The sequence below is a fragment of the Strigops habroptila genome, chromosome 7 (assembly GCF_004027225.2).
Source record: "Strigops habroptila isolate Jane chromosome 7, bStrHab1.2.pri, whole genome shotgun sequence".
Lineage (NCBI taxonomy): Eukaryota > Metazoa > Chordata > Aves > Psittaciformes > Psittacidae > Strigops > Strigops habroptila.
Window position 1 is genome coordinate 10,005,726 of NC_044283.2, and position 106,924 is coordinate 10,112,649.

The 106,924-nt window shown below is 37.8% G+C and overlaps 1 protein-coding gene across 7 annotated transcripts; it reads left to right on the forward strand.

The window, feature by feature from the left end:
• Positions 1-4,530: 4,530 nt before the first annotated feature.
• Positions 4,531-97,885, forward strand: RGS12 (regulator of G protein signaling 12). 7 transcript variants are annotated; one of them, XM_030491647.1, is made up of 19 exons: positions 4,531-4,723; positions 14,369-15,928; positions 16,061-16,309; positions 32,256-32,375; positions 53,017-53,038; positions 60,829-60,998; positions 64,192-64,284; positions 65,480-65,623; positions 69,586-69,765; positions 70,994-71,147; positions 72,119-72,195; positions 74,093-74,293; positions 75,255-75,328; positions 78,103-78,229; positions 79,178-79,274; positions 80,764-80,840; positions 81,355-81,508; positions 83,671-84,288; positions 95,493-97,879. In XM_030491647.1, the coding sequence occupies exons 2-19, from the start codon at positions 14,453-14,455 to the stop codon at positions 95,855-95,857; spliced, it is 4,398 nt and encodes a 1,465-aa protein (XP_030347507.1). In that variant the 5' UTR covers positions 4,531-4,723; positions 14,369-14,452; the 3' UTR covers positions 95,858-97,879. The 7 variants fall into 7 exon arrangements, with proteins under 7 accessions (XP_030347507.1, XP_030347506.1, XP_030347509.1 ...); XM_030491646.1 differs by having other exon boundaries at positions 14,369-16,309; XM_030491650.1 differs by lacking the exon at positions 95,493-97,879 and having other exon boundaries at positions 4,533-4,723; positions 14,369-16,309; positions 82,106-84,416.
• The last annotated feature ends 9,039 nt before the right edge of the window (positions 97,886-106,924 follow it).

A 106,924-nucleotide genomic window follows, 5' to 3' on the forward strand; every position in this document is an offset into this window, starting at 1 on the left:
AGTAATGTCTCAGATCTTCCTTCAGAGCAAATAAAAGCCCCAGAAATACACTAGGCTTTTTTTTTTTCTTCAATTTTTAGTGTATGTGCTTTAACAATATTAGAAGGTGTCTGCGACACAATGTGAAATTAAAAGTATAACATTATTCTGGCTTAGCAAGGTATTCCTCAGAAACTGAGGAATTTAGGACTTACGCTATTTGCCCACAAGAAATGGTGAGGTAGAGGTTTCTGTGTTTGCACTGACACCATTACGGCCAAACCTAATTCTTGGGTCTCCAGTTCTTGGCAGAAGTAACTAGGTATGCTTCAGCACTTGGAGTAGAAGTTTTGGTTACAGACATTAGGGTTGCTCATCAGCATTGGAGGTTTAACATGAAACCAACTTTAACCATATGAAATCATAGGTAAGGGAAGAAAAATGGAGGTCAAGGAGCAATAGTATTTCCCGGTTTTGTATAAACCAAAATGCTTAATTTGATTTATGTTAGTGAATTTGGGAAATATAACATATTATATTGCAGGAAGATAACTTTTCTAAAGATATGAAATAATTTTATTTATATCGCAGTGCTATGCAAAGGCACAGTCAGGACCATGGCGTAGCTGTGCCTGCATTCACACTGAGAAAGATGCTCCAGACTGTTTACCTTGTAAACCTTCACTTTTGCAAATGGTACCATTCACAAAAGTGAAGAGTATATTTAAAAGTAAGCGCACACAAGAATCTTTCAACACAAACCCCCCCTATTTAATTATATTTTAATGTTTAATTAAACAACATAATAGGTAAGGACACAATTACAAAGCCAAGTAGATGCACAAGGTATATAGATTGATCCTTCTAAGTCTAAGCAGGATTTAAGAGGATATGTCCTCTATTGGACAGTCCAGATTTAACAAGATCAGTACCCCTGTTCTACTGCTTCACAGCTCCTTGTAAAGTTTTCTTTACATCAGTATGCTAGGGTGGGAGACACCATCCTCCAAAACAAAATGCATTTATATGAGAATATTTTCTTCCTTTTCGCACTGCCACAAGTGTCTCCTACTAGGGAGAAGACTATGTTTAAAATAAAGGAAAAGGTATTTCTAAAGATCAGAATAACTAGTAACCCAAGGTAGATATTGATGGCTAGCTCTCATCTGCAGTCCTCAGTGTGGAAAACGTGATCTTCGCGGATCCCTTAGATTGGATTCTGACAGTTAACTGAAGGAGGATGAGGTTTTGGAATTTAAGAAATAACTTCTTTAATGAGGATTCTGCTCCCAACCATGTATTAGCTGGCCAACACAAGCTAATGATAATGTAGACGATATACCATCTTCCCTGATGTTCAGAACAAAATTAAGCTAGGAAAACTGGAATAAAGCTTGTATATTGAAGAAGCATTTAATGCTGACTATTCTATACAATTTTATTATTTTGAACACATTGATAACATTAAATAAGAAAACTGACATTTACATTAGGATATTTCTGTTTGTCTGAAATAAAACCTTTTAGGAGCAACCAACAGTTTCATTCCTTTAACCAAGGTAATTAAACAGTGGTGATTAAAACCATGGACTTTGCGTGATGGAGTACATGTTTTGCTTACATATATTAGGGTTGCTCATAACATTGGAGGTTTAACATGACACCGACTTTAACCATATGTAATCACAGGTAAGGGAAGAAAAATGGAGGTCAAGGAGCAATAATATTTCCAATTTTTTTTATACAACAAATACTTGGACCAAGTTTATTTTCTGACTTCTCATCTGGTGTTTGTGACTGCAATAATCACACTTCATTACAGGATGCATTGTAAACCCCTCCAGATCAAATCCGACAAGCTGTTTTGTGCCAGCCACCCTTGGTGTGATTGAGATGTCTGTACACCCAAAGTTAAGCTCCTTAGGCTTATAAGCCAAAGCTGTTACAGCCCAAAAGCCATAAATCCTTATCACTTCGTTTCACACCCTTTCTTCCTTTATTGTCTCCAACAGAGATGAAAACAGTTAGAAAAGTTACAGCTGAGACATTGTGTGGATTTTTGAGGTACCATTAATCACCTCATTCAAGAGTGTAACATAAAGTCTTAATCACCATTTCCAAAAACACTTAAGCACTAAATTCATTCATGATCAGATGGGTATATTTCTGACTGGAAATGGGCAGTGTGAGCACACCTCTTTCCACATCAGTCTTCAGTGCTCACTTCTTCCTTGCTGATCAATACTCATGGAGGAAATTCTGCTCTACTACAGAAAAGCTGCCTGTGAAGACAGACTAATTACGTACTCCTGTGCTATTACAAAAGTCCAATCAACTCTGTTGGCTATCACAAATAGAACAGCTTCAGTATCTGTGGAAGAGGTAATCTGATACTGCCACGGAGTAACTATTTTATAGTTAGGAGATGCTGATGCCGCTTCGTAGCATGGAAACAAAATAAGGCATAATTTCTGTTAACTCCATAAGGACTCCTGCAGATACCTCTGTGGAACAGTTACAATTGCACTTAACCGCTTGTCACTTTCAAGGAGATTTTCTTCTGTTACAGGTGTTCACAAGGTCAGGATGTTTGAAATACCCGGTTGACCAATCTTACCTCCTGTAGGCAAGGAGGTAGTGCACGCCAATGCTAGATACAGTGGGATAGCATGGGCAACAGAAACAGTGGCAAAAACCAGCCAGCCTTGGCAGCCTCACGTAGAAGTAACTGGACTGTTAAAGAATGACAACCCAAACCACCACCTCCTGTCTGTGAAATGAAATTCTTGTCCCTGCAACATCCTCTCAGTCAAAGGGATAAAGAAGTGTTGCTTCTTTGGGCAAATTCAGATCTCTAGCGTATTTCTTCAATTACTGTGCCACGCTTGAAAGAATCAACCATGTGAGGCTTAAAACCATTACTTTTATGGGGCCCAGTATGACTGCAGAAGTTAGGAGGTCTATCACCTTGTAATTTTACACTGATCTGCCAAGATGTCTTCTGTGAGGAAGAGAAGAAGAGATAGTGCTTTTTTTATTTGGTTATTTTCCCCTTCTGAAGCTTTTCCTATAAAACCTGGTGAGAGAGATAACAAAACTGGGATCTAAAATGATCTGAAGTGTTTTGTGTTGGTAGAAATCTCCTTGTGATAGACTGACAAAGAAAAAACACAGCAGAATAAGAAGGCAGAGGTCAGAGTAAAGGAGCAGGACCCTCTATTTCTCCAAAGAGCTTTTTCTCTTGGCCTGTGCTTTTGTTTCACCTGAAGACTCCAGTATACTGTAAGCATTTCAGAAAGGGGGAGGACATACTAAGAAACAATTGCCTTGACTGGATAAAAATTAGACTAATTACTGAACTTAAACCATGGAGCCACAGTTTTGCAGTTTAAAAGTTACCTTACAGGTATAACAGCAACAGTAAGTTGTAAGATAGATATCTTGCTCTGGAGACTGAAAAAAACCCCAAACCAAAACAAACCCAAAGCCAAACCAGACAGAAAAGGGAAGCATTCTCCTTTACCTAGTGACTGGTAGGTTCAGTTCTATTTCAGGTTTCCAGTGCATAGAGGTAGACACTGAAATGAAGAAATCCCCCACTTAAAAAGGATTTCTGCAAGTCCTTGTTAACAATTGAAGATCACAACCTTCAGCAAGGACCACAAAATCTTTTCAGGTTCTGTAGGAAAACCAAATAGGTTTGATAATTCTTCCCTTTTTCTGGACACTATATTCCTCAGGCATCTCTTAACTGATGTTCACTTTATGTGACTATCTCCCCTTCTTTCTATTTATTTCTCCTATTTAAAATAAGGTTTTCTAGTATTGCCCTTTTGAAATAGGGCTGTTCCCAGTGTATTTTGAGAACTTGTTGCTTGTGCCCGTCTCTACGTAGGTGGTAAAACTTCCTCTTTACACATACTCTTGCCCTTTGGATACTTAATTACTATGAAATGCCTCACCTACCCCCTTCACCCTCATGGGATGGTTGAACCTAGTGCCACCCTGCTCTGTCCCACGTTTACCTTGTGAGCTCTGTCTCACTTTCTTCCTGGCCTTCAAAGGCACGGCATACCTGTTCGGTGCACCTCTGAACGCCTCCCGGCCTGTCCTCCCTGACCAACCTGCCCCTTCTCCTCAGCGCCGCTTCACAGCTGCGGGTTATTCTAACCGGTCTCTCCCCTAACGTCTCTGTGCTGTTTAGGCGGGCGCTGGCTCCACTTTGTTCTCCCGGCTCCGAGAGGACAGAGCAAGTTATCGCTGACGAATGACATTGACCATTTACCCCCTCCCCTCGTCCCGGTTTCGGCCGCGGGGCCACTCCTCACACCGCCTCAGCCCCGTTCGAAAGGGCGCCGGCAACACGCGCCTGCGCACTGCCCCCCCACCCCGCTCCAGGCCCGGAGGCGGGGCGCCCGCTGCCCACCGCGCCCCGGCGAGGCGGCTCGGGGTAGACGGAGGAACTACGAGTCCCGGCATGCCCCGCGCGGTCCGCTCCCCACAGCCGGAGCGAGTGCGGCGCTCGCAGGGCACGCCGGGAGTTGTAGTTCTTTAGCGCTGGGTATTGTCTCTCCCCTTTCTCTGTCCGGGAACCCGACCGCCACCCCTGCCGGGCGAGCGCGGTGACTGACAGCTCCGTGCAGCCAGTGGCCGGAGCGCTCCGCGGCGGAGCCCGGCGCCCGTCTCCTCGGTGACCAGGGGAGCTGGTGCCTCAGCGGAGTGGCCGGAGTCCTGGGGCACGGAGGTGAGTGGGTCCGAGGCGGGGAGCGCCCGCCAGCCGGCTCTCCATAGCCCCTCGCCGCCGAGCGCCTGGCCCGGGACCCCGCTCGGGGTGTGGCGGGAGGAGCGGGGCAGCCGATGAGGGGGAGCCGGGGGGAGGGGAGCGGAGCGCGGCGGACGGAGCGGGGGGAGGGCAGCGCCCGCGCCGCCCCCTCTGCGCGCCCCTCGGCTGCGGCGCTGCCCGCGACCCCCGGCGGGCACCAGCGGGGCGGGGAGCGGAGGGCGCAGCATGGGGGGGGTTGTCTCGGGCACTCCTCGCCCTCCGTCCTTTTACCGCTGGAGTTTTCAAACCGTCCCTGCGGGCTCAGGTGCCGCTTGTCCCCTCCCCGCAGCTCCACCCTCCCGGGAAGCGGCTGTCCCCCGCCGGGTGGTTAATGTGTAACCCCGCGGACCGTTGCTCGGGGCGGGCAGCGGCGGCGCTGACCCCGCTCCTCTCGCCCCGCTCCGCGGCCTGCCGCGTCCAGCGCCCCCGGTGCTCCCGCCGCTGCCGCCGCCAGGTGCGAGCCCTCCCCGGGACGCGGCTGCGCCGGTGTCGCCGGAGCCCGCAGCGTAACGCGGAGAGCGGCTGCACTGGGTGCCCCTCTCCTGGCTGTAAGCGCCGTGGAGTGCGGACTATCCCCAGCCTATTCCCGAGCGCTTTTATCCCTGAGCAGACCTCGCGTGTCGCTGCTTCAGCCTGATATGCTGCCCCTTCTCGCCGTTTTGGAACGTGTTTGCAAGAGAAGAAGGGGAAAAACACGCCAAACTACCAAAAAACCTTTTCACCGCTTTAAACACACCCAAAAAGTTTAATCTGAATTGTAAACACACGGGTTTATACAACTGCTTTAGAAAACTTTGTCTTCAGATGCTTAGTCTTGTCAGACAAAACAGAGAAAGTCCTGTTTGTGTTCTTTACACTTTGTACAAGTGCTTCAGTGTGAGAAGAGTCTCTTTAGCCTGCTGTGACTAATTAAAGTCAGTAGTTTTTGAATGATCGCACTAGGTACACCTAATTGTTTTCTGGCAAAGCAGTTGCTGCTTATACAGGAAACATAATGGTATGTTTTGCCAATTGGGAAATGCTGATAAGGTTTTTTAGTAAAATACTGTCCCGCCCAAGTTCTCAAACAACTGGTAGCTGACTTCAATGGGTTGTGCTGTTATATTTCTCGTGTAACTTGTCTATAAACATGTACCACATTTGAATAGTGAGTGGAATTCAAATTTTATAGCTTCATTTGAGCTTTGTAGTGGCATCATTTGCAAAAGTCAGCCCTTAATGAGTGGCACCCATGCTGCAATACTTTAAGGTGTATGTGAGGGATGAGGGAACAGTCTCTGTGTGCTTCCACTTTGCATGCTTTATCCTCTTACAGTCTCACTATTGAAAACCAAAGTGAAGCACATTAATGTGGATCCTGTAGTGCTGAGTATCACCTCGTTTCCAAAGGCTTTTCAAAATGAACTGGTGGTCACTAACGTGTACTTTAACTTCGCATGCTCCCTCACTGACCTCTGTAACTGTTAAGATTAGAGTCTAACACAGGAGCATGCCTCCTCCTGTGTCTGTTAGTTTTGTTGCTATGAGTTAACAAGAGCAGAAGCAGGAAACAAACCACCTCTCTCCCTTGAAAGTAAGCAAATAAGTGTTATTTTCTATGGAGTAGAGGGTTTGAAAATGACATGAAAAGCTAGTATGGATATGTAGAAATACAGCATAAAGAAATGCAGTGTTTGTGGGATAATGTACAGTTCAAATGTAACTGGTATTTTTGGTGTTTTATACAAAACAATTGAAATGTTAGACCAGAATGAATGCTGGCAGGAAACCGAAATCTTTGTTTTGCAGTTTTGTGACAAAGCTGATGTATAGGGGCAAATTGTGTTATTTCACATATTTGACCAAATCTTAATTTGTAGATGTTAGTGCTTCTGTCTGAAATAACTTGTGAAATACTTTGTAGTATTAAACTGTATTTGTTCTGTGTGATATTACTAAGCTGCATTGATTCAAATTTTGATGAACTTTCTGAAATCATAGTATTTTATATTTGTGGTGTTCTTCAAATGATAGTAGGATTTCCATATTTTCAGTGTCTGTAATAAATATATTGAAATGTCACAAAACTGTGTTATTTGCTTAAGATTGAGTTACTATGTATTACAAATTATTCTGCCTTTATAGGCCTGTTTTCTCCTATTAAATGCACATATCCTCCTGACTAATATTCACTAACGTGTTCTGGTATTGTACACACTTTTTTCTTTAGGATTAACTTTATCGTACTTAGCAATAGCAGTCAAAGCTGCTATTAGCAAAAGTCAAAGTAAGCTTGGCCATGTGTAGTATTGTGGTGTAACCTTTTCTCTGACTTACTGTGTGTGACTGAATGTAGTTATGCTATCAAATCAATAAAATTCAGTGCTATGATTATTAGGAGCAATTACAATAGTATATTATTGGTAGGGTCAGTAAGAGTCAGTATTTTGAACTGGTAATCAACAGCTCAATTTTGCCTTTGGTTACTCATGACAGTTATTGCAGGTTATATAGTTTGCTAACAATATCATGGATTAATAAACATACAGACACCTACAAAGCTTTATATCAGTGCAACTAAATGATGTCTTTGTTTCACTGAATGCACTACACGTTTTGTAATTTATTACAGGAAGAGGATATTCAGTCATGTGTTACTTTGAAACTGGAGGTTTGTGCCATTTTTTAGCCATATCTCTTTAGCTCCATGTTTCAAATCTTCAAAGCAATTAAAAGAAAACCTAGGCGATTAGATAATTTGATATTTTTTTAACAGTTTGTCACTCAACTAATCTCTGTTGGAACCTCTCTGGTTATGAGAAATGCTCTTTTCATAATTCTTCCATTTGCCTGATGTGCTGCTATTGCGGTAAGATATATTTGAATGCTGAGGGTTCTTGCAGAGGAGCTGCTCTTATCCTTTGTCTCAAAGTTTCCTAGATAATTCTAGTGAGCTGTTATTTGTCATGGGCGTAGTTGGCACAAAAATTGCACAAGAATATTCTGCAAGTGAGAGAGGGAAGAAATGGCTTTTCCAGTGATAAAACACATTTTTTTCTTCCTTAATTCTTAGTGTAAATACATGTTAATAGCAAAAAAACTTTTAATGTTGAATTACTTCCTAACTTAGCACTCACAAAATCACACAAATACATTAATATATCTGGAAGTCTTCACATCTGTAGAACTCACGTTTGAGAAAAGTAATGTATTAGCAGCTGCTGTTTTGGTTTTGTAACGGTCAGGTTTTGATATGACGTTCCCTTATCAGTGGTTATCATGTGGAATAATGCTTAATGTGTAAGGGACATAGATTAGGAAGGCAAATAGATAAATTGACTTATGGATAGAGTTGAAAGGAACCCTCTCGTAGCAAATATGGAATCATGAGGTAAGACAGTGCTGGGGTTTGGTTCTTCCCAAGAGTAGTCTAACTACATTTTCATTGTGGTTTTTTGTAGTCACATTTAGGTTATTTTTGTTATAGATTAGAAAGGCAGCTGGAAAAATACATTCTTATGAGCCACTTCAAAATTAGAATATTTAATGTTATTTTTTTAATGACTGCTTTTTATTATGTTTTTAAAAATCAGATTATTTATAATTTAATACTCGTAATTGTTTCCTTTTGTCTTGCAAGTTAGTAGCACACTTTCAGGTGCCAGATACTGCAGGTCTTTATGTTGACGAGGTTGGCAGCACAGTTTTGGAGGGTACCCAAAGGACACATTGGGCTATTCTCCAGACAATCAGGAACAGAAACGTTCACTGTAAGGCAAACTAAACCATGTATATATTTATGCTCATAGATAGAAGACTTTCATTTATTGTTGGGCATTTGTTTTTGTTTTTTTTTTGGCTGGAGAACTGTATCTTGAAATGTTTGAAATTATTGTTCTCAGAAAGCACCATACCTAATTTGAGATAGCTGAATGCACAGTGATCCATTGGTTCACAAGTTGAGCCTCATCAGGGAAAGGTCAATCTATGTTTAAGGCATGAGACTGGATGCGAGTTGGCAGGGGTCTTATACAGCAACATGTGAGTTTGGTTAAATGTTTGCAAAGCATTTCTTGTGTTATGATTTCCATTCAAAGGTTAAGTGTGAAGTTTCGTTGCTTCTTAAAGCTAAGGTTTTTTTCCTCAAATTATAGGGGAACTGTTGTTATTGAAGCTGGATAATTGCTGTATTAAAACAATTTGCAAAAACCGTGCTATGTTGAACAGTCACAGCTGCACCATGGAGACATAAAAACCTGATGTCCCTTTGTTCAGCAAAAATACAAATTAAAACCCCAAAGTAAAGCCGAGTGGATATCTTCCAGTATCTTGAAGACTGTCCTGTTTAGGATTTGGAAGGTTCCTAAGGGAATTGCATCCTGTAATTGAGTATTTAGCAGAATATTCAAGATATTGGAATCATAGAATCATAGAATCATAGAATCGTAAGGGTTGGAAAGGACCTTAAGATCATCTAGTTCCAACCCCCCTGCCATGGGCAGGGACACCTTGCCCTAAACCATGTGGCTCAAGGCTCTGTCCAACCTGGCCTTGAACACCGCCAGGGATGGAGCATCCACAACCTCCCTGGGCAACCCATTCCAGTGCTTCACCACCCTCACTGTAAAGAACTTCTTCCTTATATCTAATCTAAACTTCCCCTGTTTAAGTTTGAACCCATTACCCCTTGTCCTACCATTACAGTCCCTAAGGAAGAGTCCCTCCCCAGCATCCTTGTAGACCCCCTTCAGATACTGGAAGGCTGCTATGAGGTCACCACGCAGCCTTCTCTTCTCCAGGCTGAACAGCCCCAACTTTCTCAGCCTGTCTTCATACGGGAGGTGCTCCAGCCCTCTTATCATCCTCGTGGCCCTCCTCTGGACTCGCTCCAACAGCTCCATGTCCTTTTTATGTTGAGGACACCAGAACTGTACGCAGTACTCCAAGTGGGGTCTCACAAGAGCAGAGTAGAGGGGCAGGATCACCTCCTTCGACCTGCTGGTCACGCTTCTTTTGATGCAGCCCAGGATACGGTTGGCTTTCTGGGCTGCAAGTGCACACTGCCGGCTCATGTTAAGCTTTTCGTCAACCAACACCCCCACAGTCCTTTTCTGCAGGGCTGCTCTGAATCTCTTCTCTGCCCAGCCTGTAGCAGTGCCTGGGGTTGCCCCGACCCAGGTGTAGGACCTTACACTTGGCTTGGTTAAACTTCATAAGGTTGCCATCGGCCCACCTCACAAGCGTGTCAAGGTCCCTCTGGATGGCATCCCTTCCCTCCAGCGTATCAACCGAACCACACAGCTTGGTGTCATCGGCAAACTTGCTGAGGGCGCACTCAATCCCACTGTCCATGTCACCGACAAAGATGTTGAACAGGACCGGTCCCAACACCGATCCCTGAGGGACACCACTCGTTACAGGTTTCCAAGGGGACATTGAGCCATTTACCACAACTCTTTGCGTGTGGCCATCGAGCCAGTTTTTTATCCACCGAGTGGTCCATCTATCAAATTGATGTCTCTCCAATTTAGAGACAAGGATGTCATGTGGGACAGTGTCGAATGCTTTGCACAAGTCCAGGTAGATGACATCAACTGCTCTGCCGCTGTCCATCAGTTCCGTGGCTCCATCATAGAAGGCCACCAAATTGGTCAGGCAGGATTTCCCCTTAGTGAAGCCATGTTGGCTGTCACCAACCACCTCATTGTTTTTCATGTGCCTTAGCATGTTTTCCAGGAGAAACTGTTCCAAGATTTTGCCAGGCACAGAGGTGAGACTGACTGGTCTGTAGTTCCCCGGGTCTTCCACCTTCCCCTTCTTGAAAATGGGGGTTATATTACCCTTCTTCCAGTCATTGGGAACTTCACCTGACTGCCAGGATTTTTCGAATATGATGGACAGTGGCTTAGCAACTTCGTTCGCCAGCTCCTTCAGGACCCGTGGATGGATTTCATCAGGTCCCATGGACTTGTGCACGTTCAGGTTCTTAAGATGGTCTCGAACCTGATCCTCTCCTACAGTGGGCCTAAGGTCTTCGTTCTCACAGTCCCTGCATTTGCTTTCCAAGACTTGGGTTGTGTGGTCAGAGCATTTGCTGGTGAAGACTGAGGCAAAGAAGTCATTAAGAACCTCAGCCTTCTCCAAATCCATGGTAGCCAGTTCTCCTGATAGCTTCTGGAGAGGGCCTACATTGTCCCTAGCCTGTCTTTTATTTGCTACGTATCTATAGAATCCTTTCCTGTTATCTTTTACATCCCTTGCCAAACTTAATTCTAGCTGGGCCTTAGCTTTCCTAACCTGGTCCCTAGCTTCTCGGGCAATGCTCCTGTATTCTTCCCAGGCCGCCTGTCCTTGCTTCCACCTTCTATAAGCTTCTTTTTTCCCTCTAAGTTTCCTCAGCAGCTCCTTGTCCATCCATGGAGGTCTCCTGGCCCTCCTGCTGCACTTTCTTCTAGTCGGGATGCAACACTCTTGAGCACATAGCAGGTGATCCTTGAATACCGACCAGCAGTCTTGGGCCCCCCTGCCCTCTAGGACTGTATCCCATGAAACCTTACTAAGGAGGTTCCTGAAGAGGCCAAAGTCTGCTTTCTTGAAGTCCAGGGCAGTGAGCTTGCTGCACGCTCTTCTCACCGTCCTGAGGATCTCAAACTCAACCATCTCATGATCACTAGAGCCAAGGCTGCCCTGGAGCGTTACATTTCCAACCAGTCCCTCCCTGTTGGTGAGCACAAGGTCCAGCATGGCACCTCTCCTCGTCGGCTCCTCTACTGCTTGAAAGAGGAAGTTGTCTTCCACACAATTAAGGAACCTCCTGGATTGCTTGTGCCGGGCCGTACCGTCCCTCCAACAGATGTCAGGATGGTTGAAGTCCCCCATGAGGACCAGGGCCTGCGAGCGTGAGGCTGCTCCTATCTGTCTGTAGAGCGCTTCATCCACAGAGTCCTCTTGATCAGGCGGCCTGTAACAGATCCCCACCGTAATGTCCCCCGTTGCTGTTTTCCCTTTGATCCTGACCCACAAACACTCTGTTACCTCATCACCCATCCCCAGACAGAGTTCCATACTCTCTAGCCTATCACTGACATAGATAGCAACGCCCCCTCCCCGTCTGCCTGGCCTGTCTTTTCTAAACAGCCTGTAACCTTCCATTCCGACATTCCAGTCATAGGAGCCATCCCACCATGTTTCTGTGATACCAATGACATCATATTCCCGTAACCTTGCACACATCTCTAATTCCTCTTGCTTGTTCCCCATACTACGGGCGTTTGTATAGAGGCACCTTAGCCGAGCTCCAAATGAAGCCGAGTCAATGGCTGGGGCAGCTGGAACATCTCTACATCTCTCCAAGCACTTATTACAGGTGCTGGCAACTGACCAGGAATGTTGGGATGGATCAATGCTCCCCTCCCCCAACACATCTAGTTTAAAGCTTTCCTGACCAGCCTGGCAAGCCTCCTACTAAAACAGCTCTTCCCCTTCTTTGTCAGACCAGCTCCACCAGCCTCCAGTAGATCTGGCCTCCCAAATGGAGCCCCATGTTCTAAATAGCCAAACCCCTGACTATGGCACCAGCTTTCTAACCATTTATTAACCTGCCAGACACGCCTAGCTTTTTTAAGGTCCTCCCCTTTGCCCTGGAGAATCAATGAAAAAACTATCTGAGCTCCAGAGCCCCTAACCACCTCTCCCAGGGCTCTGTAGTCCTTCTTAATGTCCTCCAGGCAACTGCTGTCTATATCTCTAGCACCCACATGGATGACTAGAAGGGGGTAATAGTCAGCAGGACTTACTAGAGCAGGCAGCCTCTCAGCAACATCCCTGATCCGAGCCCCCGGCAGGCAACACACCTCCCTTGAGACTGGATCAGGCCGGCAGATGAGCGCCTCTGTGCCTTTCAAAGTAGAGTCCCCTACTACTATGACCCTTCAAGATATTTGGTAATCAAACAGTTCGTACATCGTAAAGTAGTTAAGACAATCTTAAATTGTATTTTGGGTGTTTTTCTTGTGTGGAACTTCTGTTTGTTCTGTCCTAGGCAGAAATACTGTGAAAGCAGTGTGCTGTGGATTGCAGCACATTTTGAGCGTGGGGTTTTTTTGTTATTTCTATAGCTGAGACGAATGTCAGAAAGATTTCTTGGTCATTTTTCTTCCATGCAAGTACTGTGTTGGATGCCACTAATTTAACACTTTACATACAATAAACAATGTGTCTCTGTGTGTGTGTATATTTGTATGTGTATCTGTTTATCTAAAATGTTGCCCGTGTTTTGCCCATATACACCAGATACTTGCTTTCAAGTACCTTGTACACTTTAAGTATGTTACAATGGGACAGAGTTATAAGTAAGCCAGCGGACCAGCTCAGAGCAGTAATTACTTTCAGATTAGTTCTCACTTGCTCAGACAGAGTTTATTGCGGTTTTATGTAGCTGTAGTCCTCGGTTATTTCAGTCAGTCTTCCTCCAGACCTGTGGAAGTAAGAGTTCATATCATGCCACAAGGGAATAGTTTCAAAAGTTGAACAAGTTATCATTTCTTTTCCTTGTGTTAAAACATTTTTATGCATTTTAACTTGCTTAGTGTAGGAAACCTCTCTAAAACAATGGAATTTACCTGAGTATAATTAGAACAAGACATCCAGATTCAGAATCAAAAACAAAATGTCATGAAATCTACTATTTCTTGCTGTTCATATAAGGCTGTTTTATCTTAATTGTAAATTCATGACTAGATTAATACTGGCGGTGAAGTTCCCTCTTTTTTCCTCTTTTATTTTATTTATTTTTATTTTAAGCTAAACTAAAACACATGGATGTTGGAATGACTGAAATGCATTTTCTACAGTGTTTGCTTTCTGACAAATTATTTTTGAGTAGATTAATTGCTTGGTTTAAGAGTAAATACGATTTTGGATCCCTTTGGTCAAATACATGACTGAATGCCCATTTGTCATTGCATATGTAACTGAAACATATGTGCCAAAGTTGAAGTTTGAGATACTTATTTTAAGCTGCCTTTATAGTTGGTCAGTGGAGACATACAGGCAACTCTACGGGTAATTTCTCTAACCTGTTTTACATGTTTACATTTGGTACCTGTTTCTGTACTTTGAGTATAAAGGAGGGTGGGCTACAGTTGAGTAGGTACAATTGGGCTCTAGATGAGCTGTGCTGTAAAATGTGGTGGTATTTCAATGGTGCTGTAAGCCAGAAGTTAACTGAATAGAAGGTAACGTGGTGGAGTTGAGGAAGGTGTAACATGCTGTAATATAAAAACACTGGCTGTACATCAGAAGACTTGGATTCTGTTTTTGATGCTTTGCCATTCAGTTACTTTGTCATTTTGGACAGACACTTTATTTGCGTTTGCTATTGCTTTCCCATCAATAAAATTAAGACTGTGGTACGTGTTCTTTTCAAATTGTTTTGAGTGTTGTGTTAATTCTCTAGCAAATAGTTTTTTGTATAGTTGACTAGCAATATTTCTGAACAGTAAAGGGAAACTGGGTGCTAAAAAACCTGAAATATGATTGAGAATTAAAATGTCTTTATTTCTTTTTTTTTTTTTTTTTTTCCTTTAGAGCTCCATCAGATGAAGGGGTCTTGCAACATGACAAAAAATTGGACTAATTGAAGGTTTTCCTTTATTTGGAAAAACAACCAAAATGTATAGACCAGGGGAAACGGTCAAACGTCGACTCAACATGCATGCTCCTCCTCGGATAAGAAGTGTGGAAGTTGCTAGAGGAAGAGCAGGTTATGGGTTTACCCTTTCTGGACAAGCTCCTTGTGTTCTTAGTTGTGTTATGAAAGGAAGCCCTGCAGATTATGTTGGACTTAAAGCAGGAGATCAGATATTTGCAGTTAATGAAATCAATGTTAAAAAAGCCTCTCATGAAGATGTAGTGAAACTTATAGGAAAATGTTCTGGAGTCCTGCACATGGTTATTGCTGAAGGGATTAGTCACATAGATTCATGTTCAAGTGATGAAGAAGTTGGTTTTTATGATGGGAAGGGGTGGCTGAAACCCAAACCTGACTCTAAAGCTCTGGGTATAAATAGAGCAGAGAAAGTTGTTGAAGAAATGCAGTCTGGTGGCATTTTCAACATGATCTTTGAGAATCCTACTCTTTGTGCTGGTAACTCGGATAATTCTGGACCAAAGCAAAGATCGTTTTCGGCTTCTGCTGCTATCAAATTTGATGCTGGCAATGAAAGTGTAAGCAATCCAAACCTACTGTCAAAGGAAGAAATATCCAAAGCCCTGAATGATGATTCAGTTTTTAGAATTGGACTGGAGAGCGCAGAAGATTTTGGATTAGATGCAAGCATTTTAAATGTTGCCATGATTGTAGGTTACCTAGGCTCAATTGAACTTCCTTCAACAACCTTGAATTTGGAAAATGAGAGTTTGCAGGCTATTCGTGGATGCATGAGACGTCTGCGGGCAGAACAAAAAATCCATTCACTGGTGATGATGAAGATAATGCATGACTGTATTCAGCTCTGCAGTGACAAATCAGGTATACTGGCAGAATACCCTGCAGAGAAACTAGCATTCAGTGCTGTTTGCCCGGATGATAGAAGGTTCTTTGGACTAGTTACGATGCAGACAAATGATGATGCAAGCTTGGCTCAGGAAGATGAAGGGGTGCTGAGGACATCTTGTCATGTTTTTATGGTGGATCCTGAATTATTTCATCATAAAATTCACCAGGGCATAGCAAGACGTTTTGGACTGGAATGTACAGCAGATCCAGACACAAATGGCTGTCTGGAGTTTCCAACATCATCTTTACCTGTTCTTCAGTTTATTTCTGTCCTGTACAGGGATATGGGAGAATTGATTGAGGGAATGCGTGCGAGGGCTTTTCTTGATGGTGATGCAGATGCTCATCAGAATAATAGCACAAGCAGCAACAGTGATAGTGGAATTGGAAATTTTAACCAAGAAGAAAAGAATAACAGAGTTCTGGTGGTTGATTTAGGAAGCAATCCGAGTAAGCACATTCCTAACAGCATATGGGAAAATCCAGTAGGAAGGGGACAAAATCAGCCTGCTTCCCATTGGAATGGCTTCTGTCATGAACAAGAAGGAAACATTCCTTTAGAAGTAATTCAGAATGATAAGTCCCAAAATGTAAGCAAACACTTAAGTCCTTCTGCTCGTATTGAAGTTCCACTGGTTTCCTCCCGAAATTCAGTACCCCCATCAAAGAAAAACGCTGCTGGCATGGGCAATCAAAGGTGGTTGCCTGTGCACGTTTTACAGGAATGGCAGCATGGGAATGCAAGTGACCAGGAGTCATACACTGATTCTACGGATGGCTGGTCGAGTGTTAACTGTGGAACTCTTCCCCCACCAATGAGTAAGATTCCAGCTGACAGATACAGAGTCGATGGCAGCTTTGGTCAGCCACAGTTAAAATCTCATAAAAATGAATGGTCTAAGAAGATGTTTTGCATACAGAACAAATTTGGCCCTCCGCACAGCATTCGGAAGTCTAAAGAAGATAAAAAGGTAAGAAGAATATGTTGATACTGATTCCGAAAAGCAAACAAACCCCAAACCCAACAGCCTATGATACTTTTACACCATGATATTTGCATACTAAAATTGAAACATATATTATGTCATTTACAAAGTTTCAGATGAAGAAAGTAATACGGTTCTCTTTCCTTTGTGGAGGCTTTGTGTATTCCTGTTTAATTGAGTGCAGCTCTGGAATTGTACTTCTGCTGGAAGTGTTGTCTGTTAGAGCTTTCTCACATTTCGTCTTGTCTCTTCATTGTTTCCAAATGTTGCAGTGGCATTGCAATAAAAGGAGACATGACATTCTAGTAACTTCAGTTCCTTCTGACCTCCAGCAGCAAAAGAATGGAAACAGTCTGGATCTTCAGCCTGGTTCCTTTTTTATAGAAGGCTGGTTCGCAAATGTTATTATTTTAGTGATACCTATTTTTATAGAGATCTACTCTAATCATTAGTCAAAAACTCATGTTATACACTTTAACTGAATAAGACAATTTTATAATAAAAATTAACTCCAGCAAACCTCTCAATGCCTCTCTATCAAAGGATAGTCGTTAGTGGTGATTATAGTGTCCAGTATTAGGCTGCAAATCTAACATTCTGCCAGTAAGCTGTAATTAAAATTTTATTCCAAATTACTGCTTCATCTACTTGTTTTGTCTACTATTAGGCTTCTATAAACCAAATAGAGAAGATATATAAAAAATAAAGTATGGGAGGAGTATCCAACATAATGATGTACCGTTCCCTTTGTCACATACATGGTTTGCTGCTGACAGAACTAATCTCATGGGAGTCTGTTGTTGATACTGGGATTCTAGTGAAGTGAAGGTCACTGGTCCTACCCTGAAAGAGATAGTAGCAGTGTTGTATCTGAAATGTGTGCTGACTCCAGGGAGAGACAGAACCTTATACTCCAAATTAGTCTTCAAGAAGCATTGTCCTTCCATGTCGAAGTATTGCTTATATGATTGATTGAAGTGTCCATCATGCCATCCATATCTGGTTTTGAAATGTTTTTTCACCTGATTAAAAATATCGAACTGCTGCTCAGGTGGATGACAGCAGAGATTCATTAGTTGTTTCATACTGTAATAAAATCTTTGCATTGCTGTGACACTCAGGCATTGACTTTTTGGGTACTAGAATGCAGAACTTTAGAACATTTTGGTTTTGGTGTGGAGGGAGAAATTTTTTTTTATTGCTTTTTTTGCCCTGCAAAGCCAACAGTTCTCACATACATTCTTTTGTACGCTTTTTGTGCTGAAATACACTAGTGTATTTTTAAGATGAAGTGACTGCTACAGGCAGCAATGTCTTCCAGACCCACAATAATGTATTATATTTCAAGTGATCTTAAATACAAGTTGATTAACACTTCAAAAACCAAATAGAAGTAATCCAAGCAGAAACTCTTAATCTGTAGACATAGCCCATGCAAAACACCTAACAATCAATTCTGTCTGTTACCCTGATGAATACATGCTTCATGATCTCTTTGCTGATGGACCAAGGAAAAAGCCACCTGGTGCAAATGCATTATGGATGTTGCTCCCAGGTGTTCTTTGGGAACTGAACCAGCTGCACGGAACGCTGTTGAAATTCCTTCAGGATCTGCAACAAGTTTGTGTCTGCAGTGTTGTCCATGATAGTAATATGGATTGAATTCTTTTATTTTCCCCAGAGATTTAGAATTACAAAAGTAGTTTCTGAAATGTTTGAGACATTTATTTCATGGAAGTCAAGAACATACTAATGAAAATCCCATAGAAAATTGTACACTTAAAGATGTCCTATATCTTGGTAAACAATAACAACATTTTACCTATTGTATCGCTCAGAATGCCAGAATATATGTTCCAATGCTAAATATCTCAGTTAATCTTCCCTTTTAAGTCTATTTACTAATAGGCATTATGTTTTTTGATTAATAACAAATTTGTTTGCGAGACACATTTAAAATGTTCCTACATGACTTTAGCATTTCATCTTCTCATTAAGGCTACAGGAACCTCTTTTGCATTTTAATTTGGTTTTTCAGTATTATTGAAGGCTGTTGAAACTGATGAGAAAAGCTCATGAAAATCTTGAAACAATTTTCAAGCATCAGTTGCAAGCACTTAGCATTATTCAGAGTAATTCACACAGATGAAGTAGTACTATGTTCTCATCTTAAATCTTTAATGAAAATGGTCAGGGGATGTTATTATTGATGTATGTACCTCTGTACTTCTTTAGGTACTGCAGAAATAGAGAGAATCTATGCTTTTCCATATTAGAGCACTAATTCGCTTTCATTAGAGAATGATATTCAGAAATCCAGACTTTCTTTTTGCTTTGCATGAAGAGGTAAGATTGTCTATTGCAAAACATTATTCAGATGGATTAGATGCTATGTTCTATAAAACTATACATCCTCAGCTTCCTGTGACCTTTTTAAGTGGTAAGGACTGATTTTACACAGTATGCTCAGACACATTCCAGTCGTGGAATAAAGTATATAAAGTGGTCATATGGGATTACATTCATATTTTTACAACCTAGCGGCTGAGCCTAATGCTTCATTTGGCATAGCAGTCCTCAAATTGCTTTTTAATTAAGGTAGGTTTTTTTTGTCTTTTACATTAGTACTGAAGGGTAATATATCCTACAAGTGGGAATGTGGAGAAGCCACTAGAGGGAGGAAAGGTTACCAAAGCTACATTTTTTTTTTTTTGTGATGGACTCTGCACATCCATATTATGTATTGTCTTCCTTGGAGCTTTCATTACACCCTGGGGAAAGAGCATGAGTTCCTGGATGCAATTTGGATCTAGCAGAACTGCTGTGCAGCTAAACAGTGATGATCACAGCATGTAATTCAGGAAAATATGCTGTACTGTACAGTGCTAGTGGGGAGTAAGAGGGACATAAACTCTTTCCTGATTTTGTAGCTGCACTGATAAAACGTTTGTGAACTGTACAGAATGCAAGAGCAGATGTGAGAGAGCGTGAGTGAACATAGCTATTTAAAATGTCACTTTCAGAACTGGACCTTAGAAGTGTTTCTTGTGGATAAGAATAAGTATAGTGTTCCAGACTTCAGGTTACAAGGAGCTAAACATGTTTTCTGAGCTTTGTTTCCCTTTTAGTGTTTAGTCTCTTTAATGACGATGTGTTCATCTCACAAATTAGAATTGTGGTTTATTTTGTAATAATTGGCAAAACCACTTTTTAAATATTAATATTCTTTACACTGCTGCATTTTAAACTTCAGTGTGTGAATAGTTGAAAAAAGATTAAAAATGCCTAATTTGATTAAATGTTACTGGATAGCATGAGGTTTTTTGTTTTCCTTTAAAATCTAAGAAATTTATCCCTAAATTACTGAACTCATGCTTTCACAATTGCTGTATTTTATTTATTTATTTATTTAATCTTTGCTTTTAACGTTGTTGTTGTATATGGGAAGAGGAGAACTACATCAGGGAAATTTTGGTTCTATTACCTCTCTTCTGACTGAGATTTACTGGGCGGTATCTCTGGCCCTATGTACCTCTAAAATGATTTCCTGTGCTGAACTCCACATTTCCTGGATTTCTTAAAAGTTTTCTATGAACAGTTTTCCACTGAAACATCTTATGAGACTGTCTGGGGGATCTCCTTGGCTTCTATAGGCCTCAGACTAAAACAAGTATTGGAAAGTAAGGTGGCTTTCAGACTCAGAATGACTCAGAAAGGTGAACTGCTGTGAGACTGATACTGGGTAGGGGTGTGTGGTCTCATAAGGTCTAGGAGACTAGCAGATGAAGAGTCTGGTTGTGGTTTTGGTGGGAATGGAATAATTCCTGCTTTTTTGTTTGTTATGCCTTTGGTACTGTACTAACTTTGCTGTTACACTATTACTTCCACCTTCTTCAGCATTCCACTAAGTTCCAGACACTTACCTACTCACCCTTTTGCATGATTTTGGGTTACGCAGAAGAAAAGCACCATAAGCAATATGAAAACGTCAGGGGATGTTAGGATTGGCAAGAGACTTGAGAAATTGTTGAACAGGGAAGCATTCCTTTCCCTCTAGACTAAATTAGTATAATACATTTGATTTTGTTCAGCTCTCGCTCTCTGTTTTGGGGCTAGCGCCTGGCCAAAAATGTGTCTACCCATTACTGTTTTAAATTAAGTTTTACTGAGAAAATACTCCTTTTTCCACTAGAAAGCTTTGTAACAGTCAGTTTAGTCTTTGAGTTTTCTCTTCATGAGGACAGAATCGTAGGCATTGACCTCTCACCATTCTTTTTTTCTTTTTGAAAGAAAGTCTCTTTTAATATTGTGGAGGCAAGTGTGACATTTAAGATCACAAGAGGTTTTACAAGCTGATCTTAATAAACAGTATTTAAGTACTAGGATTACTTCAAATTAATATATCTATTAAAAGTAATTAAAAAGCTGTTTAAAATTTTGAGTATTGATTTTTAGAAACCCTTTTCTGCTTCATATTTGTTATAAGACTTCTGGTGACATTATTGTTTGTACTTGTGAAGGCTATGAATTTGTAGATCTATTTGTAGATCTTAGAGGAATAAAAAAATAGATAATCTTATTGTCTGAGACTCACTGGGGAATGGTATTGCAAATACTTTTTTGTTTGGTTGGCTTTTTTAGACCAAAAGCTTCTTATTTGTAATCTTCATGACTTAAGCTACTGAAAGTAGTTTAAAAATGGTAGAAGAGAGCAGCCAGGTAAGCAATACTGTGGGTTTCACTACTGCATCTTTCATTGCTAATGTATTTTCTGGGTTACTAAGGTTATTACTCTGTTTTGATCAGAAGTTTAACTGTAACTACTTCAGAGTTGTCTTTGTTTCCAAAGCAAGTGTTACTGAAAAAGATACACTGTTCAAGTTAAAAATGGAATAGGTTTTTTTTGTGAAAATTTGTGATTTGCTTCAAATCCAAGAATTGCAGTTTTTAATGTTGGTAACTGGATGGTGAACCAACTGAAGGCAGATATTTTAGATGCAAAGACAATGTTGGCAAAGCTGTGTTGTTCCCATATTTGTTTTTTGTTTTATAATTACATGTTTTTTTCCCTTTCCTCTACAATTCTGTTTGCTCACTAGCTGAAATTGTTCCACCCCAGCTGTTTATAAAGCAGAATTAATGGCAGCTGGATTGCTATTCTTACACAGTACAATTTAATGTTAACCTTTGGAATTATAGGCTTTGATCTGATTTGAGATGTACATATATACCTTAAAGAGAACTCAACTGAAATCCCAAACTCCAAGTTAGATCTGAGAATGCGCTAATGTGAATTAATATGCAAAGAGGCATTTACATGAAATAGGTCCTCTGATAGATTTTGCTGGAAGAAAATGAAAAGCAATTAAATATTTACTAATTTCATACAGCATTTTCATACGTATTGTAATCTTCTAAAATAATGATTTAAAAAAATCATTAGTTCTAGGATTTTTAAAAACTTATAAAAAGCCAAAGTAATGCTGGGTGCTTTTCTGTGGAAAAAAATAGGATAACATCTGATCAGTAAATGACTGTAGAGCAATACTGCCTTTGTGAAATTTTCTCATTTCAGATTTATGTGCCAGAGATTTAGATTTTTTCATTACATCTGACTTTAAATGTTTTCTAGATCAAGGATAGGTTTGGACTCCAATTAACATCATGACAATTAAGGGGAGATGCTGCCATCGAAGTATTTCTGAGCTAGTTTTGAGTTACAAAGTCACAGGAGAAGGTAGCATCTTGAAAACCAAAGAGAATCAATGAAGAAAATAGTGTGAAGAAAAACAATTAGCACAGAATGACTTGAAATAATGAAAAATGTCTTTAAGTTTTAAATGTAGAAGCTTTCAGATAAGAGATTATAAAATTACTGAGTGTTCAGTTGTATGTAGATAGACCTCAGTTCCTTGCAGTTGAGAAGATTTAGAGAAGAAAAGGAGCTATAAAATACCAGTTCTTCACTGGAGAAGAAATAGATGAGTATGGTATAAAGGTGTATGGAATATAATATGAAATTGCTAAAACTTCCCTGAAACAGAAACATGGAAAAACAAAGCCTCATGACAAAGACATGAACATTATTCCCATTAAGAAAATGGCCATTAAGCATCAATAAGTATGTGAAGATAGTAGGTTTGCGTCAGCAAACCAAATTCCAGCTCTTTCAGGCAATCTTGTAGTAGAATCTAAGTGTGCTTTCCAAACACTTAGCAGTTGTACCTTTGAAAAAAAATTGTGTTTGCAACCTGCCTCCCCTTCCACCCTTACTTCTTTCATTGCACATATCATTGATGGTTAATACTTATTTTGTGATTAATCAGTAAATACATCCATATGTATCAGATAAGATATCCAATATTGAGGTCAATATCCTATTTTGGACATTGGCCAGGAGCAACTGCTTAGAAAAGTCACAGAAAAGCAGTGAAAAATATATTCTAATTTGCAGCAGCATGTGGTTTAGAGACTTTCCTCCAGTAGAGACACCATCCACATCATTGTGTGTAATAACCTTTGTGAATCTTTGTTCTTGAATTTGTTTTTTCTTAAACTCAGTTGTACTTTTGGCATTCTTGGTATCACTTGAATTGTATATTTTGCAGTTTAACAGTGTGGAAAGAAAATGGTGCATAATTGTAATTTCTATATAGTTTCATTTCATACTTGCTAATGTTTGTTGTGAGAAATAGCAAATAATCTAACTCTTTATTTTTGTAGTCATTTTGTTCTGTTTTAGACCTTAACCACCAACCACTTACTTTCCAAGCAGACGTCAACTTACTCTCCCCCTATACAAAAGCTCTTTCATGATTGTAATATTCCTTTAATATAGGAGGAATATATATGTACTACATATAATGTAGTACATTACATATATATACATACATTATATACATATAATATTTATACATATACCTATACATATACATAGTACACATATATACATTACATATATGTAATATATGTACTACATATAATATATGTAACTAACTAATATATAGTTAGTTGTACTATATTACTTTTGAGGAGGGTTGACCAGAACTATAAGCAGTTTTTAAAATGTGTAAGCAGGCAGTGTATTCATAAGGCTTATTTCTTGATTTCTTTTGCTTTTATGATAATTATTCATTTGTCTTTTTGTTCGTTCCTGATTATTGGGTCATACTGACTTAATGTTCCTAGCTAATGCCAACCTAATGTTCAGGATGATTTGGAACCAATTGTAATGTTTTTGTACTTGTAATTTTCTCCTCGTTTTTCCCTAGTGTACTCATGTCTTTCTGTTCCTCTGCAATTTCCAACTAGTAGGCTTCCAACTCATAAAAGATACTGTTATCTAGTTATACTGAGAAAATGATCTTACTATTCCATCTGCATTAATACCATTAACATGTGTTTTCTTGTTTGAACAGGGATTAGGATAGTACTGAAATGTAGGTGGTCAGTGTTTTGTGCCTGCTATACTTAGTACAGGAGACAAGCAATAAATTTAATTTCGTTGGATGTTCAGTGTGGCAGAACAGCCTCTTTTCTATGTCTTCCCAGGGTGCATAAAGATCTTACATGAAATTTTACGTCATTCTTGATGATATTATGGGCCAAAATGCCTCTGTAATGGTTATAATGCAGTGAAATGTGTCATTATCATCTGATAAATAAAGAGGTATTCTTAAAAGTGATCAAATCTATTGACCAGTAATAGTGAATAATACCATTTGAATCCCTTGTCATAATGGTGCAAAAAAAAAAAAACCCAACCCAAAAACATTATAAATATATATAATGATCAAATAATCATTAAGTTGTGCAGCCTGGAGAAGAGAAGGCTCCAGGGAGACCTCAGAGCAGCCTCCCAGTACCTAAAGGGGCTACAAGAAATCTGGAGAGGGACTTTTACAAGGGCATGGAGCCATGGAACAAGAGGGAATGGCCTTAAACTGAAAGAGGGGAGATTTAGGTCAGATATTAGGAAAAAATTCTTCCCTGTAAGGGTGCTGAGGTGCTGGCACAGGGTGCCCAGAGAAGCTGTGACTGCCCCATCCGCGGCAGTGTTCAAGGCCAGGTTGAATGGGGTTTGAGCAATCTGGTGTAGTGGAAGGTGTCCCTGCCCATGGTAGGGGGCTTGGAACTACATGACCTTTAAGGTCTCTTCCAACCCAACCTATTCTATGGTTATAGGAATTGCAGTGTAATTAAAGCCTATGGAAAAGCTGTCAGTAAAGTTTGCATGATGTTAGAGCTTTTTTAATCAACCCTCCCTCACGTAATCCAGTTTTGTGAGGTGATGTTGATCCATGGTGATGGCAGCAGTGCAGGGCAGCCTGGAGGGTGTTACTTCATTCTTTTTTTGATCCATAGCATATGGAGCCCTCTCTAGCATGCCTACCTGTACCCCAGGACTTACTGCTTCTGTTCCTGTGTGGTCCAGGGAACGGGACCACTGCAAGCTCTTTTCCCGTTTCCCTCATGGATTTTTTTTATCATTTTCAAGCTATTAGAGACCCTAACCCAACATACCCTGCATTTCAATCCGTCCCATTCTCAGGCCCATAGACCCTCACTTTACAACTCCTGCAAGTCTGCGCTGTCAGTTTTTGGGTGGAGGAGCATGTGATGCTGGCTAATGGGATGAGGGGCAAAGGGAGGTCATGGCCTGCAGTCTTTCCTCCTCTCACTACTATAGTGGGGCAGTCAGTCAGCTGAGAGGGCTGGGAACTGGGAGAAGAGGCACTTACGAGTGATAGGGAACAGCAGAGGAAGACTAAGCCAAATGGTCCAGAGCAGTATTTAAGACTAATATTGATGACAGAATAATGTTTGTATCAACTACTTTGTCCCAAGTCTTTCAGTATTTTTTTAGATTCTGTGCACTGACTATATTGGCATTACTGTGGCATCCCTGTTCCCCATCCTTTTTCAGAAGGGTCTAAATTAGGAACTTTTCTTTCTGAAGTCCTAAACCTGCATTTTTTGGTAAAGATGAACTGCTGCTCCAGACTGACCCTTGTGCTGTTTAACATCCGAGAGTAAATTTGGCATGTTTTGAGTAGCTGCAGAAGTTTCAAATTATATGATCTGTGTGTCTGGGTTCTGAACTATTATGTGCTTTACCATACAAAGTCATAGAATCTAAACCTAAAAACAGAGAGAGTTTTTAAAAGCTTTAATAGCTGGAAATAAGAGTAGGACAAATTATAATTTGATTATTTTATAGCTAGCATGATTAAGCTCTGTGACACACAGAACGTAGAAAATTCTGTATTAGTTGAGCTCCTTAAATTGAGGCCTTTTAAATGGTGCTGTTCCTTATTTTTTTTTTCCCAATAACATCTGTTAATATAAGCACCCTCCTTTTGTTACATGCTTTTAAGGCAATTAATCAGAAATCAGTACTCAAATTTCCCACTTTTTGTACAGACACTCATAGACAGTGTTTTTGTTAAAAGAATCTAATTTCTTCGACTTTTTAGTATAGGGAGATGCTTACCTGGGGAACTGACTCTCTGGAGCAGGATGGCCAGTTGCTGTCTGAGTAGTGATGGTTGTTTCCCTTTTAAGTGTGGTTTAGCTGGGTTGTATAAGACTCCCTGAACTGTTGTTCTGGTGAATTTTTAGAATCCAGCTGGCAAGTGGTCCTGTGAGACTGTTCTGACAAGTGCTTGGTGCTTTTGTATTCTCTTAAACAGTCAGGACAAAGAATAACGCACTTGTTCTACCTGAAGAGGAGGAGAAAACAATTTCAATCAAAATTACTAGATATGAGTCACTGTATTTTTTGTTTGTTTTAGAGCTCTTATCACTTTGTTCATGTCATTCAATTACTTTTTTATTTCTTTTTTCCACAAACATTAAAAAAAAAATTATTTCACTGGTGCATGTGAATCTTGCAAGATTAACTTTCATTTGGAAACAGTTGTGAAAGCATTTGAAAGTATCCTTCTGTAAATGCAGGTGATCAGGCTTGTTAATGTTTTTCTAACTCTTTAGATTAGTTCCCCCTCCTTGTATATCTTATCTTTCCCTCTTCCTGCTTTTCCAAACAGCAGCCAAAATCTCTGTCCCATAAGATTCAGCCCCTTTAGTTTCCTCTCAAGGTCACAAACTGTAATGTGTTTTCCATGAAGAGATTAAATTTGTTAGATGTTGTAAAGCTGGCCTAAGCCTCACACTTTTTCTTTCTCCTTTTTTTCCCCCTTTTCTTGATTCTTGCTGGCTGCAATGCCAGCTCCCTGCATTTTGTTGTTGTCAAGGATGTTTGAACACCTAGCAAAAATCTCCCGCTTCCTTAGCCTCTTTTAATCCCAGAGCTGCCCGTATGCTCTCCTTGCTACCTCCATCCTGCTCCTGCAGCTTTAAAACAGAGGAATCTCCTTGTTTTATTGGTTATATCCATGTGTTTGAATGAGAGGATATTATATGTTTAACTGTAGAGAAACACAAAGACTATGTAGTGCAAAATGGAAATTTTAGGTTATGTATGACAATTTGTTAAAAAGTTAGAATACTTGATAAGTGCAGTTGCTAGAATATGTAAGACCATGATACAGCTTGTAGCTAGGAATTTCTTTTAAGCTAGTTAAAGATGTTTTCTAAAGGTGTTTTGTTTCTTTGGATTCTGAATAATTGATAAGGTTTCATCAGCTTGCTTCTGTGCACTCAAGCTCCAGGTTAGAGTATCGTGTTGAGTATCATAGTTTCACATTGCATTTCTTTGGATGCCGGAGAGGGACTCTTCATCAGAGACTGTAGTGAATAGGACAAGGGGTGATGGGTTTAAACTTCAACAGGGCAAGTTCAGGTTAGATATAAGAAGAAGTTCTTTACTGTGAGGGTGGCAAGGCACTGGAACAGGTTGCCCGAAGAAGTGGTAAATGCTCCGTCCTGGCAGTGTTCAAGGCCAGGTTGGACAGAGCCTTGGGCAACATGGTCTGGTGTGAGGCATCCCTGCCCATGGCAGGGGGTTGGAACTAGATGATCTTAAGGTCCTTTCCAACCCAAACCATTCTATGATTCTTTGGTAGTACCAACTTAAAGAGTTTCTGTCATGCTAGGCTGGAGTTGGCAGGGAGCATCATCAGTTGTGTTGGCATGACTGTCTGTGGATCTGTGTAACAAACAGGAATATTTAATTTTGTAAACTATAGTTTATTGTTAGTAGAGGTGAGGGGGGAGCCTGCTGCAATTTGGGAGCTGCAAGAGTGGTCAGAGATACATGCAAAGAGCTTGCACAGCTGCTCAAAATAATACTATATGGAACTACTGCCTAACCTGTTTATCAGTTATAATTACTTCAAAGAGCCATCCTTTTTCTTCTGTCTTGAAAGAACTAGATATGTGCAAGTCACCTTGTATTGGAATGTTTTTTTCTTTTTGTCCCACTGCTTGTCCCACTAAGATAAGCCATGTGCTTCTTCACTCCATCTGTCTTGCTAATACATGAAGTACAACTTTTTCCACTTTATCATTTGTACTTTTCTTGTAAACCTTTCTTGTTACCAGACATAAATTGTTCTCACTTGGACACATTTACAAACTGCTGCTATATCAGCCCCCCTCTGGGGACTTTTGTTTTCAAATGCTTTTCTTGTCAGGCAGATTAGTAAGTAGCACATCTGCAAGGCAAAATAAACAGGTAAAAAATTAAATAAGAATAATTAAAAATATGTATTTGAAGGGAAAGACTATAGTTTGGTCAATGATTGATGGTTATTTCAGGGGAATGTATTTGCACTTGCCATCTCCTGTTAGCCTAAGGAAAAGGGGTGATCTAGTCACATGTTAAAATAAAATTATGCAGACCTATTAATTGTCCTGCTTTGTCTCTTATGATTTATATATCTAACTGGTATTTCAGTCCATGATAGTTCATAATTTTTGCTTTGTTATAAGAATAGAAGGAGGAATGTTGTTTTTTAGAGCATCAGTGTGTTAATTCCTTTAATCCTTTGTTGTGTTTCCTCTCCATCTGCCAAATCATAACAGGATAAAGGCTTTTAGAGATATGCTCTTTTGTACTTTCACCATAATAGTAGTAGCAGGGTTGTAAGTATCAGTATTACAAAATTCAGAGGATGTATTGCTGTAGCACATGCTTTTCACTAATAACTTGTTTTCACAAATTTCTGTGCTTTTCTGTTTGTTTCTGGATTCTTAAAATGAAAACACTTAGTGAAATATCAGATGGACTTTAGTTTCTAATACAGGTCTGTGAAAGGACTTCTTAGATTTTCTTGAATATTTAGATATTTTTAGAGTTTTATTTTATAGATTCAGCAACACAGTTTTTCCAGAATGGAATCTTAAGGATATGATATTAAGTAGTTCTAGAGTTTACAGGCAATCTGTGTTTAAACACCCCACAGCCCAGTGTTGATGTAGCAAATTTCAGTGTTTTAGTTTGGCAGCTAACAATGAACAGGACAGCATTTTGTTGGTCCTGTAGTATAGTGTTTTGAAATTTTTTTAGGTTCATTTAATGTTTTTTAGTATCTGTTTAATAGTGTAATAAGGGCTTTTAGAAGTAGTGTTTTTATAGCTAATAGACTGCAAAATTTACATTAATATTAGTCATTGCAGTAGCAATCTCTCTTTGCCCCAATACTGTGGATTTCTTTAGCCATGCTGATTAGTACATTACAGTTGCAATGGCTGTTCTGTCTTCAAGTCTTGGAAGCTTTTATTTCCAGCTCTTCAGAGTCCCTTGGAAACCATTTCCCAAAATGATGCTGTTACTTGCTTAAGTTACATGATTCTTTATTTGTGTGTATGCAAGGCAATTTTTCAGGTCAATCTGCAGAAAGAGGTTTGCCTTCATAGTCTGAATGTCTGGAACAGAGTCAAGAAAACATGAAAAGGGAAAGGGGAAACTTCTCAGCATCATTACCAGGAAATTAAATACTTTGTGAACTGCAGTCTTTTCCTTCCAATTTTTTTTTTTTTAAACAATGTCTTCCTTAACTTCCTAGATTCTTAATTTGATTCTTCAGACCAAGAAAGAGATTTTTGTCATCTGAAAACGTTTTCCTAATTGCAGTTGTTATCCAAATGTGTTGGGGAAATGGTTAGCTCTGTGAATTTTTATGTTTTGTAATTGTTTCTTAAACACTATTTTATTCTCAAGGTCTCTTTTTCCCTGCTCTTATCTTTACCTTTACATACAGTGCTCAGGAGTGTTTTGTATAAGGATGTCAAAAACTGTAAACAAAAACTTTGATTGGATGCTAATTTACTGTTCTTTTTCTATTACCACACAATTTGCAAGTATTTTTGTCCACTCTTTCTCTTTGTTATATTTCTGACCACAAATAGGTAAACAGCATTTGCTTCTGAAATGGGGCATCTGGTGATAATTAATCTTATCTAGAATCTGCTTCTCAGTGGAATCTAATTAGATTTGTCTTCAGGCAGTTTGTTCCTCTTCCTTCAATTTGTAATGTTACTGTTTCAAGATTTTTTTGAGTGTGTGTTCTCTAGTTGTATATTTTAATCTTCCAGAATTGTATACAGCAATCTCTGCTATTCAAACATATGCTGGATGGTTTGTATTCTTTTTGAGCTGAATGAGAAAGAAAAGCAAAAGTGTATTTGTTATTCAAAATAGATCTGACTGCTATTGATAGTATTTTGCCTTTGTTTCCTTTCACCATTTTTCTTTTATGAAAGATGAAGTCCTCTGAGGGTTGCATCTTATTTTGAGAAATACATGAAAGACCATCAAGCCAGTAATAGCTACACCAGTTCATTAGTTTCAAAATACCAGTTGTACTTGCACTAATGATGCCATTAATTTCACTGATTTTAGAATTTGCTGAGCTGTTTGCACTCTGCTAGGTTTTTTTGCTAATTCACAGATTAAAAACTTAAAAAAATCAAAACTAGCGTGGTCATACCTGACTAGTGAAACCTAGTGGCTGTACACATATATCAATGCTATTTTAGCAGGTATATACCATACAGGAGGAGTCATGTTAGTGTTTTGGTATGTTATGTAGTAACAGTAATGGATACTGCTGAATTTAGTCAGGGGTTAATGTGGAGTTCACTGTTGAACACAGATTACTGAATTAGGTATAAGCTTTCAGTCCAGCCAGGGAAGACTGCTGTAACTGTAAGGCATGAGCCAAGTGGGAACCACCTCAGTGGTACCTGCCTGGATGAACTTTCAAAAGTCGCTCAAAAACCCAGGAACTATCCTTATTCCTGGGGGTGCTATCTGTGAACGTTTACAGAGAACATCTTTCCTGGCCGCACATGTAGTTGATGATTTTAGCAAAAGCCATCTTTGCTTGTTTATACTGTACTTTTTAAACATTTTCTTAAAAACCTTAGAAGCTAATCTCCAGTTGCCAGATTCTGAATTTTCCTTAGAACCTGCCCAATTTTCTTCTCAACCAATTAAAAAAAACCCTTAGTATATTGGAAATTTCATATAAAAATGTATCACTTTTAATACTGAATGAATAAGTTGGAGTCTCAGCCTGTTGCAGTGATAAACTCTGCTACATACTTTGGATCGAGATTCCTGTATGCTGTGTTATGTCTTGACATTTCTGAGAGCTTGTAAACAGAATGTGTTGTGAATGCTGGTGGCAGTCAGAGCCCTGTTGCTAAAGAATAGTGTTTACTCAGTGGGAATAAGCAAACAGGCAGATACCTTCTGCTGGATCCCTTTTTTTTTATTGCAGTAAGAAGGCTGTATAATATTTTCAATGTTCTTCTCTACTCACCGCTTGCATGAGATTAAAAGAATATGAAATTTATGATTGTTTGGTTAATGTGATGTATATAGACTTTCAAATAAGTGATCAAAGGGATACCAAAGTATTTCAGAATTGAAAGCACAGCAACCTTCCCAAAGAAAGAAATAAATACAAATATAAAATTTAATAAAATGCAAATATGAAATTTAATAAGCAATTATAAAAGGACAAATACATATATTTTTAAGCTTACTGTGATGAAGAAAGATGCTGAAATGAAATAGAAGAAAATTTACTCTGCATTAAAAGCATTTACTTTCTAGAGCAAAAAAGCATCAGAAGGCAGGAAGGAATTTTCTCCACACTGAAAGTTACAGTGAAAGAAATCCAGAATTTCAGGCACATAATCACAAGTTTTCATAATTCAGTGAGTTTATGTACATCTGCTTAGCACCAGTCACTGTGTGCCTACTCTTAGGTTTAAGCTTACACTTGCCATTTGGCATAAGCCAAATATGTACATGCTGAGCTGTCATAGCTTATCTGACGTCTGGTGACTTTTTAAGGAGAAAGAGTATTACTATGGGGAAAAGAGAAAGCCATTAGACATAATTATTGCAGCACCAATTCTAGTCATGGAACATCCAAGTGAGGTAGTTTCTTTCTTCGGGGCAAAAGTTCCCGCATTTTGTACTCTGTGATTTAAAATGTTGGACTTCACACTAGCAAGCCTTTTTAAAAGACAAAAAAAATCAGTGAAAGTAAGATTTTTAGAAGTGTGGAGAAAAATTCCAACAGCAGCTGGGTGAGATGATCTCTAGGATGTTAATTTCCTCCAGGAAGACACAGATTTTGTCATTCTATATGGTTTCCAGTTAAGACAGTAAAGAGCTAGGTTTGTCTTGCTTTTAATTAAGCCCTGTCTGTTCATACTGTCATGTAGCATATGTACACTTTAGGAACTGATGACTCATGTTTGTATGGTAACTTAATTCTGAATATTTATGATATTTGATTTGAGACTGGAAAAGTCAATACATGATTTTACAGGGGAATGGGAAGTGACCAGCTTGTGTTGAAACTGTGGTCCTGTTACAGGTTTGCAAATCCATATCCTTGGAATTCTGTACCTACCAATGCTTACAATTCAGGTGCTGTCACTATGATCAGCAATGTACTAAAGCTGAATAAGTAAAGTAATAATACATATTTTCTGTTTTGTTTAGGGTGCAAAATTTGGACATCCAATGGGATTAAATCAGGCTCCTCCCCCACGTTCTTCTGTTCGAAGATCATTTGGAAGATCTAAGCGATTTAGTATTACTCGTTCTCTGGATGACCTTGAGGTAAATAACTTACACTTAACGCTTTGAGTCTTAGAGAGGAACCTACAGTAGTTAATGCTGATCATTAATGAGAGAAAGTATTATCTATAGTGTAATAAAGTTACTAATCACCATATGACATTTAGGTGAGGGGAATACAGGTTTCATGTATCACCTGACTTTTTCAATGTTTCTTTAGTAGTTTACCTTGGTGCTGGCAGTGGCTGTTCTTTCTGTGGTGAATTTTGACAGCTGGTCATATAATGCAAAACAATACAGTTTTGCTGATCAAAATGTTCATCATATCTTAGAAATCATGTCATGGTATCCTATAAAAAAATCAAATGCTCATCATGTTCTTTTTTTCATTCAGCTGATGATCGTTACATTGAGGACATTTTGGGGGGTTAAATTTGTTGCTGGACCAGGCTCTTCATAAAACTTCCTAAGAATGTTACTCACTGAGTATGGAAAAGTTTTTAAAAATACTTAAATATGTTTTTCCTCCTCGTATGTCAACAGTTGATAAAAGAGAGTTCCTAATCAACTTGGTGTTGGTTATGGGATATTGTTCTCTGAATGTAATATGATAATGCTATTTCACATAGAATCATAGAATCATAGAATAGTTAGAGTTGGAAAGGACCTTACAATCATCTAGTTCCAACCCCCCTGCCGTGGGCAGGGACACCTCGCACTAAACCATGTCGCCCAAGGCTCTGTCCAACCTGGCCTTGAACACCGCCAGAGATGGAGCATTCACAACTTCCTTGGGCAACCCATTCCAGTGCCTCACCACCGTCGCTGTAAAGAACTTCTTCTTTATATCTAATCTAAACTTCCCCTGTTTAAGTTTGAACCTGTTACCCCTTGTCCTACCAGTACAGCCTCTGATGAAGAGTCCCCCCCCAGCATCCTTATAGGCCCCCTTTAGATCCTGGAAGACTGCTATGAGGTCTCCACGCAGCCTTCTCTTATCCAGGCTGAACAGCCCCAACTTTCTCAGCCTGTCTACGTACATCTGGTATAACATCAGCTGATGCCTGGGCCTTAGTGGCCAAACCTCATCAATTTTGTTGAAAACAAGGAATGCAAAGCTGTCTGAATTTAAAAAGCTGCTCTGCTAAGAGCCTTCCTCAACCATCTGTAAGAATATGGCTTCTTTATATCTTCTTCTCTGGTGTGCTTCCTTGGGAAAACCTGACCTGTAGCGATGTGAAGGTGAATGGAGGAATTTTACCCTTACCCCTCTGTCATGCTTATCTTGAAAGAAGGTTTGTGGTTGGGGAGAAACAAAAATATATGCAGAGCTCTTGGCATAAGAACCATGTAATACGTATTATACCTCTCTTCAGCATGGGAGGGAATGTGGCACAGTAAGTCCTCTACATGGGAAGGAGGTGTTTAAAAAGTGTTTGTGATGGGTGGAGGAAAGAAGGAGATATTCTGAGTTTCCTGCTGTGGGAAAATGTAGGAAGAATGGCATTTCACTGACTCTGAACTAAAGCAAAGGGGAGCTCAGAGCACTGGATTTTTAGGGAACAGAATATATGGAAGGAGCTTCTGGCGTGCTTAGGGAATGCAGGTAGGAACTGTAATTACTTATTTCTTAGATGTTTTAAAGAACGTTTTTCATTGTGGTCTATTTCTATCTTGTCTGAAGCTTTTAAGTGTCTTGCTTTTTTTTTTTCTAGTCATAGAAAATACTTTTTAATTTCTTTGCACTCAACTTTAATACAGTAAGTGTATAACTTTAACAGAGCAAGATCCTCTGGATAAAGCTGTTTGGGACCTGTCTAGCTACATTTTCTTAATCAGAAAACAGTGATTCTTCTGAATTAAAAAAAGGTTGCTACTGTGTATTACTAGTTTTGACAGAATTTCTGATCGCAGTAGGAGAGAATCCTCTCAGAATATCTAACAGCCTAGTGCTAGTAATTCATGTGCAATAGGAAAACCAGTTCACACCACATTCTTCCGGATTGAAATTTCGTACAGATTTATGTGCACGTCTCGTATCTGAGAAAGTGTTTTAAACACCAAAGATATAATTTAATTTCTGTTGTTGGAGCTGGTTTACATGTATAAATATTCATTAAAATAGAGACTTGATACTTTCCATTAATTTCAGAGAGATGTTATAGTGACTGGCCTAAAAAGTCAAATTTTCTCCAGTATGTCTTATTTAGTATTCAGCAATGTATATAAATTCGAGTAGCACCAACAGGAGGGATCTAGAGGCTCTCTGTGTTACCAGTGTCCTAGTTCTTAAAGCTGTTACTTTGGATGGGGAAACTTACATTCTAGGTCAGGATATGAATTGGACAAAGAAGCAATCTGTATTAAAATCTGTATTGGGATGATTGCCCTTACTACATGCAACTATTTGGGTGTGGACTGCTCTCTGTCAATTTGTTCTTTTGACTTTGAAGTCTCTTTTTTTCCCTCTGCATGCCATAAGAGGATGATATGCTAGCCACCAGGAGAAATACCTATCCAGAGAAGAACTTAAAAAACTCCATAAATCAAAGTAAAATAGTTGTGAGGTGTTTTGATTTTGGTTCTAACTTTAACATTGCTACTGCAGCACTTTTCCCAAGTACTGTTATACTAAGTGTACTAGAACACAATGTTGTTAGTACATGTTTAGATTATTTCAGGCCATCTATTTAGAGTTGCTGGAAGAAGAAATAACAATACCAGGAAATTCTTAGAGACTCCACCTTTGGAATAATGATCATGAGTGTATTATATAGGCTACTTGTTTTGCATTTATCTTAGTTATCTTAGCAGAATGGATAAAGTACTAACCCAAACATGAACTTGGAAAATTAATATGCTTCTCTGAGCTTGTGGGTTTGATTCCTGCTGGCATCTAACTTAGTCTTCTAAATTGAGCAGTATAAGTAGGTTCCGTGCAGTTTCTTTTGTGGGCATATGCTGAACACTTTTCATTTGCTTATGGGTCTGAAAAAGGCTGTGTATGGATCTTTTGTGAATGTATGAACTTCCTCGTCTCGTCCTTGGAGCTGTGGTGTGTGAAATAGCAGCCGTCGGTTCTGCTGTCTTCTGCCATAAGGTGGCGTGATTTCTTTGCAGTTTCTGTTTTTTTAATCTATGCAAGAATAAAGCATATTAATATATATTATTTTAATAAATAAAACAAATGATTGGAAGAAAATATTTCACTTTTAAATTGTTAGATTATGGCTGGCTGTACATTTACAGACAATATTCTTATCAGGTTAGAATTAGCTCTGATGATAGTTGCCCTCCCCTTAAATATTTTCCTCTTACCTGCCGAAGCTGTATTAAACATAGAAGAAACCAGACAAGTTTGTAGGATTAACCTATAGATACTGTTTTTACTAATAGAACCTGTAGGCAAGATTATGTGAAATTTACAGTGATTGAAAGAGGATGAGAATGCAAAAATAGTAGGTGCAGTTATACTATGACTATGGTACAGAAAATGTCTCATAAAATGTGCAATTTTATCTCTGAACTGGGGAAATTGTGCTTGTTCACACCAAAGCTGAATATGACTATCTTGTAAGTTGGAACTGCAGTCAGAAAATCAGAATGTCTGGTATATAGCTTACTTATGTTGTTTTCACAAGAAACGCATTTAGAACTTTTTATTAGATTACAAGAAATCTGGTTTTATTAACAGCAGATTCCTATTTTGTGTGTAGTAGTACATTTTCCTATGTGGCTCATTTGTCGTTATGAAATAGTGTCCATTATAGGCATGTTAAAATTCCATGATTTCCATCAATTTTACTTTATAGCATGTTTGCTGGTTCATATTTGCAAGGTGTAGCTTAAGATAAATGAAACTTGCCATGATTTAGGATTATTTAAGTTTCTGAGCATGATCCTATCTTTATTCCTACTTTTCTTCCCTGTAGCTAAGTGTCACTGCTCTCATCCTCTTGCATGATTCTGTCCTGGCAAAGATATTGTTTACAGATTTATAAACACGTTAAAGGTGAATTTGTGAGACTGCAGAGACTAGGACACTGTCTTTGTAAAAAAATTACATTAAACAGATAATCCTTTTACTCTTTAACAATTTTGGAACCATATTCCATAACACTTACAACTGAAAGTCATTTGTTGAAATGACCTACATAGTTTAATTTTTCTTGAGGTCTGTAAAAATGGGGGACCCTTGCCATTTTCCCTTGAAGTCAACAAATTTAGGTTCCTCCTTGACAAGGAGAACATTCAAAGCAGTTGTTTTTCCTGAAAATCTTTGTGGCACTTGTACTTTTGGTATTACTCTGTGCTTAAAAATAAGGCAGAATAGCATCATGAGGGGCATAATACCTTAGGCAAACAAGTGTCATGTTCTTTGAATATTGTTAAATACTCTTTCAACATAGAGATCCTTTTAAAATTAAAGACTATTTAACTCTTTTAACTAAATATCAGGACAAAAGAGAGAGCTGTTGATGGTTTTCTTTTTGTCCTCACCTTGTTTTGGAAACCTTAAAGCTATATCCTGTATGAAAAAGAACATTTGTTGGAGCAAATTTTTAGAGTTTAGTAATGTTTTCAAAGTTGGAATGTATCATATATTCCCTTTAAAAATCAGTGTGAGGACTTTTGTTAGAATGTTCTGTCTTAATAATAACCATTAATAACGTAGTAGTATTAGCTGTTATTATAGATAATAATGCTTGATTTTTTTTTTTTCCTGTTTTGTTAATTCCACTGAAGCAACTTTTTTTTACATTTCATCTGTTAATTGAAAGCACACAACACATCTCTTTGGTATGAGGTTTTTATACTAATGAATGACATGTCTCTGCTGGATATTAGCTTTGGCATCTGTGGGTGGCAAAACCCCCTAAATGCTCATTCGACTTAATAATGAGTTTTTAAGTAGGTACCTGTCTTTGTTTGACTGATTTAAACAATCAGACAAAGCTTACACAGGGAGATAATAGCTTGTATTAGACCAACTAGTATACTGGGAGAATCAGATGGGAAGAGCTAAACATGCCCCTAACTTTTCCGACCCTGGTTGGTCTGATAAAAACTATTTAACTATTTAACTCTCCCTGCAGAGCTTGCTTTACTGATGTTCTTAGATCATCTCCACAGACACAACGCTACCACTGCCCAGTATGATTATGTGATTTAGATCAAGAGGCCTCTTCATTCTCAGCTTATAATTGTGAATTTAAAAATATGTTTTTTTGTCTTAGGTTTCACTGCTTTTTTCAAGCTATGATAATTTGCCATGGGCTTCCAGTATACACAGGTTCTACCATGTATTACCTTTAAGCACTGGATCTTTTGTGTGTATTTTGTCCTATTTTCTATCTAAGTTGTAACTGACCAATTGACAGTTTTGCTGTCTGCAAATGTGGAGAAAAGGCCAGGTGTGAAATAAAACTGTGTGCAAGAATAAAATCTCCATTTCTATATGTAAAAGGTAGTTCTGTATTTCTAGCATGCTAATAATAGGGTTATTAAAGGGTTACTCCTGTCTCCTATATGGATATTCTAAAGTCCAGCCCCTAACGCTGCTGTTTTCGATGCCCTATGGATCTGTGACCACAGTCTAGGGTCTTTGTTTCTGTTTTCCCTTTGCTAGAACCTGCCTGGTGTTGCTCGGTGCAGTAGCAGTGAATGATAGGTACCGTTTCTTGGAGTGTGCCACCAGGGGTCAGCTTTTAGGACAGTGCAAGTGTAAGATATGCTTTTAATGATTTTAAAGCCACTTCCTATAATAGCTCAAGCCCTTTTAAACTATAATATCTAGCTTTGAATAGTGAAAGTTAGTTATGACAATAAACATTGATTTCTTTACCTTGGATTAATGTGCCATATGTGGTCATGGAGCTGAGTATAAGGTTTTGAAAGCATCCAGTGGTTTCTGCCAGGCATTCTGCTCTGTTCAGGCCTTTGTCTGTTACAGTCCTGCTGGAATTGTTTACCTTCTGTGCTAGTAAGTGCTACAGTGCCAGGACACGAGGCAGGCAGGGGATTGCAATGGTTGTAATGTCACACTGTTAGAGTTGTCATTTGTGTGACTTTGTCCTGGGCCAATGTGTATTTTCAGATGTGGTTTAGAGGTTGGCCCTAATAGTTAGCATCACTATGCCCAGCAGACAGTTTGGATGCAAACAACTTGATTGATAGGAGACTGGGAGAGCTTGGTGGTATGATAGGGGCCAGAAAGCACCAGCTGTCTTTGGAACTACAACAGTAGCTTATGGCGCTATTTATGTGACTAGTACAGATACAGCCACTGTGTCTGTGGGTTACTGTCATCTCATTCTGGGTGATGCTTGTGTTATCCCTTAGAAATTTTTATTTGGTGTCATCATTCTTAGTATGTCTTAAAGACTTCCAACAGCATATTTTTTTTTCCACATTTGGTTCTCTAAACTGCTCTATTAAGAATTTCAAACTCTTTAGCCTACTCTAAAGGATCTCCTTCAGGCTTGTACTTTGGCATGTGTGATCTTACCAGGTACTTTGGTTATATCCATTGTTACTCCCTAAAGAAGGAAAACGTCGTGCTAGCAGTATACATTTATTTTTTCCACAGATTAGGCAGTAGCATTAATGTTAGGCCTTTGCTGTTATTCTGTACTGGCCATAATTTTTAAGAGATTACCAATATATATTCCTAAATCTTCCTTGCATTTGTAGACTTTATCATAGAAAGTTCTTATGCTTTTCACATTGATTTGTAAAGTACCTGACAAAGGTAGTTTGGTCAACAGATGAGTACAGTTGTGTGTAACCTCTTTATTGTGAACTAGAGATACTTATTTCTAGATACAATCCAGAATGTTAAAGTGTATGGGTTTTTTTCCAGACCCTGAGAATAATGGGATTTGTTTTCTGTTATTGCAATTGGTAAAATGACCATACTTTGGTAATTTTACTGTTTAGTCTTTTCTTCTGTCTTTGGGTTATTTTCTTTATTTCAGATTCTGGAGAAATCTGCCATGCATATTTGCATATAAAATGTGGAGTAGTCAGAGAATGTGCTGAGAGCTGGATCTGATCTCTACTTTCTTTGTGAGATGCATATGGCAGTCCTCATCTTGTACTTTGGTGCCTGAGAAGGAACCAACAGTGTTGCCTATGATGGATTCCATAGGGAATTCAGTCCCCCTTTGTGCAAAGACAGTTGGCACTGTATGGAGAAGTTTCTCCCTAAGGAAGCAGTCAGTACATTGTCTGACCCTGCCACTCAAGTGCTGTCCAAGCGTTATAGCCTCTGGGCTTGGCTCTCCAATGCAAGCCAATTTCTGTCATAGAACAAGAGGCACAGTATATGCTTTCATGGGCTAGATACGAACTTGTATTCTGCATAAATCCTCAGGCAGCAGGCATTACTTCTTGTCAGCAGCCAGTACTGCCATTCTTAAGATGTGTGATTAAATGGATGCAGGTGAATTCATAAGTTGTCAACATCTCTGATACAGTCACATTTGTAGAACTACAAGGATCAGCCAGGGTGAACAAGTTAAAATAACCACCTGAAGCTGCAGAGGGGTCATATCCCTTAATTCAGCAATATAAGGTATCAAACCTTGCTTTTGGCTCTAATCTTTTGGTTCTGGTTTCCTCGTGTAGTGACGAGACAGTCAGTGCTCACAGAGCTGCAACTTTTGGTAGGTGGGCAATATCTCAAGGATGTCTTTCGCTGTAACCTTTGGTACCTAGCATTCTTTTAAAATTGGGCTTACTCTCTTTTAACTGAAACTGTTTGCTCTTCTGGGTCTAATTCATGAGGCACATGACATTAAGGCAGAATAGTAGCTTACTGCACTGGGGTCTGTTACTGAAACACACGATTATTTGCCCCTTGAGGCTGGCCCTTGCTTCAGTTTCTTGTGTTACACTTGTTGATTCAAGAGTGTCTTTTAAGGCTCCTCCCAAGAAGGTGAGCAGTGAGGTGAAGTTACTCAAGGTAATAAGGACAAGAGCAGCCTCTGAAGATGAGGCTGCTTTTATAAGACTGAATGACTGGACAACAAAATGGCAGATGAGAATATATGCAGAGAAATGTAAAGCAATGCAAATGAGGCAAAATAACCCTAGCTTCATATATCAAATGATAGGTATGTCTCTGAGCTGTTCCTTCTCATAAGTGAGGTCTTTCAGATATAAGGGAGAGTTGCATGAAAGCACCAGCTTAGCACAGTCGCAGTGAAACAAAATCCTGCATTATGAATTGCCAGGGAAGGAATAGAGATAAAAAACACATAATGATTCTGTTGTAAACATCTCTGATTTGCCCACACTTCGTCTCTTTATTTCAAGAATGTTATGATATATTAAAGTAGAAAATATTCAGGAAGGTATAAGAAAGAGTACAAAATCATGGGTGGCATAGAAAAGGAGTTGGGATTGACTTCTCCCTGTCTCCTTCAGGATAAGAAGTCAGCCCCATTAATTAAAGGTAGCTGGAGCCAGGAGCAAAACAAACAACAGAAGAACGCGATTGTTCATGCAGGAGGTGAGTCGGTCTGTGGGACGCCTCACCCCTGAGTGCTGTAGATGGAAGAAATTTGCATGTCCTGGGGGAAAGTGGTCAAGTATTTGGAAAAGAGAGCCACTGGGGATCATTAAGGAGACAAGCCATGCCAGGTTCAGGAAATCTTCTGAACTAGAAATACCTGGAGTCTGGAGAATGTAATCAGGGAAATGTCCTATATGTTGCCCTGTGCTGCTCATCAGTAGACATCCATGAGTGGCCTCTACTGGAAACATAATACTGGGTTTGATAAACCCATGTTCTGAACTGATTATGTTCTTAGAGTCAAAGGTGGACATAGCTTCTCTTTAACTGCGGGATTATGGATCATACTCTTGGCACAGGAAGCTGTGTTAGCTTTCACTTGGTGTAAACTAGTTTGTTTGTAAAGTAAAGGGCTTGCAGACCATAGTACCTCCTAGTGCAGTGTAAGTGCCGTGGGCTCTGAGAGCATTTACTGTTCGTGCTAGAGCTGTTGGAGGGAGAGGGCACCTGCAGCTTTCCTGGTTAGAGCTTCTGCTGCAAAACAGCGTGCCCATGCGATTTCCTGATGGCAATGAGGAACTGGGTGACTGGTTTCATGCCTCGCTGTTCCTGCCCTCCCTTGGCTGCTCTTCCTGTTACCTGGTATGTCTTTTTGTCATATCGCGTGCTAAGGGGGTTAAGGAGGGAGTTTTGCTCTATGAGACCTGCTCAGTGTTAGGGAATGAATTAAGGAATTATAGAATGAACTGAATCAGTATTTCTAGGGTATATACACAGAATACATATAGCAAAAATGATAGCACTGTAGCTATGCGTGAATTGTTTCCTATCCCGTATCCATGCTTCAAATGCTGTGATTTTGGCTACGAGTTGTTACTGTTTAATTTTCACGGATTTATCAGTCCAGTGAAGTTTAAAAAACAAAAAGTCACCTATGGAGCTTCTACAATATTAAATCATCAGAACATTTCATCTGTTCCCCTGATACTTAAAGAAATACAGTAAAAGTAGTACAGTAAAAATCCCTTCCTCTACTTCCATCTGGACCGACGAATTGCAGAAGGATGGTATGTAAGCATTGTTTGTTGGGCAGAAAGTGTGTGTGTTTCTTTCTGAAAATACACAGCTTTTGCTGCTCTGTCTGGAGGGTAGGTGTGGCATTGAAAATTAGGAGAATCATATTTCACTTGGAACGCAATCCTTGTAAATGCCAATGCCCTGCTTACTCAAAGGAACGCGGAGCGTTTTGGTAGGATGAGATAGATTGCACAATATGCATGCATGTGATTGTAATCATACCGAGACACGTACCTACATGCCAGAAACTGAAAGAAATTTGCTGTGAGTCTTACAAGTTTTAACAATTTTTTTAAAAGGTATTTTTAGTTTATATTGTAAGTATTTTTAATACGGATCGATGACCTAATTCATTCAGATAAGATACTCATCAAAGGGGAATGTATGAAGAAAGAGAATACTTTTGAGGAGTAAACGATGTTGACTCAATGCTTAAAACCAGTTTGGACAAACGTTTAAGAGAGAGTCCTGTAGGCCCTTAGCGAATGCATTTTGCATTAGCAGATTCCTCAGCAGCATGCTGTTGTCTTCACAGAAGCTTTGTTACACAGGACCTGCCTAAACACCATTTTAAAAGCTGCCTGTTCCTTTTGATGAGAAGATACAGAACCAGTATTGAGGGCGGAGAATATGCTGGGGAGGGAGGAGAATGGGAGAGGTGTTGATAGGGCAACAGGCAGAGAAGCCTCATTTTTTACTGGACTCTGGAAGAAGTAAACATGTGTTCAGAAAGAACGTAATAATAAAGTTGAAGGAACTGTTTCTTAACAATGAGCTGTTAAACTATTTATACATGGAGAAAACTTTTCCTGATAGTCAAGTGTCTGTAAGTATAAAGTTTTGTTTGTCTAAAGCGAACAGAAAACAGGAATATGGTTTAATGAGTAGTCTTCTGAGCTAAGAAATCTTGCAGTGAAATATGATAAATAATGCTTCTAAGGATTCAATGAGGTTTTAAAGAGACAAAGTTTGTAAGTGTAAGTATTTAAGTTGACTTTCTATGTAAGCTGTATTATGAAATTAATACTCCATTTTTATAGACATGTTTTAAATCTTTCTTTAGCACTATATTGTTTTTAAATGTGGAGTGAGTATAGTAGATATACAGATACTTCTCTAATTAAGTTTTTTATAAATCTTTCACCTCATTTTCACTATACTTGCGCATGTGTTTCCGTAAAGCAAGAATGTTATGTTATAGCTATGTTAACCTTTTAATTGTTACAGTGTTTCTTACGTTGTGCAGCTGAAGTGATTTTTTGTTTTCTTCCAGCTGGATTTTTATCCAATAAAACAGAATCCAGATGGTAGGAGTTATTAAAATAACTGAAAGTAGATGAAAAGTATAAAATACAAAATTTTTAATTCAAAACTTCAGTTGAGTTTTAGCTTTTTGTTGCTCAGAAGATGCATATTTTGTAAGTAAAGGTACTGGCTGTATTACCAGTTTTTTACATTATAGTCCTAATCTTTATGTGTATATATCTCAGAGTATAAACGTCTTTACAAGTATAGCAGCAAAGCTGTCAGTTTTTAAAATGAAAAGGGAAAGAAACAATTGGAAGGCTCAGGAAGATATATATGCATTGTTTACTTAAACGTTAATAGATTTTATGCTTAGTTTTGCATTGATTTCCTCTGAATCTATTGGTTCTTAGAGGTTCTGTCTGTAGTAGTAAGAAATTCACGAGTGGCTTAATGTGTTTCAGTTATCTGTGACTTAACCATATCCTCCCTAATATGTAATTTGATTTTAATTTACTATGGGGCTGCAAGTCACCTTCTATCTAGATGTGCAAGTTATGCTGTTTCTGCATGTTTTTGTTAGTAGAGAGAATTAATTTGCCTTCAAGTGTTTATCAACAGAAGGAAAAAAAAGTAATTGTTTCAGAAACATTTTGGAAAAAGTGTATTTTTTATTATCAGTTTACAATCAGGATATACAGAAGCATTTTTTAAAGTTTACAGTGCTCCTTTAATAACCACATACTTGGTTTTAGAGTAGATTTCTGGATGGCAAATCTTCCTCAACGCCACTTTAAAATGTGTCCATCACTCTCAGAGGTGCAGGCAGACAGCAGGGGGCACCCGGAACAGCAGTTTTCATCCATTCACTTCACTGAATTTATTGTATGGGAATTCTTAGTGTTTGACAAGGAAGCTTGTATTCCGGTTATTTATACACGAACAGATTCCAAATGGGTTGTCTTGGAAATATTTTTCGTTATAATCTCCCTGGAATAGGAAGGACTTTTATCTTTAAAATCCATAGAAAGAAACTGTGGTGTTGTAAATAACAGAATCTTCCTTTTTTTAATCAGTAGTATATATGGGATCTGTTTATTGTTGAGTAGCTGTCAAATCACTGACAAAAATATATCTAGACAGATTATAGAAAAATTGGAGAATTAGAACCGCCCCCTTCCCCATTTTATAGCAAAGCTGTCTTAATTTGTGTGGAGGCTTTTTGATACTCCTGCTTTTTATTCCAGTACCTAGGGTCAGTGAGCTAAATCATATTCTTAACAGATATTTTTTTCTCTGGCTTTCGTGCAAGTAGTTGTTACTTTCTTTAATATGAGATAAGAAAAGAAATACTTCATGAGGTTGAAGGTTTTTGATGGTGCATTCTGCCAGTGTCAAATTTACTGTTGGAATTTGTGCGACTAGGAGCTGGTCAAAGGGATTGCCTCTTTCTAGTTGCCAGGTGGGTTTGGTGTGTGTTTTCTTCTTTAGGAATCAGGGATATATGAAATCCTATTAATCTTTTGACAAGTTAAAACTTACCCAGGCTTCCTGTCATTCTGTCTTTCTCTTCAGTTTTTTCTTCTCTGAAAACAAATGTAGAAAAGAAAATATGAGCAGGAAGTGGAGGGAGGGTAGAAGAGAAAAACAGATCAGCCATATCTGGGGTCTCTACCCCTTTCCACAGTTTAGCTTCTATAAGCAGATGGATGTGGGTTTACAAATGTCATCTTTGGTATATCTGAACAAGGCTTTTAAAACTGTTGTGTTATATTTTAACATTTTCCATTAATAGCTTTGCAAATTAACATTCCTTCTGCTTTTGACCTTTGAACTTCGAGTTGCCTGCCTGGTTTACAAATATGGTACACACAATCACAAGATTTTGAATCTGGCATCTGCTGAAATAACCTGTGAAAATAAAAATGTAGAGGGATGTGATTTTTTTTAAAGGCCTTTCAAAGTCACATGACATTTTGTAACCATTACCATTAACTGGTACTGTCTAATTGGTAGAGCTTGTTTGTGGTGCTGGTAGAGTCACTGTATGGAAAAAATGTGGATGTGCAATGCTTAATTCAATGAAATAAAATCAACAACTGTAAAGGTCTGTTTAAACAAAGGGATTATTAGGTTTATAATGCCAAGTATGGGTGCCTAGAATGTATAAAACATTGCCCACCCACAGTGTTCCTAACAATGTTCACTGCATTTGCTCTGGTGAACTGCTACTCTTGCAGCTATATCCCATTGCATTTTTTTTTTCTCCTAATCATTCTTGAGTTCTTATGGATAACATCTTCACCTGCTAAAACTCTGCTAGTATATTTCTAGGTGATTCCTAGAGGATTTAGGTTAACACTCAAATAGTAAAAACTATTGATAAGAGTCCTTTTTGTGTTACCCCCAAGAAAAATGTTCTCTAGGCATTTCTGATCCATTTATGGTTTTCACTTACCCCGTGTAAGGATTATTATTCACCTGGTTACCTGCATATTTGTAATGGTGTTTCTGTTTGGTTATGGTATTGACAGTGAAAATACATTCTGCATTCCACTTGTTTAGTGTTAAGCAAAATGCAGTATGTAAACAGCTCTGGCATTTTTTCTTTATAAAATTATAAATTTTGAATACTTCTCTGCACGTAGTAAAACTGTTCTTCTGTGCAAGTATCACAGGGCATTAGCTTCGTAAGCTGTAAAATAACGGTATAACTTGTAAAACACACTCCTTCCTGTCTACCCACCCATTTGTTTCCATTGCGTTTCTTCATGGTATTAAATACTTGTAGAAGACAGCATTCAAAAGCGCAGTGGTGTGCCTATTCAAACAAGTCATCAATCATAAAATGAACTTTGTCCATCGCAGCAATTCGCTTATGTCTCTGGAATGCTTGTTAAAGTGTGCTTATGCAATTAGCTTAAAATTTCTTCTCTGATCATCCCAAATTAAATTGGGAAGATTGAGTTTTTCTGTTAACAAATTCTCTGCATCCTAAGCCCCAAAATAGGAAGATGTGCAGACTTCGACTGTCTTTTGCAAACCAGTCTTACTGTGAGATCTTGAGTAAAGGTTCTTAACTTCTTTGCCTCATTCTCTCTATAGAAGTTCAGAGTAATATATGCCTTCTTCATAGGGTTGTTTTTATATTAGGGGCTCAACCTAGGAACTGTATGGAAGTGGGGGATTCCACATGCTGCACTGACAAAGGGAGAAGATTCCTCTTTCCTAAACTACTACTAGTAAGTCCACCTTGGCTTCAAGGACATCCCTCTAGCATAAAAATGCCCACTAATCATTCCCAGTTTGCAGTTCTGGTGTTTATTTTTCGCAGAAAATTGTATTCTGATTGCTTAAAAATAATAATAGCAATGAATGGTTTAGATGCTATTGCTACTTACTTGTGAATAGCAGTAAACTTCATGAAATCTTATACTTTCCATATACAGTCTTTTGAAGACACTGCTGTCACAGGGAAGTTAATAGCACTTCCCTCTTGCGTTACAAGTAGCCTATTTTGCTCTCTGTTCCTAAGGGGCTGTGCACAGAACTGCCTTGACATCAGTTGAGCACAGGCTCAGGAAGCAAGGAAGGAAGGGAGAATATCACTTGGTTTCTGGAAGGAGAATTTTGTCTTTAGTGACAACGGGCTGCTCCTGGCTTTAACCAAATATGCCAGGTTTCCTTGTACTGTGGATTTTTACAAGCAATTTCTAGTGATAACCACTGAAAAGTTAAGCAGAATAGACCGTTTGAGGTCCTACTTTATTCTGGCTTGCATTATGTAAACCTCTATAACTAATGTTAGGGTGATTAACTAATGTTTTCCTGAAAACTGTCTTGGAAATCTGTTTTATCGGATACAGGACTATCACACAATTCATCGTCATTTTATTTTCCTGATTTGTTATAGGAAACGTTTTAAAATACGATTGGAATGATTTATACAAAATGATCTAGATTTTCTGGTGAGAGATAATTGAGATCTAATCTGAATCCCTGACGAACCACAGCTTCCTGCATTGGCCTGTTGCTATGGGTAACATAAAGGGAGTAAAATAGAACTTCATACGAAATGCCTTTAAACTTTACTGGCATGTACAGGCATGGAACAGGACTGAATTTTTTAGTTTAATCTTTGAGAAGCTGGTGTGTTGAGGAAATGTTTTTTCCCTATTAAGTGAAGATGAATTTAGGAAAAGTACTGTTAGGAAAAATAACTGCCGTTTCTTACGAAGAGCGGGTAAGTGATATGAATTATATTTAGCTAAAGCAAGGCATCGTTGCAGTGAGAAATTAGAAGAGACTATTGTTATTGGCAAGAAATTAAAGAATGTTATCAGCTTCAGAATGCTTTTTGCTTAGCCTTTAAGCTTTTTTACTTTAAAGTGATTTAGTTAAGATTCCTTTGTAAATGCAAACATTGTGTTTCATTATCAGAGAAAAGGGAAGCTTATTGTACCAACTAACAGTCAGATTTTGAGATGTATTTATAAACTGTGCCCAATATGTATAAAGCTAAAAAAATCAGTATGTTTATAATCTTTACCTGTCTTTTAATTCTGTGCAATGTATTGTGTATATGCTTTCTGTACCATTACATCAATATTATATCTTTAGGTAAAACTGTATATATGTTGCATATGTCTTTTTCAAAATAATTTTAGGGATGGATTTGGCATTTAAGGCACTATGTTTATATGTGATAAGATTGGTTTTGTTTTGGGTAGAAAGTTGAACATTTATTTCTTAAAGGAATTCCAAATATCTCATTGTTTAAGTTCATATATTGTTTTTATAGACTTAAATATTTGACAAACCCTGTAACCTTCAGAGAAGAATGTATTCAGCAAAATTCTTGTGCACTAGTTGTACTGTGTTTCTTTTTTCCTTGTGAATTCTTACATCTATAATACTTTTGTATTAACTGTTATAAATGCACTTATTTGGTGGTAGAGAATTGAAAAGACAAATTATGTAATAGCCCTCCTTGAAGTGGCATTCTGAAAGGGCATCCTTCTCACAGAAATCTAAGTCATGAAATTAATTGCAATAATATTTTGAAATGAGGATAAAATACTATAATATTACTCTAAGATTTAGGTGAGAAGTACATTTGGGAATATTTACTAGGAGGAAAATCTAGCAATAGTTCAGAAGTACTATGGCTTTATTTTTTTATTTAAGATGTTAGAACAGTGTAGACCATATTTTGAGACATGATCTCCCTCCCAGAGATCATTTGAGTTCATGGCATTTGTACAATGTTCATGCTGTAATGTATTTAAAAGGATAAAAATACGTGCATGTAATGTAAGTCCTGGAGTAATGTAACTGAAGATCTAGGGACCTGCTCATAATTCATACCTTGGCAAAAGGAGAAGTTGCTTCAGGTGATTTAATAAGGAGTTTGAACAAAGCTGGATGCAAGCAGACAGTTGACTGAGTGATAGGCTTTCCCTGAGCTAAGTGGCAGAATGTTTGAAAGTTGGCTATTTGTGTTCAGTCTGTAAATGTTCAGTGCTTCATCCCTTAAAGAACACAAGTTTCTCAAACTTATTTTGTATGTTGAAATCATATGGAAAAATCAATTTAGAAGGCTGGTGGAGCTAGGTATGCTATTCCAAGGGGAAAGGCTTAATTAGAGGGGTTTGTAAAACTGTGTGTGTAGTATAATATTGTGCTAGGCAAGCCAAACAGATTCTGAAGGCAGCAGTCAGATAATTCTTTGCATGCAGCAAAAGGTAGATGCCTGTATTGGAAGAAAGTGTACTTTTAAAAGGGCACAGAGAAAGGTCATATTGAATCCCTTTTTCTCTGAATCTTTTTGGATGCCCAGGAAAGAAATAGGTGTTTCTGTTTAGTTTGTGATTTTGTCATTCTTGGGGTAGGAGAGAGGAATATGTCTTCACTCTCCTAATAGATTTTATCCCTCCGCATCTCAGAAGGAGTTGGAAATAGATAAGTCTTTTTTGCCTCAGAAAGGCACTCGCCCACATTCGATTAGCACAGATGATTTCATGTTGCTCCATTTATTGCTAAGGCCTGGCATTTCCTAGCATGTGTCACCCCTCCCGGTGTCCGCATATTTCCCTTTGTTCTACTCAAGTACTTGAGCATGACTTTGACTTGAATGACAAATCTTGAGGTGGAGAAAAAGGACTTTTTTCGACTGTGTTATCGGGGTGTTCTGTACACGTGGATTTATTTGCTCTGTGTAATATCTGGGATATAGGTAGGGTATTTTGGGGGTTTTCTGCATGATGTTTTTATGGTAGACTTTGACAGTACTTAGTTACTTTCTTGGGGCTTGATCTATGTAAAATGGAACTAAGTGGATTTTCTGGATAAGAGTTTTTGTCAACTGAAAGATGTGATCAGACTAGTTTCATGCAGTGGTGCACACATCTAGCAGGTTATAGACCATGAAAGCTAGAAGATACAGGACGTTTCAGCCTTATGAATTATTCTCCTTTATGCCCTCTCTCTCTTTGTACCCTATTGTTGATGCAAGATACTGTGTTGTCTATTTTTATTCTGGAAGAAAAAATAATGTACTCACAAAGTAGTTTTCTTCTTGATAATTATTGTAAGCTAATACTCTTTAGATTTGTTACAAGCAGATTCTGAATACAACATCAAAAAACTCATGGGCCCTTCTGGTTTTTCTACTAGCAAAGAGATGATACAAAGAGAAATTATCATGTTTTCTCTTAATCAGAACTTTATGCTATATGCTTTATGCATTTACCAGTTTACAGAGACCTGAAACATCTTTTATGGTGTGTTATAACTGGAAAGCCACTGCTCAGCTTGCTGGCCCTGACACTAAGCTCCTCACTTGGATCACAGGGATCACGATTTTGCCCTGAAGTCTGGAGGAGAGTTGCATCCTCCAGACTTGCAGGGGTTGTGTGCGTGCCTGTATGCTTCAGCTGCTAATCCAGCTGGATGAGCAAGCAAAGTTCCCATGGAGAGATACACTTGAAGACATTTTAGTTTTCCTAAACTAGATTTATTTTTTACATTTTGGTAATTTGTTTCCATCAGACTCCTGACATATACCATGGCTTTTTCCTAACCCAATTTGGAAGTCAGGGTAATTTGAAGAATTAATTTCAGTACTTACCTGGTTGTGAAAGATTTGATTGTTGAATGCAATTAGATTTTATCTCTGAGTATAGTTCATATGTACATTTATAAAATGAATACATACATGTCCTGTCATTTGGAATGAAATACTTAAATAGTTTTTCTTGAATATTCATATTAGCCCTAACAGGCATGGGGTCATACCCTGTCCTTCCTTATCTTTTAGAAATGGCTACATACAGGAACTGTTTAATTTTATAGCTTTTTAGTACATATGGGTTTTAATAGGTAGTTCTTAGTATGTATGTGGTGTTAAATTTCATCAAATAATCAGACATTATATGCATAGTAGATCAAATTTTGTCCTGAAGAGCCTCCAGTGGTGGTAAGCGTGAGTACTGAAGAACAAAAAACAGCCCCCAACACACAGTGAATTTTTAAAATGAGATCATCATAGTATTTAAAAAAATCTGGTCTTGCAACTTATACTTTTGGACATATCTAGACAAGTTTCAGCTGAACAGTTTAGAACAGAAACTGCTTTGTCTAATTATGGATTGCATGCAGTTTCTGACAGGTTTATATTTCTAAGATTTCTAAGTACTCACAAACATGTTTTGAACATAATACTGTGAATTCTTACACAGTAATTACAAGCTTTCGTTTCTAGCTGGTTTTGTTGAATTAAGTGGATTTAATTCAGTTACATAGATGAATTTAAAGAGATGTTCTTATATTATTCTGTGATCTACAGAAGTAAACTGTGTTATTTGAAATATCTAAATAGCACAAAAGTAGGTGGTTGATATTTTGATAAGAAGTTCTGTTCTTCATATGGGTACTACTTTTTAAAAAAAGGTTTAAGAGAAATAATTAGGCCTTGCAAGGAGAGATTTTAAGATGTTGATACATGTAATGTAATGCATATTAGCTAGAATATTTAAAACAAACACACAAACCCAACCTGTGGTGTGTAGAAAGCTCACTGCATGAAGTTAGGCTAAATGGATTGAGGTAAAACCATATCTCATTGTCCATAGAATTCGATTAAGTGGTACTATTAGTGTAATGTTTGAGCTTTTCTATGAAATCACACCATTTTTCTTTTAAAAAAATGATATTTTACAGTTGTTAACTTCCCAGTTTTTGAAAAAAAGTAGTGTAACTTTTCTTTTTACTATCATGAGAATCGTATTCTTTTTACTTCATAACTTTCAACAAGAAGAATTATTCGTGATGTTTGAATATAGATTCATGCAAACTGCAGAAGTAAATGACCATTCCTAAAATGTATATAGCTTGAAAGTATTTTTATTTTTTTCTGTCTAATGTGCAAACTGATACTATTACTTGACTTTGAGTCATCCTTCTTTTCATTGTTTGAGTAATGACATTGAGATTGTTTATTCATCAGCTGTTCTGTACAGTACATGAATAAGAAATTAGAAGCAATCATATTTATAATACAGATTTCAGTAACATAAATTAAATTTTCTAAATTACAAACATGAATTAAGTTACAGCTTCTGAATGCATAATATGCTTGCTAGACTTATGTGCAAAGTAGAAGTAGGAAAGATGTCCTAAGCCTCACTGAGGAACTGTACCCAAAACAGAAACACTTTTTGATACCTGAAACAGCACTATTAAAAAAGTGAGAGGCCTGGATACACTTTTGATTATATTATTATGCTTCACAGATTCAGAAGCATTTATTTTTGTGTAGTTAAGGAAAAAGAGCCATCATTTTTTTAATGTTTTCCATGAAAGATGTGTTTATCTGAACTAGCACCAGAGGAATAATGTCGATAGAGACTAATTTAGGCTTGCGTTAAAAAGTAGATGTGCTGCTGACATAAATGGTGAGGGCACAACAGTTTATAATAAGTGATGTTCTTCAGATAGTGTTAACAACAGTGTGAGATCCTGCAGTGAAATAGAAGATAGTGATTGTTAATAGCCATTAGAAATCAATAAAAATATCAGTTGTCCCTCCAGTCTTTCACTCAGTTGAGTGTCAAGGTATAAGCACTGGAGTGCATGTTTCGGAAGTGGTCACCTACTTGGTGTTGCAGAAATTTTAGCTGCGTTGAGGTAATTTGTGATCAAAGATGAGAAGTTTACGATAGATAGGTAAATAAACTTCGGCATTTTGCAGGAAGACTATTTGTGTTTGAAAAATTGATATACTAGTAGAGGTGGTGAGGTGTTCTTGCCTAGCTTATTGGAAACACTCTTAACATCCTTTTGGCTCTGTGGTAGTCAGAAATGATCGGCAGGGCAAGTTTTCAGAGTCATCTGACACACAAAATATTGAATTTTAATTTTGGTTCCCCATATCTGTAGCTATTGCAGCAAAATAAAGTATATGAGGTGATGATTTCATTCTAAGTCTTTGCAGGTCAGTTTTAAGATACCTGCTTTGTCACATACACCAAACGATTGACTCTATTCATCTAAGAAGGACTGTTGGAAGCAGTGTGGCTATTCACAGCAGGAAGTACTTTGTGCAATAAATACTAGTGAGATCAAGTTCCAGGACAGTGTTTTAAAGGCCTGGGGTGAATTTCACGGTGGGGAGGAAACACCTATAAGAATGTAACAGCTGGTTTCTTTAGATTTTCCCCTCTCATATTATCTGTTGTTAACAAGATGATAAAAGTAGCTAACATTTCAAATACTATGTGAAGCTCAGAGATTTCCAATACCATGAAACTTAAGTAACACTTATCTTTCTCTTTCTTATTGCAGTCAGCAACTGTTTCTGATGGAGGTAAGCTGAAGCTTGTTTTTACTTTTATAATGAAAAAGAATCAATTTTCCACATTAAGCAATACAATGTATGGTAAATAAGGTGACATATTACAAGACGGGAGTCCAAAGTGGTGCAGAACTCTGTGTCTTCTTTGGGAATTGTGCTAATGAAAATACTGCAGGATTATGTTCACATCCTTTTGCTGATTTATTTGCATAATTTTTTGGTGGCACATCTTTATATGCATGTTTTTATTGTAACTAGGTTTCATTCATACTAATAAAGAGGCAAAGCTGGTAGACTTTTGTATAATTGGATGGTAGATAAAATCTTGGTCTCTATTTTATTGTTCTTTAAATACATTGCTTTTGAAGAGATATGCTCTAGCTCCTAAAATATAAGCTGTATTGGTGCATGTTGAGGTTGAAATATCTTTGCAGAGTGATGCATTTTGAGAAGGGGGTAAGTAATTTGATACTTGGAAAATCCCAGCATGGAGGTTTTGCAGTTCTGGAGTACTCCTAAGTAAACTCCTCTTCATGTCACCTAACCATGTTTGTTTTGATTTTCATATGGCTTTAATGTTTTAAAGGACATCCACTCTTCGTTAAACATTAGAAAATGATTTCTCTGAACCTTTGAAGTTAATTGAAACAGCTTAAGTATGCTTCCTTAATGGAATAAAGGAATCTGTATAGTTTGGATTTACAGGAGATGGCTTTTCTCACTTGTCCTGCTTGGCAGGAGTTGGTTCACTAGATCCTGCAGAGAAATTCACTTACATATTTTTATGTTTGCTATTCTTTGACAACAGTACAAGATAGTTTTATGATATAAAAAGGGGACAATCTGTGTTGCCCCAGTGCAGTAAAATTGATGAAATATTTTGAAAGGTAAAGATAATTTTTTTTTCCTATGTAAATGCAAAATTAGCAATACTATCCACAAATCTCCGTTGTACCCTAATTTCTGATTCCTTACAAAACTTAAACTTCAAAACCTGTAGTTTTTACTGACTTATTTTCAGTTCTTCCAATATGTTTTTTGTATTTCATTCCAATTTCGTTTCAATGTTTTCACAATAAATTTTATACAGTTTTGTGAAGTAATGAAATCTGAAGGCCATGTAGGTTGCAGAGGTGAAAGAACAGGCAATAAGTTATATGCATTTTTCTGCTGAGTTGCATGACCTATTTTTTCAGCTAGTGCTGAAGATTTAACATGGACTCTCTCTTCATTGTTAAATGCTATATCAGAGGGGGGATGTAATTTATGTAAAAAGTGGTAGTTGAACTATACCGAGTAATATTAAATCAATGCTTAAGTACCTGCAAAGTGGATTGGAAAAATATGAACCAGAGAGATTGCAACCTGGAAAAGTGAAATGAAGTAAAATCCTTATTAATTTCATTTAGAGCTGCATTGAGTGTGAATAGCTCTGATTCATTTCTGAATTACATTTTCAGGCTTTTGCTTTTATTGAATATGTCACAGCACTGAAATTTTTTCAATCTTCTCTAATATCACTAATTCGTTAATAGATCCACAGATTTACACATTTTAGGGCATGTCTAGATTAGAGAAATTTTCACTAGTGCAACCATTAGTATAATAGTCCATAATTCCCTTCCTAGACTAAATTTTAATGTTAATATTTGTACATATAAAATCATAGAATGGTTTGGGTTAGAAAGGACCTTAAGGTCGTCTTGTTCCAACCTCCTGCCATTGGCAGTGATGCCTTCCACTTCATCCGGTTGTTCAAGGCCCCGTCCAACCTGGCCTTGAACACTGCCAGGAAATGGGCAGCCACAACTTCCTTGAGCAACCTGTTCCAGTGCCTCACCACTGTCGCACTAAAGAGCTTCTTCCTTATACCTAACCTAAATCTCCTGTGTTTAAATTTAAACCCATTGCCCCTTGTCCTATCACTGCAGTCCCTGATGAATAGATCATAGAATCATAGAATCATAGAATCATAGAGTAGTTTGGGTTGGAAGGGACCCTCAAAGGTCATCTAGACCAACCCCCCCTGCAATAAGCAGGGACATCTTCAACTAGATCAGGTTGCTCAGATCCTCTCTGGCATTCTCGTAGGCCCCATTCAGATACTGGAACGCTGGCATATAACTGAATACTATAAACACCGTTGTTAAGCTTTAGTCTGGGAAGAGAAATTTATGTGTAAAAAGTAATTATTGTGTGTTTATATACACCCCTTCAGTAAAATAGGAGGCACGACAGCTCCCTGTACATTTTCTTTCCAAGGTCAATGAAGCCTCATGTCATATGGCTTTTATTTCATTAGAGCCAGGCACTGGGAACCATCTACCTCTTGATGCATTTACTTTACATGGTAACTCAGCTTGCACAGGACTGGGATGCCAAAACTGTGCTCTTGGGCTTTGCAAGATAGGTAACGTGTAAAAGATAGAGGTACTTGAATTAGTGTTGTTTCCAGAGATGCCGACCAGTAGCAACTCTTAACTGTAATTGATTTGCTTAATGAATTGCAGACAGTCAGAATGCAAGCTGTGATAATGTATAGATGCAAGATCACTGCTATGGATCAGCACCTGTGCTGTAGAATCACAGAAACCATTTTATGTTACTACAACAACCTGTAATTAGTTGATTTCTCCTACATCCCATCTCAGAAGCTGTCCGTTCCTGGTGCCTGTAGTGAGAGTGCGCACGCAGCATGCAGCATGGGCACTGTGCCATCTAAATCATCACAGGGATGGTCAGTAGTCCCCAGCTAATGTCTGACTTTGGCTACTGATACCTAGATGGCACTTTACCTTGCCTAGACGGTGCCTTTACGTTGACCTTAAGCGAAAGCCTTAAGGTCAAAAGACATAAAATAGAACTACATGGTGATTCATCTCCCATATAGACACGCGGTGAGGTATTTGAGCTACTGAGAATTTCTAAGTAAGTTCTTACCTGCTATTCCCTACAGAGATCAGTTCCACAAAGCTGATCTATTATTTCCAAGTGCGTAAGCATAACAGACACTATATGCCTGGTTTTTTCCTAAGATACTACTTTGCTGTAGTTTCTGCTGCTTTTTGTTTTTAATGTTCATCACCTGGAAAGAATTTTCATAAGGAACAGCATTCTTAAAGATTTTTTGGAAGGAATCTGATGTTTACAGTAATAAATAATGCAAAACTGTATTCTAAAAAGTAACTGAAGAAGGCAGAGCAAAATACCCACAATGAAGCATAAAATAAAACAAAACACTATTTATACTTTTTTACACTGTAAGTACAGATGGATTATCTCCTCCAACAGGTATATGACTTATTTGTCAGTTACGTTGGCAGCGCATGCCTGTGTAGCTGTGTTCCACTGTAACATAAATAATTCAAGTTCCTTTAGCAGCAGTCGCAAAAGGTCTTTTCTTTAAATTATTTATGTAGCATTTTATAACGCTTTGTGTTAAGTATACTATTGCTTTCTTCTGCTTGAAGCCATGAGGGTAAAGAATCAATTTGTTTAGAATGGTGTCAGAGGCTACCAGGAATTGCTGGGGGAGAATGCGTTAGCTTCCCTTATCCCAAACTTGCAGAGGAGCAATGTGCCTTACAATAAGGCTAATCTGCACCCAATGGGTTCCGGGACGTTACAGCTGAACTTGGTATGGATTCAGAAGGATGGCTTTCAGTGAATGCCTTGAAGTATTTGATTAAGTGGCACCACAGTGGTTCTTATCAGCTTTATCCAGGTAATGTATTGAGGGATTAACTGGATTATCTTAATTATATGAATGTATGCATTGTGATGATTACAAGCGATATGTGTAGCTTCTCACAGTGATAAAAGGTCATAGAGGGTTGAAAAATATGTATGGATTTTATAGACAAATGCATACAAAAATATCCTTAATTAATTGTATTCAGACTTACTACTTTGTGTGATTTAAACAAAACCTTCAGAGCCATCTTATCCTGAATACTTTCAAGATTTTAGTTGATTAAGTGCCTCCATTTTCTTACATACTGCTATTTTTGTAAAATAAATGTAATAATTTACACACTGAATGCTGTGTAAAATATGGGCTTTTGAGGATTTTTAGAAAGCATTCTGCGTTGATTCTGTATTTGAAGAAGGCAATAAATTAAATTGAATGAGTTTGCACAGGAAGTAGCACTTTCTTGCTAGGTATGGTGGTTCTCAGAGCAGAAATAAATTTGGGTCCCTGGGATTTGGGATGCTTGAGTAAGGAGCCCGCTTTTACAGGTATTGTAAGATGAGTTGGTGCTTCCACACAGTAAGGAGAAAGGAAGGCAGGCATTAGGAAACTTCACAACACTGCTAAGTTGTCCATGCAGCTGAGTTGGGATTTTTACAGTAAACTCCTCTGGCATCCTGTGGTTCCTGATAACTGGTTTTCTTTTTTTAAATACTTCACAAGAAGCAGTAGGTGGCTTTGCACAACAGCCTTGTGGTTAGAACGTTTGCGTGTGGGAATCGGAGCTCCTAGTTTCCTCTAATGATTATCACAGTGCTCATTAGAAAAATATGTGACTGAGTTGGAAATTTTCTCCATTCCTGCTTTCCAAGGTGGGCTGTGTGTACCTCGGAATGCAGGAGTTGTGAGAGTCAGGAAACCTGACACTGAAGTCTTACACTGGAAACATTCCTCCGCAAGAGGAGTGAAGCAGGACTTACAGCTTATATGGTCTTCATTTAAGCATAAATTGGATAAATTGTGTATTAGTCTTATAGTTGGTGAGTTTTTCTTCTTGTCTGACCTTTCTTTTCCTCAGATTATAACTGGTGTACCTGCACTAGGCTGTAACTGTTTTAATTGCAACAGTTATCTATGTGGAAAAGAAACTAGAATAACCAAGCCTTTTCTGGGAAACAACGATTTTCTTCATTGTTTTCAGGTTGACAGGTATACCCCAGCAGAAATATCTACAGATTTTAAAAGCAAACTGATTGCATTTTTGCTTTAAGGGGAAACAAAAGCGGTGTCAGTGTTAAGTATGAACTCAAACAGGTCTTTCTGAAAAAAATCTGAATTAGCTAAATAACATCCACCCGAGCAGAGACAGTTTACTGTGAGCAATCCCTTAATGCTGCTGTAACACACTGAGAGGACCTGTGCCAGTAGCTCTCAAAGTTGTTGAAAATGCAGTCTGATTTTGGTTCATTTGTTCTCATGGGACCTCCAGAGTGGGCAGCATATCAGAGGCATAAGAACCCAAGGTAGTTTAGAGCAAGTGTAACGCTGACAAGCTAGAGAGCAAGCAGCTGCTAGCAGTTAAAGGTAGTTAGCAGTCACCCACTGGTGTAAACAGTCAGCCTGTAATTGCAGATTGGCCTTCCTGCCTGCCAATGGGAAATTGAACAGCCACCACTTGGAAGGAGGAAGGTAAAGTTGGCCTGCTAATGACTGCTGGGCAAACAACTGCTTTGGAATCCCTTCTGAGTCCTAAGGTGCTGTCACTTACGGATTTACAATTGGCCACTTCATGTGGCTACTCCCTAATTTCCCTCTGTCAGGCAAGTAGGTTTAAATGGTTTGGGTTGTGGGATGAGTTTACTTCTGATTTTGCCTGAAAGGAACTAGGAAATTCTTATCATTCATCATTGGAGAGCGCTGGGGATTGAACCCTCTAGGAGTGAGGCAGCATCTGAAACTGTTACAGATCTATCAAGAAGTTGGTGTCTATTTATATCCTGGACTGTAAAATAAAAATGTATCTCCCTGCAGAGTTAAAGCAAAATACTTCAGATAATAAATTTAGATATCATTCTCTTCAGATTCACATTAGTGTCTTTCACAATAGTTTCACTGTGGTGACAGGTATTCTCTAATGAAGCTAAGAGTTGATTTGGTTATAGTCTTTCATATGTGTTAAAGGAAAGAAGTATTTGTTATAGGAAAATTTGGCATTATTTGCTGAGTGCTTTTAATTAGTTTGAATTTATATGATGATTAGGCAAAGAAAAATATATACCTTATGTGTTATTATGGTCCTTAAGTGTTATCCTTATTGAAAATACAAAGTTACATTTTCATTCTTCCCTAATCTAATTCTGTATCTTTGTCTTATTTTTGTCTTAAACAATAGCTTTGCTCATAGAAATTCTCAGTAGTTGACTCTTACATCTTAGTAAATATTTCCAAGCAATGGGATAAATTTAAAAATCAAGTTTCAGAACTTTTTTAAAAAAAATTATCTTCTCTTTACAACTATTTTATGACTTTTTTCCTAATCTTATATCTTTGAATGGTCCTTTTATCAAAATTTTTACTTCTAGGGAGGTATACAAAACATTCTATGCAGTAATGTTTTGTAACATAGAAGTTGGAAACTCAAAGTGCTTTGAATATATATATATGTAACAGAAAAGGAGATCTCAGGAGGTCTTATAAAGTAGTAATTTTGGAGAAATTACTCCTTGCTTTAGTTAGTCCAGGTAATTGTCTGAGGAAGATAAACAGCAATAAAAATGTCCCTGTGAAAAATAGGCCATTTCTTGCTAGTTGTGAATTCAGCTTTCTCAATCGGTATACATTTATAGGGAGCTACACGTTTGCTTTTCCATTTGGCATAGAACAATTGAAGATACCACCTACTTTATTTGAGCATATTATTTTCTCACATTGATTACTACCAATTTTTCAAATAATGTCTGCATTTTTTTTTATCCCATCATCACAGAATTGCAGCCAGTGTGGCACCTCTGTGGCAAAACTTCTGCTAAAAGCAGGGTCCATTATGAGATCAAACCATATAGCTCAGGGCTTTATTTAATTGTGTCTTAACAATTAATTATACTTCGTATCACTTCTGTGAAGTGTGTATCTATGAGTACAACTATACCAGTTTTACATTTGTATTTACCAAGAGATGGAGAGAGTGGTGGTTTGTAAAAGGTCATGCAACAAATAAATTGCAAGTTTGTGAATAGGAGCCTGTTATCCACAGTTCCTTCTTAGAGCAACCATTTCTTTCACTTTTCCACTTTCATGAACAGGTGGTCACTTTAAGAATATTTTTGAGCATATTCTGTCTACTGGTATGTGATAAAGATGATCTAGGGTTAATACTTGAAATTATTAGTTAGGCTGCTGCACAAGGTTGTGTTTTCCTGAATTCTCTATGGGTTCTTGTTAATTTGTTTTCAGAATACAAAAAGCACTTCTGTTTTTTTCAAGAGCTAAAGAATCTGGTCATTTCTCAGCTTCTGACCTCTAGATTATTGCACTACGTTTGGCTTGAGCCTGGAAGGGAGTCACAGGCTCCTGTTCTTATCAGAAATCATAATAAATTGATACCTTTACTTGCTGTGGGTGAGGAAGGCAGCTATTACTACCTCATTTTTCTTAGTGTCCTTTTTCTTAGTTAACTCTTTTCCTAAATTTTCAGTATTTAACAGGAGTCTTTCATTTCCATGAAAAACTTCAGAGTTCCTGTTTAAGGGAAGGTCTATCTTCCTTGGTGCAGTCCATGGGGTGAGGAATGTAAGCACAAAATTTTGTCTAAAATACTTTATTTTGTGAAGCAAGAAAAAAAGATTTCTTTTTGTGCCTGCCCGTTTTGTTTCTGGCAGGGGATTGCTTTGAAGACACTCATTTGATTTTCTTTGCAGGGGAACAGAAGAAAATTGAGAGATGTTTGGAGTTTTTTTTTCTATGCAGACGCTCCTAGTAAAAGAGGGGAGGGATATTTTGAAGTCTGCACTACTGTGAGCTTGAGCAGGAGGTGTGATAAATCCAGTAAACAATGCTGAAGAGTAAAAGTGAGTAATCCTTTATTGACAGATTTGTTCATTCTTTTTAACAGAGCTGAATAGTACTGATCTAAAAGACTGCATCAGTGAAAACAGCCTCAGTAGCAATGCTAGTCTTCCCAGTGTACAGAGCTGTCGACGACTTCAAGAAAGAAGAGTTGCAAGCTGGGCTGTTTCATTTGAGCGTCTTCTTCAGGATCCTATTGGTGTTAAATATTTTTCGGTAAGTTTTGAGGGACAGTAAGATGCCTTTCAAAATACCTGATACTGCTGCAGTAATTTTCCTGTATTCTTTCTTCTTTCCTGACACCATCCTTACACAGGACAAGAGATAGGAGTTCATTCTTACACAGTTAGCTGAGCATGTTTCGACGTTTAAACTGGTTCACAGTTAAATAAGAGTTCATAGTAATACACATATAGCGATGCATTTCTGGATAGTGAAAGTCAGATAAAAATGGAAGCTGTATTTTGCTGAACTTTTAGAAAGCTTCCCTGTTTTGTAAGTAATTACATTTTGTTACATTTGTATCTCTAGCCTTTATAAAAAAAAAGGCAGCAGTTTCAGTAGTTTCCCAAGAATTGGTAATATATTCACATTTACCTACTGAAATGTCAGAAGCCATGTAGAAGATTTTTTTCAGTGATACAGCTGCTTGTTTTCCTACAAAATGTTTTTTAGAAATATTTTCTGCAAGCAATCATGGTAGCTAAAAGCATTGTTAAAGCTGGAGCTTGCAGGATAGTGCTGAGTATTTGCAAAGCATAAATAAAGCTTCTTCACAGCACATTTATGAAGTTGTAAATACCATGATCTCTGTTTTATACGTAAGGAAATTATGGTGTATACACTTTTGCGTTGTTGTACTGAGAGTATATTGTGGGTTCCGAATGTGTTGCACAAGGGCAGCTTGTGCTGCCCAAATAGTTTTTACAGAGCGAATGTAAAGAAACCTGTGGTGTAGGAGATGTAGATTATTGGAACCTGCAGTAACGCAGAAAGACTCCTTTACTTGATACAAAAGTATTAAAATATCAAAATGATTAATAGGCAGACTTCCATCATTACTGGTGTGGGGACCCAAAGAACACATCAACAGTGAACATCTGTTTGAGGAAACAGAGATGATGAAAGCAAATAATATGTCCTGGATATTATATTCTCTGTCTTTTCATTTTTCTTAGCAGAGTAGCCCAGGAGTTATTAGCAGATTTGCTTAGGTACTGACGCTTCTCATCAGACTGAAAGAAAAATTTCTATTCTGATCTGATGTTAGAGTCCACCTGAAAAATGATGCAGTTTGTGGCAGTGCTACTGAAAGTTTAGTTGTCTTTTCTAATTGCTTTTAAGCCATCAGTAAACTTACTTACGTATACTTAAGAAATAGTTACAGTAATTTTTCAGTACTATGAAAGTTCAAAACCTGTATTAAAAAATGAGAAAGTAGCTAATGTCATTTGATTAAATTTTCATACTGAAAGATTAAAGTTACATTTCATTTCAGCAGAAGGCAGCCTCAGAAATTCAGGAAGTTTAACTTTTTTCCCCCATTTTATTCCAATTAGAAATTATTCTTATAAACATTGCAAAAGTGCATGTGTTAAATACCCAGTTTAAAGGACAGTTAGGGAATGTTGAAATTTATTGTGTGCACCACCATTTTCTTGAGGCTGGGGGGAAATCCAGAGCCATTGCTTAGATTCACTTGCAACCTGACTATTGTAACACTGTTGCAGTTACAGATTTCTACCAGTATTAAAGAACATTGAAGCATCAGCATTTAATTCACGATTACACAGCAAGCATCTTGGTGCATTTGGGACTCAGCATAGGCTTTTCCTGAGGACAGCTTTGTGACAGAGCAGGAAATACTCTCTAAGAAGAACAGATTTTGCATGTTTTGCAAATACTCGTATTTTGCATAATAGTCTGGTGATTAGAGCAGTCATCCAGGAAGTGAGAGACCTGATTGCAAGTTCCCTCCTCAAGTGGTTCAGAACAACATCTCCAGCTTCCCAGCCATGTGTGACAACTGCTAGGCTACTACATTATGTTCCAACAGGGGCACCACTCAGCCTTCTTGATGAAGCTGAATTGTACAGCCAGCTGTGCTCAAATCATGTGGCCTGAAAGAAAGCAAGCAGGAGATTGTAGTTTCATAGTGAAGGCACTGAGTGAGGAAGTAGGCAGTTGGGTTCCAGTTCCTGCTCACTAATTTAATTCTCTTTTAATCTGTAATTTTATGCAAAATGCAGAAATGTCCCCTGACTACTCTCTGGATTGTCTTTAATACATTTGATGTCTCAGGTTGGGTACATGAAGAACTTTTAGTTTAAATTGAGAGCTTGCTGGTAGATTTAGACTTCCTGTGTTGTAGTTCCTTAGTTGCTTTCTTACAGTTGGACTCCCTAAACTCTATGCAAATCTTAAAACATAAATAAAGTCAAGTTTTAAGTATTTCTGCAAAGATTCCTCTTACACTGCATTCTGAGACTTCCTTGGATGTTAGGGAAGCTTGAGTGATACCGGTATGACACCTGAAAGAAGGTCGTGCCTTGTGGGCTGACTTAATATTTCCAATAAAACACTGATACCTAAAGCTCTGAAGTATAAACAAGCTCTGTTCCAATTACATGAGTGCCTAGATAATATTTTAGAGGACCAAGTTAATTTTTTTATTTCTTTGTCCTCCTTCCCCCAGTGGTTAAAACACATTCAAGAAACATATGATGAGAGAATATTATATTATACGGATCTGAACTGGGAGCAGTTTGCAGTTGTACAATTTCCCAACTGAATGGGGTCCCAAGTCTTCATTTGGACTTTTGGATGCTATAATGTAAATGTCCTGGTTATTGTATTGTCCTAGGAGATATTTCTTTTCTCCCTCTAAGTGTGTATTTTCCAAGGAGAACCCATGTTACCACATCAGCAAGCAGTGATAGAAGACTTTTTATAGTTGCCAGGTGATGCAGAAAGACACTAATAAATACAGAATTGATTATGGGCACATTTTGATAAACAGCTACTCTATTTTACTAGTAGAACGGCTATTAAGGATAGCTCTTTTATAGTGTAATTTTGAAATGTTTTATAAATTACTTAAATTTGTATTAGAAGTTCATTCACTAGTTTATATGCTACTTAACACAAAGTCTCAAACTTTGTCTTTGTATATGCAAATGATTTGATTGTGACTTCATGGATTCTTCTCAATTGTATACATGTAAAAGGAAATGAGAAAGAGGAGAGGCACTAGGCATATATTAAATAGGCACTGACTTTTACTTTAGAAGAAAACTGGACTGTGATACTGACTGAAATGTCACTATTATGCAAACTTACCATGCATTATGTCGTTTGCAATGGCAAGGAACTTTCCTCTGGACATCTATTTGTTCTTTTTTTCCTCTAGGAATTTCTGCGGAAAGAATTTAGTGAAGAAAATATTTTATTTTGGCAGGCTTGTGAATATTTTAACCATGTACCTGCACATGATAAAAAGGAGGTAAGTCAGTGTTGTATTTCACTACATGGTGGTGTTTCTTCAAAAATTGTTACTACTTCAGGATTATTGAAATTATTGGAGATATGGTTGGTCTTTGTACTGTGCCTTCACTAGAACAGAGTTGGAGCCTCAGTCTAATTATCTCAGTCCCCTGGGAGTACTGTCCCAGATTGAAGATGTTGGATATGTTTGGACTGCAGTGAAGTGTGGAGTTAGCTCTGTAAAAATGAGCTAAGGTTTGCTGGGTGTTGAAAAATGGCTAGCTGCAGTTGCTCAGTGCAAGGGACTGCAAATCAAGTTAATTTAATGTTTCAAGGATAGGTGAAAATTAGTCTCTTGTGCTTTTTCAGCTAGATTGTTGTCTTCAGTAGCCAAAATGCTGTGTTTATGAGTAGCTCAGATATACCTGCTGTCGCAGTGTAATCACATTTGTTCACAAGTTATGATAATCTCCATCTCACCCGTTTAAGATAGTCCTACATCGGTCAGGCAGTTTTGGTGAAGTCCGTGCAGGTTGGCAACGCTTCTGTGTACACCACAGCCAAGTCTAGTCAGGTTTACACTGTGGAAACACTTTAATTTTCCATGTTCCTCTTTGTTCTTTTGTGGTCCACTGAGGCTTTCCCCTCACTTTCTTCTATCTTCAAACAGTGTATTTTCTGGATGCCACTCTTAAGGGCTCTGAGCTGGGTTTGGTGGAGTTTTTTTCTCACTATATCCAGAATGTGGGTGTTTCAAAGTAAACAAGTTAAAGATAGGACATGAATGTTTTTTTACTGTAAATATTCATCTATATACTTACCTTTTTCTAACTTCTAGAACTTGAAGCTCAGAGGATTTATTTAAATAGTAACTGTTATGTAAAAAGTCTAAAATCTAAAAAAAATCTATTCTCCTTGGCAAGACAGTATTTCATGTGCTTCACTTTTGTTATTTTCATAGTTTCATAATTTGAATTTTTGTTTTGCTGGCAATTTTTACTGCTTAAGAAATATTTCATGAATATTTGTAATTTTAAAGGGAAAACCCTACTTATATGCCTAAAACTAACAAAAGCTGTTAAATAAAAAATGCTTATATATGAAGGAAACTGGAATGCCTGTGTATATTTGGGGTAGAATGTATCAGTGTAAGAAATGCCTGTCTGAAAATATGATTTTAAAGCAAACATACATTTAGCATTTCTTTTCTGTAGCTTTCTTACAGAGCTCGGGAGATCTTCAGTAAGTTCTTGTGTAGCAAAGCTACAACCCCAGTTAATATTGATAGCCAAGCACAGTTGGCAGATGATATTCTCAATTCTCCGCATCCCGATATGTTCAAGGAACAGCAACTTCAGGTAACCATAGAAAACATGACTGCTGTACAGTTATATCAATTATCTTTTCCTTTGAAGTACTTTAAAATCTACAAAAGTAGTTTCACATGCTGTATGTTTTACTATGTATAAAAAGACATTGTAGTCAAGATGATATAGATTCTGTTAGCAGAATAGAAAAAGGCTGTATAAGGGAAGGCTGCTTGACTTGTTTTTGTATATGCGTAGAAAATTGCCATTAACTAAAAAATAATATGAAAAATACTATTATTGAAATGAAGATTTAGTGCAAGTAAATAATTCCATGTGTTGCAACACCATTGCATATGGTGTTTGCATATGGTTGCTTATTCTTCTCTGTAGTGGACAGTTGTTTACCCAAATAGTGTCTAATTTTGGTTAAAGTGGTTTGTAAAACATGTCTGTTGTGTTAAGGGAGTCCTTCCCTTATGCTTTAATAGAACTGTCAGACAAAGAGCTTGCTAAAACTGCTGGTGTCTAAAGACCTCTGAAGTGGATGTATATTAATGTTCAGAAGAGAACAGTTATGTAACAACAGGATAAATTGTGCATTTTCTGTCGAATATAAGTTTCTTCTTTATTCTCCTAAGTAATCTCTTTGGTAACTCTCCCACCCTAACATTTTATTAGTAGAAATGATTTTGAGATCATGTTATTTAGACATCTAGGATATAGGTTTAACTGCATAAATCTATAATTTTGTAATTATAGATTATATAAATCTATAAATTATAATTCAGTTATGCAGATTTATCTGCATATGATATGAAGCAGATCACAATCTTAGTCTTTTTGCAGTGTCAGATCACATGCTTTTGAGGCAATCTGAGCAGGTGGGTATAGTACCTCCCTCCATCTGTGAAGTGGAGATAGAAAGGTAGGTCTAATTGCAGGTTTAGTAGCTTCTAGTGCTATATCTACCTCCAATTCGCCTACCAAGGCCTGAGGCTTCTGTGTGAATTACCAGCCACAATCTTCATAGACATATTTTTGTGCATTCTTCATCTTGGTTTTGTGGAGCCTCTGCCTGAATTTTTTGGTGGAGCAGAAAGTGTTCTTCTGAGCATGGTGGCTGGGCTGATGCAGGTTTTTTTCCTTCTTTGTAAACGCCTTGTCCTTAGGTTGGAGGGCTCATATGTTGGCTAAAAATGCTGATGTGAAGTACTGCTGCGGGTTAATCCCAGCCATGTGGCTTGTGTGGACCTGACCTGCTTATCTCAAATTGTCAATGCCTCTGTAGTTTTCCCATCAGATCCCTCAGTCAGACCTGTTCCTCACACTGAAAAATTAGGTGAAGCAGAATGAGAGTTACTTCTGCCAAAGTAAGTGGGCTTGGAGCTATGTGTGCCAGCTGATTTGCTAGTGGTGTGTTACCTGGCTGAGCTCAGTGCTGGGTCATCAGCTGTCTTGATGGCCCTTAATATCTTGGTTTCACTAAGGGAAAAAAGTCATGGTGGTGACACCATCTTCATAATGCAAAAGCTGTGCATTTGTGGTGTTCGACAAGATTTCTTAGATTTCAGCACTGAGCATAGAGTGGTCTGTGGTGGTCGTCAGATAAGTGTTATATGATGCTTGAGAATAGCGAGTGTTGCTGTAAGGCTGTTGTGGATTTGCAGAAGTGTGTGTGGGAAAGCGCCTTGGAAAGCATTGCTGAAGCTGGTATCTTTCAAGCTCTGCCTGTTGGGAATGCTGATAGAAGTTGCTTTCTGTCCATAGCCTGACAAATATGACAGTGTGGGTGCAGCCAAAACACCTAGTTAGGATTTCACTGTTTTCTGAGAATAAGAACAAGCATTTTGAGTGTTTCTGGATGTAAGTCACTTGAAGATACTAAAATAAGAATAAAAAATTATTTACTTCATGTAGAGTTGCATAGGTGTATGTACATTTTTCTACCCTTGCTTATGTGTAAAGTTCAAATTACGATTTTTTAAAGATATATTTCTCTTTCTAATTTCCAAGAACAAGAAATAGCATGTGCTAGATTTTTTTCCAAATAATGATAATAATAAATCTAAATATAGAAAATTGGGGATGTAGTGTGGGCTAGCAACATACTAGGGCAGACGATGATCAGCTCAATATAAATTAGTTAACCTGTCATTGCTCTGTCCAGGAAAGTTAAAAGGTTGGAATATTTTTACTGTATTAAGTATACTTAATCTGTGGACTTCATCTCTGCAGTAACTCTCTGTGTCTCCTTTAATCTTCTGACCTAGCATGGAATAATAAATTTGTCATCTTCTGGTGCTAGATTCTGAGGCAGGAAGCAACTCTGAAAAGCTTTGGTTTTCATCCTGAAATTGTATTAAATTTAAGGTATTAGTGCTAGCTGTGCTATGGAATCATGTCGTATTTTGGGGTCACAAATTGCATTTAGCTTAAAATACGGTGAATTGTCAAGAAGTGTAAGTTTCATTTTTCTTAAAAACTTCAAGAAAGGTGAAGTATTTTATGTTTTTGTTAGCCTAATTTTTGCATCTGTGTTGGTGTTTGCAGACTGTATGTACCATTCTTCCCCAATAACTTTGCATCTGCAGTGCATCTGGGAGTCCTTGAGATTGAGGTGTTTTGATGTCTTGTAATTGCCCCGCTGTATTTAATGCTGTTTTGGCAATACACCACAGTGTTATTCTTTGAGTTCAACAGAACACAAGAAATTTTTCAAATCTATATGTGTCGTGTACTGAATAATCTGTTGAGCCTTGGCCTGAAGACTACTTGTGCTCTGAAGCTAGTTGCCTTCTTCAGTTCTGCTTGTGTACCTGTAGTCAGAGAAGGATTTTATTTTTCATAGCATGAGAGAGAGATTCCCCTTTGTGAGCAGTTTTTCAAGTGGGGCATCTTTGACACTGGATTGTCTCTTTGACACTGCATTGAGGACACAGACTTTGTGCTGAGCTGTTCCAGCAGGTTAAGCTGGTAAAACTAACCCTACAGAAATATTTTTTTCATAGCTTACCATGCAGAAAACAGTGCATTAGAAGGCCCCAGAAACACGACAGCACCTAAGTGCAACTGGGAATATATGGGGCGGGGGGAAGGCAAGATTGTGGAAGTTAGCATTTAGTTTGAATTAGGTTTCCGTTTTGCTGCAGGATCAAGTTCTCTCTACGTTATCTTGCTGTTTGCCAGAAAAACTTTGGACTTTAATGCTTGTTGAGAAGGATGTCTTTGCACAACCTGAAGAATGATTTCCGTCCGCAACTGGGCCACTGTGATTTAGTGATGGGCTTCCCTCTAGACTCTTGGGAATGCCATAAACAGTTGTGTGGCCCATACCTTACTTCACTGTTAGGGAATTTGTCATGTCCAGATGTCATTTCCATGGCATTCGTACTGTTTTTTCAGATCAAGTGAATCACTGGAGACGATATAAAAGTAGAACTGTGGATTCACTTAAAACAACAGATTTGCAAAACTGGAACAAGATATTTAAGCATTGTTTAGCATTTAAGAGAGAACTTTTCTTCCTTTACTTTAATGAAGTTAGCTTTGGCTGAATCAGCCTCAGACATTTTCTCCAGGCCTGGTACAGAGCTGTTTCCTTCCTATGTAGTTAAAGACAAATGTTGGTCTTGCCTAGAGCAGCCGTTTTATGTAAACTGTTCTTTTTCAGGGTCTTGATTTTACAGCACCTTAATTATTGAATCTTCCAAAGATATTGATCTTTTTTCTTTGCGTTTGGGCACATGAACTTTACATAATACCGCTCTCAACTTCTCGTGCTCTTTGCACAAAACAACATTTTTCTGAACCTCTGCTAAGGGAATAGATCAAATTATGTTTCACTTTAAACTGGTGCAGTGTATTTAACCAGGTCTAAACAAAGTCATGCCTACTGCTGTTCACAGGTTATGTCCTAAATTTCATGCGCGTTTGCTGTTGCAAAATAGCTTCATTTTCTTGATGTGTTAGTTAAGCTTATGTAAGCATTATCCACTGCGTTTTCATTTCAGATATTTAACCTGATGAAGTTTGATAGCTATACTCGCTTTCTCAAATCCCCACTGTACCAAGAATGCATCTTAGCTGAAGTTGAAGGTCGTCCTCTTCCAGATCCGCAGCATGTTCCCAGCAGCCCCACCTCTAAACACAGCGTCAGTTCAGAGAAGTCCAGTATCACAACACCAAAAAAGGTTACCTTTGTATTGTTCTTATCTGAAAACTGTATTCTTAAGTAATGTTTTTAAAGTTCTTTAGAAGATGAAGGATAATGTATAAAAAGCATTAAGAGTGTTAGTTTAACGACGCTGGCAAATAGAATTAGAAAATCTTTATGTACTTTGCAAAATACTGAATCCACACTTTTTAATTGGATTTCTAGCTATGGACTTCCTGAATACAATTTTAGATCTCTGTTATTATTTAAATAAAATAAAAAATGAGGATTATTTTAATGCATCAGTTCAGAAGATAATTTTGATTGAATATTGGGCTTAAGATGTGATATTTTGACCCTTGCTGAGAGCAGATATTTTATCAGAAGGTATTGGGGAGAGGCTTAACCTAATCTAACTCATCTTTGGAAAGGATAGTTTTTTAATTTCTTAGCCTCTACTGCACTAAGATAATTCTGTGTAAACCAGATACAGTTGCTTAAAATTAGACCAGTAGTATTACTGATCTCCTGAAGTTATTTAGAGTTTATTTTTTCTTCATGTAGATAATACCACCATAGTATTACATAACTGCATGGGTAAATTATAACTTTGCATTTTTCATGTCAATCACTACACATTAGCCCATCTGCTATTATGTATTTTTATGACTAGGAACCTTTTTAAAAGTAGTATTTTAAGAAATACTTGTATAATCTAACAAGAATAGCTTGTTAAAAGCAAGTTTACTTTAATATCAAACATTCCTGACGTGTATTCTTCAGCACTAATAAATACTTCGATTATACACGTACCTGTTAAACAATACTTTTTCATTACCTTTAAATGCAGTTCATGTTCAAGTCTAGCCTAGGAGAACTGTCTGAAATACTGAAATGAAATTCTGTATTTTAAAAGCAAGGCAAATGGCCTTTCCGCATTAACTTAGGCATTACTGATGAGCTGTGGAGAGTTCTTTCATATTTGTGGGAGCTTTCCATGGCTTGTTTCCAGCTACTGTTTTCTACTCCCTACCAAGTAGCACATTTCCATCTATGTATTTCCTTTATTTCCACTTAGGGTTTTTTTGAGTTTTGTTTTTTGCTACTGAGGGGGATGCTGGCATATACGCTTGTGAGTGGGGTAAAGACGACAGCTAACCTGACCATCACACTCTTCTTTTGGGAAGAAGCGTGGGAAGGTTTATTTTAGATAATATACTTACAACTGTGATCCAACCAATGATTTAATTTTGTTTTGGTGATAGTTAAGTGGTAAATCAAAGTCAGGAAGATCTTTAAATGAAGAGTCAGGAGAGGAGGATACTGAGAAGAAAAAAAGGGGAACATTTTTCTCATGGTCAAGAAGTAAGAGTTTGGGGAAATCACAGAAGAGAAGAGAAAATGGTGATTATCCAAATGGTGAGTAATCATGTTCCACTTTGTTTCAAAGTTGTTTCAGCAGTGAATGTGACTAATCTCGTCATGTTTAGTTTCAGTCTAAGTGCATCCTTGGGTGTGACAGAGGGAAAAGAAACTGACAAGTCAGAAGGCCATAGTGTGGCTAGTATCACTGGAAGTTTTGTGGAAGCAGTTGTACAAATAAATACATAAAAGTATGAAAATATTTAAATCTGTTTTTATTGTCTTCCAAGAGTCTCTTTTTCCTGATTTTCAGTGGACTCTGCTTTTCTGTGTGCTGGAAATTGCTTTTTCAAGCAGAGAACTACTATTTTCGTAGTAAGATAATTTCAACTCTTTACAGAGAAGTTCAGTACATGCAAATAGTGCCATAGTTACAGCTATTTGAAAATTCCTTCATCTTCATTACCCTCTCTTTCTTTCTCTTATTAGTACCTCACAGGTATGTTCATTTTTGAACACACTCACTACCTGTTACCACCTTTCCTGATTAGAATAGTAAAAGAGTCATAGTTGGGAAAACCCTTGTAATCTGCTGTTTTGTTACTTAACTGTTTGTGAGTGTTTAAGGAAGAGTTCCTCTATGAAAGCACCTGTACGTGGCCTCTAAAAGAAGAAGTGCAAGTTTTGCATTAACTCATTCCATTGAGTTAAAAATAATACAGAAATTCCACTGAAGCACTAAATGTGGATCATATTGTTACTGTGGTTTCTTCTTCTCTATTTTCTAGTACAGGCCCAGACCCACAAGATATCTTTGATCGTATGGATAGTTTAAGTGTTCTCATTATACTCACATGTGAAAAGACATCAGAGGCATTTGCTTTATTGCACAGTATGAAGATTTGGTAATATTTCCTTTAATGAAAAACATTATTTTTCTGACCAGAGGAGCGTATTTGAAATAGCTTTCTGTATTATGATAAATAATAAAACCAAGCCTTTTTACTGATTGGTGATTCTTTCCACAGATTCTCTTCAGTCCAATGGATTATCATACAGACGGGAATCACAAGGCTCCATGTCTTCAACTGCTAGTCTTGACTTGGTAATGGCCGGCTCTTAATAAGAAGTGGGGAAGCAGTGAAAACAGTGAATTACTTATTCTTTAAGTAGTGTGAAGTAATTTCTTTGAAGTAATACTTTGAGAAAAGGTTTCTAAGTGATACAGGGGGAGGGAAATGTTTAATATTAAGCAGTTTTAGAATACTAGAAATGTAACAGAGGTTGTGTTCATATACCACTTCTTATTGTGTGCTTGTAACAGAAAGGTATCCATTGCATCTTGTTTGTCTTAACTTTGGGCACCAGTAGAATTCCAGAATAAAAGTTTGCTTTTCAAAGGGAGCTACTGTAGCTCTTTAAAAACAGCTTCTTCCAGCTACCAGAGCTTTGAGATTCTGTTCTGAACAATGACATGTTAAAGCTTTCCCTCTACTTTGCCTGTATGCAAGTAGTGTTAGGCTCATTTCTGTGGTACTAGCGTATGTTGTGCTTCTTTGCTCTCTGTTTCTTTTAAAGTTGTGAATTTTAATTCTTGTCATTATGACTTAACTCTGCTCCTAAAATTTGAGAAAAGAGAGGTAGGGGATTTCATTGCAAACACTGATTTTGTCATAGCATGTAGGAAAATAATCAGTGAAGACACTAACGATTTCTGACCAATCTAACATGATTTCTAACCATCAAGTTCTAACTTCACAGTGTAAAACTAATGAAATGCAAAATTAGAACAGTATTAAAAGTAGAACATAAGTGCAATATTTTAGATTTATCTGTGTTGATATGGAGAATATAAAATGGAAATTTTTTAAAGTTTTTTTGTAGTCTTGATATCCCTCTAGTAGCCTAGATTTTAGCAACGATGTAATTTTGCCTATGCTACAAATATTGATGAGGAAAGCAAGCACAGCAAAGTCGTGTTTATTTCTGTTGCAGAAAAGTCTTATCCTAAAAACCAGAAAATGCAAAGCCTCCCTAAAACAACAACCATAGAATCATAGAATGGTTGGGGTTGGAAGGGAGCTTAAAGCTCAGCCAGTTCCAACCCCCTGCCATGGGCAGGGACACCTTCCACTAGGCCAGGTTGCTCCAAGCCCTCTCAAACCTGGCCTTGAACACTGCCAGGGATGGGGCAGTCACAGCTTCCCTGGGCAATCTGTGCCAGGGCCTCACCACCCTTATAGTAAAGAATTTCTTCCTTATATCTAACCTGTAGTGTCCTTGTAAGTTATAAAATAGAACAAAAAATTCACTTCAAAGATACTTTTGATATTTTGTAGTAGTGTTACTATTCCAGTGTTACTCTAGAATAAAGGTTAATGCTGTGCTCTTTAACCTTAACCCATAATATTGTGCTTCTTGTTCCCTTTAATAAAAAAGTGCATGGTCATTGAGTGAATTGTTTTAAAATGTTAATTTCTCTGTGGCGTATTTGTATGTGTAGCATTCAGATTATGTTGAAAGAAGAGGAAATTTGTTTGGGGAGCCTGATGTTTAAAGGTGTTCCTCATCTCCTTAAATGTTGATTCTCAATGTGCCAATAGTGATTTTTACATCAGAAGGTCATTAAGTATAGACACTTCACTATTGGAAGCTAAATAAGATTTTATTTACTTCTTGCACTTCTTCTTGTTCTGTATTTCGAAAGTCTTGTAACCTGTTTTACACACTGTCTAAAACTTCATCTCTTGAAATAAATTTAGACTTGTGCAGTGCTGTTATCTTTACTTAAACATTTTTCCCCCCACGATTTAAATTTATCTGATATTTGAGATATTTAGAAGGATTTCTAAACTATATACATGGTAGAAAGTAGAAAGTATGGTAGAAAGTGTGAAAGTATGCTTCTTGGCTTGGTTTGATTTGTACAGACTCTAAAGGTTTATGCATATACCTAATTTTCCCATTGGGCTCTGACTTTTTTTTTCCTTTTTCCTGTCAAGTCTGAACCCTCAAGAGTACCTGCATTTGTACCAGATAAAGAGAAATCCCCCAAATACTGCTGTGTAAACCTTCCGGATGGTTCATCTAGCAAAATGGCTGTTAAATCCGGATTCTCTATCAAAGAGATGCTCTCTGGGCTGTGTGAGAAACATGGCATTAACATAGCTGCAGTGGACCTCTTTTTAGTTGGAGGTGATAAGGTATTATATATTCCTGTGTTTTTTTAAAATCGTTTCCATACTTATGAATAAGAAATTCTGTTATCTTAATAGTAATACATGTCTCTTGGTTCTACCTATTATGCTGGCAATGCTAGTTAGTTGGAGGAGAATTTTAGTGAAACTAAGGCTGGTAGGGTACTGTGATTGGTTGTGGTATCTATATTACAGAAAGCAGAAGAGAGCTGATGACAAAGATTTCCTTATAATAAGAAGTTAATTTAGGTATCTAGCCCATGTGGTTTGTCCAGGGGAATGGTTAGCTTGTACTTAATTGAAAGTATCTGCAAAGAAACAAATGCGTTGTAGTAGATGAAACTTTATTAAAGCTAAGATACATAATGACATTCAGTAATTCAAAGGTGATAAGAGGAATTCATGCTAGAATTAAGGTGAGTCTTTTAATATTGAGGAAAATTTCAAGACAACAGTCTGTGTTGGGGGAGGTGGTGTGTGGTAGCTCTTATTCCAACAGAAGTATCTCCAATTAAAAGAGAAGCTGTGGATGTGAAACATTTATGATCTTAAATTTGTGGTTATGGCTGATCTAGATTATTGCAATTACATAAATCAATGAATGTGCATAGTTATGTACCTGTTGTTTTAAAATATAGTTAACTTGCCATATTTTCTAATGGATCATCCTATGCAATAATTTATTTAAGTTGAAGGACCTAGGCTTGTTTTAAAACATGGAGTTCCTGGATACCTGCTGACTCCAGTGGAAATTGAAGTTTGGTCATTGTCTCACAACAAGCCAAAATAAAATACACTTTAATCATGTTGCATATTGTAAGTGAATATCAACTAGAATGCATGCAGCCTATGTTAATAACTTTCAGAGTTGTTTGAAATAAATATTTAACCACTTAGCTGTTCTTTTTAAACGTATTTTAACAGTAATTTGCTCTCTTTCCTTTTGTTCCTGACATGTGCTCTGTAGCCACTTGTATTGCACCAAGACAGTAGCATCCTGGAGTCTCGGGACCTACGTTTAGAAAAACGCACTTTATTTCGGTAAAAGTCAAAATTACTGTCTTCCTCTGGCATTTTTCATTCCCTTTCACTTTTTTCAAGTGCACTGAAGTATATTGTCAGTTACCTGTGCAGCGAAACAGTAGTTAATGCAGAAAAGAAGTTGTCTGAATCCAGTAAAAAAATCCAATTAGCCATGTAATGCAACATTTTAGATTGTAATCCAGCATGCAGCATTAGGGGATCTAAGGTTCCTATTCATTGTACAGGGACATTAGAAGAAATAGGCCTTAATATCAAGCAGAGAGTCCCATGTGAGGAAGGAAGGTGACCTAACATTTGCAACGATTAACTTCCGTGTTTTGCAGTTAACACTCAGTCTGAGTTTCTGTTAAAGTCCATTTTTACGTTAGATTGCAATAGCACACATGTAAGAGAGGTGCATTTAGCATGGGGATTCTCTGACTTATACAAGTGCCTAAGTTAGGTATCCTGCCTACATTTAGACACTGATATCCCTTAGATTTTGTTTAGTTTTAGAGCCAGCTGCTAAATGCTTCCTGTACAGGTAATAGTAAGATTAGGGTACCTTTAAAAGGTAGTTCAGATGAGGGTAACCAGGGTAAGGATCAATGGGAGAAATGTGGTCTTACAGGAACATTTCAAACTGAGTAGAGCAGCGTATGGTGAGTTTTAAAATGCTGCAAGTGGAAGCTTTCTGAATTGCAGTCTTGGATACAAGTGGGATTTTGATGCCAATGTTCCAGTTTAGGGATATTTAAATTATTATTACGATGTCTCAAGCTGAAGCAGTTGTGAACAAGCATGTAGGACAGATCTGCAGGCCCAGAGGGACCTTCCACGTTAGGAAGAGATATGTAGTAGTTTGAAGCAGCACAAGAATGAAGCAGAAATTGTACTGCAAGTGTCCTAGTCTAATCCTAAATGCAACAATAAAAAAAATAGGCCTTTTATATTAAGTGGATATATTGATTGATTACCTATTCCCATTCAGTTACATCTGTAATGATGTGTCAAACTGTCAAATTATGATAAGACTAATTGTATAAAACTTTATCTGAGTATAGATTTATAACCCTGAATCTTAAGTCAATATTATAATATTGGTATGGGTATACTATAATTCAGTATATTACATATGTAATATTATGTAATATTTTATAATACTCAGTTTTTCCAAATAATCCATTTTTTCCCCAATGTTTTAATGTTCCTAAATTCTAAAAAAACCAAACTAGTCCTATGAAAACTCATGAAATAATTATTTGAGGAAAAGGTAATGAAGTGGAATGTTTGTGTTACATTACTGAGTTGTGCTTTTGAAGTTAATAAGATGTATTTTGTCAGGCATTCTTCATTTTGCCTTTATATAACTTTTCTTTAGGAAGCAGGGCTATTTCTATACAGGTACTTCAGGTTAATGAATATGGCATAGCATATTCAGTTTTGAAATGGAGATTGAGCAGTCTTTTATTAGGTGTGAGTTTGTTGAGTTTCCAAATTAAAAAGGAACAGTCAGTAGGCAGCACCATATGTTACTTGTGTGTTAATTAAAATGTAGAAATGTTCTACATTATTTCCTTCTGTGGGTAGACACTATGTAAGCAAAAATACGCCAATATTTGGAATATTTTCAGACATGAGTAGTATTATGTGGGTATACTTGGTTACCTGAATGTCTGCCACTTCTGTGTCAATACCAGTTCATGTTTAAAATTGATCATTTCTATTTAGTAGCTGTTGTATTCAAAGAAAATATGAAAGACAGAGTTTCACTTATTCAGGTCCCTTGTTGAAGGGAAAAGTCCATAAGACTAAACATCTCCTATTTAAGTAATTTGTGTGAAAGAAAAGATGGGGTTTACATTTAATTGTGTTGGACAAAATCACTAATAATTTTCATTTCTCCTGATGATGTACGTTTTTTTTCTGATAGATTTTTGTTAGTAATAAGCTTTCCCTTGTTTTCATGCTATAGTGCTGTTATAGTCAAACGTGCCTGTTATGGAGGATTCAGGGCACAGATGAGGAGTGTTTGGAGAAAAACAAACCCAAAGCTAGGCATGGCTCTGTGCAGGGAAATAAATACAAATGGAGTAGTTGTTTGGGTTTAAAATTTTTTTTCTTATTTTTTTTTCTATTTTGATGATATAAAGTTGCATAATAGACTTTGAAGAGTCTTTATCCTATAAATTCCAACTGAATGCTCTTACAGCTTTTGCATAAAAGCTTCTCTTACAGTAATTTTTGTGGTATGGTGTCATCTAGCCAGAAATTAGCATTACCTGGAATTCCCTTGTATTTGTTCCTATGCTTAAAGTAAAACTAAAAATTTCTATCCCCCCTCAAGAAATTGAATAGGATATTGTGAGTCTCTTCTGGAAGTGGGAAGAAATATCTTTCTTGCATCCGAGGTATAGTACAGTCATGGAGTCACTTTGGAAGCACTTCTGGACCAGAATGGTCAGAGCAATCTCAGCGTAAAGATGAAAGTGCGATGGAATATATCCAATTGATCTGAGGATCACCATGGGATTAGGTTGGCTCATGCCTTCACTCACCTGTGGGGAGTGAAATGGTGGAAGCTTTATTTGTATAAGAAGTGCTTTATACCTTCAGGTTAGGATAGATTTGTGCTGATGAAGGTTCAGCTGTTTACAGTTAGCTGTAAACTAGTGTAACTAGTTTACTAGCTGTAAACTAGTGTAACTTTGCTGTAGATAAGATTTTATATATTCTGTACATTTTGTTTATTGGAATATTTCATACTTAATATTACAATTGATGTGTTTCAGCCTGGATCTTGTTCCAATCAATCGATCAGTTGGTTTGAAGGCTAAACCCACTAAACCAGTGACAGAGGTCTTAAGGCCTGTGGTTGCAAAATATGGTTTAAATCTTAATGAACTTGTGGCAAGACTAGTAAGTATCTTTTGATGTAATTCAAACTGCAATATCTTTTGTCTGGAGAAGATCATAAAGTAGTCCCTGAAATTATTCCTATCCTTATAATTAGGTATTAAAATCTGTATTTATAACTACATGTTGAGATGAAAATGCATAGTAGTCATAACCATTATGCTTAATAGTAATTACCTCAAAGCTTCAGTCTGCATCTGTTTCATATTCTCCTTCAAAATAAATCCAACATCCTAAATAATAGAGCCTGAACTTAGATTATTCTAGAGATCAACTTTTCCCATTATTAGCCAGGGAAAGTTAGTTGGTGGAGATTAGTTAAAGCTATTGTTCCATTATCCTGGGAATCATGAAAGTTGCCTCAAATTCCCTTGCAGAAAATTTTTGCAGAAGTCAACCGATTCAACTTCTCTACTACTAAATACGACCAGCATTTTCTTTATTCTATTATTTTGGAAAATCAAGGAATGGAAAGTTACTTTTGTGGTATTTCTAGGCTGCATACTGTCTTGGCTGAACCATCCATGTTTTTAAAACAGCTGAAAAACATGTTGGTATAAAGTTAGCGTTGTTTAATAAAATTACAAAATTAACAAATTACAAGTAATTTAGAATATAAAATAATTTCAAACTTCCTCTGAAAAATATGGTTTCCTGAACATACTGATGGTTCTAGAATATTTATGCCAGCTTGCAAATTGGATGTTTTCTTCTACTTGTATCTTCTTTTCCCCAAATACCATTCTTCTCACATAAATGGGTTACACTCATTGCAATCAAGGCAGTTTTACAAAAACAGAATAAGCATTTTTGGAGTAGTAGAAAAAAGATTTATTGAGGTAACACTGAAACCTAAAAATGCTCGTTTTCCTTCAAAAAATTTTGGACTGCATAAATTTGCTCTGAAAACAGCTTTTTCTTTATTATATACAAACTGTGATCCGACTTTAGAATGGTGAGCAGGAACCACTTGATCTTGGTGTCCCTATATCTAATCTGGATGGTCAGCGGGTTGTTCTAGATGAAAAAGAGCCATCGAAGGGTAGAGGTAAGTTGGCGTAAAAGCTTTTATTTATCATGTCAAGTGAGTTTCGTAAACCCGACTTTGGTTAGTTTCTTCTGTTGATGCACAGGTGAGGTAAATGTGATTAAATTTAGATATGTCACATATAACATATATTCTTTTTAACTAAAATGGAGTGCAGTTTCTAAGGATTGAAGATTAAATTCATCTGTTGATAGCAAGTTCTTGACTGTTGCTATATGAAATTTAGCACTAGGAATACTTGAATGTTTTATTGGCACTCAGCCATAGATATACACACGCATTTAGGGACAGGAACCTAGTAATAATAATGAGAACAAAATGCCAAATAACTTCTGTGAATTTGGCAATTTATTCATAAGAAACATTCTGTATAAGTAAAACAGATGCAGTTTTTGCAGCAGCTGCATGTACTGCTATGACAAAGCTCTTTAACATGAGAAAGTAGCAGAGTCTGCATCTCCAGTTTTAAGTAGTGATTTCTGGAGATAATATTAAAAACGATATAATTTGTGATTTCCCTAGACAACATACTTTGAAAGATAGAATTTGATCAACATAACACCTAACAATCTTTTGGCTAGATTAATGTAAGAAGCCTTGAGAGTAAAATTTTGCTTTCATTAGGAGACCTTTTTATGGACATAGAATGCTTAGTTTTAAAAGTGAAATGCAATGTGGTTAAATTAAATTGACTTAGAGCAGAAATTCTCTTTGAGAAATAAATAGGAGAATAAAGGTGAATAATTTATTGGAGAGAATCAGATTTGTCTTTTTTCTAGGGAACAATCATCATTTTGATAAAAGATATCAATCTAAATACTCTCTCAGATATTTAGTTTAAGGTTTACAAGTAAAACTGCCATCTTATGTTCTGCCAACTGCTATAAAAGCCTAAATCATAGCGGATCATTCCAGCAGTAGGCTGATTCTTTGGCATATATCAGTGAAAAAGAGCCATGGTTCTGTGTTTGCAGCTCAGTCTGCAACAGTATATTTGTTGTAGGCAGATGTAATTTGAAGGAGCCATTTAGTTACTTAGAAGTAGATGAGGAGGATATGGCAATGTCTGGAAAACAAATGATGCATGAAACATGTTGGAAAAGATTCAACATGACCTTTCAATGGTCCTTTCTGCTTGTTTTTTGTTTGTTTAAATTCTAAATTTGAGAAGTGCAAACTGAATTATTAGCTAAGATTTTAAGAGCTATTTGACCTAAATCAGCTGAACATTTAGGAGAAGTTTAATGAAATCTCAGCATCTTAAAATTTAAAAGTATTGCCAGTATTACGAAACTTTGAAGATGAAAGGAAGATTCTGTTAGGTTTTGGCTGGAAAACATAAGGGATATCAACTCTGCTCACTATTTTCTGAGTAGATGTTTGAGAAATTTTAAAGCAAAAAAATCTGTTTTGTGCATCATTGTCATTTAAATATTACTTCATTGGGAAGGTATAAATTTGTAGTTACAGAAGGTATGTTTATGTTCAGTATTTACAGATAAACAAAAAGGTGCATCAGTAAAACAGACTGCAACTGTAACTACTTCAAGGAATCAAGTATTTACTGTAAGTCTTCTGCAATGATTTTTGTCCCTTAGATCATCTTTTGCTTCCTTCTGGAATTCTATACTCAAAGCTGCATTCATCCATGATTCTGAATCAGCCGAATTATGTAACTGGATTGAGTATAGCTGTAATTCATTTGATATTTTCCCCACTGTCAACAAGCATGTATTTGTGAGAACTTTGTCTTCATGATGAATCAAGTAGTTCTTTCACTGTGTTGTGTTTGTTGTTTTGTGTCTTGTTGACTTATCTATATTCGAAAATTATTGATTACTTGGAAATTAAAGGGCCTGTTATGTGAATTCATCAGACTAAATGATATTATGTTTATTTATAAATTTTTGGGTACTACTATGGCAAAGTTCTTTACGATAATCAAGATTAAATTAAAGCATTTGTTGTGGTGAAAGAGAAATGTATTTTCAAACTAATCTTTTTATTCACTTAGAGCATATTATGTACACAATGATATGGTCTAAATGTAAGTAGTACCTTAACTTTCCTTCTAATGCAGGGAGAGGGAAGAAGTCTAGGAAAGTCTAATTCTATCAAAATGAAAGGCGAAAATGGAAAAAATGCTAGGGAAGTCCGGCTGTCAAAGAGAGAAGACTCTATTGCAAAGATTGGGAAAAAAAAATGTCAGAAAATAAATTTGGATGAAGCAGAGGGTATGTGAACTTTATAGTATTAACATAAGTAGTCTTAGAAAAATTAGAATTTTGTGTCTGTGTAGAAAAATGTATTTTGTGTTTAATACTGTATTGTGAAAATCATAGTCGTGATCCTTATGTTTTTGTTTGATATTGTGTTTGAATTGTGAAGTTTTTGAAGCTGCAGGTAAGATTTAAAGGTAGATGTAGGTGCCTAGTGGAATTTTCAAAAGCGAAAGTTGCCTTATTCAGGTAAAATCAATATGAATTACTCAATTGCAGTTGAATATCCCATTTGATACCCTTTGCAAGCCATGTAGATTAAAATTTACTGCTGATGTTACCTAAATATTTTTATATTTATTTATACCTAGATATATGCATATCCACAATATGATTGTGCACATTTATACAGTGAATGAATGTTCATCTGTGAATAAATGTCCACTGACTGGAATTAAAACAAAAAGCTGTGGCTGAAACTTTTATTGCAGAATAGATGTTTGTTAATATAAATGTTATTACAAAATCTTAGTGCATTTTAAATTATTTTCTGTTGCTTATTATTTTGTTGACTTGTTTTCAATATTTTAATATTTTCATTTTTCTTCCTAGGGCTGAGTAAAACTAACATAATTTGAAAACTTCAGAATTCGAGGCTTTCACATTTTATTTTGAATTTTGTGAAATTTGTCCAAGTTTGGAAAATGCGTATCAAATGTTGTAGAGCGTACTTTAATGGAAAACTAACAAAAAAAAAAGAAAAACAAAACCCAAAACCAAAAAAAACCCAACAACTGTTCTATGAAGTTTGCTATTTCAGAAAGGAATATTTTTGTATGACATATTAGAAATGTTGCATGTTTTAATATGCATACTGCCATTTTTGCAAAACTTTGGCAATAAGAAGCATTTTGAAGCCTCCATCTTGGCTATGTTCAGGTTTTATGGCATTTGATGAAGCATGTTAAAACGTCATTTTTATGAATACATTGCAAAGCCTGCCAAATATGAGTAGAGGATAGGAATAAGGTCATACAAGTGCAAGTGTATGACTTCATATTGGCTAAGTTAAAACTGATACTAACAGTCTGTGCTTTATTTTTTAATGGCTTTGGCTTCAAACAGTAGTTATAAGCTAGGTTGAAGCTATTGATTTTAGTGCATCTGTTGGAGATGGCCTTTTTAAGCATCTTTAATATTCTGTAGTTTCAGTGCTCTCTTCTTGAAAAATCAGGACATGCAGAGACCCTATATTAAGAATTACATATTTTTATATTTGTATGTTTTGCAGCAAAGAGTTTGTTAATTGTTGTGATGCTTCTTTTTTGAGGAGTGGTATAATTCTTGGCTTATGATTGATAAGTTTCTTGTTGCCAAGTTTTGAGACTTTCTAGAACAGTGGTGATTTACTATGAGTATTATTTATATATAGAAACATATTAAACCATGGGACATCATTAAGGACATGATCAGAAAATCACTTGTAATTGTGTTAAAAATTCTATTAAAAAGCTGCCCCATCGCTTTTAGTAATGGCTCCTTTAATGGTTATTGACTGCCTATATGCTACTGATTCATTGCAGCACAAAATAAAATGGGGTTACTTAAATCATTATCTGATCATGTCCTGTGATGATAACATCCTGGATTAAATCTACACCGTGAATTGAATTTAAACTGTGATAAATACTATTAAACTGAGAGAAAGTCAATATAACTAGGAAGTTTGCAACATTCTGAATCATTGAACTTTCAAATGGCATGGCTATCTATGAGCTAAGATGGATAAAAACCATCCAGAATATAAAAATGTGCACCCATTGTCAGTGAGACGAGAGCCGCCTTTTGTATTAAGAATTAAAAAATCCTCTGTGTGTGTATGTGTGTGTTCAGATTTATTAACTGAGTAAAATAGAAGATGTGTTCAAGGCTCAGTGAATTGCAGCTGTTTTAAACTGCAAACCTCTTACAATAGCAATCCTGATGGTCTTAATTATAGTGATGCTAGTGAACATTGCTGCAATTGAAAAAGTTCCTAATTAACATGGGATCTTATTTCAAGGCAGCATTGAAAGAATTGAAGATCTTCATGGAAAATAAATGTGCTGAAAATTTGTGTTTTAATGACATTGCACTTTCTGACAAAAACTTGTCAATTTTGGGTTTTTCCCCAATAGAATTTTTTGAACTCATATCCAAAGCTCAAAGTAACAGAGCAGATGACCAACGTGGACTGCTAAGGAAAGAAGATCTTATTCTTCCTGACTTCCTTCGTTTACCGCCCACTGGACCAGAACCATCCTCATCTACTCCCGTAGGCCCTAAAGGCCTCAACAGGCGAGTTTCAAAAAATGATGGCAAGGATGGGTGTACATCACCAAGTGGAAAACAGGAGTCCATACAAAACTTTAATGAAAATTCAGTTAAGAAAATGAGTTACTCAGAAAATAAACATAAATCTGCTTTGACAGCACTCCACAGTCAGAAGACTTTCAGTGTTCCTTTTAATACTGCATTGTCTCCAATTCCGCATGCACAGGAAAACAATGCAGCAATATGGAAAAGGCAGTCAAGAGAATTACAAGCTGAAGGCATACAGATGGTAGATGATGAGAATGTGGCAGACTTGACTCTTGTGGCTGAAGGAGATATTAGTAGCCCTAACAGCACTTTGCTACCACCGCCACCACCAACACCACCTTCAGACATCAGTAAACTCACAGAAGCCAACTACCCACCCCCAACTCCTTTTGCAGGTAATCAGGAAAAATCTGGATATCAAAGATCCAATTCAGGTATTTCTAGATTTTAATAGTCTTTTCTTTTCTGTAAAACTACTTTTCCTTGGCATTCTTAATCAGTATTTGGCACCCATGAAAACAAGAAAGAAAATTCTCTCTGCACCTTAATTTTTTTACAAAAAGAAAAAAAGAAAAAAAAGAAAAATATTTTCATTGCCTTAGTCTGTGCTAACTGTAATATTTCTGGTTGCCTTTAACAAAGTACTTTTGTTTGGATTTGGCATGTGGCCAAAAATGGACACATGCAGACAAACCTTTCAAATACATCCATATGCTATAATTATCTCATTCTTTACCCTTGGAGCACAAAACAGGAGATCAGTGTTTTGAGCTCCATAGCACTACTGCATTGCAGATTTTCTGATCCATTGGTCGTAATGAGGTACATGATTGGGGTTTGGAAGTTTAAGTGCTTTAGCAGGAACCCTAATTATGTGTTGAAAATTGCAGTACTGTTTAGGATTAAAATTTGAAATGGATAAACCTTAACTTAAAAAGTAGTTCTCTAATAAATTAGGTATTTGTGACTAAAAATAAAAACGTTACAGGCTTTTTTTTAACCCATCCTTTTCTACACAGAGAAGTAGATTGCTTCTATCACGCTTTCTCCCAGAATATTCACATGTGAAATAGCTCTTTCTATTAGATAATTTTAAAGAAAATATGTAACTTTTTTTAGGATGTAAGTTTCATGGTCTAGCAATATCACAGAGCAATATTAGCCCAAGGCTGAAGTGTGGAATTTCTTTATAAACACGGACTCTAATAATAATTGCTGTTACCAGAAACAAGAGTTTGAAGACAATGGGTGTTGTGACATTGACATTTTACAGTCATTGTACTGTACATTTTAATGTAAAATATAAGAAGAGGTATCTATGTGCTATACATTTATTTTTGATGTTTCACAAACATATGGTGCCATAATTTGTATGATCACATTTCTTTGTGATGTGGGAATATACATTTTAATTATTTATCTTTTTACACAGAGTATTTGATACTGTTCTTTATCTGTATGGTTGATGATTTGTAAATACTTCTTTAGTTGTTGGATGCTTATAAATGGCAATGCAAATTATTAGTAGTATTTGAGAAATGTTCTATAAGCGCTACCACTTAATTTCTGAGGCTGAGTATTGAACAGACTTGTAACCAGTGCCTATGAATAACAAAACCACAAAATGTATTTCAGACATATTGATGTGTATATGCATAGATTTGTGTTGATATCTTTCTAATAATATGACAAGTGTACAACATAGGTATCAATTTGCATATTTTTCAGTGAGAACTGTTAAAAAAACCATTTGCACTTAAAAAAAACTTCATGAATTTGCAGTATTTTAATGCATGCCATACATTTCTGTGTAACCACTGAACTGTAGCTTTCCCTTTTCCCACTTTCTACTTTTTACTTTGTAGAAATCTTTGTGTAGCTTTCACATGTATTTTGTATCTTTGTTCTCTCAGGAGTAATAAATTCTAGACCTAGTTACACAAACTGGTTTTAAGCTTTGATTTTCTTCATTATTTAAAAACAGTCCTTTCAGTCTTGGATTAAGAATTCCGATTGAACTTATCTTCTAATAACAAACAGATTGATAGATATGAACTAGCAATTACTGTGAAACAAAGTTGACAAACGTTGTGTTTGTTAATGATCTAGATATCAGAGGGCAAATGCTGTCTTGAGATGCTGATGGGTCACATGTGAAATCCATGGCATTGGCATGTGCACCAGAAGGCAGATAAGAGAGGAGATTTCTTTCAAATGAGTCATAACAGGAACTCCTGAAAGGAGAATCTCTTCTGTCTTTGGGTTCTTGGGCTTTACATTCCCTACTTTCCTTCTTATTTTAAACTAGAACAATTCTTCCCTGGTCTTTAGGAAATGAACTGGTGATCTCTGTTCATTTGATGTGGAGTAACCAATATACCAGACTATTTATTTGGTAGTCTTGGGTAAGAAATGAAGGTTTGGATGGGTGCTGGAGACTGCATTACCCTTTTCCTTCTTAGAGATGGGTCCTATATAACAGTACTGTGAAGCCATATTAACCGGAAAGAAAGCACTGCAGAGGCTTGTCGTGCTGTTACCTAGGTCTCATCATGCTCTGGGGGCTGAAACTAGTTTTTCCAAAAGTCACTGTGTTCTCACATGGTCATGGACCTCCATGAAAAAAATTACACAGTTGAAAGACCTGTAGCAGTTCCCTTTTTAAAATTATTCAGACTTTTCCACAGCAAATAACTAATATCTTACATACTTCAATTTTATTTTACAGATATTTATTTTTATGTATTCCAACTGGTCTACTCTGCTTTCATTGATCTGTCTTAGTCACCTATGAGAGACCTTTATGTAATCAAACAAAATGATTTTTCAGAACTAAACCCCTGAAATCTTTGGGTTTGATGTTTGGTTTTTTTTGGTTTTTTTTTTTTTTTCTCTTTTGAGGAATAGCAAAAATCTAAAATAAAGATGTAAAACACCTTCCTGTTTTGCTACAGCCTTATTGCATACACTAACTATTCAACACTGCTCTCACAATACACTATTTTATGGGAACTGTATTCTACGAAGACCAGTGATTTTGTGGAAAAAGTTTGGGCTGAAGCAAAACTTTACTTTTTTTCATGATTTCATGGAGTTTGCATGGAAAAACTATTCAATGATGTGCAGTAATTATAAAAAAGACTGCTGGAAGCAATCTCCAGTCAAGAATCGATATTTCAGAGGACTAAATCATTAATACTGGTTGCTTTTTTAAGTGCTTTAATGGTTGTTCATTCATAATCTCCTATCAATGGTTTATTGAATTGAAATGTTGGGATAAAAAGAATTGATGACTACATAATTTTAAGTGGTCTATAATCTTGGTTTCAAACTGGTATAGAGGCAAATGACATGTAGGCTTACACTGTGCATTGGGCTTTTATACATTGGGTTTATATATGCTGGGAAAAGGGCTGGGGGAGTGATGTAGCTGCAGGGGGCAATTTGCTAACCACAGACTGGTGTAGCAAAGCCAGGCCAATATCCATCCTTGTAATAGGTGATTCTTGAGGTTTTAGGTTTTTTCATTTGAAGATGTAGAAAGCAAAATATGAATGATGGAAAACAGCAAAATTACTTTTGCATCGCTCAGAGCTGTTGAGAACAGTTTTTCAAACATGGATCTTAACTTTCTTAAGTCAAATGTGTTTATGCTGTAGTAATACTTGTCGTGAAGTAAATATCAAATCAGCTTGCAACACAAGAATCGTTACTGATTCTGGTTGTGTTTCTCATCAACAGAAAATGTCTTCATTTTAAGCCTGCTAGTTCTGGCAAACTTCCCACTTTAAAAATCAGGGGTTTCTGGAATCTGAAGGCTAATTCTGAAATGCCCTTACTTCACGTCTCTACAGATAACGGTGGTGGTACCCATCTGTGGAAGAAATAACCTAATTATTTTGTGGTGTAATTCACTTGAAGTGATGCATTCCTTTTTGAAAGTGTTAAAATACTGATTTAAACTCTGGTTTTATGCTTTTTTTTAATTGCACAGTACATTCTAGGTAATTTGAACATTGTCCAGTTTTTCCCAGGGGGTTAGGCACGTTCATTACCCAAGTGAAAAATAGCTGTCAGGGGGAGAGGCAGTCTTTCAAACCTTTATTCCCCTCAAGAGCTGTAAATATCAAGCCAGAGGCCTTGCACTAGGTTATTTATTCAGTGATACTCCACTGGGGCCTGTGAGTTGTTTGCCGTGATTGTTACCTCTACTACAAAGTAGGTGGGCATTAGGCTTGGTAGCAATTGGAGTACTATTTCACCCTTAGACAGGACAATTTGCAGCAATCCAGATTGAAGGTGCACAGACAGTAGATTTGGTTCCATTATTAAAAAAATCCCCCTCCCCTCCCCTTTTTTTTTTTTTGGCATTTAGGATGAGAAATGTTCTTAAAATTAAATTACAATGACAGTCAATGGAATTATTGCTTACCAAGAAGGTATTTTTTTTGAGTAGATGTATAGACCAGATCCAGAAATTCAGTCAAATAAAGAGTTTATTCAAATCTCCCTTCTAATAGGTATATAATGGCATTGGTTAAGTAGAGAGCCAACTAGGGAAAATAAAAGTATGGTGAACCCTCTGGAATTATACATTAATAATACGGCTATGGAATATAAAGGGTGAATTTAGACTATTTAAAGTTACATAACTATTTCTGAAGGCACCACTTTGTTTCTGAAATAGACAATTGTATCCTCAAAATAAACTTGCTTCCTTTCTTATTGGAAAGAATTTCTTCAGAAATGGGGTAGTTAGTACCAGTGCTAGGGTGGTTTTGCTTTGAAAGATAACTTATGCAGAAATAAAAGGCAGGGTGGACTCTCAGAGCCTGGGGTTGGCTATTGTTACCAAAGACAAAAAAATAATTTCCCGACTGCTCTTTTTCATTATTCAGGGAGAGGATGCAGTACGCTACAGCTGAGGAATAGAGAGCACATAATATCAGCTGTATTTCTGTGACTTTCTCTTTTTGGCTACCAAACTTTTCAGTTATCAGGGTAATGAATTCCAAGCACAATCAACCTTGTTATAGTTAAGGAGATTAAAAATGATCATGTTTAGATATTAAAAAAAAATCAAAACAGACAGGTAACATATTTTAGAGACAGTCTAGTGGTGTTTCCAATGTAAATCAAGATAACCACAGAAAGGAAAACACAAATGGAATAAAATGTTAAGAAAAAGAAGGGATTATGACTTAAAAGATGTAAAAATAATGTAAATAATTGTTTTTTAACAAACGCTGTTGTCCTGCAGTTAATTACATCCTTACTGGTGCTGCGTAATTTTGTAGAAGATAATTGAATTTTAGATCAATATAAAGAAGTACTCGTGGGGATTCAGTAATACTGAGGCCGGAATCTGTTAATCCTCTTTTAATCAGAGCACAGTTAAATGGGAGAATTACATGTAGGACATGACTGAGATCAACAATAAACAAAAGAGGAGAGTTATGTGAAGAGTAGACAGCCGGAAAGCAAGGAAGGCCTTGCGGGATAATTATTTGAAGTGTAAGCTGCTTTCAATCAAACAGTCAGATATGCATTGTAGACAGAATAACAACTTTTATCACCAACTAGATAAAATGTTAGAAAAATTACAACTGCTCTTTGAACCAAATGCGCATGGGCTAAAACCAGATCTATGCAAACACATGACTTGCATTTGGACGATGAAATGAACTTAGTTGAATTATCAGTTGAAATGTAACTGGTAGCCCTGCTAAACCACATTTTCAAATTTCTTAATTGAAAAATAGCATAACGAAAGGCAGATTAAATTAAAACTGATTCGAGTAATTCAATCCTCTATTTCCCAACATATTACTCTCTGGAATAATTAAACCTGCTGTTACCAACTACTGACGGAAAAACAAAATGAATGTTAATGAGAAATGCTGGAAGAGCATACTGAGGGCTGAATACTTGTAGACTTGCAGAGATGTCATGTCAATGCTTGGAAAGCAGTCAAAAAATTGTTTCAATTTTAGCAGTGGAGAAACAGAAAGTTTAAGCAAATTGGCTGGTGTTATTGAGGGCATGTGTGTCAGTCTGGATCAGAATTCAGAACTTTTCATTTTATTTATTCTCAGGCTGTTCCTGGTTTTCAATGAGGTTGTGTGCAGCTCCCTTCAGCAGCTGCTGATGCCGTGTATATAAAAGGTCACTGCTCTCACCAAACACAGTTTGCAGTGTTTCTTTTTTGACTATATATGCCACTGGTGAGCAGCAGTAGTCCTACCAGCTCCCTCTTCTATGTAGTATTCAGAATTTGTCTTCCTGAATAATGTTTTGTGCTTTGTTCTTCTTGCGAATGCTTTTGACATGAGTGTGATGAAAGAATTTCAATCTGCCCTGTCTTTCTAAACTTAATGCTGCAAATGTATTCCAGAAATTTCCAGGACAAAAGTAAATAGGCTGGTAATGCTGAGTGTTGCTGCTTTGTAGAATAATCCACATCCTAGCTTGATGCCTTCATTGTCACTGAGTCAGATTTCAAGGCACCAAGCATATGCTGCAGTTGATGTTTCATCATGCAAGTGAAATAAATACAGCTTATAAAGTAAAATTTCCTTTGAAAAGATTTAGCATAAACTGTAGGTAGGAATCTTTTATTCAATCCTGTTTCTCCTCAGTGTTGTATCAGTTAAGAGATAAAAGGAAGGAAACTATTAAAGGAAATTTAACCTGCAGAATTTCTAAATCTGAAATGTAAAGCATCCTTTTCCTTCCGGAAGCATAAATCAGTTTACAAACTTCAAAAATTAACAGTATTAACAGTACGTCAGCCAGCATGGAACACATCCACCACTTTAAAGAATCCACATATGAGAAGGCTTAGATTTTTGAAGTACCGTTTCCCAGCATCTTAGGACAGAAGGGAGAAGTGACTTTCCCAGAGTGAAACTGCAAGATTAGATGTATTTTAAGGAAAAGAGTTATTCGTACTGAAATATTTCCAGGATATTGAACACCCACTGCAGAAGTGACCATAGCGAAGCTCTTTTTTTTTTTTTTGTCTCATGTGAAGAAGTGGTCTCCCAAGTAGCATAGTATCACCTTAGAACTGCTTGTTGTATAGAATCAGAGATGAGAACAGTGTCTGCCCAATATCCCACATTACAGAACACACTGTAGTCTTATTAATTTGAGACTGAAAATGACTGGTTACATTTGGGAGTGTAAATAACCAATTCCAGGAATTGATGAAAACTTTGGTGATTTCTTTTCACAAGAATTATAAGTATTACAAAATCATAGAATCATAGGATGATAGAATGGTTTGGATTGGAAGGGACCTTAAAGATCACCTAGTTCCAACCCCCCTCCCACGGGCAGGGACACCTTCCACTAGACCAGGTTGCTCAAAGCCCTGTCCAACCTGGCAGTGAACACTTCCAGGGATACTTCAGATTCCTACCTGCTGTAAGCCATCACAAAATCGTTTAACTAGAGCTCCTTCTTTTTAGCTGAATATCTAATCCTCTCTGACATCAGAAGTTGAATGCCTGGGTTCAGCAGTATAGAAGTCAACAAAACATTTTTGTTATCTTTCAGTAGAACTGAGCGCCACCTAAATAGTAAATGGTTTTGACAAGAACAGTAGGATTTTAGTAAAGGTAGAATGCTCAGTGGAGCTCTCAATCTAAATGGAAGAGGTATCTGTCTACATGGAAATGGTGTTGGGAAAATTATGGAACAGAATTTAACATTCTATCATATATGAAATCCATTAAGTATGGACTTTGAAATATAGACCTCACCTCTTACAGGGTAAGTTAATAAACATCTAATGCTTTGATTAAAAAAAAAGGTAAATATGGTGAATGGAACTATATTGGGTATTGATCACTTAAATCTATAGGTGCTGAATTTCAGATCAGATTTAAATTATGCTTTAAGAAGTGAATTATAACTAAGATTTGGCACATTGAATATAAATGGATCTATTAGATCCATTATCTATTATGCTACAGAAACATTATCATTGCAAGATGCGGTGGGTGGACCTTTAAATCCCAAACATCTGCATTAGAGTTATGGTTATTTGATCCTGTCATCTAAATCTCACAGTTACTGCTCTTCCTGAAATTTCCAGGTGTCTTTACCTGGAATATGGCCAAATGCTCCCTTAGTCTTAAACCAGGCAATGTCTTCTGATCTCTTGTTTAGATCTTACTTAAAGCTTGAGGATTATTTTGTACAAAAGCAGAAAAAATCTCTTTGAGTTCCTCTGTGAAAACTCTTTTGCATAATTATAATGTTAAATTCAGAGACCTTGAAAATAATACACAAAATCAAAATATCAGAAGAAGAGAAATATTGGTAAAGCAAGTCAGGAGATGAGCCGAAACAGCACTTGATCATTAACATCATGAAAAATGCACACCAGTGCACTTAGCCTTCTAAGCAATCATTTAGCTTCTCCAGTTTAAAGACAGAAGACGAGATGCATCATCCCATCTTTAAACCAGCTGGAGCATATTAATGGAATAAAATGCACAAGAAAATTCCCTTAGAGCTCCGTGGAATGCTGACCAGGGGAGGTGAAAGTTACCAATAGGCGTGATGACGCTATTCCAGTCTGAAAATTAGTCTGGGGAACTACTGCTCTCAGCACTGGTTTCCTTTCCCTTCTGAAGTTAGGTAGGACATTTAATCAGATTTGGGAAAATGTAGTATCATTCCTGACATGATTTGTGCAAGGCAAAGCAATCCACAGAGATGTCTGTGGAGGTTTTCATCACTTCAGTGCATGAATATGTGAAGGGAAATGTTATCAGTGAAAGCTCCCTGTTACGTTAGATGGTGCCCTGCATAGCTAAGTTTGCTCAAGTGTCACTCAAAAAGAGAATATGAGAAAGAGACCAGTGCAGAAGTGTAGGCATTATTTAAGCCTCATTATAAATCTTCACTGAGTACATGCAAACCTTGAGTCTATTTTAAATTTTGTGGGATACATTTATACACAAGCTGTTTGGGGGAATCTCTCCTATTACTTGTGCTAAACAGCCTTGCTTCATAAATGCTTTGTTTTCAAAAATGAAGGGGAAAAAAAGCACATTAAAATATTCTTTTTCAATGTTGTGCTACTCTTAAAATCATCTTCCTGTTCGGTGTGGATGAGCCAAGATCTTTTCTACCCTGCCAGGAAAAGAGAAATCATTTTCGTGGTATCATCACTTAGTAATTCCATATTCTTACGAACCAGAATCTTAGATAAGACCTTCTCTGTTGCTGTCTTGCCTCTAATAGTAATTTATTAAGGTGTTTCGGAGAGATTTCTCCTAAAACCAGCATTAATAGAAAATAATATGGATTTATTCCTCTTTAGATGGGCTTATGCCTTGTGAAGCCTGAGAGCTGACACTGACTTTGTTTTTGCTTTGTTCCTGTTAGAAAACTTGCAAGCCCAGATGCTTCACGGGGTGACTCAGTGGCACCATAACTCCAAGACTTAATGGCGTTTCTTATATTTAGCTGTAGAAAGACTTAGCAACCAAATAAATACAGTGATACTTACACCTTCCATAGTGTTCCTTAGTAGAAGCTTCCATCTCTTTCATCTGTCATAGCCTGTTAATGCAGGCTGTGTCTTTTGACTGTGGAAAGTGTTTCAGCTTAGTCCAAGTCAACAGAGCTATGAGACCTGACACCACCATCAAAATTGTTTCTTTATATTTCATTTTCTAGAAGGATGTATTCTCAATACCAGCACAACTGGATGACTTGTGCTGTATCGATGCAAACTATTTGTTGTAATTTATCATTAATTTGGCTTTTCTTTCTATCTCTTTTAAACCAACTTCAAAAGAGATTCAGTAATCTTCTTCAAAGGGCATAGAATAGTAGATTAAAGAGATCAAGAGTATAATTCAATATGTTCATGTTAAGATAAACATTTTGGAATAGAAGAATAGCATTTTACACCACAGCCATGCAAACAGCAGTTAAAATTTAGCCAGTGTTCGGCTGCAGGAGGAAGATGTAAACATGAAGCATAATATAGCTCCATTAAATGTTAGCTGTAATTTAGTGGGTTGGAGTCGTGCTGGGCTAGCAGGGCTTTCTGCCTTCTCTCTGCTGTTGCTCAGCTGATTGGTTTGGAGTTTGATCTAATTCCTGTGGATGTGAAAAAAGGCAAGCATTACTCAGGTGGAATACCCACATTATTAATGTGGGGCTGCACTCTAGCTAGAGCACTAAAATAATATTGCACTACTTAAAATTTTAACTTGTTTTCATTAAATAGAAAGCTTTAACCCTTGAGAAGATCCTGGAGTGATTTGATTGAAACAGTACGAAATTGCTTTTTTGTCCTTTCATTTGCATTTTTTCCCCTTCTCTGTGTCAAAAAGTTCTTGATTATGATTACATGTTGAAATCTGTTTTTCTTGAAAAAATCTGTACACATCACTTTGTAGAACAAATGCAAAGAAAACATTTCAAAGCCAGCGATGGCATTTAACCACATGAGTCCCATGGGCTTTGTGTGGCTAAATGTGCTAGTCAGGCATGTTGGATAACATGGTATCTTTTTAAAGACCAGCTGGTATACATGGAAAAAGGAGATTAAATGGAAGCCCTTACTCAGGTCTGCCTTTGTGCTTTGAAAATGTCTCTTTTTTCTTGGATATCAGCTGGTTTAATAAAAGCAGTTCTTTCTCCCTGAAAATTTTTCCCCTTTTCATATTATGGTGGCGGCACCTCAACTACAGAAATCATGTTGATAACCATGGTGCGAATCATGGCGTCAGCTCATGCTTCAGCCTTCTCGTCTTGTTGCCTGTTGAAACAGTCAAACCAGCTTCACCCGCATTTGCTTAAACAAGTGCCTAGCAGTTTGCAGCATCACACCTAGTGCAAAACTAGCTTTTGGGGAGCTCAAGGTTCTAATCTAGGGTTAACTTGGGATCGTAACAACTTTGTGTGAGTAGTTCTAGAGAATAGGCTGCCCAGATCCTAACAACTGTGATTTTAGAGGTGCTGTATCAAGAAAAAACTTAAAGGTTAAAAAAATTGTGCATAACTTAGGTGTTTCTTTAATGTTTAAACTTTAATGTTTAAAGTCCTTCAGCAGATTAAGTTATTTCTTTTCTTCTTGTCCTGTAAACCATGGCCCATAATTTCTTGGTTGAGGTTCAGGACAGTGAACTGCAACTTCAAATCATCCTTTCTTAGTCTCATAGAGAATTATTGTCTACCCAAGTAAAAATAACATTTCGGCAGAGATCAGGTATTGAAGGCCAGTTCAGTTCAAGGAACGTCTCCCATTCTGCCCCAGTGGAAGCTCTATATTCTCCTCCTTCACCTTTGAGTTTGCTGGTGGGAGGGTTTTTGTTCTAGAGATGTACAAATTTATACTAAGTTGTTATTTTTAACGGAGTTTTTTAAAAACCTCTGAAAAATGCTAAATTAAGACAGATACAAAGTAATGTTTTACATTTATCTTTGAGATCAACTGTTAAGTTATTTGCTTGGTACATCAGGAAGTCTCCTTGATGGAGGGGAGGAATATCGCAGCTGACTATCTACCATTGGGGCCTCAGGGGAGGTTGCAATATTGAAAACTGCTAGAACCAGAAGCTACATAACACTTCTGTTTTGTGTTTTTTGTTCTTAATTCTTTTGTTAGGTGCAAACCACAGAAAGAAAAAAGATTCACAAGGGACTTCAGGAAACTCTTGTGAGCAGACGTCTCACAAAACAAAGATCAGCAGAAGCTTTAGTCCTCCTGCTGCAAGAGACAACCCTGGAACGGAGCTCCCTGTGAACAGGATAATCGATGTGGATGGAGTCAAACTGGAAGATACTGGCAAACGCTCCTGTGACGATTCTGAAGGGAACCTCAGCTTTGAAGGTTACATCTCTGAACTGAGATCTTGCCAAGGGAGGATGAGGACTGGAGTTTATAGGACCTCAGACCTTCCCTCTCTGATTACTGTCAAGAGTGAGAAGAATAAGGGCACTGAGAATCAGTATAAAGCTACTTTTGTTTAAATTTCTGGTTTTAATTAAGGGTTCTGGTATTTTCCTTGGCATCAGCAGCAATGGAGATATGCCTTAGAGACCTGTTTCTGCAAGTTATAAGTTGTTTTCAATACCCAGTTGCCTTCAATGAGCCTGCCAGACCATCTCTACTGTTACGAGCCAGAACCCATAGAATGAACAAATAGTATTTCAAGGAAAGTGTTGAGTTGTTTGGTTTTGTTCTCTTACGGGCTCTATATGATTTTCCTGGGGATGATTCCATTGCACAGTGCAATTAAAATTATGATTTCCACCCCTACCCTTCTTGTCTTTAATAAAGACAAACTCACTTTAAATTCCCCTACCCAAAGCTTTTATTTAAGATAAGTTCACTTTAGTCTTCTAATGCTTTTTTTCCTGGTCTGCAGGATTGATTCCCTGTGTGTTGGTAGACTTTTAAAGTGAAAGTAAAATCAGTTACAGGTTTAAAAAGATCAGGATTACTTTCTTAATATCTTCCTATCTGTTTCATCACATTTGGGAAGAGGTCCAGATGGAATTCAGTCTTGTGTCATGCATTGCCTGGATGGATATATGCAATAAGACCATTGTTATACAAGCAGTAAGAAGCAAAACCCCCCCTGTGAATTTCCTGTGCTGGAAATAATAGCTGCTCTTGTAGCCAACACTGGTGATGTTCCCATACCAGAAATGTATATACTAATTACATAGCGGAAGAAGGGTTGCCCAGGTCCCTCCTCATCACTGCTCTGGGTGTCTTTGAGCTTTGGGGGAAGGTGGATTTTGATATTGCTCTGTTCAGAAGTGGTTAAGCACCCCTCATTCTTGTTGTCAGTTCTAGTTTCAGTTAATCTTCTAGCCTTGGGGAGAGTTTTGAGAAAGAAAAGACACTTAAGACTACTGAACATGTTGCTTTTGCCACCCGCTCTTCTCCTCCTTTTCCGTTTCTTCAGAAGAGGTTATGTGTCTGGACATGCAAAAGGGGACATGAAGGAATGAGGGCGTTGGACCTCTGCTCATCAATGTGAAACAATACTGAGTGTATATATAGAGACCTTCTGGTGGTTCACTGCTTTGAAATTATTAAAACATCCTAGATCCTAGACTGCAGATCCACACAGGCAGTAAGTTTAAAGCATCACAGTAATTATTCATTAACTTCTCTTTTTTGCTGCTCAAGCATCCCAAGAATCATGAATTTCCTGAGTAACCAAAGATACTGGAGGCGGTCACTAGTTTCTTAAACTCAAATCTGTAAGATGAGAGAAAGGTACACAAATGTTACACGAGTTTGTAACAGTAAAGTAAGATTCCTAAAGCTTAAGCGTTATACATCAAATACTCCAGTGATATAAATGGATGCAACACCTATTAGATTTAATACTTTAATTCTTTCCTACAGATACGTGATTTTGCTTATAATACGAAGGAAAATCCTTGTTAACTTTAGGATCAACTCAGTGTGTGACTGAATGAGGATGTATGCTGTGAAAATAGCTGTTCTTTTTAAAACTTGCAAGATTAAAACTAATTTGAAAGTCGTGCTAGAATCAAGTGGTGTAATGATATTAGAGACTGGGGGAAACACAGCAGGCAGAACTAGGAATAAGTAAATGGGCTTGGAGACCAATGTAGCTGTGTACCATGCTATAAGGGACTGTGCTGTTAAAATACAGTCCTACTATACCTCTGCACTCTGGCTTTGCCTGTGCTGAGGATAAAGGGGGAAAGCTTCTATACCGATCCATAGAATATGTTGGTTTGTATTGTCATATACATCATCTGTGTGGGACACAACATAACGAAACAGTCATAGCCCAATGATGTGAAAATATATAAGTATCTATGTATTTTTAAAATGTTTTTCCCAATTTTTTTTTATTTTTTGGTGTAGTATTTTGCTAATAATTGCCCATAAAAGGGTATTTCTTTGCACAGATAAGTGGCCACAATCTTTTCTTGTCTTCTGCAAAATTAATAGCTTTGTCCTAATCAAGACCAACATTACACCAGTCAAACTCAAAAGTGGGCTTTTGGACCTATGATAGATACGCTTGGCACTTTTTGTGTGTCTTGGAAAATAAAATCCTAACATCATACGCATAAAAGCTTGAAATTCAAATACAATCATTACAGTCCTTATTGATCTCTGACCAGTCTTTGAGATGAAATGAGGTTGCCTGTCTTACATTGTGCAAGTGTGCTTACAAGACTTTTAGTGAGCAATACAGAGTTCTTCAGCTGGAAAAAGAGTCAGCTGAGAGCAGATAAAATAAAGGCTGGACAACATTGAGTGCCATGGAAAGGGTGGATTGGGACTGACTGTCACACCCTTTTCTCATACAAGAACTAGGGGCCATCAGGTGAAGCTAGTAAAAATCAGGTTCAAATCAAAGAGCTGGATCTTCACCTTCTGTTTAATTTCCACAAGCTGTGGTGCTCAGGAAAAAAAGCATACATAAATGCTGGTTTTAAATTCTGAGTGCAGCAAACTGGATTTGACTGTTTCAAGGATTCAAAGGGAATTTGACAGCATGGGAGAGTCAAGAAAAATGAAGGATGTGAAAGAATGAAGTTTTCTTTAACATGGGGAAAAATCTTGGCACAATGCCTGGAAATCCTGTAAACAAAGGGACATGGGAAAAACCCTTCCCCTCCCCACTGCACTGCCATGGCAGTTATTGGTATATTGTTTAAAAGAGTGACTTCTTAACTAGGACTTATGGAGATTCATTTCCTAGACTTAGAAATAATTAATAATATTAGCTCTCCTATTCAATATCTGGCAGAATGTAATATCTAAACCTGCTGGAATCAGTTGCCACAGATCATGGAGCTAATACAGATGAATGTGGACAGCCTGTCCCTGGCTGATGTTTTCCAAGATTTTCCTAAGGATGTTGTCCAGTTTTAATTACTGTGTGACTTCAACATTATAATATGATTTTAAGTTGCCTCATTATACTGTGATTTCCACTACTAATGAAATCTACTTTGCAATTAAAAAAGCAGCCCAACTGAAGTGATACTTGATAGCTTAATGCTTTATCTTGCCAGCTAGTTCCTAAATATAACCAGATTTTATGTGACTTTATTTCTCTTTTACTTTTCCCAGTTTTCCCCTGTTGAAACTCTATACAGAGAATTACTCTTATGTCTCCTTAATCCCACGATGATAAATAGAAGTGGAATTCAACCTCCCCATCGTCTTATGTGGAAGAGGAAGATCCACTGACCTATATCAGTACTCAAACCTGAAACTGTAACAACCGGTGGTATAAAAAACCCAACCCCAACACTTAGAAAAACCTGCAGCATTCTAAATCTTATTTAATGTACCGGTTGTCTTATTTTTCACTTGTTGTCATGGTATCTGATTTTCAAATGGTAGTGGTTTCAGCCTCATGGGCTACATAACATAAGTTGCAGTTTTGTTGTTGTTTTTGTCTTAAAGATTCTGTGAAGAATAGAAAATATGAATATAGGCCAACTTGCAATGGGACTTCCCCCTTAGCATTACTCTAGCAGTGTACCTTGTTAACAAATCTGTGATATTACACACATGCAAAATAAATCACTGTGCAATTTAGCTCTAGGGGACTGCATGACAAATAACCAATGTTTTTTGAAGGCACATAAACAAACTTTGCAAAGAGACTTTGCAAGAGATTTACTGCTCTGTGGGAAGCAGCCAATACCTGGCTGTACCATGTCCTTTCTCATGCCCCTAAAGTCTTCTGGGGGATATTTAGTGTCATTCAAGGATGCTGGGTCCTTTGTGCACTACTTCTCCACCTGAAAGTTTTGGCCTCTTTTCTTGCCTTTGCTGTAGCGTGCGTTGCTGTATTCCTCCTTCTCCTCTGATGCTGGAATGTACTGTTCCTAACATAAAACTGTGAAAAGACATGGCTCAGCTAGTAGTCTTGTTCATTACAGCAGAGATAATAGGGACTTACTATTTTTGATTTCCACCAGAAACCTGAAATCCTTGCCAGTAGCCGTTTCTCAGCAGTGGTGCTACTGCTCATCCCAGACCTGTCCAACACAGTATCAATAGTGAATGCTGTCATTTAAAATGGTCTCTCCTGAGATACTCAGGAGGGAGGCTGGGGGATGTGCGATAACGTGCTGTAGCATCTGTGATGCAGACACCCAGAGGCATTTTTTCACAGTTTATCAAAGGTTTTGAAAAGATTCCAAGGGCTTAGTTAGACAAAGGCCATGGCCCAATGGCGGATCCTTACCAAGTGGTGTGAGAAGCCAAAACTGTTGCAGGTCCAAGGCACTCCTCCTAACTCCCAACTGCAGCTCATTGTGTTTGGTTTAGAAACGACTGTATGTTCTGCATCAACAGGCAGATTTCCAAGCTCTGGGACTGTAGCAAGCCCGTGTGACAATGGTGTTGCTCTGTGGATATAATGTGGGTGTTTACCCTGCAGCAAAAACAAGTGGCACATTCAACTTCTCTCTGCCTGTGCTCTTGGAACGGCATCCCAGCTTAGCATCATAGGGTACTGAACAACTGAGAGATTTGTGAACCCTAATCCAATGCCAATTAAAACACAGGAAAAGCTTTCACTGATCTTAGTGAAATACTTCGTTGCTGTAGACCGACTGCCACTTTTAACCAGGTTACTCTTGATTTTTTCAGAAGACCTTTATCTTCTGAGAAGTGTCTTCATGATCAGGTGTCTGCAAATCTTGCCTGCATTACTCAAAACGTTAGCAAACCCAATCTGTTACACATGACCCAACATGTTTTCTGAATTGTTTGTGTGGAAGGTAAGGAAAGAAAATAGTTTATATTTTTTCATCTCAAGTGATCATTCTGTTGTACAGTTTAAAATGTTCTTGTACAGAATTGTGTTTGTATTCTTGTTTTATTTGTGGTTTTGTCTTTAAATGTCTATATAATGACTTTCTAATACGAAAATGCACATTGGGTTTATTTCTCATGCCTTGTCCTGATTGAGAAATCCTGTACTGCACAATAATGTTTATAGAATCTTAAGCGTGTTAAACTCATTGAAAATGTTAATTGTGTGTAGTAAGTAAATAATTTATACCACTGGAACTGATGAAGTTTCATTGATATCTAATTTCAATGTAGGGGAAAGATGTGGTCTAGATTGAGGCAGCCCTGCCCATGGCAGGGGAGTTGGAACTAGATGATCTTAAGTTCCTTTCCAACCCAAACCATTCTATGATTCTGTGACCCGCTGCCATTTGGACATCACAGCTTTAATGGAAGTACGAGATAGTGCGAAACTTCCCTGCATTTTATTAGATTTTGCAAAGATGTCTCCTTAAACCTAGCTTACATAAAGAACTTCCTTTAAAAGAAGGTTGTTAAGAATTTCTGCCAAATATTTATATATGTATAAATAGCTTATCCTGTGGAATTTAATAATAGTGGGTTAGGTTTTTAGCCTTTAATTAATTCCTTTTGCTCTATTCTAGCAACACAAAGGGATTGCAAACCTGAGGTAAGGCAGTAGCTTTATGTTTTCAAGGTACAGTACAATCCTCCCTGGCTCTCTTTCTGCATAGTCTTGGTGGGTTGTCCAGCTCTGTGGTTTCTCAGTGGACAAGTGCATCAGAACTGCTCTGCCCTTCCAGCAGGCACTGCTAAAATATACGAATGCTCTAACAGAGAGCAAGAGTGGAAAAAACTGGGGGCCCAGTGGTTCAGTGTCTGTGTGCAGTAGCCTGAATGAGTGACACAATGGTCCTGAAATGGTTCCCTTCTCATTCACCATCCTCTTTGTCTGTGCTTTGAACGCTCTGTACGAAAGCAAGGAGACATACAGAAGTTTATGTACCAATTGTAGAAAGTAACGACTGGTGGGAATGGAATGAAATGTGACTCTTCCAAGTCCCTGCCAACACTGTATTGCTCCCCATGATAATCTTGTACCAGTTTCCAGTGATGATGCTGAATCCCACTGTTGCAGGTACTCTACAGCATTTCCAAGTGCACATAGCCTGCAGCCAGTGTCAGGGCAAGTACTGTAAAGACCGCTCACCCACCTCACTGAAGAAGGCCAAGAAGTCTCAGTTTGGGAAATGTATTCTTACATACTTTGTGTCTGCTTTGACAGGACACACCAACCTGTGCCTTCTTTGATTTTCTGCCTGCAAAGATTTGCTCACAATCTCAAAACAGCAGATGACTTAGTTACTGTACAGCTTCAAGCCTCAATTCCAGATCAGGCTGATAAAGAAAGGAAAGGCCAGTTAGAAGTTCATATAATTAAAGACTTGGAGTTGCATAGTCTTAGACCGGGGCACAAAAATGAAACTAATGCCTATCCCCATTCCTGGGAGAGGTAACTTGGGTCTTTCTTGAGTCTTTCCTGGAAAGATGAAACCATGTGATGAGGGGAAACTACCCTTTAATTATTATTGTCCCTCATTTTTAGACCTGAACAAGCATCCTGCTCTGTAACTATTTGGTGGTATTTACCAGTATACCAACAACATGAACTCAAATATCAATAATATCTGTGTAACTGCCACCACCTCCATGCTTTAAAAATTTCCAGAGTCAATACTACAGCCAGGATGAAGCAATGCCTGGATGAGATCAGCCCTCTGTATGCAAAACAGTTAGCTGAAACTTGTTTGCAACCAGGAGATAATTGGTGATGATGGGCATGTATCTGTAATCTTGTCTTTGCTCATTTGAGTGTTGAGTAAAATGTGTGTGTGTATTAGAGAATCCAGAACAACACATGCTGCAGCTACACTCCATGGTGGGGGGGGGAAGGCACAAACAGGCAGATGTTCATCCTCCTGTTGGAAGGTGTTGATGTGTAACATGCTGCATCATTCTTGCACTGCTTCAATCTCCTGGAGAATGCTGGTACTCCCATTGCAGCTTGGCTGGGGTTTTCTTATGCTCTTGGGGGAAAGGGACAGATACAGAGGGATGAGATTTTTTTGCTGCTTTTCATTGCAATGACATCACCTTATACCATGGAAGGACTCACTCTGCAGTGCAATAAGATGTACTTTTCCTTCATAGACAACTGTGAAATTAACAGGATTGGGCCTCGTGTGAGCAAAAGAAAGTCTGTTTTAATTCAAAATAGATTTTAAAGCTGATCTGAAAATCATGATTTCTGTTTTAGGAGAACACCTAACTTTAGGTGTCTACTACAAAGCTGCCTTTGTATCCTAAACATGGGTGTTACCTTATGTATTTATTAGAGATATAGTTAATACTGTTTATGGATGTAAAGAATTACTTTTTTAATACTGTCCATGCATATGAAGAATGATTTGTTTCATCCTTGAGTTGAAACATGTTTTTGGGCAGGTTACTCATACCTTGAATTTCACTCTTCAGTGTTTTCTAGGTCTCCATTGCTTACACTGAGAGCATTGATACCTACCTCAGATGTAAATACATATGCAGGAGGTCCCTGAAGCTAGGTGGGGTGACTCTGATCTGCCAGTTTCTCCTGATGTGTGAACAATGTAAGTCAATGACAGCTCAGATTGTTTCTGCAGCAATTACAGAGAGCAGCAATTACATTTCTGCAGCAATTGCAAGGAGGTACAGGGAAATGAGGGGGGAAAGAGAAAGAAGGAAATACGATGGGGACATTGGCCACACTGTGACATCTTCAGCCTAAGCCTGTTGTTGAGGCCAGCAGTGAGGTGGTGAGTGGCACACAACTCACTTCTGGAGCCAGGATTTGTGCAGTGGGGAGAGGGCTGCTTACCAGGATGGACCCAGGTTCTTCCTGGGACATCTCTGCTTGCCCTACTATTGGCAGTGTGGGAAAAAGGGCCTTTAGGTTTTGTCAGGGACAGAATCCCTATTGATTTGCTGAAAAAAATGTACAGCAGTGTCCAACAGGATGAGACCATGGACAGACGAGAGCAGAGGGAGGTAACAGAGAAGAGGAGTCCATCAGTAGTGGGGTTTTTGTATGCAGTGAGAGAGGAGCCCTGGTAAGGGACATCCATGTCCCTACATCCAGGAGGCAAACTTATTTCTCTGCCTACTGGTTACATTACCAGCTCTCCTTCTAAGGCATGGGACTGAGCTCCAAGGGTTCTGCTCCTGTGTAGGAACAAGAGCTTGGCAGCAGGGAGATGGAGGGAAAAAGCCCGAGGAGTTCCTTAGAGGTTTGCCACCAGATTTATAATGCAAAAACTCCAGGGAAAGCCCAGGCAAACACTATGTTAGATTAACAGGTTGACAATACAGATTGATACATCTAAGGTGAGTATCCTTATGATGATATTGCAAAATCCAGTGTCCAAGCACTCCTGCTGGCCCTGGGCAGCTGCTGCAGTGGCACCAAATGATGGGAGCGCTCCCTCTGCAGGGTGCAGGTTTAGCAGAGGGCGCCTCATCGTGTGTCTTCTCCTGGTCACCATGGCCAAAAGACTGATCAGCTGGTGTCACTTCGCACTTCAACCCTTGGCATATGAGTTACCTGCGAAGCAGAAAGCAAATGTTTAATGAGACATCTGGTTCCTATACATATATATACATGAAAAAAAAAAAAAAGGAAAAGATACATGTATACAGGTATTTTGGATATTATTAGGGCTGCAATCAGAATAATTAGAGCACTGTTTGTGAACTCTGCTCTCCACCCTGGAAATCACCTTGAAGTCAAGGCAGGCCATGGGGCTGTCGTCCTTCCTGTGGGGATGTCTCTTCCCTGTTAGTGCTTTTTGCCACTTCAAAAAGGAAGACTTCAGCTGCCTTCAGCTGCAGCAGTGGAGCCACCTTCCCTCACACCTGCCTGACTTACAGGCCATTTTAAAGTAAGCCATGGGGGCGTCTAATATGCTAATGAAGAAAGTGGGTGGAATAGCAGGAATTTGAGCACAGCTAAAAATGTACATGCCTAACAATTGCAAATCAGCCTGTGCTGAAGTTACCTAAATGGGTTGGCATCAGTAGAAGGTGGGTGCCTCTACACCTCTTCTTGTCAGTTTTCAGTGAGTACACGGCTAAAAAAAAAGTCATACGCCTCTGTATATGGGCCTACTGTTTCAGCCAGGGTTATCGGCAAAGGTTTATATCCAAGCCCCTGAGAAATGCAGTTACCTACTTCCCACTCTTATTCATATGGTAGGAGGAACAGTCTCTTCATGCAAACACATCCTAGACTGGTTGCAGGCATAGTATTTTAGATATGTCATGACATCTGGGCATATGAACTAAGTACAATCTTGAAATGGACTTCTAAGATCTCAGGTAGTTTTTGCAACTAGGTCCATGTATGGGGTGTATACATGAAGGTTCTGCGCATTGGGGCTTGTAACAGAGCTTTAAATCACTCACAGATTTGTGTTTTCAAACAAATCTGGTTTTGTGTCTGTAGCTCAAGCCCAGCTCTTCCGTTGCTACTTTTATATGATCTGATTTTTCAGATCAGAACTAAAGTTTTCTGGATGTATGAAAGAAATATTTATAAGTACAGCTGCAGGTAAAGGCCTTTTAAATATATACCTGCAACTGCAGTGGCTGAATCTGGCTAAAAATGTGATTTCGCAGAGAAAAAAGCATGAAGCCATTAAAAAATCAGTGCACACAATAGTGATCAATTGAGAAGAGAAAAATCTCAGGCGGGATTTTGTCTGATACTGCATCCTGACAGGGCAAAGCCACCCATACCAATGGGAAAAAGTAGACAAGAGGTCGTACTCACAGAGTTGCAGCCTCACCAGTATGTTATATGCCTCTTTGGGAACGTAGATGTTAGCAGGAAAGACTGGTGCAGGAATGGATGAAATGGGACTACATCTACAGGAAAAGTACAGGAAAAATGAGGACAGTCTTCCTGCTCCTGCAGGACACTTGCCATGAGGACAGGCTATGAAGCTCTGGGCCAGGGGAGGGAGATGAATACAACAACCCTCTGAACAGGGAGGGATTCACAAGCTCTGATACCTTTAGCTTAGTTGGAGTGTGGACCTGGTGGTGTGGAAAGAGAAGATGCAAGACCTAAGAGGCCATGTCTGAGGGGCGGCAGTAAAATAAGAGGGTAGAAGTGGCAGATAAGCATCAGAATGTGGGTTTGGTGAAAAACCATGGAGGCCAGCTGGAGGAACCATGGGGAGAAAATCTAGGAGTCCAGGGGCAGATCCATCTCCATGGGGAGCTGTGATGGTAGTGTGGAGGTTTGAAGGGCTGCCAAAGGTTGCAGAAGGCAGAGGTGAGAGGAAGATCCAATAATGCCACACTGCCTCATGCATGAAAGGAAGACATTCACTTTGCTGCTGTACAGTAGTGAGGCAGTGGAGGCTGCTCGCAAGGCTGTGAGCCAGGATGGGGCATCCACAGCCAATGTATCGGGGGAGGAGGGAGGGATGAAGGCAATGAGAGATTGAAATGAAAAGAATAACACGATAGATCTGAGAACGCTTTCAGTCCCTGGAGAGAAGAGAAAGGAAATCAGTGCAGAAACCCCCAGAGCTGTGAGCTTGCGGGTGAGGGAAGCCAGGGCTGCTGCTAGAGGTGTCGGAGGAGTGTGGGAGGTGAGAGGAGTGAGGAGGAGTAAACATTTGGGTAAAGGCGTATCTTTCTGTCCCAGGATTATCTGCTAAGCACAGCAGCACCAAACACATGTTTGCTGGGTCCCAGCTGCCCAGCAACCAGGCACCTGCAGCTGCGCTTCTCCAGCCTCGCTGCCTCTAGGAGAGGGGAGGGTGGTTTGAAGAAGGGTTTATTTGCTCTGTTGTGGTGTGGCAGAGGTTATGTGCAGCTTGGGGACTGCCAGAACAGCAAACTCTGGTGCAGGAGAGGAGGGACCAGCACTCCAATCCTCTCTGAAAGCCAAACCCATATTCATTTTTTCCCCCTGGGATTTCTGAAGCTACCAGGGAGAGGAGGGTGTGTTTGTGGTTGCAGTGTGGCTATGTGGAAAGCTGTGTGCTACACTGTTTAAGGCCCATTTGAATAACTCAACTTTTCAGTTTGATTTGAGCCAAAGCTTTTCTCTTTTTCTTGCTGAAATAATCAAACATGTGAAATTGTTTCAGCTTTTTTCCTTGGCACACGGCTTTAGCAATACGAATGCAATGGCTTTTCTCTAGGCACCGCTC

Excerpts from the sequence above, each read along its gene's own strand:
- RGS12 (XM_030491646.1), top strand. The coding sequence starts at position 14,453 with ATGTATAGACCAGGGGAAACGGTCAAACGTCGACTCAACATGCATGCT. Across the intron at positions 71,148-72,118 it reads AAATGGTGATTATCCAAATG|ATTCTCTTCAGTCCAATGGA; the intron begins GTGAGTAATCAT and ends TTCTTTCCACAG. Across the intron at positions 74,294-75,254 it reads TTTTAGTTGGAGGTGATAAG|CCACTTGTATTGCACCAAGA; the intron begins GTATTATATATT and ends TGTGCTCTGTAG.